This window comes from Carassius gibelio, chromosome A24 (assembly GCF_023724105.1).
Source record: "Carassius gibelio isolate Cgi1373 ecotype wild population from Czech Republic chromosome A24, carGib1.2-hapl.c, whole genome shotgun sequence".
Taxonomy (NCBI): Eukaryota; Metazoa; Chordata; class Actinopteri; order Cypriniformes; family Cyprinidae; genus Carassius; species Carassius gibelio.
The window spans coordinates 17,547,324-17,691,502 of record NC_068394.1 but is presented as its reverse complement, the minus strand read 5'-3'; the positions used below and the strand labels follow the sequence as shown (position 1 = coordinate 17,691,502).

Genomic DNA, 144,179 nt, shown 5'->3' with positions numbered 1-144,179 from the left:
GATACAGCACGAGATATCATTAATATCGATGTAGTTTATTTTGCGTTTAAATGACTATACATTTCTGCCCTTGAGCCGTTTTAATGACCTGTGTGTAAGCTATTGCAGTGCATTTTGGGATTTGTAGTTTGAGTGAGTGGTGGGAGTGCGATTTACCGCGGGCCATTAATAAAAGACGTATGAAATTATCCGGCCACGGAAAAAATATTGATGCAGTTGACTGTTCTGCTGCAGTGACATGAATTTGGAATCAATAAAGTTTTCAACTTATCATTCTGAACTCGATTAGCACATTGCCGCCAACTGCAGCTAACGTTAAATGGGTAGGCTAATATACGTTAATGCTGGATAAACCCCTATGTCCTTGGACACATCCCTATAAATTCATGGTGATAAATAATTAACGAATGATGGCTTAGACAGCGCTAACTAACTTTATTATTCCGGTTCCGTAAGCATATGTTGATATCACTACGTGTATTCATTACCTACCTTTGAGGATGTACAGTATGAATTAGTGATGGGTCATGCGCAAAAGATGCGGCTCTGAGAGCCGATGCTTTGTAGTGAATCAGAAGAGCCGGTTCGCTTCGATTGAGAGCCGGCTCCAAAAATGTTTTTCCTTTGGCTGCTTACCTCAAGGCAGAACTTTGTTGTGATTGGTCAGCAATCGCATCGAGGCCAATCAGATGTGAGTATATGGGATCATAACATTATGTAAAAACAGAGAGGGGGGTGAAGTGAAGCGGCATTCCACTGCAAGTTAACGAGTCGTAACAACGTTAATGGAGGGGAGACTGTGTGTATTGTGGCAACATCTGTTCCTTCAGAGAGAATCTAAAAAAACAGGGCAGATAATCACAGAAAAAAGAAATATGATCAGTCCATCAAAGCTGAGGCATCTGATTTTTTTTGAATGCCAATCTTCACTGAGGACATTAAAACTGTTTGCTTGAGTTTGGTTCTAGTTCTGTGGATTTATTTGCGGTTTTGTTGTTAATTTGTGCAATAAAATTTTTGTTTAAAATATTAAACAAAAGACTGGTTTTGTAACAAAATAAATGCACAAAACTTAAGCAATTATAATGATTCTCATAAAAAAAATACTGCACATGAAAGGGTTTTCAACACACAAACCATTAATATTAGCAAAATTATGGTAAAACAAAGCTCTGAAAAAATCCTAAATTAAGACCCATTCAGGAGTCGAAAGAGCCGGATCTTCTTTGGAAGCTGAGCCAAAAGAGCCGAACTTCCCATCACTGGTATGAATGCTGGGTGGCGGAAAGAGCGGACCCCCCCCCCCCCCCCACTCACTTGTCAATCTGCTGACCTCTGTGCCTCTGTGATAGGGCAACCCACGTGTCAATCAATGACCTCTCAGAGCTACGTTGCCCACACGTAAAAACGTGATGCCACTTTTGTGACAGTTACATTTAACCATTGTATGGTGTTCGGGTCTGTTGGACCCGTTTTCATTTTTTATCAAAATAAAAATGATACGATTAATTATTTGTTCAAACTCAGACACTTTGGCCTTGGCTCATTTTCTGTGAAGAATATATATTTATTTAATCCTTTTGCAGATGCTTTTGTCCAAAGCGACTTACAAATAAATACAATATTTACAATAGAAAATATATTTGAACACATTTTCAATGGCCACACACTGAACACCACATTTATATTACACACAGGATGTTCGGGTCCACTGGACTAAAAGAAGACCGGGGGCTGATAAAAGTGTGGAAATTGTAGGTCCTGTGTACCTTTACTCTGTCCCCTCCTGTTAGGGCCTGCTGTTAGTGTGTGTGTGTGTGTTTTTGTATATGGTTTATGATGACACAAATTTGCATAATGACATGGGTATTACAACGAAAACATGGTTTGTGAGGACATCTGTGTCCTCATAAACCATACCGCTTTAAAAAACCATACTAAATGGTGTAAAAAAAAAAAAATGGAGAGTCCCCGTAAACCACATATCCAAGTGTGTGTATGTGTGTGCGCGTGCGTGTGTGAGAGAGAGTTATATACTAGTGAACCATGCCATCCAATAAAGCACTGCAAACACTTTTCTTGTCTACTTAAATCTAACTATATCATTAGATGCATTGTGTAGCCTATTTGCTGTGGCATATATAAATGATTTGAATGACTGTGTTCATCCTGGCATAAAACCCTCCATAATCATAAAGATAAAAAAAAATCTCAAACAATCCTCATTTTGATCATAATTTCAACACACACACACACAGGGGCGTTGCACAAGATCCCGGGCCCTATGCAGTCCTGATGGGCCTCCCTAAAAATATCCAGGTAAAATAAAATATATTCCAGACTTTTCAAGGACCCTCTCTTCCTTTGGGGCCCTTGTAATCAGTACTGGTTTTACCCCTAGTCTGATGCCCCTGTACACACGCACACACACACACACACACACACACACACACACACACACACACACACACTTGAAGCCCTCAAAGTGCTCTCTGAACCAGAGGCTGTTAGGGTACATGTCCAAAATGTGATTTTTTTTTTTACTTTGTCATAGAGCTTAACCAAATACATCTATGGAAAGGTCTTGACCTGGAGAGTAACATATATCTAAAGGTTCTATATTATTCCTGCTTTGAGATATTGACCTTTGAACCTTAACCACAGGGCATATTTGAAGGCTTATAATTATGGGACAAAAAGGGTTACATACATGAGACAAACTGTAATAGAAAGATGTTGACATGGGTTATAAATTCAGCATAGTCACAAAGGGATGTGGTGGGGAGGGGGGTGTGCTATGGTGTAAAAATAAAAATCCCCAATTGAACAAGACAATATTTAAAGTCTGATGCCAAAAATTTGTTTGATATCCCCTAAAATCCCTGGAATGCCACCAATTAAGTATTTACAACTTCCAATTTTAAGAAAAACCCAGTGTTTTAAAAAAAACTACAACTCCCTAGACCCCTCTTCAGTAATTGTGTTGACATCAGCACCCCAGTTGTAGTTCTTCCGTTTTAGGGTTGTGCTAGGGTTGTAAAAACATATATCTACCCAATATATCAAATATCACAAACTGACTAATAAATAATTATACTGCATGTATATGATCTTTGCTAAAAGAGGACAAAAATGTTTGTTTAATGACGATAGTTTAACTAAAACATGAGACCAGCGCGCCAACTGCTCTGCTCACGTAACGCAAAGCGGACTGTCCTAATCTCCATAGTAACGGCCATGGACAATGTTGCTACTTTCCTTATCAAAAATGTTAAAAAAAAGAACACACACACATTTATTTTTCATAACTGAAGGCGTGATTATTGAAACCGTTATTTGATGTCAATCTACTGTAACGTTAGTGCTGCGTTATAAAACACAAATATAATTAAGACAAGAGATATTTAATTTTCCACTTAATGTCCGCCGTTTTTGTTTTCCCGACAGGAACCTCGAGAGTCACATGATTGAGACACAAAACAAATTTTTTGGAAAGTTTAACAATCACACAGTTTGCGAAAGAATTGACATTTCCCCTCTGACATTTCCGCTTGACAGCTGTTATGTCTGCATAAAGCGCCTGCAGTCCTAGCCTGGATGTCAATCAGTTCGCTGTGATTGGCCGCCTCGTCCAGCGGCAGTCACCTTCCCCACGTGAGCAGTTGACAGCATCATGAATATGAAGCCTAAAATATCGTTTTCGCCCTAGTGGCTTGCTATCGTACAGGTAATATGAGTAAGTTAACACTGGCAAAGGCTAATTAATATATAATAATATAATATATAATAATATATGTCTAATAATATATTACTTATAAGATACAATATTCAGTTTAATTTTACAAGAGTGTCTGGCCCTGATAGTGTCTGCCGAGAAATGGTTTGGCCCTCGGACAAGTGTAGTTGATGACCCCTGCCTTAGAATATAGGCCTAATACTACTTACTTGAAAGGAACAACTCACACAATGGGATAAAACAGTAAACTGACTTAAATGAAAACTATTCATGAATCAAACAAAAGAGACATGACTATAGTTGAAACAACAGTTCATTTTACTGGGTGAAATTAATAAAGTAGGCTTTCTAGAGCTAAGAGACTATGCCCTGTACAAAATAAAGACTATATATATTTAGAAAGGTAGGGGTGTGTGTGTGTGTGTGTGTGCGCGTATGTGAACGAGAGAGTGAGAGTGTGTGTGAGAGTGAGTGTATGTATGTATGTGTGTGTGAGTGTGTGTGTGAGCGAGTGAGTGTGTTTGTGTGTGTGGTTGTTTGAGCGAGTGAGTGTGTGAGAGTGAGTGAGTATTGATATACTATACTAACGTGGAAACATAAGCTGGAATAGCACACTGTTGGAGAGAGTAAGAATACAATAGGCTATGTAAACTACAGTAGGTACACTATGTACAAACTATAGTGAAGCTATGTAGGGATACGCAATACATTTTGACCAAAAAAGTAATGCTATAAAAAACAAAGGTAATTTGTCATGTTTGACAGTTGTGAATCACCAGTGATTGGGTTGGGGGAGAGGGTGGGGACTAATGGGCTAACATTATGGGTTTTTACAGTATCAGAGGAATTTGCAGTACATGCTCTAAACACAAAGAAATATTACAACAGCAGTAAAATAACCTCAGGTTTCACATACAAGTTATTACAGCACTGACGTTTGGGTTCAACACAATGTAAACACATCATCTCCCTAATAACTACTCTCCCAGTTCCTCATCAGTTGAGGAAGTATTCTCTGAGTCTTCCTCTTCAGAAAAGTCATCTAAGGGCAATGTTTGCAGTCCAAGAATACTTCTGTATGTTGTGCGTGCTTTAGCCAGTTGTGCTTCAACTTCACGCAATCTTCTCTTCAGCACACAGAGTAGTCCTTCACGTCCTTTCTCCATTAAGCCCTCTGTACTGCCTGAGAATGTGACATTAAAATATAAAGAAATGAGCCAATGGTTACCAGAGAAGCAAATAGAAGAAAGAGACTTCCTATGTGTTGTCCTTACATTTCCCAGTGGTGTCTTCAGTCAGCTGAAAGGTAAACTCTTCGATCAGTCCAGCAACACTCCTCATGTACTCCATGTGCTGCTTGACTTCGCGAACCACAATAAATTCTTCTTCTTTTAGTCTAGCCAGCAGCATTACCTTGTCAAAAACATTTTTTTTTCGCTCCATATCACCATGACCTGCAATACATTACATCAAAGTGTTATCTTACAACCTCCTATAAAAATATTGGGACAGAAGATGTTTTGCATGCTGTACTACTACAATAGAGAAATAAACCCTGACAGGATGAGATAGAACATCAGCACTTCGCGAAGGGGTCTGATCACATCCATTTACAAATTACTGCATCCTTTTTTTTTGCATATTGCCCAAGTGTCTTAACATTTTTTTTTACATCGGATTCCATATTTACATCAAGATGTGTGAATCAAACAATTTGTATTCAGTGCATTTCAGGGGAAGTACTTACATTCCCATGGCCAGGAGTAGTTGTCCACAGCCAGGAGTTCATTGGGAGGAGGCAGTTTTTCAACTTCCCCCACAGTAGCATTGTGGTCATTGATGGCAACTTCCAAGGCTTTCTTCTCAACAGCAATCTTTCTTCTCAGTTGATGCCTTCGCTTGTTCCCACCTACAATGAGAAACACAAAATGAGTGTACATTCACACGATCACTACACAAAAGCACCATACAAAGTAAGACTTCACAATATGTGTGTATGTTTTATGATTATTGTGACAGATGTTGTGTGATAATTTTTGCTTAACAAGTTTCATAATCATTTGAAAAATTGTGAAAAAATTTTTTTTTTTCAGAATCTACTTTTTTTTATTTTAAATAGAGTACAAAATTGGTAGGTCAGGATATCTCTGCACTATGCAGAAATATTGGAAATATTTGGATATTGCACTCAAACTTATTATGATTTTGACAGTTTTTCAGTATGCTGCCCTGACTTGTAGTAAACCTATTTCAAAAGATGTTTTTTTTTTTTTAATAAAAGGCTTTGCTATTTTTACTATGTATAAATCAGTAGTGAATTCATTTTTCACAAATCTGCATTACTAGCGGCCTTTTCTGCTCTCACCAGACTGACGATACAGCTGAAATTTTCGCTGTTTGATGCCCAAATATAGCCCCTCGATGGTCCTCTGCAGGTCATTTTGGATTGTTGCTCCTTTGGACGACAACAAACAAATTGATTAATGCCAATTTCAGTTTACAATCAGCCTATTTTCAGATGCCCTGTACAAGAGCAGAGCCTATGATTCTTAAAATATCGCATCAAATAATTTTTTCAAAGTACCTGAGGTCCACTGCTGCACATCAGACACCCACTGCTGGACTGTGTCTTGCTGTAGAGATAACTCAGTTGTGAGTTTCTCCAGGTCCTTTGTTGCCTCTGCAATCCTTTGTACAGTCTATCCAAAAGAAATATCCTTGTTAACAAATGCTGAGAATTTAAAAACAAAAATGTTATTATACATATTTTCCTAGTTGTACCTTGATGTATCTTTTGGCCAGTGTCCGGTCAAGGTTTTCTGCCTTTCGCTTGTTCCAGCCACTTGCCTGGATAGTTAGCATGTCTGTGCGAACTTGACACACAATGTATGTGCAGTAATTTAGGTTCACAGTGAGGACCACAGGTCAGATACTACATTGATCATTCTCTAATATTGTCACATAAACCTGGAAATAATCATACAATTAATTAACGTGTCAGAAGTTAAATTATTATTAAGAGAATCCTGATCAGTGTAAAAGTGCTGACTAGACAGTTGTTTTCTAAGGGAGCACCTATGCATGGAACTCTAAAAAGCAAAGGCCGAGCATTAGTGTTAAAACCACTTGGTCTCAATTTGGACACAACTTTACATGAAAAATGCTTACCGGCTTTTGACATGTACTTGGAACATATGGCTGCTCGAGAGAGGAAGCTGTTAACCTGTTCAACCTCCTCCCCGATTGTTGTTCCAGCTCCTTCTTGATTGCGTCCCCCCCATTTTAACTGAAACACATTTAAATGTTATAATTTGGAAAACAACAAGTAGGGGCAGAGGAAAGACAATCATAATGTGTGTTGCAAATGGTAAGTAATACATCTAATTGTCATTATTACCTCACACATCCATGAATGCGCTTTTGCATGCATGATGGAGAGAAATGGGCGCATGTTCAGCAAGTCCTCCAACTCTGGACAGTGGCCCACAACTTTCTGCAGATATGGCCAATATTTGCAGACCACATCAGAGCAAAAAAACTGGACGGTCTGTGAAGCTAGCTGTTTCTGGAGATATAATGGGTATGCAAATATTTCTCCACGGAACATATTCAGTCCCTTGAGCAAAACCCCATGACGGCAGACAGCAACTTCAACACCTTCCTCGTCTAGTTTGCTTCCAGACTTGTTGGCAGACTCTCGTGCTGCGGTCCACTGACCCGCACCACATCTCCCTTTCCCTGGATTCTTAAAAAGATCATGGTATTATGGCATTTGATGCAAACCAAATAATGTTTAAATTTTGGGGAAAAAACTGGCAAGCATTCATAAAAATGTAAAATTGTGGTGTTACACATGAAATATAAATTTAGCTTACATGTCCAGTTGTTTCATGGATGTAATCAACAAAGGAGGACACATCAGCATCATTGGCCAAAAAGACTCCATCAAAAAACCCATCAGGTCTTGAAAGAAATATATAGATGTGGGTTAAATTTACTATATAATAAAAGTAATTTGTGGCTCACTAGCATTTCATTGTACATGAATGTTACACACCCTGGTTGGCTTTTGAAACGATATAATTTGCGGTTCCCATCCACTGCAACTGCCAACATGGATGGTGTGCATGCAGGGCACTGAAAATGCTGGACCTGAGACAGCTTGTCAACCTCAAATTTGGCATAGGCCCATTCGAGGAAGGCCCTCTGCATTGTGTCCCCACAAATCTTACCACTCTTAGAGCAAAAGTGAAAAACAAAAAAGTAAGTAACTGTGTCGAAGGTTGGCTTTAGACTGTGGTCATGATGAAGAAAGGGCTCTGTCAAGAAATATGTGCTGAAACTTTGGGGATTGTAACAACAAGTCCTAACAATAAATCTGTTCTATGAATCTCTAAAAGGTGATCCAAACAGGATAACTAAATGATGAGTCCACTCACTCGCCCGAAGAGTTTTGTACGACACTCGAGCATGCTGACAAAAGCTTGTCTGGACATCCCTGGGGCAGTGATTTTTAGATCCTCATACGTGGTGAACAAGTCCACCATGTACAAGGTCTCAAAATTGACAGTGGCTGGCCAGTAACCACTTTCAACCAGATCACTTATGGTCACTGGCAAGGTTTTTCCACAGGAGCAGTTTACTGATGGAAGGAAGAGGTTGTATCTTCCTGAAATTTCAGACAAAAACAATTATCTCTTGTTCACAAGAAACAAAAAACACAATATGAAGAAATAATAAAAAAAATTTTTTACCATTCATTCCAATTAAAATAACTGGCTTTCCCTTGGAAAAGCTTGTTTGCCCAGTGGAGCAGTCGCAGCAGGGAGGAACGATTGGTAACATGCAATCTAAAAAGCAGAATTAGTTTACATATTAGAGTAAATGGAACCCAAAACTCAACAGAGAGGGTGTTGTTTCTATCAAACACAACTTAATCCAGCATGTTTGTTGGAGTAAACCAGGATTTGTGTAAAATGTAAAACAGCCTATATAACCTGAGACTTAAAAACCACCTTTTTCATGATAGGAGAATTTCCCTCCCTCGTGCTGCTGAACAAAAGTGGATGGCTGCAGTTGTCTGAAGAACCCCTCCACCATGGATGCTCTGTTATGAAGCACCAGGGCCTCATGTGTGGAAAGGTCACAGGCTGTGCAGTAGAGTGATCGTGGTAAACAGTCCCTACACATCACTACGGCAGCCTTGTGTCCACAGTGATGGCAAACCCCCTCCTTGGGCTTCTCAGATGACAACATATTGTTCACCATGAAGGGCCTCATTACTGTCCAATTCTCCAGAGAGGTAGTTTGCCTGTTACTCCACTCTGAGGGGAAAGACTGTTCATCACCACTTCCCAAGAGTTCTCGGACATCTTGAATGAGGGAGTCTGAAAATGAAAATGGAAGAAGGCATTGTTAAATCTGGGCAATTACCACATAACAAATGTTGAAAAAAGTATTAAGGGAAAAAAACCAAAATTTTCGATGATCACTGTGTCTTCAGTTGTGCTGGTAGACGGAGCACAGGACACGCTTTTAACGCTTGCTGAAGAAACTGCAAAAATATAAATATCAATTTAGAACTTGCTCAATAAATAATGAATGCAACTAATGATGAAAAAACAGACAAAAAACCAACCAGTAGCTGAATCTCGCTTTCGTTTCTCTCCAGCTCTACATCTTTTTGGCAGAGGTTGACCATCTTTGTCCTCATCAGGCCAAACACACAACTTTGTGGATTGTTTTGAACCTCCTTTAGTTTGTCCATGCTGATCCACCTAAATAAACAATTAAGCCACAGAATAAACCACCACCCACCAAGGTTATCACCACCTATAAACATCTCATTATAAAACCAATGTTATAATATTACATTGTAAAAATTCAGTCTAACGGTTGTGGCCCTGTCTAGAAAACCCGTTCTTCATTGAAAAATAGAAAAGAAAGTTAAACGTTTTGACAGAATATTGAATTAAACTCTCACTGGCTCTAACGTGTGAACTCAGCTCAGCTCAGCACTATAGCTTGCATTTGAATAAAGACATTTAACCTGGTACTGTATAGTTGCACTTTGTTTGGAGTGTTGCAATTTTGCACATTGATACTTCTTCCCTGCTATACCTCAGAGCCTATTATGGTCTTAGACATTGTAATTAGTATGTAATTCGTATACTTTTTCCACAACTGAGATGTTATTTACCTTGCACTCATCCAGGAATGCATCAACCAGGAATATGGCATCTTCGGGGTCAAGGTGATTCATTTTCAGCTTGGTCAAGTTAATTTTCCACGCTTCTTTTTCCTCCTTGTCTAACTTTCCCTGCTTATTTTCCCTCGTATTCTTCGTCTTCTTCTTCTTCTTCTTCTTCTTCTTCTTCTTCTTCTTCGTGGGGCCTTGACGCGTCAACACCCAACACCCACCAATGAGATCGCACCACACAAATGCACGGAGGTTATTATTTTTTATTTTTTTTTATTATGCCATACATAAAAAAAAACAAAAAAAAAAAACAAAGAGAAACATTAAAATGAGAAGGAAAATATGAACAACAATATTAAAACCATGCCAGAGGACAATAATAACCATAAAAAAATGCACGGAGGTTCCGGTGTTCCGGTAGATGTCAAAATTAAAAACAGCGGACTGATCGTAACTCGTCACTTTGTCAACATTAGTTTCTCCCGCTGCCACGGATTAATGTGTTGTTCAGCAAATCAACCTCAGACGAAACGCATATAGTGGGCAGGGGTTTGGTCTGTCAGACGGAGCGAAATCGCAAGGAAGAGTATGTGGAATCTGGGGCCACAGCTATGCTAGGCGATAGCAGCGTCCATAGCAACCAAAACGTTGCAGTTTCACGTTATTCTGGCGAAATCAGAAAAATCTTCGCAACAACGAACAAGCGAGTGATTATGTACATCCACTGAGTGAATATTCTGAAAATAAAATATATATTTCTCGCTAGAAATGTAATCAAAACTTATTTTTATGCAGAGACTAACTCAAAATATTGATTTTTTTCACTAAAAATGAGAGAAATGTCCGCCATGTTTTTTTGTTCTCACGGTCGGAATCTTGAAAGTCACGTGACTTGGACGCTAAACAATAGGAAAAGAATTGGCAAAAAAAACGTAACAGTCATACAATTCAAGGGCCATTATTGTAACCCCTCTACGTTTTGCACTTTGGACCAACGTAGTCAGGGTACGTTTTTATATGAGACTGGGTTGCATCAGCGCGTGACGTGTAATGTACGAGTCGACAACGCTTGGCACGTTATACTTTAACTGAAGCAAGCAAACGATCTCGGCATCAGCGCGGAAAGTGAGGAACTAACTGATCTCTGCTTCATTACAGTTTGCACATATGTTTTCGTCGCGAATGTTGATCTTCCTTCGAAACAGCCGGTAAAAGAGTCGCGCGATAACGCGCGTCATCATTTCGATACGGAATTAAATCTGGCTTTTGTTCACACAGCGCTCGTTCCGGATCGATTACCGCAATGTTACTAGGTCCCCGACCCGGGTTCAATTCGGTAATCAATTCCGGGACGTGGTTGCTTTCACACAGAAGGCGACCAAGCAATGTTACGGGAATATTGCGGGTCCGACGTGCAGTGTGAAAGGGGCTTAAGGAAGGCGAGGACAAAACATAAGGGCTGCTTCCCTCAAAAGGATACAGAATGAGACTAGACACTTTTTTTTTTTTTTTGGAAATGGGTCATTGAAAAGAAGTCCTTCACCTTCAGAAATGGTTGTTTGTCTCAACAGGGGGTCAAACTAATTAGAAATGAACTGCTTTATTTTCTACTTGGTTTGTATGAGTTTTTTTTTTTTTTTTTTTACAAAGTTACTTAAATTCAGGATTTGTCTAAAAGCCGTTCAAAACTAATTAGTGTGATTTGTATTATTTTCTAGGAATAAACAATAAATATAAATTAATATTAATATAAAAAATATGAATGAAAAACATGCCAAAAAGGGTATCCCAATAAGGGATACATATTTAACCTAAATGAAACTGTCAACCACTTGTTATTTGTAATTACTGATAACTTTATATTCTGATAATATATATTCTGATAATAACATTTTTGAAAGATTAAGGAATCCATCGAACACTATTTGTTGAAAATTTACATATCATTTGCCATTATCTTAGATGGGCCCAAATGATACTTTTTTACACAAGCTTTTCTACTTATTATGTATATATATATATATATATATATATATATATATATATATATATATATATATATATATATATATATATATATATATATATATAGGTGGGCAAATAATTTCAACCCTTTTACTTTAATGCAGGACCTGTCTAAATACAGTTTAAACCTGTTTACTTATATGTATGTATAAACATTCATTTGAAATGTTGATTTATTTATTTATTATCATTTGTTGTTGTTGTTTATTTGTTTCCTATAATAACAGGCTTAAAATGTTGAGCTTGAGAAATGCATTCATTATGTAAAATTAAAATGAGATAATTTATCTTCTTATAAATGGGTCCAAATGATGAAATTTAATCATAAATTCCATAAAGTGTATTTTAAGAACAATGCAATAATTGGGAAACATAATTGCACATTTACCCTAAATTAAGCTTTCATTTAGTTCTGGCTTCTTTGTAGTTATTGATAACCTTATTTTTCCTATGAATTAAAGGATTAAAATTTTGAGCTTTAAAAAAATGCACTCAGCACTACATATGTAAAACCCAAATAATTACTGATGACTTGACATTTCCTATAAATTAAATAATATATTTGTTTGACTGACTTTTCTTTGAAATGTTGAGCATGACAAAACCAACATTAGATCATTTGTCATCTCACAGATGGGCCCAAATTATATTTTTTGGGGTCAAAATATTATGGTCACATTTTTAAACTGGATAAAATAATGCAATAACAGGGATGGATATGTATAAAAAGTTTTTTTTTTTTTTTTTTTTTTTTTAAACTATAAATGTAAATCAAAATGCTCAATGATTCATGGTTTGTTACCCAGTATTACGAACAGCCGATACCTGTTGGTGAATCATGTAAAAGCAGATTTCAGTAGCTCTTATTTCTCAGACACCAATGATTTACAAGCTCTACCTACATATAAAACTCCATAGAAGGAGAGACCAGCAAATGATCTGCTGAAAAAGCTTCCCCCACCTCGAGGGCTCTGAGGAGTAATCCGTCTCAACACGTTGCGTTAAAAGCTTGTTCACAGATCCTAAAGCCCATGGATCCCCTGTCTCTTTCTCCTCCCTGTCTCCAGGCCCAGTTCCTGCAATTTGTTCAGGAGAGCAAGGAGAAAACCCCTTCTGAAAGAACATGATATACACTACATGATGTGGAGCGTACTTGCTGGCTGACATTCTCTACAGTTATGCAGCTTTCTCCCCTTTTTTAATGTGACTAAGTATGGGTGGCTGGATGTGTGTCAATTTTCCTTAGCTACCTGTGTCTCTTTGGCCTCCTTGGTAACAGAGCGAGAAACAGAGCAAGACACCCTTCCGTTGGATCCAATCAAAGCCTGCAGGGTGAGAACTACTATCCAGGCCTGACTATGATGCTTTCTCGATTTATATGAAAATCAGCATTTGTAAATCTAAACCACACTTAAGTCATCTGAGTGGAATCTGAGGCTATTATGGCAGCTAAATGGAAGATGCGAGCAGTCTTGCCCTCACTCAGGCTTAGCAGAGATGTTAAAGTGAATAAAATCTTGTTTTCTGTCTGTAAGTCATCAGGTCTTGTTATGTTCTTGGCCTGGGCGCTGCTAGAGAAGACATCTCTGACAAGTGCTGACTAACGCATGACATTTCCTGTTGGCTTTGCTGTGCTGTCAAGTCATTTTGACTAAGCGCAGATAATTCACAGATATATCAAATAGAAGGCATCTTTTTGTGACAGTGTGTGCCGATTGCTGATAATAACAAAGCTCATGTGATATGTTCCAGTCAGCCAAGATCTGATGCACTCACTTAGGAAAACGTCTGGTGGTACTGCTGAGTGTATACTTGAGTGTTTGGATCTGAGTTGGACTAAGTGTATCTGCTGCGAAAGGAACTTCCTGCAACATGTCAGGAATTATTTATTCATGGCTGGAGGGAAAGTCCTGTGTGGAGACAGATATGCATACAATCTGGCTGTGGGACAGACAGGCAGAAAAGACAGATGGGTACACGAAAAGACAGGCTGTACACATTACTTTAGGTTTAAATATATAAACAGTTCAACTGTACTTTGTGTTTTCTAAAATGCGTGAGTGCTGTTTGTCAGTGCAAATCTTGCCGTAACAATGTTAGGGTGTTCTGGATCAGGGTTTTCCAACCTTTTTGATGCCATGAGACCCTAAATATAATGATTACTTTGTGAGGGATCCCTTTATAAAACTTTAAAGGCTTCATAAATCTTCATAACATTAGCTATTTTATTAATATTCATATTGTATCATTATTAATTTAGAAATGCAGACCCTATTTATACACTCAAAACTGCCTGTTCAGTGAACTTGTGAATTTAACTGATACATTGAATTTGAAGATAAGGGTAAATTACCGTTATTTTGTATTCTGTTGCTCCTGAAGGGCAGAACTAAATTGAATTTTATATATATATATATATATATATATATATATATATATATATATATATATATATATACACACACACACACACACACACACACACAGTGGGGCTCGACAGTTTGGGACTCAAACACAACTATTTAAAAAGATTCAAACATTCACTGTTGCTCCAGAAGGAAACAAGATGCATTAGGAGCTGGGGGTGAAAACTTTTGGAATTTGAAGATCAAGGTAAATTGTACTTAATTTGTGTACCGGGAAACATACAAGTATCTTCTGTTGCTTACGAAGGGCAGAACTAAATGGAAAAAAATCACTGCTGGAAAGGGTTCAAACATGCAAAGGTGCTGGAAAACTGATATATATATATATATATTAGTGGTGGGCCGTTATTGCCGTTAACGTGCTGCGTTAACTCGAGACTCTTATCGGGCGATAAAAAAAATATCGCCGTTAATCCATTCTCAAAGTTGGGTTGGGAGCTGGGTCTATACTAATCAAGCTATGATGACTTTCACCTTGATATTTTATATAACTGACTCGCTGAGGACAGCCTAAAAAGATGCTCAGGACAGTTGACGGGCCACTGCTGCGCATTGTCACGAAAGCTTATCTTTCTCACGTGTTGTTAAGCCGTACCGCTTGTCGATTTAAACATTAAAGCATCCAGACACAAGACCCTGAAAAGCTGAACAGAGTAGCGCGAGCCATTAGGTGCGCACGAGAGAGAGAGATGCGTATCACGGACAGCGACATACGTTTACAAGCTGTTAAAATTCGAGTTATGGTCGGGTTAAGGTCACTATTCGGGTTTCTGAAACATTCGGGATAACCCGTTTACATGCGTGAGCAGAGAGAGTTACTCCTGCATACATGGAATGTGTAATCAGTCGCTAATATCCCGATGTAAATGGCAACGCACAGTTAGCGTCTGGACGTAAGACGCAATATGCGTCATTTCCGATTCTTCTTCCTGTATCCAAAGACTCAAAAGACCAAGATTCCTTGCGAATAGAACATGCGCAGAACACACATTTTGATGGGGATATGCCGAAACGCGTTTACAAGACCAAATATTCGGGTTAAAAAAGGGGTACCCCAGGTATAATATCCCGGTTTTTAAAACGTTTTCCTAAGTGAGTGCATCAGATCTTGGCTGACTGGAACATATCAATATGTCAAAATATCCACCTTGGAAATTATGCTCGAAAAAACTCAATTATTTCTCAAGTGAAAGTAAACAGTTGAGGAAAAAAATGGGATGTGTATTATATTGGATGCGTTCATCGTCTCTTAAAGTGACCGCGCCTAATTTAGCTACTGGCTGGTGTAATGTTAATCCAAGAAAATGAAAATGAAAATCACTCACTGCTCTTGACTGAATTTCTTTGTAGTTTTAACAGTCAAACCAAAAATTATTCAGAAACCAGATATAACTTTTGATATATATAGCAAAACTGTAATAATGTGAAAAATGTTGAAGGTGTCTGAATAAATGTAGATTTGATTGTACATTTCATTTTTTTACATTGAAGACTATCCAGTGCTATTATTTGGTTTCTGTACCTTGACACCTACAAACTTGAAAAAAAAAAAAAAAACTTAAACATTGGTGTGAAACTGGAGTAATGTTGTTTGCACCTTGTGCAATGTGGAATTAGTTTACAGCTTTTTCAAGCACTTTGTGATGCATTTTGGAAACAGGAGATGAGCCCCTTTTTCTAATGCACCACCTAGCTTGATAAACCCCTTCTCAAAGACTTGCTGTTTGTCAATTTTATTTGGGTAACACATATTCTGAATGCCTTCGGCAGAATTTGAATGAGCCATTTTAATCTAGATTAATGTAGATTAATTTCAAGATCACAGTGAGATTAATCTAGATTAAAAAAAAATATCTATGCCCACCTCTAATAAATATATATATATATATATATATATATATATATATATATATATATATATATATATATATATATATATATATATATTTTACTGCAAACTCCTACTTCACATACTTGTGTTCAAGACATTACATTTACAAATTCAGTGTTAGCAGTTTAATGAAATCCCAGGTAATGAACAGCACAGGTTAGGAAGGGTTACAGACCCTCTGAATGAGCTGACGACAGGCAAGCTGTCTTCTTGTGTTAACAAACCTGTGCTAGTCTGCTTTACCTGGGGATACATTGTCATTCATGACTGTGCACCTGTCCTGGTTAACTGACAGCTTTACACATCAGTGCTAGTTTCATTATCTCATGCTTTCATAGCCTCGCGCTCCATTATTACTGAGGCAAACTGCAAATAATGTTCGTTGTTCAACTTATCCAGTGGCCACAATTTGTAAAAACACCTATGTATGCTCTAGAAGAAGCTATTAATGGATTTGAAACAAGCTACCTGGAATGGTAAATGTACCAAGTTCCTGTCAAAATTATTATATATTTAGTTTTAGTTTTTTTTTTTTTTTTTCTAAGAGGAGGGCCTGCCAGAAGGAAATAGCATTGGTGTGTTTGTCAGCTTGAGCGCTCACAGTGGCAGCAAAGACTGAAAGTGGCTTTAGGAGGTGTTCTCAGGTTTGGCTGAGCTTTTCCCCTTAAGTGGAAAAACATGAATGGAAGCTGGCTCGCTCTTGTTCTCTTCCCCCTTCTCAGCGACGGGCTGGTAGATGACCAAACATTAGTCACCACATGACTCCTGCACACTGAAATATGCTTCCTGTCAAGGATTGGATGGATATCATGAGGAGAGACCTTGCTCAGCTTGGCGGGAATTGGTCACTTAACCGGGAAACTAATTAAAAATTTACTGCAAAGGCTTCTTCTGGCTCACAAAATGCATTTTCTTGGCTTGTAGGAGTTGGGATAGTTAAAACGGTTAAGACATCCATGGTAAGAATGTCTACTCCAACACTTCACTTGGGACAATGGTCTTCAGCGGCTTTATTATTTAGATCTTTGTGAGTGACTAAATAACCTCAATAAAAGAATGACACGTCATATTGAATAAACGTCTATTCATAATGTTAGTCAAGGTTTCTGTCACCAAAGTCATAATTTAGGTTTATACAACCATTTCCACCCTCTCTCTTACCCCTGAAGGAACAGTATTCTCAAAAATGAAAATTCTGGCATTTATATTCACCATTACTCATGTTGTTCCGAGCTCGTATGAATTTCCTTCTTCTGCGGAACACAAAGTGAGATCTTTAGAAGAATGTTCATGCTGCTCTCATCCATATAATAATGCAATAAAAAAATGCATGAATCAAATAAAAATAGCAATTCAATCAAATCATTAAACTGAACAAGACCATCTTTATTTTGGCTTAAACATTTTATTAGCATAAGCGATTTTGGAAATCCTGCATTGCCAAATAACTGAAATAACTTTGATGAAGAAACTATGACTAAAAACTAAAACTGAAAAAAATAAAAAAATACAAATAAACTAAACTATTATACATATATTAAATAAATTAATTAATACAATCCCTGAAAAAAAAAAATAAATAAATAAATAAATAAATAAATATATATATATATATATATATATATATATATATATATATATATATATATATATATCAAATTTTGTATTAATAATAGTAAAACATCACTGAAAACTGAAAAAAAATTACAATAGCTGTCACCAGGACAGTACCTTTTTAAAGGGTATACTATTTGTTCACTTTAGGTAAGAATATGGACCCTTTCTTTCTTTTTTTCTTTCTTTCTTTCTTTCTTTCTTTCTTTCTTTCTTTCTTTCTTTTTTCCTGAGATTGTACATATGTCTTATTTCTTCTTATTTCTTATTTATGTTAATAAATCATTTTTTTGGACTGCAAACTTTCTTTACATATAATCTGGCATCAGTATCACCAAGATTTGTTTTGTTTTGTCTTTGGACCAGCTATCATTATGGGTTTCTTTCACCATGGGAGCAGAAAACTCATTGGCATTTTGGGAAAAGGCTTTCTCCATCAAGCATGAAGAAAGGTTTGTGTGTTTGAGGAGAGCTGAGTGATTGAGGCCGCATTTGGTTATTTTTTCTTTCCAGACAAATCAAAGCATATGTGTGCATGAGTGTGTGCGCATGCACCTTTAGCCAATTGCATGTTTTTACATGTGCTCTGTAAATAAGTGAGGGCATATGTATGAGAGCCTGCCAAAGTGAAGGAAATAAAGTCCTTAAAATAAAGAAGTCAACTACTTCATTCCACCTGTCACCATTTCTCTCCCTCCCTTCCTTAAGGATAACTCTGGCTCTGTTCACTTCCTTCTAATCTTTTGAGGATTACATGAATGACATGCACAGAACAAATACACACAGGGAGCACATCTGGTAAAAGTGTGCACATGTGTGTTCGTGGGTTAAGATGGACTAGCTGGTCTCCCAGCCTGGCCAAAAGACAAGTGCCCCTAAACCTGGTCTGGGAGACCACCAACCTTATTCAGTCTAGTTTAAGAGGTTTTTCAGCAAGATTTTAAATTATTTCAGCAGTCTGTATATAGAGTACCTTAGGTTTATTTGATCAAAAATTACAGTTAAAAACACACACACACACACACACATATATATATATATATATATATATATATATATATATATATATATATATATATATATATATATATATATAAATTTTCTATAAAATATTACTACACTTAGAAAAGTTAAAAAAATATATATTTCTAAGTGTCAGTCACAATATACACAATACAGTTTTGTTTCTACTTTAAATCCACATTTCCAAATAGTACAATGTAAGAAACTTTCAGAATATTTCATAAATGTTCTCTTATTTTGTCTTGATGACTGTTGTTGCCTAGTTACCATAGTTTTATTGTCTATTATAGTGGCAATTCACAATGGTAAAGTTAATACTTTTTGTCATTTTGTGAACATACTGCAACTACAGGCCTTATACAAAAAGTGTATTGTTAATGTCTATTTTTGTTCGAATAGTGGTATTGGTCTAATAGCCAGTCCTAAAATCTGGGAGAGCTGCTGCTTTCATAGCGTGGTTTCCTCAGTTTATGATTCTGTTATACACATTAGTCTGAATCCGGGTGGCTTGAGAGGTTTGAGAGAGAACCTGAGATTGAAAGGATTGGTTTAATGTCAGTGTACTGACAGTTTTACTAAACACAAGTGCAGCACATGCTTCTAAATAGTGGCATGTCTGTTTTCACATAATTTCTGAAAATACAGTGCCTGGCCCAAGTACAATAATGGCATTCATTCCATATTTCATACAGGTCCACTACTCCATCCTTCCCAGAGGTTTGAAACCCACTCTGTATTCTCTCCAACCCTACATGCTGCATCTATCAATAAAATAGAAATGAACAGTGTTATTATAAGGCTCTCTGGACACTGTCCATATCTAGAGGAAAGGCTTTGGCAGGTTTATTTTAGTCAAGCTATGGCTCCATAAAAATAAAAAAAAAAGAAACAGACTAAGCATGCTGTTTCCAACACCAACCCCCAAGCCATAGATCTGTCTGAGACACGTACACCCAAACATACAGATGTACAGATGAAAGCTTGCACACCTACACCTATTCCTTCATGAACACTGGTAAGAGTGACTTTTAAGTACCAGAAAGTTCCATATTTGCACGATGTGTCTTAATATGTTTGACACGTCACAAGCTATACTGATGAAAACCTGTCCTACTTTACTTCGCCTCCACTCCAAGAAAAAAATAATCTTTATGAGAGCACTGCTGTATGGTTAGACCCACTCCATACTGCAGGCAGGCCCAGGGGGTCCGAGGGAGAGGAAAATAAAAAAATACTGGATTAATGAAGAGAACAAAAAATACTTATTGATTTATTTTCTGCTGAAACCAAAAAAAATGTAAAATTCTGTCATTGTTTAATCACCCTCATGTTGTTCCAAACACGTGTGCTTTTGTTTTATCACTGGAAATGTATACACACACACATATATATATATTGAATAATCATCACATTCACAATTAGGGTTGGATATCGATTGGGTTTTATTCAATACCGGTGCCATTTCGATACTTTTAAAATGGTACCGGTGCCTAAACGGTGCCTGAATCGATACTTGTAAATAAAATAAAAAAAAGGCTAAAAAGGCTAACATTAAAGAACATTAAAAATATTTAAAATAAATCCATAGCATTCACACACTCCTTGGATGCTCTAATTTCCCAAGCTTCCCTTAATCTAAGGCTAATAAATATATTTCACGATCTTATACAACACCAAACACAATGTTTCTACTGTATCTCTGTCAATCTCTCTGATATTTAGTTAGAATAAGTGCTGCCTGTCACTGTCTTTAATTTAACTGCCTGCTCAACCAAATGGTTGATTTGTCACTTTATGGTAAACGTAGAAAAGCTAAGCTAATGTTTTCAGATAATCCTTTCTGCTGTCAGAATGTACTATTTGCTGAGAAATATAACTTTCTGATCATTCATTATAGTTCATATTTTCTGATTTCCATAGTATGTGTATGAATTCCGGTACTTTTGCCATAAAGTGACATATCAACCATTTGGTAGAGGCCGATATTAAAAAAATTATGGGACGTGTTGAAATAAAAATACATTGAGTGTGGTAACTAATGACATAAGGAGATAAGAAATGCAAACAAAAAAATTTCAAATGCTTTTTTCTTGGTGGGGCAGTTAAAGGGTTAATCTGTGAATGACTGAATGGTCATTATTTATAAGTAGAGACAAGTCGTTTGTAGAGTACATTCTTAGGAACATTAGTATTTTCACCCCAAAAAAGGGTTTTAACCAAGTCATTTATATCTTTTGCTGTAGTATCTCAGTAGGAAATATCAGTTTACATTTCCAAACATTAATTTTGCCATTAATTTGAATAATAATCTAGTGAGATTGTTGAATGCACAAGCAGTCTGACAACACACTGACTAAGACTATTGCACAGTAGTGTATATATAAAGTATGTATAATTAAATTAAGTATATTTAAATAAGTGTAATTAAAGTATGTGTTCATATGTGTTAAGGGCTCGATTGTCACTGGAGGAAACAGCTGTGGTGTGATGAGCGGTGAACAGCGAAAACTTTACAGTAGATGGGAAACTGACTGCTCCCTCGTGACCTTTTGTAAACTGTATTGACAGTGACAAAGAACTGCACAGATACAGATATTCTAACAATTTATCGATAAACACGCACCTTGTGTCCTCTGTTTGTTTTTAAGTCTGCCCGAGCTGCTCCGCCGCGGTCTGCGGATTGAAGAGCGCACTGAAAGACAACCCTCATCCTAAAACTTATATTCCTAAAATTAACTTATATCTAAAAATTAATTGGTCAATTATTGTAAAATATTTGTCCCCACTTGTTATAGTATTTATTAAGTACATATATGTGTGTGTGTGTGTATATTATACTAATATATATATATTAGTGGTGGGCATAGATTATTTTTTTTTAATCTAGATTAATCTCACTGTGATCTTGAAATTAATTTAGATTAATCTAGATTAATCTAGATTAAAATGGCTCATTCGAATTATGCCGAAGGCATTCAGAATATGTGTGTTACCCAAATAAAACTGACAAACAGTAAGTCTTTGAGAAGGGGTTTATCAAGCTAGGTGGTGCATTAGACCAGGGGCTCATCTCCTGTTTCCAAAATGCATCACAAAGTGCTTGAAAAAACTGTAAACTAATTCCACATTGGACAAGGTGCAAACAACATTACGCCTGTTTGAAATTGTTTAATTTGTATGTTTGTTTATTTTTATTTATTTGTGCTGTTTACACAATGTTTAAGTTTTTTTCAAGTTTGTAGGTGTCAAGGAACAGAAACCAAATAATTAAATGTAAAATAGCACTGGATAGTATTCAATGTAAAAATGAAATATACAATCAAACCTACATTTATTCAGACACCTTCAACATTTATCACATTATTACCGTTTTCGCTATATATATCAAAAATTATATCGTATATCTTGGTTTGACTGTTAAAAGTACAAAGTAATTCAGTCAAGAGCAGTGAGTGATTTTCATTTTCATTTTCTTGGATTAACATTACAGCAGCCAGTAGCTAAATTAGACACAGTTTTTTTAGCATAATTTCCATTGTGGATATTTTGACATATTTTGTATGTACTTGACGGCACAATAGCAAAAATAAGCAAATTCGATGTTCTAGTGTTTTGAGACGCCTTTCTCTGCGTGAGCCCTGAACACCAGAACACCGCGAGTACTGAACTGGGCTCTTTCACATCTTTTTGTTTGTTCAAACTGCGATTTGTATTTGTTCGTTCAGGTGCATTAGGGACTTCGAGGAGAACTTCGCAGAAGAGAGATCGGTTCAGTGTCGCTGTCCGTGATACGCGGCTCTCTCTCTCTCCGCACTCAACACAGCGCGAGTAACCAGCTACTCTGTTCAGCTTTTCCGCGTCTTGTGTTTGGATGCTTTAATGTTTATATCGACAAGCGGTAAGACTTAAAAACACGTGAAAAAGATAAGCTTTCGTGACGGTGCCCAGCAGTGGTCCTGAGCATCTTTTTAGGCTGGCCTCAGCCAGTCCAACCCAATCGGTTATATAAAATATCAAGTTGAAAGTCATCATAGCTTGCTTAGTATAGACCCAGCTCCCAACCCAAGTTAGAGAATTGATTAACGGCGATATTTTTTTTATCGTCCGATAAGAATCTCGCGTTAATGCAGCACGTTAACGCCGATAACGGCCCACCACTAATATATATATATACATATACTGTAGATACATATTTAAATATAAAATACAACTATACAAATAAGGGCATGTTAAAAATAAAAATAAAAATACAGTTAAATAAAGCAGCACAAGGCACACGGCAAATAGAGTGCAAACCAGTGAAGTAAACAAACGGTGAAGCTAAAATGATTGTACTGGAAACGAGTTTATTTAAAATGATTTAAAGTGACAAAAAGCTCAGAGAGCAGTTCTTTATTTAAACTGACTGAAGAGGTAGTAAATGAGGTAGTGAGCAGACCAATGATGCACAAAGTGACTGGTGCAGGACACAGTTTGTTAGTGAGAAGGGAGAGTGGAAGAACATGGGGATGTGGGAGCCGGGGGTAATTCAGAGTTCAGTGGGGCCTGGGGCAAAAGAGGGGAGGGGTGGCTCTTCTCAGTTTGCGGAGGAATTAGATGCTGCTGTGGCCAGAAAAGAAATAAATAATAATAAAATAAATATTTTATTTATTTATTTTTACTCTTATATTTATTTTTTTTATTTTTTTAAAGTCTTGGTTACTTTTTACACTTTCTCCTTTTAAATTACTTATACTTTTTCTATTAAGATTTTTTTTATGGGCCCACTATGTTGGTCCACTGATGCCAAGTTTAAAACCCCCTACCCTAAGCATAAACTGTGTGACTCATTTGTATATTCAATTGCTTTCTTAAGATTTGAGAACTCTGGTGGAAGGCAAATTTCTTTAGTTTAGTGCCTTGCTCAAGGGCGCCTAAGTATTGCCGACCCGAGACTCGAACCCACAACCCTAGGGTTAAAAGTCAAACTCTGTAACCACTAGGCCACCACTTCCCCAAATAGATTTTATTCATAAGTGGTTAAGCTCAAAAAACATTCAGAGCCCATTTACACCTGTGTTTAGTGTTATCTACTTGTGATCTGATCGACAAAAGAAAATAAAAAATGCAACTTAATACCAGGGGCAAGCTGCATAAACTTAGCCTCTATGTTAAGTCATTGTCTTACAGTAAGTACAAGTTTGACCAGCTAGCAAGTAGCCAAAATGTAATCAATCTTGTTATGGGATTCAACTTGGACTAATCTATGCTTTTATGTAACTGAAAAATAAATAAATAAATAAAATTAAATAAAAAAGTCTTAAAGAAAAAAAAAAATAGCTGACTAAACTTTTAAGACCAGTCTTAACCTTTTATGCAACCGGCCTCAGGTGTAAACAGGGCCTAAAAGTGCATTGTGAACATTTCTCAAAACACCTCCTTTTGTGTTCCACAGAACAAAGAAAGACAAACGGTTTTGAAATGACATGAAAATGAGTTAAATAAGTTTGAATAAGGCCACTAAACAGGAAGCTGCTCAGCTTGCTGCATGATTAAGTTATATCGAGCCACATGGGCTCACCCTGGACACATTTTGGAATCGTTTGCATGTCCCACTGCGAGGTGAGTTGATCCACTCTGCCATTATGTATTTGAGTAAATACATAAACAACACACAGGCTAGCATCTCTCCTAGCTGATGTCAGATAGGAGTTATGCTGACAGTGTTCTCAGGTGTCCCAGACCACGGTTGAGTTTATGGCAAGCCAGCATGGTGTCAATTTTTTAAGGCGAGTGTTGTGTAACATTCTCCTTCAAGACTCAATACCATTTAATTCTATTAGTTTCACCACTAAAGCTTTTCCATGTTCCGTGTGAAGAAAAACAAACACACAAGCAAAGGTCTGTATAAAGATATCTAAATTTAACAAGTCCTTCCTGTCTCGTTCCAGTTGTTTTTTTCTTTATTAACACCTTTCTTCTCTTTCCTCTGCCCTGCTTTTCTCTTTAACATGCTTTTAGAGTGAGGTGCACTAAAAGCGCTCTTTGTTGCCACAGTCTACAGCATCTGATTAGTGCCAAACAAATGTCCCTGTCCACTGAGCACTGCAGAAGAGGTTTTGGAAAGAATTCCTCCTCTGACTTCTCCTTCATGAGCCCCACAATGACAGACTACACTTTTCTCTCCATGCTCCCACTAATGGATAAGACAATATTTGCAGGAGTGTGAGGTGGGGGTCTCTTTTGCTTGAATATTCAGACTCTGTCCATACCAACCAAACAACATGCATCCCTCCCTCTCCAATAAACACTTTGCTCATTTCTCTTAGATTTTCTTTAGTGCTCTTGTTTCCCCGGACCCCGGCGCTCCGTTTGTTTCTTGCAAAAAAAAAAAAAAAAATCAAAGAAGGCAGAGAAAAAGCCACAGGTGTGAGGTAGAGAGGGACAAACGCATGAAATGACATCAGTTTTACTTAGAAGAGAGGCAGATTGTTTGATTTGGTGTACGGATCAGCCGATTTACCTTTTTCCTCAATCCAGACTGAGCCAAAGGGAGCTTTTTGTGCTTTATGCTCAAGTAAACTTTTGAATGTTAATAAAATGAGCTGTTGAAATGGAAAACACAAACATACTGATTTAACATAGCTTTTGTATAAACCACAGAAGTGATTGTTTAACATTTGAAATGGCCTGAGGATATAAAAACAATTTCAACAGCATAATTAAGTGATATAATTAACAATGGTTTTAAGTAAACTGTGAAAGATTTTAGTAGAACAATACTTTTATGTCTAAAGAGTGCAATCTTTATAACTGACAGTAGAGTTGTGCAATATATTTTTGCATACAAGAAGTTCACTCAAATATCAGGACTCTTATATCATTTTTCTCCAATCTTTTTTTTTTTTTTTTTTTTTTTTTGGACCAGATGTTATAACGAGTATTCAAGCTGCTCCTTTCCATACAATAAAAGTTCCAAAAAGTATAATCTCTTCTAAAAGCACCATAAAATTATTAATTAAAATGATTCTATATTCCTATAGTCAAAGGTCTTCTGATGTTAAAGCATTTGCTTGTGAGTAACAGACCAGTGCACATTTAATGACTCAACCACCAAGTAAAAAAGTAATAATATATTTTCCTCATAGCTTGACTACCCTGAATGTACTGTACACACCTCAATAATTATTATCAATCATTAAATATATATATATGAAAATATTTATTAACAGAAATAGCCAACGTGAGTGGTTTCTAGTGCTCAGTGCTCTGCCTTCTCTTCTCCTTCGGTGCACAGTGCTGTGTGGGTCCGTGAAGTCCGTGTCCTTTGTGGGCTGGCAGTCACACACTGCTGTCTGGCGGGAAGCACAGATAATTGTTAGCCGAGTCTTTTAGAGTAATCACGCACCTCTGTGTTCGTCGACGTTGTTTATAAAGCCCGTCCCTGATGGGCTGCAAGTGTGACCGCCCAGCCCATAATGAGCAGGTGCAGGTGTGCCTGCTCTGTTTCCAGGGCGATGCTAACGACAGCTCGGGACACGCATCACAACTTCACCCCCCACGCCCAAGCATCGTCCTGTCCCTGTGGAGAAGTGGGGAAATTGGGGGAGGGCGAGGAGTGGAACCAGACAGACCTGCGAAAGCTGACCATATCCTCGAGAGACCGTCGGCGTTCGCATTGGCCGTCCCCGCCCGGTGTTGTACGGTGAAGTGGAAGTCCTGGAGCGCGAGGAACCACCTAGTCACCCTGGCGTTGGTGTCCTTCGCTCGGGCAATCCACTGTAGAGGGGCATGGTCTGTAATCAGAGTGAACTGGTGGCTGAGGAGTAAATAGCGGAGCTCCAAGACTGCTATTTCAGGCTAATATAGATGACCGGGTGTTTCTCACCATCGAGGACCTGGGAAAGGACGGCTCCCAACCCGGTATCTGACGCATCCATTTGCAATAGGAAGGGGCGATTGAAGTCGGGGGCCCTGAGCACGGGCTCGGAGGTGAGGGCGGCCTTCACGTGCTGGAAAGCGCTCTCCGTCTCTGGGTTCCATGGGACCTTCTCTGGTTGCCCCTTCCTGGTCAGGACTGTCAGGGGAGATGCTAAGGAGGAGAAGTTAGGGATAAAACAGCTGTAATATCACAAGTATCACCAAGTGCTCTCTCCATCTTCAATACCATGACTCAGGTGCCCTTGAGCAAGGCATCAAACCCCCACAACCTTTCGATTGTAAGTCCGACTCTCTAACCATTAGGCCACGATAGGGCCGCTGCCAGACGATCACTCCGGGTGCTGTGCAGATATCATGCTTGAGTACGTGGGTCCGCCCTGTCTGGGGAGAGAACACATCGGTGAACTGACTGACCAGGTGTTGCAGCTCCGACTTTTGGGCGGGCGAGAGGTGGGGGTCCATGTCCACAGCCACGGGAGGTCGCTGAGCGAGGGCTGCAAGCTGGGGCCCGGTCCTGACCCAGCGCTTCAGAAGGTTCACGTGGTACAGTTGGTCCTCTCTGCGTCTTCCGGGCTTCCAGACTCGATAGGTGACAGGGCCGATCCTTTCCGTGACGGTATAGGGACCTTGCCAGCTGGCCAAGAATTTACAGGCGGCAGTGGGGACTAGCACCATGATGTGGTCTCCTGGCTGAAACTCCCGTGGCTGGGCCGCCCTGTTGAAATGTCGTTGCTGGGCCTGCTGGGCTTTGGCAAGGTGCTACCGGACGATGGACGATGGGTCAGTCAGTATCTGGGATGGTAGGCCGACCCGACTACTCAACAGGAAGAGCTCCTGGGCAATGGCTTTCGTGGTGGCTTTGCGGAGTGGGATGACCAGGATGTGTTTGTGTCCCCGGGCGGACTTTGGCAGCGGCCCCACTAGGTCCATTCCGATCTGCTCGAAACGCACCTCAATGATGTTCAGCGGAATCAGCGCGCTGGGGGAGGGGTGCGTGGAGACGTCCGCTGACAGGTGGGACAGGCCTGACAGATGCATTTTACCTCGGCCTTCAGGCCTGGTCAGTGGAAATGGTTGCGTATGCGTTGGATGGTGTTTTGGGCCCCCAGGTGGCTGGCCATGGGATGGGCATGCACCAGCTCCATCACCACTCATGTCTTGGTCCGTGGGACTACCAGCAAAGTTTTCTCCTCCCCCCTTCGCTGTGCAACACAGTACAGCAGGCTGTTTTTGACCACAAAGTGAGGTGTTGGGTGGGGTGCCGGTTGGAGGTCCTTCCCATCGGCGACCCTCACTTGGGCCCAGCAATGTTTGAGGCAGTCATCCTCGTGCTGCTCACAGGCGTGCGTCGCTCCTGGACCACCCTTCGGGGAAAGGGCGGCGCTCGCTCCCCAGCCTCCCAGTGTTGGGTGGCCTCCGCCAGCTCGTCGATGTTGGTGGGGTTCTGCATACCGGCTGCCTACCGGAGAGGGCAGGAAAGGGCCCGTAGGAGGTGGTCTACTACTATGCGCTAGTAGTAGTATCCAAGTAGTATCTTGTTACAAGTATCGAAGAACCATCACTTCTACCACAAAAGACTGCTTAAGTTATCTTCTTGATGTATCCAAATTCCTTAGCATATCCAAAACATCAGAACAACTTGATGATGTAACAGAAACTATGGACTCTCTCTTTTCTAGCACTTTAAATACAGTTGCTCCTTTACGCTTAAGGAAGGCTAAGGAAAACAGTTTGAAACCATGGTATAATGAGCATACTCGCACCCTAAAGAGAGCAGCCCGAAAAATGGAGCGCAGCTGGAGGATAACAAAACTAGAGGTATTTCGTATTGCTTGGCGGGAAAGTAGCATATCCTACAGAAAAGCATTAAAAACTGCTAGATCTGATTACTTTTCTTCTCTTTTAGAAGAAAACAAACATAACCCCAGGTATTTATTCAATACAGTGGCTAAATTAACGAAAAATAAAGCCTCAACAAGTGTTGACATTTCCCAACACCACAACAGTAATGACTTTATGAACTACTTTACTTCTAAAATCGATACTATTAGAGATAAAATTGCAACCATTCAGCCGTCAGCTACAGTATCACATCAGACAGTGCACTATAGACCCCCTGAGGAACAGTTCCACTCATTCTCTGCTATAGGAGAGGAAGAATTGTATAAACTTGTTAAATCATCTAAACCAACAACATGTATGTTAGACCCTATACCATCTAAGCTCCTAAAAGAGGTTCTTCCAAAAGTCATAGGTCCTCTTCTGACTATTATTAATTCCTCATTGTCATTAGGATATGTCCCCAAAACCTTCAAACTGGCTGCTATTAAGCCTCTCATAAAAAAAAAAACACAACTTGACCCCAAAGAACTTGTTAATTATAGACCAATCTCGAATCTCCCTTTTCTGTCCAAGATACTAGAAAAGGTGGTATCCTCACAATTATATTCCTTCTTAGAGAAAAATGGTATATGTGAGGATTTCCAGTCAGGATTTAGACCGTATCATAGTACTGAGACTGCTCTCCTTAGAGTTACAAATGATCTGCTCTTATCATCTGATCGTGGGTGTATCTCTCTATTAATTTTATTGGATTTTAGTGCTGCGTTTGACACAATTGACCACAGCATTCTTTTGCATAGACTTGAACACTTTGTTGGCATCAGTGGAAGTGCATTAGCATGGTTTAAATCGTACTTATATGACCGCCATCAGTTCGTAGCAGTGAATGAAGATGTATCATATCGATCACAAGTGCAGTATGGAGTACCTCAAGGCTCAGTAATAGGGCCGCTACTCTTCACGCTTTATATGTTACCCTTGGGAGGTATCATCAGGAAACATGGTGTTAGCTTTCACTGTTATGCTGCTGATCTTCAGCTCTATATTTCCTCGCAGCCCGGTGAAACACACCAATTTGAAAAACTAATGGAATGCATAGTCGATATAAAAAATTTGATGACAAGTAATTTCTTAGTGCTAAATTCAGAAAAAAACAGAGGTGTTAATAATAGGGCCTAAAAACTCTGCTTGTAATAACCTAGAACACTGTTTAAGACTTGATGGTTGCTCTGTCAATTCTTCGTCATCAGTTAGGAACCTAGGTGTGCTACTTGATCGCAATCTTTCCTTAGAAAGCCACGTTCTAGCATTTGTAAAACTGCATTTTTCCATCTCAAAAATATATCTAAATTACGGCCTATGCTCTCAATGTCAAATGCAGAAATGTTAATCCATGCATTTATGACTTCAAGGTTAGAGGTTAGACTATTGTAATGATTTTTTGGGTGGTTGTTCTGCACGCTTAGTAAACAAACTACAGCTAGTCCAAAATGCAGCAGCAAGAGTTCTTACTAGAACCAGGAAGTATCACCATATTAGCCCGGTCCTGTCCACACTGCACTGGCTCCCTATCAAACATCGTATAGATTTTAAAATATTGCTTATTACTTATAAAGCCCTGAATGGTTTAGCACCTCAGTATTTGAATGAGCTCCTTTTACATTATATCTGTCTTATCCAAATTTAATAGGAGAAAATTATTGGTCATCCAATCTTTTAAATTTGTAACACACTCTGTTATTTTAGATAATTTAGAAGTTTCATTTGGTCTCGTTATAGATATATAGCTGAGTAACATCAGTGTAACAGTGGATACTAATCCTGTATTTTCTAATAATATTACTAGGGGGCAACATTTATATTGAAAATAGCAGAGGACCTAGGACAGATCCTTATGGCACTACATATTTTACTGGTGATAAATGAGATGACTCCCTATTTAATAAACAAAGTGGTAGCAATCAGACACATAGGATCTAAACCATCTTAGAGCCTCCCCTTGAATACCTGTATAGTTTTGTAATTGATCTATGAGTATATCATGATTTATGGTGTTGAACACAGAAGTAAGATCAAGTAAAACTTGCAATAAGATGCAGCCTTGATCTGACACAAGAAGCAAGTCATTTGTAATTTGTAAAGTGCAGTATTTACACACTGTAATATCTATATTTGTTATTGTATTGCTGATGTTATCGATTTTATCAGTGAAGAAAATCATAAAGTCATTACTATTAAATGTTGATGGAATATTTAAATCAGGTGACGTCTGGTTATTTGTTAATCTAACGACTGTGCTAAATAAAAACATTGGATTGTTTTTGTTATTTTCAATGAGTTTGTGGATATGCTCAGCCTCCAGAGCTGAATCAGATCCTGATTTATCATCAAATAGTGAAATCAATGACACTGTCTTGGATGAGGACTATAGACCTGAGAAAGATGACAGCCCAGATAATGGTAGTGATACAGAAACAGCTCAAGGAGCTGTCAGTGAAGAAGATGCAGGAGATGTACTCGAAACTTCTGCTGTTCAACGTCATAAGCGCCCAAGGCCAGATATGTGGAAGCGAGAGCTGATAAAGTAGAAGCATCTTAAGGGGGAGAATTACAAGAATCCAATGGGACAGGAGAGACCACCAAAGACCATGGGCCCACCATGCACATCACAGCACTGCTTAAAGTCAGAGAAATTAAGTTGTGAACTACTAACTGAAGAGCATAGAACAGATATCTTCAACAATTTCTGGTCCATGCCTTTCTGGGAGACACGCAAGCTGTATATCCAGACTCTAGTCCAAAATGTGCCCACAAAACAGAAGAAAGATGGTGTTGCATCAAGGAGAACAACGTCCCTATTATACCACCTGCAACTGGCAGATAGACGTAAACTACCTGTGCGTAAGAATCTTTTCTGTTCAACACTTGGCATCGCCCCCAGAACCATCGGATCATGGTTAAAATCCAAAACTGATCCGTGTAAACCCAAGATCAACAAGACTGGCCCATGTGTGCCCATATCAGATGTTGACCAGACCTTCCTGAAAGAATGGCTCTCTGGACTGCCTACAGTCCCATCCCAATTACTGCCGTCAGGTTCCCTCCTATCAGGAAAAGAAGTCCCTGGAGCTGGGAACAGTTCTAAGTGATCTTCACAAGGAATATCAGAAAGCTGCTGGTGAAAATGGAGCGCGTGCTGTGAGTGAGACATATTTTCGAAATGTGTACAGTGAGCAGAATTACTCTGTGTTCATACCAAAAAAAGACCAGTGTGATGTATGTGTCAGATCAGGATACCCTTACTACTCACTCGAAATGAAAGGCTCAGGCTCAAGCTGAAAAAGCTAAGGATAAAAAGGAATCCAGTGACAAGCTTTCAGTGTGGACAATGGACCTTCAATGCGTTCTTCTGTGCCCCAAGACAAAAGCAAGTACAATGTATTACAAAACTAAATTACAGATGCACAACTTTACTTGCTTCAACATGAACAACAAAGATGGATATTGTTACGCTTGGGAAGAGCATGAAGGCTCCCTCAGCAGTGAGGTTTTTGCCCATCTGCAGTCCAAACACTTCGAATCAATCCTAGAGGCCAATGGAAACATTGAGAAAGTCATTGTCTGGAGTGATGGCTGTGGATATCAAAATCGATGTGGTGCCATCAGCAACACCTACCTTCATCTGGTCATGGTGTCACCATAGAACAAAAGTTTCTGGTTGCTGGCCACACACAAATAGAGTGTGACTCCATGCATAGCCTCATTGAGTGGCGCATCGTCAAAGATATTCACACTCCACGTGATTACATTGTCATCTTTGAGATTGCACGAATACATCCATCCCCATACAAGGTGACCCAGCTATACCACAATGACTTCATGAAGTTATCTGGGGCCTACGTCACCAATATTTGACCAGGTAAAAAATTTGGTGACCCCACAGTCCATGGCCTCCGGGCTCTCCAGTACTTGGCTGATGGTCGAATCCGGTACAAGTTGGATTTTGAGTCTGAATGGGAGGACCTGCCTCAGCGAATCGACATTCCCCAAAGAATCATACCACTGGGTCCCTCTTTTTCCTGCCCAACTGCCAATTACTCTCAGGAAATTCAATGACATGCAGGCAATGAAACCAGTACTACCAAGAGTACCCCACCAGTACTATGACAACCTCCCTCATCAATAGACAGTGTGAAAATGAGTGTGCACAACACCTGAGTGGAACTTGGTGGGAAAGAAAAACAGTGGTTAAGGTTAAACATTAAGAAGCAACTTGATAAGGGTTCACAAGTAACACATCTTGGTTATATTTAGGAGAGTAAAACAACTTTTGTTACTTAGAAAAAATGCCTAAGTCATGGCATATTCTGCCTAAGTCACTTTTATTGGTTCGGCAATTGATGATGGATCTTTTTTCTTTTTGCATACTTGTTCACACATCTGGTTGAATGTACTTTTATAATATCAATAAAAAATAACGTGATTTCGTAATGTGATTTCTAAAAAATGTGTTTTTTATTGTTTACCAAAAACATTGAAATATGACTTAGGCAATTATGCTATGAGGCTAAGGCACAAGCACACACACATAAACCATTGAAATAGCAAACATCACAAGAAAAGCAATATAATATTATATTCCTATATTTATATATTATAAATTGTGGTTATATTTTAGGCCTATTAAAAAATTAATAAAGATGTGCTACGTGACACACCATGCAATTACCTTAAACTGTCCTCCCTTCCTAATTGATCAGACTCTAGGAATTCTTTCCCATAGCTGTTGTTGGACTAGGATGAGTAGGTTTGTCATGGCTTAGATACACCTGCTTTAGCGTACACTTAGACTGTTAGAGTCCCGCCCTGGGACTAAAACCCTTCCACACGCTCCCGTCAGCAGAGAAGTACTGCACCTCCGCTGCTGTTTTCACAATATTTTTACACTGGGCATATCTGCATTTCTGCCTGTTGGTCATATGGTCATTGCCATACAAAAATGCATGTTAAATCTATGTTCTGTGGGCCCTCGGACTATGAATTTGAAATGAGGCAATGTTTTTCTTGTGGAGTTCTTCTTGTAGGGGTTTGTTTCGCTGCTAAAAGCTTGCATGAGTGCATGAGGGTCTCTGTGCACATGACCTCTAGGGCAAAGGTTACCATGGTAAACAGGTCAGAGGGGATGTGGCTTCAATTTTCCACTAGCAAAAGGGCCGAGCTGGTGTCCATCTGTCATACAAACCTTACACACATTCACACGGATACTACTATTCACGCGTGCGCACACACACACACTCATTCACTCCCACACATCAACCTACTGACTTCCATTAAAGGCAGTTTAGTGCCATAAAGTATCTCTTACAATTAAGTGAAAATTTATTTTGTTACATTTAACTTATATAATCATCATATTTCAATCATACTAAGTGAGATAAATAATAAAATAAGTGATGTTACATTCAGCCAAGTGTGGTGACCCATACTCAAAATTTGTGCTTAACCCATCCAAAGGGCACACACACACACGCACACACACACACACACACACACCCCCAGAGCAGTGTTCATCATTTATGCTGCAGCGCCCAGGAAGCAGTTGGGGGTTCGATACCTTGCTCAAGGACACCTAAGTCGTGTTATTGCCGGCCCGGGATTCGATCCCACAACCCTAGGGTTAGTAGTCAAACTCTCTAACCACTAGGCCACAACTTCCCTGAATAAGGTTAGAGATTTTTATTCATCAAAATATTTAATTTAATATTTGAATGTACATAATACAAAGATAAACCTGCCTGAAATAACTTGATACTAATTAATCAATTAATGAAAATAATATTCATCAATATCAATACAATAGAAAACATTAAAATGTCAGCTATAAGTGTGTTAAATTCATATATATATATACATTTGACATTATAAATAAAGATGGATATGCCTAAAATAACCTGACACTAATTGAAAATAAATAATAAAATATGTATTTGATTATATTCGTACATTTAAAATACAGTATATAATCTTTGAAATACGAATGAGTCCACTGAAAATTACTTGATACTAAATGAGACAACTGAAATACATTTTAAATAATTAAATATAATTAACTCTATGATTTTTTTTTTTTTTCCATATCAGTTAATCAAACAATCACCCAAAGAAAACTGGACATTAAATAATAAAATAATAAATTATTAAATATACATCATTTTATCAAATTCTATCTTTTTTCTTTTTTTTTTCTTTTTTTTCTATATAATATAAACAGCATAACTTGATAATTCAATTTAAATTTATAAAAATTCTTACATTTATCAAATGTCTATCTGTAATCATCAGATAATACATTTCACGCTGTTGCAAGGTAAAATCCAATGGGCTGTTTAGAATTTCTTCAAGAACATAAAGCCATTTTAAAGGTTTGTCTGAATTCTCTCGCATCCCAATTCATCCCAGAATGAGCGCCCAATCAGATAGCAAAGCCCTGCTTGATTCTGCAGAGGAAGCCTTAGCGCTGAGGAACGATATGGATTTCTCTGACTACCTGAATTCAGATATCTGTTCCAGATGCCTCTCTCATGCTCACACACTCACTCTGTGTCTCCCTATCACTTTAGAGCTGAACTTATTTGCAGGCTTGTGACTGGTTGAAAGCGCAGAGTTCAGCAGTGGTGTCTCTCCTGTTGAACAAACATCTGTGTGTACCTCGCAAACGGTTTTCACATTCTGAATCTAAAACCTCGAGCATGTGTGAGTACACTTGGCTGGTCCTCCATCTATCTGTAAAGTACCCTATAACATTAGAAAGACCGTAAGCTGTTGCTACTTTATAGCTGGAGATAATGTGACAGTTGCAAACAAGTATTATTTTAACTCTGAAAATATAATCACACTATGTTCATGGCTTTTTTTTTTTTTTTTTGGTCCTTGATTAATTGATTCATGTAAAATAAAAATTCATATTATTTGAGTGTAAACATTTTAATTGCATGTCTCAAACAAACAAACAAATCAATTTATGTAATTCCCGACTTTTAAATTAGCAGGAGTAGTAGTAGTAGTAGTAGATACATTATTATATGAAATATAAAAATACACATATCCAAGCACAAAATACTCATACATCATAACAATATTTCAAGTAGATAAATAAATCAAATCAGATGTTTGTTTTTTTAAATATTTAAATAATTCCTGACTGGTACATTCAAAGCTAAAATACATTTCATCCATGAAACACAAAATATGCACATAGTAGAGTGTGAAATGTTATTATGTGTCATAAACAATCAATCAATCAATCAATCAATAGGAAATATTATCATATACTGACTGTTACATCCAAGCCTTTATCTTATGACAAATATTCTGGTTTAAATTTACTTTAGAAGTACAGAATGCAAAACTAGAATTAAGACAGAGACCACATTGTGTTACAGTATGTTTGAGCTCAGGTAATAATAAAGTATCAGATGATTATGCAAGCAATTAGTGGAAGTTATTTAGTCAGTTATTTAGTGGATTTATAATCCACAGTCAATGGGTCCCATCCTATTAGCGTTGTGTAAGGAGGCCTGCTGGGAGAGGACACGCTGAATTAGCCCCACCATGTTCACCTCATCTGTCACTGCCAGGCCATACGACATGTAGGACACAGTTGTAAAGTGACAATAGATATTACTTTTGTTGACCACCAGAGATTGACAGGGGTGACGGTGTACTCCGTAGCCAAGTGGCTGGATGTTTGTTCAATGGCAATTTAAAATGTTCAAGATGGTGTTACTGACTATGGTTTTAACTTTGCCTTTTTTTTTACACACTGGTGCAGACTTTTACTAACACTCATTTGTGTTTGCAGTTATGAATCCCATTCTCAAGATTCCACAGCTTGTTTGTGGTTTATACAGTGCTAATCATGATCTGAATGCAAACTGGGGGTCAAAAGTATTCAGCGATTCACAGTCTAATAAAACTCCAGAGGATTGTAGTGTCGGAAAGGTGTCTTTTGAAGGCTGTGCGATAACATGCCAATTAGATATAATTAGTTAGGTGATCACCCTCTAAATTAGGTCCCTTTCTAAGACACCCTCACTCAATTTCCCCTGGCAACTGTGAAAATAATGAAAACAATGTATCAGCTAGTCTACACCGGTGTAGCACACCGCCTGAACGTCCTGAAGAAACAAGTCCAATTAAGACAAAACATCCGGGATCTGGGTAAACACTCACACACTGGGGGGCTTAAGGTTCAGGGATCCTATGTTTACGTTCCTGAGATTGAATATTTAACGAATTCTGTGGTTAAACAGTAACATAATGCTTCCACATTGCCAAGCTCATTCATTTGTAACCTGTCGTGCTGAGATTCCACAGTGTTGTCTGAAATTGGTTTTGCATGAAGAATTAGAACCTGACATGAAAGCTGGGAATTAAAAAACTGATCAAAAGTCCACATGGATGTGTTGATCATTTATGGTGTTTTCTCCCCTTTTTCTCACACTGACATTTTCGACTACACTGCGTAACTTGTTGTCTTTTTTATGTATTTGTCGCTGTCCATGTCTCCTGGGACAACACTGGGTTTCTTTCCCTTTATCACACTTTCACTCCCTCTTTATCTCTGTATTTTTGCATTACAAAAAAAAATTATCTTTCCACCAGACACATTGTTATCAGATTGATTACATAAAAACAACCCAGACATTGAGAGTTCCATACCGTCTCTTTGCAGGGGAATGTGTGTACCAGGTTTGTCTTTCCACAGTGGATATTTAGATATTCATATATTTGTTTTCAATTAAATTTTCTAGAACTTTAATAATAACCCATTGCTCAAACCACTTGTTCTATACAGGGTTATGGGGAAGCCTATAAAAAAGCAGGGAAATACCGTGAATCACCCAGTCCATTTTATGAGCAAATTACCTATCCTGCATGGGCAGAACATGCACACTTTACACTGAGAGTTTAGGGCTCAGTTGGGACTCAAACCAGAGACCTTCTTGCTGCGAAGCCATTTTGTGACCCACTGAGCCACCACTTCTCCATTTAATAGGAATGTGTAGCTGAATTACAGGAGTAAGGGATGTTTAACACTGACACTGGCACCATGAGTAACAGCGACTGTTGATGATGCAGCCAACTTGAGCAGAGTTCAACTTCATGCACATGAGCTGACGCGGTGACTAGCAAGAAGTAAAATCACTGGAGCTCCTATGATCTGCCCCCTGAGACAGTTGGATAATTCAGTCGAGGAAGAATTCTTACTAGCAGCCAACATTACAGGGACTAAACGACCTTCAGTGTTTAATTTTGCTTGGCTTGAACACCCCTTCCCAAAGCTGAATTGTGGCTTGTGAGAGTACACTAAGCAAATTTTTATGAGGTGTACTGAGCTCAGCATTTTCAGGGGACTCTGTAGATAACCTGTTTGGGAAGGGGTCCATGATCATGGTCCCGCCTGGGCCTCATGTCTTTGGGTTGAGGGGATCATGTGTTTTGGGTTCATATCATAACTTGCCAAGCAGGAAATCAGATGTATGTGTTGAGGGGGCCAGTGATCCTGGTGTTAAACTTGCACTGTTGGACTCTGGTGTTTAGCTCTGAGGGGGAGTACTCTTTATGTTTGTGTTCTGCTCATGATACATTTGTTAATGGGCCAGTGAGCCCTAATGTTCAGTTTGTACAGAGGTGTTCAGGGTCCCTGGTGGTCAGCTCAGACTGTGTGCAACAGGAAGACGAGGACCCAAATGGTCAGCTTATTATTTTTGCACCAAGAGGCCTGGGAGACCTAGTTATCAACTTCTGTCTCACATGCCAAAGGGCCCAGGGGTCCTAGTGGTCAATTTGTGATGTGTGTGCTTAAGGACCCTAGTGGTCAACTTGTGCAGTATACGCCAAAAGGTCTCGGGGTCCTAGTAATCAACTTGCAACATATGCACTGAAGGGCTCGAGCATGCCCCAGCAGTCTGATTGCGATACGTGAACTGAAAGAATTGAGGGTTCTAGCAGTCAACTTGCATTGTATGTGCCAAGGGGCCCTAGTGGTCAGCTTATATTTTGAATGCTCTGAATGCACCAAGTGCCTTGGTGGTGAGCTTCATTGGGAAATCTCAAACTGCTTGTCCTAAGGCTTTAAAGGCCCCTAGCAATCTGACACCCAAGGGCACTAGAACCAGTTACCAGGTTCATACCCCAAACCTTTGCAATGATAGACACATACTGTTAGAGTCAATATCACAGTGCGTGTATATGTATTAAAGTGTGTGTGCATTTCTGTCATCAGTGTTTGAATACTGTTTGAACAATCTTAGAGACAATTAGAGAGATTGTCAAGCTGGGACATGAGTGAAAAAATCTTGCTGTCCATCACATCATTACCAGAGAGCATGTGATCAGAGACGTCCGCCATAGGCCTACATACCAGTGCACACAGAAAAACCACAGTACAGAATATAGGGCACCAACACAAACACAAAGCACAGGAACCACACCAATAAGGCAATATAAGACACTTCCCTTGGTTTTATGATATGGATGATATGAGTTTTATCCTTCTATAGGAGCCAGGCAGCCTCAGGAATTATACCAACATTGTTTTCTTAGCGAGACTGGGCTAAAATCTTCAAGGTTTTAACAGATTGTCAGACTGTCATACCAAACTAATTCATATTAGGGAGACAGCAGGGAAGATTTCTAAAGAAGTCATTTATTTCCATCTCACAAATGAGCTGGTGTATTTAGTGGGCCAAATAATCATTAGCACCTGCAGACAACAGTAGAAGAGGTTGAAGGCAGGGTCAACATAATGAGGACGAACAGTATCCCCTAATTCTCTGCTTTCAGAAACAAAACACCCATGTGCATCCTTGAGGTGCATTTTTAGCTACTCCAATACACATTGCATTTGGAGTCTGCAACATTTGCATAGCATCAATGGAACATATATCTTTTTTTAATAGATCAAAATGCAAAAGACAACAATACAACCAATAAAATGTGGACATTTAGTGACATGCTCAGAGCCACTGCTGTAACATGTAACTATGACTTGTTGGTGCCAACAAGGAGACTCTAATGCTGTGCGAATTGAGTACTGTCATAGTACTCCTGTATTTGGTGTTATCTGATAAACACAATAGTGATTACAAAAATACGAATGGCTGAAAACATTGCTTTACTTTTTTCCTTCTCTGTGACAAGAAGGTGTCAGAAATGGAAAGTTATGCAAAGCTTCTTTGTGTACGGCAACTGGAGTATTTCGGTATTTCCATAAGCGCCACCTATTGTCAGAGAGTGAATATGCATTTTCATTCAGCCATCTGACTTTTTTTTTTGTTGTTTTTTGCATTGATCTTAACAGAAAATATAATGCAAAACAGACAGAATTTCCATGCAGATTTTTAATTAATTTGAGCTTAATAGACAAGTATCAGCAAAAATAAACTTACTGTACTTTTCAGTCATGAATCACTATTTGCTCGAACTAGCAAGCACTACTAAATACAATTTGATCATGAAAGCAGTCTGAAAATGACACAAAGTAGTGAGAGATGTATACATAAACCATATCGGAAATGGTCCAGATGTATGAGACCACCACAAAAGGGCACTCTGATATATCTGTTCAATGAGGCATTGAGCAGAGGCACTGGGAAACAGCTCTATGGTCACTCTCTGAAACTGGAGATCCTTCAGAGAGACGAGACATGATACTACTTTCTTTCAATCCTGATATTAGGCCAGCCAACAATCGAAAGGATGCTGGCTGTTCCTCTCACCTGTGTTTCTTCCTGCCAGGACAGGGAACAAAATGGTGACAGATGTTGCTCCACAAAAAGAGTCTGAATTGAAGTTGGGAGGTTAAAGATTACTGAACCTAATCCCTCAATCAGTGACTGGATTCTATGGCATGTATCTGTGTGACACATTCAAGCACATTTAAAGTTAAAAATTGTTTTACTTGCCTTCATGATGCTCCAAACCTGTATCAAGATACAATTTTAAAACAACATGAGTGTGCATAAATAATATAGAAATGTAATATTTTGGATTAGCTTTTACTTAAAGTGTGTCTCGCTTGCATGTCATAGACATAAGTGGGCGATGGAAGTTTTGCTAAAGCTCTAAACACTTCCACCACTACCTTCCCAGTGTCTACAACCTACTTTCTGTGACAGGATGATGCCAGCACCACGGAATGTAGGTTACTAAAAATGATCTCTTATTACTCCCCATTAACTCGAAAGTCTGTCTGCAGACAATCAAAATAAAGTCAGGCAGACAGGAAGCTGCTGCTCCTAAAGTTTCCTGTAAACAAAATGAGACTACCAGGCAACTTCTGAATTGGATTTACTTAGGCTTAATATAAACAGCTTGTCAAACCACAGGTCTGTAAAACTGAGAAAAACTGCATAAGTAAGAGGAATTAATCCGAATTAGTATTCAGTGGAATTCAGCTTCAAGAGGAATTTGTCAGGGGAACTGACAACTGCAATGAAAACGCAAGCTTTTTCAGCATTGTGTGAGATGGATTTACTGATAAACTGCATATTGTCGTTGTACAGCAGCAAAGTAAGACAAAATAAGAGAATAGTTCCTAGCCATATCGGCCTAGAAAATCGCAACTTTTCATTTTCTGTCGGTCTCAGTACATGATGTAACTACAGAAGAGTCAGGTTTTAAATAGGAAAAATATTGAAACTCTTTGGTCATTTTTGGGTGTGATGCTAACGGTCTAATCAGTTTCAATGATCTATGCTAAGCTAATCTAAACGTGCTATCACCAGACCCAGAGATCGGCTGAATGGATTTTGAAAACAGTAAAACTCATCTATTTAACTCTAGAGGATTTGGAAAATGAGCCTATTTTCAAAAATAAAAGTAAAATAACATAGTAAGCTTATCAAGTTCTTTTTGTGATTTTTCTCTTGACAAATCAGTTTAGGAAAGAGTTTCCAATTTTTTTGCAAAGTATTATTTCTGAACTTCATGAAAAAGAAGAAAGTTTGCTTAAGTAGGAGAGAGATTGTGTTCTTGTCCTAAATGAAGGCACGTCTTCATGCATTCCTTATGTCCCTGACAGTGGGCCGACATCCTCTGTGGCTAATGGCTGCTGAGCTCTTGACTGTATAGCTCCCCTGCATTACTGTAAGAATTAATGAGACACAATTACTGCACCAAGCAAATCTCTGGCCAGTCAATCCCGAAGCGCCTCCCTCAACCCAGACTGCAGTGTTCGAACTATACCGTGTCCTTTGGGGAGCCCCCTTTGTTTTTTTTTTTGTTTTTGTGTGCTTTCGTGTGCCTCAAATAACGACTTACAACAGCTACAAGTGTATTCACTATTATACATTATCGACACAAGTGCCTCAAAAAAGAACTTACAATGGCTTACAAAAATACATAACAGCTACAATTGTGTATGCACTATTAATAATCCGTCGTGATCACATTAGACAACTGAAATTGCACTTCAAAATATTCACATTGTCAATATTTTTTGAGACCCCCCAAAATTTCACATTCCTCGTTTTCAGGGGAGCCCATGTCTTATTAAGGGGAGCCGAGCTCCCCCTAGCTCCCCCGTAGTTCGCACTATGCCTGAGTGCACTAGAGACTACTCCTCATGGCTAAAGTACCAGAAAACGTCCTTTATCCATAATATTGTTTCTCCGGTGAAAAAGTCATCCCGTCTGAATCAGGAGAGAAATATGCACAGATTAAGGACTGTTTACATGCAAAAACTGAATTTTTTTTTTTTTTTTTACAAATATTTTGGTCTGAGAGGATAACAAGAGATGGACTTTTTCAATGGAGGAAAGTGTTATTATGGATTACAGACTCATATTTCGACCAGAAGCATTAGTTTAAAGTTTAAAATACCATAGTCGTGTGAATTGTGGATTATTGTGCTCTTTTGACTCTCATTCTGACGGCACCCATTCACTGCAATGCTGCATTTCTCCAAATCTGTTCCAGTGAACAAACATCTACATCTTGGATGGCCTGAAGGCAAGTACATTTTCAGCATTTTTTTTTTGTTTTATGTGAACTATTCCCATAAAAAGTTACAATATAAGCATGGTTTATACAGGCCCATCAAACTCATAGCAATGCTGGAAGAGTAAATATAAAGTAAAGAAAAACTATGTCCCATACTCAATGTCCCAGATCTGTGATTCAATATCAACACGGAAATAACTTTATTGTCTGCTACTGTACTTTAAACACTTTGTTTATATATACGAAGCACTTCCTTAACTTCAGTCCACATGATAACATGTCTCTCATAAGAACTGAAATCTTTATCACTGACCCTCGAGCTTGGCTAGCATCACAGGCGTGTATTTTCCTGCAGGCATTGCGAGTGTTACTGGCTGTCGGCTAAAGCGACAGCAGGGTAGTTTTCCACCTGCATGAGAGTCAAAAACTCATTCCTCAATGTAAGAAACATTCCTTCGAATCACACTGAAAAACTAATCTGTTTCTTTTGTGTAACTGGATATGTACAAAGTGGGTTTCTTTGACTACAGTCTAAGCACAAAACAAACTGCCACAAGCAAATCACAGCTTATCTATGCATTTAAAAATGCTCACCACAGTTTGTGCCGCTAATGCTAACTCTGTAAACAACACGTCAGGGTGCGGAATAATGTTGTTGAGGCCGGATTTGGTGTGTGTGTGTGTGTGTATTTCTGAAAAGACTTCTGCAATCCTACTTGGTGAAGGGGTGAATTGTCGGGTGTTGTGAAGGAAAAGTGAATTAGCGTTAGCTTCGTAGACACAAAAGAAGATTATTGCTGCTTTGTATGGCATATTTTCAATACTGTTAGCAATTTCTGGAATGTCAATTCGGATTTGGAGTGTTTACGCACCTGTCAATCACCTCTATCACTCTTTTTCTATAACAGAAAAAAGCCCATTGGCTCCATTCATCTATGTGCTCAGTGCTAACAATGCAAACTCTTGTACATCAGCCTCTTCACCCTTCTTATCAGAGCAGGAGAGTGTCTTGCTATGTACCCGAATACTCTTTGTTTCTCTGTGACCCCCCCAGCCATTCCAGACTGGATTAGGCCATCATCAGGTTTCAGGCTCTCACACATAGAGCAGATCAGGGGCCCCCGGTGGATCCATCATGTTCGCCGTCAATCAAGTCTCTATTTTCCGCTGACAGCTCGTGGGCCTGTGGTTTTGAACCTGAGTGCAGCAAGTATACACTGCATTGTGATTGGAACACGTTTAGTTACTGATCACACTTTTTCTTGTCTGAGTGGAAGTGTAGAGCAAATCTCATTAAAGCCAAAGTGAACTTTAATACTGAATTCTATTATATTCATTAAAATGTTTAATTTGGGATAATGACTCCTGTTTCACTTACTGTTTTAAACAGTAATATAACCGTGTTTAAGTAATGTCCAGTTCTCATCAGGGAATGTATAGTGTGCTCAGTATACATGCTAAAATGCAGTAAGCTTTTAAATAAGTTTACAGGTATAGCTCACAAAAAAAAAAAAAAAAAAATATATATATATATATATATATATATATATATATATATATATATATATATATATATATATATGCTGTAAATTTACTCACCCTTAGTGAATCCAAGATGTACATGAGTTTATTTTTTCATCGGAACAGATTCAGAGACATTTAGCATTCACTGTCTCAGCAGTGGATCCTCTGCGGTGAATGGGTGCCGTCAGAATGAGAGTCCAAACATCTGATAAAAACATCACAATAATCCACAAGTAATCCACACCACTCCAGTCCATCAGTTAACATCTTGTGAAGTGAAAAGCTGCATGTTTATAAAGAGAGTAAACCATCAAAGACACTTTAACTTTAAACCATTGTTTAATGAGAAATACAAGTCCATAATCCATAAAAACACTTCCTCCGGTGAAAAAGTCCATCCTTTGTTGTCCTCTCACATCAAAACATATGCATTGTTTTTTTTTTTTTTTTTTTACTTGAGGAAGCAATATGCTGGATAGATGAATATTATGAAGTTTTTAGCCAATTTAGATTTATACATCACCTGGTAGTTGAATAAATAGGTTTTCCACTGATGTATGGTTTGCTAGGATCGGATAATATTTGTGTGAGATACAGCTATTTGAAATTCTGGAATATATATATCTCACTCAGGTTAGTGATTTCAAATATAACTATGTATATGAATTAATAATAATAATTTATATAATTTTATATTTATTTATTATATTCACACGTATACTACCCAAATGTATGGTAATTTATATTATATTTATTGACAAAATTATATTATGGAATCAAATCTTAAACTTCTCTAATATGCACTGTTCAAGTTTCATCTGTGTTAATATAAGCTGTTACCACATCAAGCAATTGTTTAGGTTACCTGACAAAATTTTTATTTTTTTATGGAACCTGAATAAAGTAATAATAATAATAATAATAATAATAAATGATCATCCCCTCAGACTAGTTACTTTTTATGAGGTTTAGATTTAGCACGGGCTTATTACCAAACCTGACTGTATGTACCACTTTTCCACTGGTGAAGTAAAGTGGTTATAAAATTGAACTCTCTATTACCTATGTGCATTTTTCAATTGAGATATTTTACCCTTCTCTTTCATTAGTTATTATAAAAATACCAAAAAAGTTCCATGGTCAGGTTCAAGGTTTATGTGTACCACACTGCCCGGTGTTGATCATAGAAAAACAAAATGCTCTTTATATGCATGTATATGACCTAATCATGGGTGTAGCACATAAATGAAACGGGATATTTCTGTAACTAGTGTACACTTTATTGTTCTGGACATATATATGGAGATCTGGTCAGATTGAAGAAGTCTTACTGGTGTATTGGTGGTGTATTACCAGTCTTGAACTGGGTTTGGACAGAAAAAAATAAAATAACACCCTCTTTTGGCTAAAAAAAAGTATACAGTATACATTGTGGTTTATGTAATGCTCTTATACGCTTGAAATTATGTATTAAATATCTTTCATGAGGCAAAACCCTTCATGGGGGTTTGATTTGAGTCCTCAGCGCACCCACAGACACAGTTAACATAGCATTCCTTCAAGCAGACAATCCTGCCCTCAGTTCAAGTCAATCAAACACAAAGATATGACGTGTGACTGCTGAAGCCACATCTTATCTTTCCAAAAGATAAGATCTATTGTCTGAAATAAGTCATTTAGTACTTTCTCTCCTCTCGTTTGATGAAATCACACAATTTTAAAACACTCAAGGGAAGCCACACACTGCATAAACACCTCCTGTCGTTATGCAAATTGAAATGGCCTAATTATCATCAGCCAAATTACAACAGGGTGAAATTGAAGCAGTCTGCTTTAATCTTTTATGTTCTTGTCTCTCTGTGTGTGTTTTGTACTCTCTCAGTGCAGAGTGGGGTGTGTTTCATTAATCTTGCATGATCTCGCTGATACTGAAATAAAGCTTTTATTAAAAACTGAAAAAAAAAAAAAAAATCAGGGTGTCCCTAGGTTTTATTAGTTCCCCGTGTTGCATTCACTGGGTCAAATTCAGGGCCAGGACTGTAGATATGGTGGGGGTCATTATATGGGTCAATATGTAGTTTCGAATTATAAAAGGAATATCATGACATTGTTTGCTCTTCCTCATTCCTCACTGACCTTTGGTACTTCCAGTCTTAAATACATGGGTACATCCATGGTCAAATGGCATCATACGCATACATAAAAAGACAAAAACAAAAGTGCTAACTCTGTAAATGTCATTCTAAATTACAATAGCATAGTTAAATTTAGTTATAGAGTGATAGGTGTATTATTGTTCAGTTTAATGAAAAATGAGTTGTGTTCAAAGAGGCTATGCTTCCTTTCCACCATTACATCTTAACAAACACTCTTAAAAATAAAAGTTCTTTGTCATCTACTGTTCTGTAAAGAACCTTTAATGTCCATAAGTCTTTCTATTGCACTATTATGAAGAAAAAAAAAGTTATTTAGAATATTGAAAATGTCATTTAAAACTAAATGGTTTATTTTAAGAACTGTTCTGTGGAATGTTGTTTGAGGAACCCAGAATGGTTCTTCTGTGACATCGCTGTGAAACCCCACTTTGGGAATCTTTATTTTTAGTAATGAACAGTTAGTCAAGTTCAGGACTCGCTTGATTGCTACTCTCAGGTTGAATTAGTTACAAAATCTGTCACGCTTACTGAACCTGAAGGCAATAATGTAGAGTAAATCTTAAAGGTGTCTTATCAGCACACGTACTGTAAGATGCAACTACTGGCAATTAGCAAAAGATGAGAGCGAGACAGTCATATCAACGATACTCAAACAGGACTTTGTGCTAGTCTCTATCCAGGGCATGTAATACTCAAAAGATGCCAGATGTATCAAAAAGCTTCCACTCGAGAAGATGTGGGAATAGAAAATGAAGTCTTCCCTCAGATCAGCATGGACTTTCTTCCACCGTTCAGCTGTTCTGAAATGAAGACCGACAGAAAGAGTAAGTTGAGAATAGGGTTGGGTTATTTATGCTAGATGGTCAGCTAGTCAGGATTGTTGACTAGTCATCCACCAACCATCTAGTTATTAGTGATGTTGACTAGTGGGTTTCTTATCTTGGCTGCTCAGGTTATCAGATAATGTTTACTAATAGCTATTTGGACACAGTTTTACCATGTTTGCATTCAGATCTAGTTCCAGTCTGGAGTTTAGACTGCACATATTCTGCAAGACCAACCAAATTCACAATCGATAAAACCAAGTCCCACCCTAAATATTGTGTTTTGCTCAGAAATGAATTACATTATGAAGGGTAAATGGGTTGTGAATGCCAGATAAACATTGAGTCCTTATTTGTATATTTGTATAGAAAGCAGAAGGAAAATAAATATGTTGCTGATAGCCTGTCATTTGGGTAATTGTGTACTAAAGTAGTGCTCTGCCATGAAACGTTTTATCTAAATGTTCTGTGAATAAAAATTAAAAAATAAAAGATTTAATTAAATCTAATTTTATATATAACCCATAAAAAAGCATCATAGGTCATAATATAATATATAATATAATATAATATAATATAATATAATATAATATAATATAATATATATATTATATTATATTATATTATATTATATTATATTATATTATATTATATTATATGTATTTTCATTGTACCTGATGGGTTAATCAAGTTTACATTAATCTATAGGGGGTTATATCGTAACTCTGTCATTCATCACTCTATGCTGCGTGGTTTTTACTGATGCACGCTCTATGGTATGTATAATAACCTTCTGATTTGAGGCACACTGACACAGCGAGCGGATCTATGTGAAGGATGTTGTGTCTCGTGTGCTCTCTGCAGTGGATTGATTAGCAGGCCTGGTCCTGTTTGTCAAGCTAATGAGATTAAGGTGAGGGGTCACCCAGGTGCTCCACCACCTCAGAGCACCCAAGAGGGGCTCCAGCCCCACCAGCAACTGATTAGCTGCCAAGCCCAGAGAAAGCATGTGCTGGTGAGGAACAAAAAAACAGCATACGTTGGTTAGGTATGTTTTTGAAGCACGGTGGCTGGTTTAAGCTGGTTTAAGCATGTCTTCAGTGGATCATGAGCTGGTTTTAAGCTGGTTATGAGCAGGTCCTGAGCAGGAGCTAGTTGCTTAGGACCAGCACATGACCATCTAAAACCAGATCATAACCATCGTATAATTAGCTCAGGATCGGATCAAACCAGCTCATAACTATCTTATAACCAGCTAAGGCCCAGATTAAACCAGTTCAAACCAGTATGCTGTTTGTTTTTTACAGGTGCCCTCCCCCCACCTCCGACGTGTGGGCCTGGGCAAAGTCGAAGAACAAACATAGCAAAACAATTCCTAAACACACCCTTAAAACTATTTTGTTAATTGATTAGGCGGCACTGTTGACTATGCAATGGCATAATAATGTTTAATTCACAACTTAATACCATCTATTTCATTAATTCATGTTAATTTGGATTAAGATACTTTAAATGGCCCATCTATTAAACACAGCCATGCTTCTATATAAATGGTGCACAGGTTTAACAAAAAAAAAAAAAAAGCACCATTAGTCTAACAGACATGACACATAAATAAGCTTTTAAAGCATTCCACTGTAACTCATTTGATAACTTACAGTTTTTTATGCCATAAACATAAACTTGAGGTCAATTGTAGTCAAATCAAAACCTTTTTATTGCAAATGGTAAGGTAACAAACAGTTAACCAATTACTGTACCATTATTACAGGTTTTCTTTTTTTTTCTTTTTTTTTTTTACTTTATCTCTAAGATTTTCTAAAGTCTAACTTTTGCACTCTTCATGCAAAGCAAACAGCTGATTAACTGACAGTTGATTTCAGAGCGTGGTATTAGCATGTTGCTAAGCTAACAATGAGATACGATAAAAGTATTAAAAATAGCATTCTGTACAGAGATATTGTGTAAAAAAAAAAAAAAAAACTAGGTACAATAGTTTATCAAGTGAAATTAACTTGCAGAACATTCTGGGACACATGTTTTGGAATCTAGTTGAGGTGCAGGATTTGGTAAAGGGGGAACGCATGTTCTCTCACACACTGACAGACAGCTACAGACAGCTTAATTGTCTCAATAGTTTCCACTCTTGACCTCAGGTATTAAGCTATAAGACAACTAGCCCTGAAGAAGAATTTTCGCATGCTCTCTGTCACTCAATAACTGCAGCGTGAGCCATAAATCTGAGTTTAGCAGCAGTTCACAGTGAATCATTACATGTCCACTGAGCATTAATGAATGACTCTCTCTCTCTCTCTTATACCTTACACCTTCCCACTCTTTATAACCAAGACAGATTCCAGACAGATGGTCTGAGTGTGCTAAAGTGCACGGTGCTGGGCAAATACACGTATTAGTCTGGCTGAAAGCCTTAATGAAACGTAAACATCCCTGATAAGATTCCTGCAGATGTAATCACACTGTGTACCCAGTCAATACACACTATGCTAATGGATTACACACACAGACAATGTTTCATTAACATGTTCAATGCCATTAGGATTCTTATATCGAGAGCTGATTAGTTGAAACAAGATTACTTAAGCTGTTTGTGGCGAGTGGGGCGGGGCCGAGGGGCGTGGGAACGAGGAGTGAGGCCAGGTGTAGTGATTGGAGATGAGCTACACCTGCGCCCCACCGCCTGTATGGAGTCCCATGTAGGAGATGGAAGGATATAAAACTGGAGCGACTATGGTGAAGGATGAGAGAGGACCAGGCCTGGGCCATATTTTGTGTTTTGGTTTTTATTTATGTGCACCAGTCGTCAGTGAGGGGCTGGTGCGCTGTTTAGTGTTTATTTTGAATTATTAAAGTTTCATTTTGATTGTGCGCCGGTTCCCGCCTCCTACTTCCCGATTAGTATGGAGATCTTATCATTACACTGTTATCGTTAAATTGGGAAACTAATTATTACCCCTTAAAGGAATGTTGCAAGTTTAAAATAAATTAAGCTCCATCCACATCATATGTGGCCTAATGCACTACTACAGAAAATAAATTGTCCTTGTCCAATAAATAAATAAACAAGACATTTACTATTGCATTCACAGTAAGGTATTCTGGTGATCAAGTTTGGAATAATTATGATGTTTTTGATGTTAACATTAATTAATTTTAGGCAGAAGCTCGTTAAAGCAATTATGACAGGTGTGATCATAATGATTACAATAAAGGGAAATGTTGGCAGTTGTACATGTCGATTCCAGTTTGCATCATCGGAGGTCCTCGCAGGGGTCAGCATCATCTCTTGACAGGCGTTGGGTCATCTGAAGTCTTCCTACGCTGGAGCTGGTGTAATCTCTACTTACCTCAAGATGGTAACTACGCTCCGACTGCTGGAGACTAGAGTCTGCTCTATCTTCCTGTTAATCAATACGGCTATGAACATAATCAGTGAAAGCGATTCTACTTTTCATCTGCCTGCATTTGGCACAAGCCTCAGAGGGCACACCTGTTCCTAAATCCCTGTAAGTTTCCCTAAAGAAAATTAAAGTAAGCTCAGTGAGTAGAAAAAACAAACCAGAGCAACAGGTTTCAGGTTTGTGATGTCCCATAACATCATTGCCGCTTTGTAATGGAAATTAGCAGAGGAAACAGCTTTATACATATTAAATTTAGGTAAATGTAATAACTCCTGACGCACGTGTGGGACTTTTAAGGCACTAAATAATAGTTCAAAGAGATCACACATGAACTCTGTTAAAACAAGCTCCTTCTGTAGCTATTGAACATGAAAGTATTTGTGAAGGAGCTCTATAATCATTTGTTTTACGCTTTTAATTTTTCTATTCCGCTGCATTTCCTTCAAGGCGGCCTGTGATAATGAGTTGGGGGAAGTGGTTGCTTGTCCGCTGCCACTGTTTAGTAAACGGCTTTGCTTGTTCTAGAGTTTGCAGTAATGACATCCACTGCAGGAGCTCCACACATCCACCCCTCCATTAAAACATCAGCTCCCCGCTCCGCCAGCAGCACAACCCCCCACCGGGACCTATCATTCACAAATTAACCCAATTCATAGGAGGCCCGAGGAGATGGACTCTTGCTTTATTACATCTATCTATACAGAGTTTCATAAAATAATAGACTGAAGTAATGAGGCTCAGATGGTAAACATTTGATGGTGAAATTGCAGCTGGACCCAAAGTAAAAAAAAAATAAAAAAAAATAAAACAGATGAGTGTTAATATGAATTTGGATAGTTTACAAGCAGTGTGGCATGCTATAACCTACCTAAAACTATTTTAACAACATTTTTAAAGTTTTTTATGAATACTGTACATGCAGTTTTATGGCCACACGTATATTTGTACTTTCAGAAAGTTATTTGTCACACCACAGTTATATTTAAGTGAAATGCAAAAAGCTAAAAAGGAAAAAAAAAAAATTATATATATACAGTCTTGTTCAAAATAATAGCAGTACAATGTGACTAACCAGAATAATCAAGGTTTTTAGTATATTTTTTATTGCTACGTGGCAAACAAGTTACCAGTAGGTTCAGTAGATTCTCAGAAAACAAATGAGACCCAGCATTCATGATATGCACGCTCTTAAGGCTGTGCAATTGGGCAATTAGTTGAATTAGTTGAAAGGGGTGTGTTCAAAAAAATAGCAGTGTGGCATTCAATCACTGAGGTCATCAATTTTGTGAAGAAACAGGTGTGAATCAGGTGGCCCCTATTTAAGGATGAAGCCAACACTTGTTGAACATGCATTTGAAAGATGAGGAAAATGGGTCGTTCAAGACATTGTTCAGAAGAACAGCGTACTTCGATTAAAAAGTTGATTAGAGAGGGGAAAACCTATAAAGAGGTGCAAAAAATGATAGGCTGTTCAGCTAAAATGATCTCCAATGCCTTAAAATGGAGAGCAAAACCAGAGAGACGTGGAAGAAAACGGAAGACAACCATCAAAATGGATAGAAGAATAACCAGAATGGCAAAGGCTCAGCCAATGATCACCTCCAGGATGATCAAAGACAGTCTGGAGTTACCTGTAAGTACTGTGACAGTTAGAAGACGTCTGTGTGAAGCTAATCTATTTTCAAGAATCCACCGCAAAGTCCCTCTGTTAAAAAAAAGGCATGTGCAGAAGAGGTTACAATTTGCCAAAGAACACATCAACTGGCCTAAAGAGAAATGGAGGAACATTTTGTGGACTGATGAGAGTAAAATTGTTCTTTTTGGGTCCAAGGGCCACAGGCAGTTTGTGAGACGACCCCCAAACTCTGAATTCAAGCCACAGTACACAGTGAAGACAGTGAAGCATGGAGGTGCAAGCATCATGATATGGGCATGTTTCTCCTACTATGGTGTTGGGCCTATTTATCGCATACCAGGGATCATGGATCAGTTTGCATATGTTAAAATACTTGAAGAGGTCATGTTGCCCTATGCTGAAGAGGACATGCCCTTGAAATGGTTGTTTCAACAAGACAATGACCCAAAACACACTAGTAAACGGGCAAAGTCTTGGTTCCAAACCAACAAAATTAATGTTATGGAGTGGCCAGCCCAATCTCCAGACCTTAATCCAATTGAGAACTTGTGGGGTGATATCAAAAATGCTGTTTCTGAAGCAAAACCAAGAAATGTGAATGAATTGTGGAATGTTGTTAAAGAATCATGGAGTGGAATAACAGCTGAGAGGTGCCACAAGTTGGTTGACTCCATGCCACACAGATGTCAAGCAGTTTTAAAAAACTGTGGTCATACAACTAAATATTAGTTTAGTGATTCACAGGATTGCTAAATCCCAGGAAAAAAATGTTTTTACAAAATAGTTTTGAGTTTGTACAGTCAAAGGTAGACACTGCTATTTTTTTGAACACACCCCTTTCAACTAATTTCCCAATTGCACAGCCTTAAGAGCGTGCATATCATGAATGCTGGGTCTTGTTTGTTTTCTGACAATCTACTGAACCTACTGGTAACTTGTTTGCCACGTAGCAATAAAAAATATACTAAAAATCTTGATTATTCTGGTTAGTCACATTGTACTGCTATTATTTTGAACAAGACTGTATATATATATATATATATATTGACCAGTCAAATCACTAAAATTTTACACTTTTTACCTTATGCATATATATACATTTGTATCAAAAATCATGTTCATATCCTGCTATTAAGTAAATAAATAAATAAAATAAGACCATTTTACAGCAGATATTATACAAAATGTACTCAATTAAATTGATTCTATTAAATGCAAAAATTTAGGGGGGGGGGGGGGGGCAGGCTAATAATAGTTGATTGTCTGATATCCTATTTCCTATTTCGACACAGTATAGCACATCTAGGCTATAGACATTTCATAATATACACTGCCAAACAAAGACATCAAATAACTTAAAAACATACATTAGAGATTCAACTGCTTATTCTATGCGTTAAATTAGTTTCTTGAGTGATCTCTTTCCTTAAGGCACAAACTTGTATCTCTGTTGTAATGTGTGTTCCCTTTCAAAAACAACCTTCTGCAATTGTATACCCTGAGAAATCGTGATTGACACATCCCAGCGACCCGCCCTCGCCGCTTTGTGATTGGCGATCGGCGCATGGGGGCGTGTCCACTCGGCTGTCTTTTATACTCAGTGCATCCCACTGCACGGCGCTGATTTGTATGAGAAAGGCTCTTCTGAGCAGCACGAATGTAGAAAACGCGTTTACAGCAGGTCCTTTTTTTTTTTTTTTTTTTTTTTTTTTTTTTGGGTTAACAGGAGTTTAGATTATTTAGAGGCAGCTTTATGTTGGAACAAATCGCTGGAGCGAAAAAAAGGAAAGGGAATACAAGACGCCTGCATCTATTCCCTCAGCCATGTTGCCTGCGCCCGGCTGAGGTCTATTCATTCTCGGAATGCAAACCAACCGCGACTCCGTGCCAAACAAGTGAAGCGGAGATGGGTCTGTTCTTCAAGATCTGAACTGTTTCCAGCGCTGCAGCCTGTGTTGACAGGGGGAGGGGGAGAATGGAGTGCTACCTGTTGGGGATTTACCTGTTCCTCGCGCTCGCCCTGCTGTCCCGCTCGAGCGGCACCACGGCCAAGGACATCACCTGTCAGGAGATAGCCGTTCCTCTGTGCAAGGGCATCGGCTACAACTACACCAACATGCCCAACCAGTTCAACCACGACACGCAGGATGAAGCCGGCTTGGAGGTGCACCAGTTCTGGCCTCTCGTGGAGATCCAGTGCTCTCCGGATCTCAGGTTCTTCTTGTGCAGCATGTACACCCCCATATGCCTTGAGGACTATAAGAAGCCCCTGCCGCCGTGCCGGAGCGTGTGCGAGCGAGCCAAGGCGGGCTGCGCCCCGCTCATGCGGCAGTACGGCTTCCCTTGGCCGGATCGAATGAGGTGCGATATGCTGCCCGTGCAGGGAACAGCAGACACGCTGTGCATGGACTACAACCGAACCGACTCCACTACAGTCTCGCCGGTGCTGTCCAAACCCACCAGCCACCCCAGCAAAGCCTTTAATCCACACACAAAGAAAAGCGGGCGACCCAAAGCGAGTAAACCCTGCGAGCCGGGCTGCCAGTGTCGCGCGCCGATGGTGGCGGTGAGCAGCGACCGACACCCGCTGTACAACCGCGTCAAGACGGGTCAGATCCCGAACTGTGCCATGCCGTGTCACAACCCGTATTTCACCCAGGACGAGCGGACTTTCACGGTGTTCTGGATCGGACTCTGGTCGGTGTTATGCTTCATATCCACCTTAGCCACCGTCGCTACATTTCTAATCGACATGGAGCGCTTTAAATACCCCGAGCGCCCGATTGTTTTCCTCTCGGCGTGTTATATGTTTGTGTCGGTCGGGTATATCGTGCGATTAATTGCTGGACACGAAAAAGTGGCGTGCAACCGGGAGTATGACGTGGAGCACATTCACTACGAGACCACCGGTCCCGCGCTGTGCACCGTTGTGTTTTTGTTAATCTACTTCTTCGGCATGGCCAGCTCCATATGGTGGGTCATCCTCTCGCTCACCTGGTTCCTCGCGGCGGGCATGAAGTGGGGCAACGAGGCCATCGCGGGCTACTCTCAGTACTTCCATCTGGCCGCCTGGGTCATCCCGTCCATGAAGTCCATCGCCGTGCTCGCGCTGAGCTCGGTGGACGGCGACCCGGTCGCCGGGATCTGCTACGTGGGCAACCAGGACTTGGACAACCTGCGGGGCTTCGTGCTGGCGCCGCTAGTGATCTACCTGTTCATCGGCACCATGTTTCTTTTGGCCGGATTCGTGTCGCTGTTTAGGATCAGAAGTGTCATTAAGCAGGGTGGCACTAAGACGGACAAACTCGAGAGGCTGATGATCCGAATCGGGATCTTCACGGTGCTCTACACGGTTCCCGCCACCATCATCGTGGCGTGCTACTTCTACGAGCAGCACAACAGACAGAGCTGGGAGATCGCTCATAACTGTTCGTGTTTGTTGGAGCAGGAGATGAGGAGGCCGGACTATACCGTCTTCATGCTCAAATACTTCATGTGCCTTCTGGTGGGCATCACCTCTGGAGTTTGGACCTGGTCCGGTAAGACCCTGGAGTCCTGGAGGAGTTTATGCACGCGCTGCTGCTTGGGCAGCAAGGGCTCCGGTGGCTCCATGTACAGTGACGTGAGCACGGGGTTAACGTGGAGGACCGGGACCGCCAGCTCGGTGTCCTGCCCCAAGCAGATGCCTTTGTCCCAGGTGTGACAAAAGAAAGCCCTGTTAATTGTTAGGGGGTCTCTCTCAGTCGTTTGCATACAGATGAACGTGTTGATGGTTTCTGTTAGCGGACGAACTGCTCGAAACAATGCGGCGATGCAGAAACAATTACCTCTCGCCAATTCCACTCTATTGATATGGACATCGGTCATTCTTAAGGAGAATCCGGGCATTACATGTTTCCTAGTGGAGTAACACATGTCCCCAACTTGCAGCATTTCGTGTCATTTACTTTTACACGTTGTTGGAAGACGAGATTTGAATTGTCTGAACAATCAAAGATGGTTTAAATAAGTCGTAATGTTTTAGTGTCCTATTATCGTTAATGTTATTATATACGGGTTGTTTTTATTGTTAAATGTATTTATTCAAAATTGTAAATGGTGTATAAAAGATGATTTATAAAATGATTGTAAATATAGTATGCCAAATATGACTTTTATTTTAACAATAAACTCTTTTTGAAGAATCTGAATTTCCTGAAGTGCTGCTTTAGTGCTGAGGGTTCTTCTGGTGAGGTGTGCTCCGCGTCGGCTCTTTGTGGTCATTCCTATTGAAGATGCTTTTGTGGGAGAAACTCTTTCTGAGATCGTCTTTGAGAATCTCCATAAATGTTGAATCCTTCATGTGCTTGCTACTTAATTTACTAAAAGGGGGCTGGGGAATGGGGTTTAAATGCAGGAAACTGGTCCTTTTCATCTGGGGAAACTTTGATCTTTCTTTTAAAGTCTACAATAAAGATTACATGATAGAACCTTTAGACTGATGCGCCAAGTTTTTTTTTTTTTTTTAAATGTCTAATTTGAGACTTTTGTCTTTTGATCTACGTTATATAAATTATTTGAAGCTCCAGGGCCCCAGACATGTTTTGTTTTGAACACTGTTAAAACATCCTTTTTGAATTTCAGCTGTATTAATAGTTACACTCACAGAGACAGTGAATGAAAAACTACAGGTGGTTCCTGTAATCCACAGAGCCTTGTTGTGAAACTCCATTGGAGTTTCTGAGACAAAGAAAGTCACTGAAATTGTTGCAAAATGGTGTTTGTCTCATATTACTGCATGTTAATTATTATTAATATTATTTTGTAATCTTACTTGGGATGTCCTGTTGCAATATTTCTGTGTATTTTAAGCGAATGTAAAATGGTCAGCATACAACTAAACCAATCAGTCAACTCATTTCATATAAGGAAACTGGAGTGCTTATGTTTAATTACTTTTCTGATACAGAATTAGTTTAAACGTTTCATAGGGATATTTGGTAACACTTTAGAATAGGTAACACTTGTTAACTATTAACTACGACATTCATTTGCTGCTTATTAATAGTTAATAAGGTAGTTGTTAGGTTTAGGTATTGGGTAAGATTAGGGATGTAGAATAAGGTCAAGTAGAATAAGACATTAATATGTTCTTAATTCGCACTAACACATGGCTAATATTCTAGTAATATGCATGCTAATAAGCAACTAAAAAGTTTTACCTATTCTAAAGTGTTACCTGATGTTTTATTTTTAAATGAGTTGTCACACTTCGCCATTCTTGTTTAGAACTTAAAAAATAACTTGCTGTATTTCCATCAACACATTTACACACACAAAACATTATGGTGCATTCATAATACTTTGGAAGAGAATGTAAGAAAAAATGGAAACAAATGCATGCTATTTAAACCGTCTATTAAAAAAACAAAACAAAAAAAACCTAATAATAATAATAATTAAAATTTCAGAGTTCATTCAACAATAACTGTTTTTTTGTTTGTTTGTTTTTTCTGTGCTATGTCTCTATCTAGCGGTCAATGTGAATAATAACAGATACTATTTACAAAGTTAACTTGCAGGATTTTAACATCTAATTGTAAATATTGTAATAACTGCATATTATCAGATACTTTCTTAAGTTGTTTTCACCTAACAATTAGTTTGTAGCTGTAATAAATGTTTACATTTCTACACAAATCTGTGGGCAATAGGCAAGGACATAATAAGTACTTTGCATGAGATCAGATACCTTTTTAGCCTATTAGAAAGTCTTGAAATGTTAAGTGTGGGTATAAACTTGTAATTCCTTTATTAGCCTATTTTTATTTGCATTTATATATTATTACTTGGGTGAGCTTATGAATATTATGAATAGCAGTTACGCCTTCAGACTTTTATACCCAGCACACGGACGTCTGCAAGATGCTTGTTAAAGATCACTTAATCTGGAAAGCTTCTGCTGTGTAACAACCCTCTAATTCATTCTGAATCATAAACATCTTAAAGACATCTTCTAAATGTCTGACATTATAGGAAGCGTCCTATATTGCAGATGAGCAAACACTAAAAAAAAAACACATGCAGATGTCAAATAGACGTCTCTGTGATGTAACTCTGCTAGAAGTATAGTACTTGTTATTCAGTTCGCTTCACAGAAATACTAAAGACAACTGAGCGACAGATATTATCTGAGAAGCATTTCTCAAGAAAGTGCTAATGCTGAGAAAGCAAAAATCAATAGCAATCCAATGTCTGGACTTTTTATTCCACATTAGAGAAAAGAAGACGCTTCACGCACCTGCTGCTGAGAACGCGCACAGGAGGAGCTCAGGAGAAACAGTTCTAACAGTTCGGACATTGCTGAATCAGAAGCAACAAACTATATAAATACTGTTCAGTTTCTTGCACAGAATCATCATTTTGTGTCGTCACACATCAGCGTATCATCACGAGCCGCAGGGTTTAATTTCTTTTAAATATATTTATATATTTTTTAAATTATATTTATTAGACATGATTCCCATCCACTTAGATTATAGAGTGATAGACTGCAACGGTTTGTGTTAAAATATCTTGTTTTGTGTTCTAATCAAGAAACAAAGTCACCTACATCTTGGATGCCCTGTGAGTAAGCAGATAAACATCAAATTTGATTTTTTGGGTGAACTTTCCCTTTAAGTTCACGAGACCGTAAGGTGTCTCATTTGTTATTTTACCTTAGTTACGAAAACATTTTTTTATTTTACTATTAGATCTTACCGTGAATATTTCACATCAAGAACAAACTGAGTGTGCAGTGTTCAAATAAAACTTTCATTTTTTATTTCTTTTAAAAACAAAATGTGCACTAACATGTATTAATTTAGTTGCAATATGGTAAACATGTATACAAATCTAAATCTTATGCACTGTCTAACTTTACAGTAATTAGAGAACAATTCTCATACCCCAAAAGAATCAAAATGATAATTGACAAACTGTAACTTTGTTGTAGTCTTTAAAAACACCATTAGCTTTCCTGTATGGTAATGCTATGCAATGGTGTACAGTAAAAAGGTAAATTGTATTTTAGAATGATTACAATTACTGTGAAGTTTTAGTATTACAGTAGGCCTGCAGATACTAGCAGACAGTATATTTATATAAACAAATATATTAAAATACATTCCCTGAGTCTCCTGAAGAAATATCAAAAGACACTCAGTCTTGAAATAACTTAAATGCAGATGTAAAATGACAGTGAAGAATTGTCCATCATCAGTCATGAGTTGTGTGCATGTCTGGCCACTAGAGGGAATGATCTGTCCAGGTTTATTAGGGTGTTACATATGTCACTCCATGGCAGGTTTTCTCAACCTTGTTTCTGGTGGCATACCAACAATACAAATGTTCCTAATCAAAAACACCAGATTTGACTCCTCAGACCATTACTGGAATCTGAATGCCTTGCATTTTGAGATAAAGCAGTTCATGTTTCAAGATGTGTAATATAGTTCTCTGCCCTTTTAAGAGGAAGTGTGATTTGGTCAGGTAATGGAATTAAAACACTGCAAAAGAGTCAGTGACTTCCAAATCATTTGACATCAGAATAAAGATCCCTAGCTGCTTGCGGCAAAGGACAACAACAAATCATCATCAGTGATGTATAAGGAAACTTCGTAAATAGGCAATCCCAGAAGTCCCTGGTGTGTTTAATGAGACACATGACATGAGGCATTGTGGGGACAGGAGGGCTGCAGTCTGGGTGACTGTCCAAAGCCAGCATGATTTATCGTTTGCATGTAGCGGCTTGCTTCGTAGAGTCTGAAAGGCACACCTCATCTTGCTCCTGGTTACACCAGATTATTTTAAGTGTTTGTTCTAAAGCTCCGAACCATGCCCCAGTGGGTCCTTGAAATAGTGTTACAAGCTACCTCCATAAATACGAAAGCAGCCTGGGCAGTAATTGCTTTATGATGGGGTCCAGTTGACTGACATTCGACAGTTCCTGAGATTTTGCAGGCTAGAGGATTTTGGAAGTCCTTTAAAGCACCTTCGTACCCTCTGGGTTGTTCTTGCTTGGCGGCCGACCCTTCTGAAGCAAAACGTATGTCAGTCTTGGCTTAACCTCAGAGACGCTGGGTGTTTTGCAACAAACCTGTTTTTGGAAAGGCCTTCAGTGTCCCTTGATTGTAGCAGGGGGAAGGCAAGTCAAGGTCCGTCTGGTCTGTGAAAGAAAGACAGAATGCGCTAACACAAACATCAGTGGCAGGTGGATACTTGTCGTGTATGTCTGTGTACTTTATTTGTTTCAGGTGTGAAGCTCGATTGGAGAGTCCGCCTGTCAATCAGCTGACATAGGATGCTGACGTCTGGGATCGCGCCACCAATCGCCTGTCGCCGGGTAGTTTATGAATGGCTCTAACTTCAATGGTGGCGGTGGACACAGACTCTGGGTTGGGAAGAGAGTTTGCACACTCTGTGAAGACGGTCTTGTTTGAGAGACCAGTCTGAGCGACTGATCATTGTTTGGAGCTCGCTGCTTTTGTGATCTTAGATCAGTTCTCTTTTTCTGTGCTTGAATGTGTTTTGTGTTTGCAGCGCTTGCTAAATGTTTGTTGCTGTCATGAAATCTTCATCTCAGTTCATCGTTCAACATTGTGTAGACTGACGGGAGAGTTTGTGAGTCAGTTAAGCAGGTCGCGACTTACATTTGCACACGTAGTTTACTGAGATGTGTTAGATGCACTAGTGTTAGTAGTGGTGCTCATTTTGTATGTTTTTGTTTACAGTTAGTATAGTTTAATCATAGCGTCTTGTACGCTGAATATGTTTATTTCTACCTTTTTTGTTGATAGTTAGTTTAGTTCTTTAACTTTAGTTAAAGGGTCTTTTTTGTTATATTTAGTTTTTTTTTTATTTAAGCACCACTCTCTTGCTCCTTCCTCTTCCCCAGATTGTCTGTTGATCTTAAGTATACAGTTTGGGGATTTTAACCAATAGGGCAACTACGGAGACCCCTTTGGTCTTTGTCAAAAAAAAAATATATAACTAACTCGTGGCCTAAAGATAAGTTAAATCGTGGCCTCAAGATAGTGAAGTGTCTGACACATGGACCCTTTGTTATTAAACTGTACCCAGTACTGTAGTGCAATGTAATACTTCACATTCTGTGCAATATTATCTGTTTTAATATTCAGTGTAATATAATTTGCTGCAGTTCTGTTTCTATTTATTTACTAGTACTAGTATCTTGAGGCAACGAGTTAACTTATCTTGAGGCGACGAGTTAGTTATATATATATATATTTTTTTTTTGACAAAGTGGGACCAGAGGGGCTCCGTAGGCAATTGATCCTCCATTGAAAAAAAAAAAAAAAAAACCTGCATGCAGCAGCTGTTCATTTAGCGTCTCCTAGTGAGCGATACATGCTCATCATGACACAAACATTCTCCTAGAACTCACACTCAGTTAACAGATCCATACGAATCATGCATGAAATAGAAACGATAGCTTCATGTGCTTTACAGATGAATTTGAAGTCTTTATTTATTCAAATTTAGGGGTGCTCCGATCACGATCGGCAGATCATTATGCGCATCTCGTCAGTAAAGCCGGTTTTCTAATCAGCGGTTAATTCCCTCAGGTGTGTGATTTCACATAGGGCAGCTGTTACTACACAGAGCCGTTGCTAATAGAGAAGATGCGCAAATCCACTTAATTTTCAGCGTTTTTTGGCGCATCTTCTCAGTTAACAACGCCTCTGTGTAGTAACAGCTGCTCTATGTGAAATCACACACCTGATGGAATTAACCGCTGATTAGAGAACCGGCTTTACTGACGAGATGCGCATTAATGATCGGCCGATCGTGATCGGAGCACCCCTATTCAAATTGTCCAATAATACATAGTCTTTGACTCGGTAATACAAGTTCATGATCCGATTCGTGAACAGATGATTCTTTTGAGTCAATCTTTTAAAATGATCATTTATCTTGTTGAACAAAACCAGTTTGGAAACCAGTGTTTCACAAACTGGATAGATCTGAGGTGCAGGGCTCGTAAAACCGCTAGCCAGAGACCCTGTTGTGATTTTCAGTCGGGCTCCAAAATATATAATATATATATAATATAATATATCTTAAATAGTGATATAAAATTGCTAACTTGATTCACATTATTCACTCGCTTGAAGGGGTGAAATGGAACGTAGTTGATCGTTTGCACTTGTTTCTAAATCTTGCCGATTCAAACGTTTTAAACAATTTGCACGCACTCATTCAAAGCACGTGCTGAGATAAGCATTTCAGACAATGCGCATACACAGAATTAATTCATCTTTCACGTATCATAACTTCTGACTGAACACATACACACACAATTATCTCAAAATAAATGGCTCTGTAAGTATTCTCATAAAAAACAGTCGGTTATGTTTTAAAGTGAACTTATACTGCTCAGAGAAATTTGCTGTACCGGATAAATCTGTCTCTCTCTCTCTGTAAATGTGACGACGTGAAAGGGTGCGTGCTTCAAGATACGTGATGGAGTAGACCAAACTAAACAGGCAGTGAGGGCAAAACACTCATGCAAACAAAACACACTCCTTGTCGGCCGCGCGATCGAATCACTCATTCATTTGCATAGAAAAGAGATGTAATATTATGATTTCCGTCATTAAAAAATAAAAATAAAATTATATATATATATATATATATATATATATATATATATATATATATATATATATATATATATATATATATATATATATATTTTTGTGTACTGGTTGGGCCAGCCCACGTTGGCCAGAGGCCCACCGGGAAAAGTCCCGGTGCTCCAGATGGCCAGTCCGCCCCTGATATCTAATAATACCTCTCATTTCACCTTGTTTCTCCAAGCAATCTATTCTAATCACGTCACTTCATTCCAGTCAACTCCCAATCAACTTTTCTTCTTTCAGTGCTTCAAAATGAAAGCTAAAAGTCAAATTCTTAGTCATCTGGCGAGACAGTCAAACCCATTCCGACCTCTTCTCTTGTCCATCTCCATTGCAAGCTGGTATGTCCTCACCGGTGGTCATTTCTACCAGAGTATATTGCCCTAATCTTCTGGTGCACACAGCTGTTGCTCCTGAGACATCGATTGCACCTTGAGTAGCTAGTTTGTCTCTTCGTGGTGGCGGTGGAGGTTTGAGACGACTGCGTTTGCTAACTTTAATGGATCTAGGAGTCCCCAAAGGCTCTCTGGGGCACAATGCCACTTCACTGCCCTCTCTAACCATCCCCTCTTCTTGGTTGGGTTGGTAGCTGCTGCTATCATCATTGTTGTTGGAGCCAGGCATTCCTCCAAGTCTTGAGGTTGGTGGAGGGTCATCAACCAAAAAAATGGAAGCAGCTTGATAGCCACTTGATTTCCTGGTCCCTCTTTTGCCGTAACCTCCTGGTCCCATCACATCTCGAGTCGGCTGGATGCTGGCGTCCACTCCTTCATTTCCATTCCCTGACAAGTAGTACTGCTCCTCGGCGTACATCTTCTCTACTAGCATCTTTCCTTTGCTTTTTTGCCTCACGGAGCGCGTGACGCCACAAATTAGGTCGCACACATTTAGCAACAAGGACAGAGTGGCTGCCCCCAACATGAAGTTCAACATGATGGTTTTCTCAGTGGGTCTAGAGATGTAGCAGTCCACTGTTGTTGTGCAAGGTGGCTGCTGACACATGAAGCGTTTGGGGATTTGGAAGCCAAACAAGTAATAATGTGCAGCTCCAAATCCAGCTTCTATAAGTATCCGAAGCAACAGATGCAGGATGTAGGCTCCTGTGAAGTACTGCACCTGGCCCTTCCCAGCTTTAACAACGGTCTTACAAAGAGATGATTTTCTGAATGGTTCTTGATGGATCTTATAGATAGAGTCCGCTTTTATGGACTCAGAAGTTCTGCTATCAGCAGTCAGTTTGTGGATCACATAAGTGACAAACATCATATAGGGAAGGCACAGGGTGGTGAGCTGCACCAGCCAGAATCGGAAAAGGGAGAGAGGGGCAAACATGTCGTAGCACACATTGGCACAACCGGGCTGAATGGTGTTACACACAAATCTTTCCTGCTCATCCCGGAAGAGGGGATAACCAGCAAACAGCAAGATCAGGATCCTTAGGAATATCACCAGGACAAGCCATGCTTTCCCTAAGGAGCATAAACACACAGTTCTTTGTCAGTTTGACTTAGCATTCATAATGTTCCTTTAAATTGGTCTAGAAATTTACTTAATGTCAAGTTAATTGAATAAAATTTTGATGAATGGAACTTCGATATTACTTTAATGACAACATATAAGATATGCCCCAATGTTGGCAGGGTCATATCAGTTTTGCATTCGATTTCCAACTCTATATCAAACTCTAACTAACTCTAACAGATGTTTCTGTGAAACATTTTCAATGTACAGATGTGCTATCCTTCAAACAAATGTTTTGAAATTCAAATACAATGTCGTTTAGACATTGAAGTTTTGCACTTAAGTGCTCAATCGCATTTGGAGCCACTGTATGAATGCGTTTTAAAATATCGGAAGAGTGCACATACCTATAAGGGTGACGTTGTGGTTCAGTGTTATGAAGATAATTTCAGATGCAGTCTGTTTAGCCATGCCAGCAGATTTAGGCCTCCAACCCCGGAGACTACTGCACAGAATATCCTGGTCAACTCACAGCCCACTTGATTCCACACAAGAAACAATATTTTACAGTCTGTATTAAACTCAGTCCAAGCAGGCATTTAAAATAAGTGCTATTTACAAGCACTCAAATTCCTGGTCAGGTCCTACACAGCAGGTCAGCTGAAATCCGCAACAGCACGACTCACGCGTGTCCACCAACCTGGTTTCCCATCTTCCCTCTGCTTCTGTCCTGACAACAACTGTTCTCAGACAACAGAAGGCGAGAGATGTGAGCTCTATTGTGAGGCTATTCTTACCCACCAGAGGCATGTCAGTCTTGGTGTGGTGTTTGGGCTCTGTTTGTCCTTACAGGAGAATAACTAGCTGGATCAGATATCAAATTCAATTATCATGTCTGATGGAAAGCATTTCAATGACAGTTCAAAGTGAAGTGACGTGACATACAGCCAAGTATGGTGACCCATACTCAGAATTCCTGCTCTGTATTTAACCCATCAAAAGTGCACGCACACACACACACACACACACACACCCGGAGCAGTGGGCAGCCATTTATGCCCGAGATGCAAACCCACAACCTTAGGGTTAGGAGTCAAACTCTCTAACCATTAGGCCACGACTTCCCCTCTGTCAGTCACATGAGGTCTTGGGTGGTAGAATCCTTAGGAATTTCAACATGGTGCATTTATTTGAACATTTTTGGATACTGAAGTCATTTACATACTTGTATCTAAGTGCTCTGTTGGGTGCTGAGGTCATGCAGCAAATTAATTAAACTTTTGATCTGAACTCTACAAGGACCTTTTTGGTTGGCTTCTATCAGTGATGCACTAGATTCTAATTTTAATGCATTATTTAAAAGAATCCCCTCTTTAGCCCTGTCCTTGAGGTGTTTGACATGACTGAATACCATGGGATCAGAAGAGATCATAGTGGAATCTCTAAAAGATTTTAGCTCTGACTAAATGACCTCTGAATGAGGGACATCTGGACGGAGGGCTTGAAGGACTTGTTCTAATGAACAGAGGTTTAAGGCAGCAGCTTGGGTAGTGAACACTTACCGTTAAACTTTTTTGACATAAATGAGAGGAAAATTGTAGTGGAGCTAAATTCAGTAAGTAAACAAAAAAGACCATAGACCAGGGAGGAACCATATGGTAACTTCATTGACCTTGATTTGCAGCATAAAAGTCTTGTAATAACCTCCAATAACACTATAGGGTTGACATTTGTAATTTCCAGGTATTTGATTAAGTGCGCTATAAACGGTCTGTAATAGGATTGGTAGGCCGCTCTGCTGGATAAAGAGATATTTTAAGGTAACTAGTATTGGTGTAGTTCACCAGGGACTTGCATGGAAACTCATGGACCATATGCTCTCGGTTCAGAATGACTTGCTGGTATAGTTAATGCTTTAATTTTGGACATGTCATTACTATTCATTTCATAAAATGGTGTGCAATGAAGTTTATGACCGTATTTGATGGGTTTTAAAGAAAATGCATCAAAACTTTCTAGCTCCAACATTTCATATCTACATACAGTGAACAGTAAATTAGATTTTATATACAGTATTTATGGAATTCCATTCATAAAAAAAAAAATGAAAACTGAAAGTTTACTCAAAACTGAGGCTCATTTTCTGAATCACCCCGGGAAAGTTGACTGTTTCTAGAACATCTGTCAAAGCTTGTTCGGTATCTTTTGAATCTCATTTAGTCTGTGGCAGTGCTGAAAAGAAGTGATTGATATACAAATATCAATAAATACTATACGAAGTATAAATTATATCCGATATTATTGCAAATAATCATCCAGTAGTAAATTTATTTATGCATGTATGTTGTGCAGCTAATTTTGAAAAGGAAAATAAGCCCCTCCCCCCAAGATGATAGAAATTACAATAAAAATAGTTGGGAACCATTCGATTTTTCACATATTTTATACTTTTTTAGTCTCTGATAAGCTTCTATTGAGGTATATACACACACACACACACGCACATATATACATATATATATATATATATATATATATATATATATATATATATATATATATATATATATAATTCTTTAAATTAATTTAATACATTTTAAATTAATAATTTTTCATTTCAATTTAAAGGGTTCCTTTGGCTCAGTGATAGAGCATTGCTTTAGCACATTAGGTAAAAAAAACAAACAAAAAAACTGTAAGTCACTTTGGATAAAAGCGTCTGCTAAATGCATAAATTTAATTTATTTAATGTAATATATATATATATATATATATATATATATATAAAAATGCTCCAGTCCTCTCTATACATCTTATATCATGTGATTGGACTCATTAAAAAGACATCAAATCAGTTTTTATTGCAACTTTTAAAAGTTTATTCTTGTGGCGGTTTCTTAACATTGCTTCTGAACTGGGAGCATCAGTTAAAATCATAGTTTGAAGAAAAAAAAAAAAGAAAACCTGCATGCAACCACTGTAGCCTCCAGCTCCTGGGCTGACTGGGTTCACTTAGTTAAACAAAGTAGAATCAAATAAGATAGCAGACAGGATTCAGCCTTTGGCACACATTGAAAACAGATCCTGAAGAAGGGTTTGACCTTCGGAACAGAAACAAATGACAAGAACAATGTATTATTCATAATAACAGGCATACAACCAGTGACCAAACATAAAAATAAAAAGTCACAACTAAAGCAGTTTGCTTTCTTTTTACACAGGAAACCACTTATAGTATAAATGTTCTGAAAGATCTGAATTTGTAATTTCCTAGAAATTGCAATGCAAATGAGAAAGATTACAGAGAAACAGAGCAAGAGAGAGTTATTAAATAAGAAACAGACTCTATGCAGAGGTAGAGGTCAGTGCACACGGCCAAAACTCCCATCAGGACTCGAGTTTATAACACCGTCTTCAGATCCAACGCCGGGCCGCATCCTCACATGCTCACAGAAAATAAATAGAATAATACAATCTTCAAATGCTTTTTATCAGTCTTTTGATTCATGATTTTGTTTGTCTCCCCAAATATACTTTCCTAGAACGTCTTCCCTGATTTCAAACTATTTCCAACACTTGTTCAAAGGGAGTCTAAAGCACCACCATTTGCAAAGAACAGATCCTCCTTGAGAAGAACTTTGGTCGATATTCCTTAATCTTCAGGAAATAAACCTAAACAAACATCTGGGTTCACTGCCTTAGTTACATATTTTGTATAGTATCACGTCTCTGACAAAAAGTTATCTAAACACGCGATTCACACAAAACATGTCTGGGTCATATTTCACCACAGAATCAAAAGGAAATTATATATTGGATATATTAGCATCACATAGCCTACTTACTGTATTGTACACAAAATGTACACTACATTTAGATTAAACAATTTTAAGTAAATTGTTAAGACTTTTTTGGGCATTGGAGATAGAACAAAACAATGATTATAATTAATGCAATAATCAACATACTGCCTGAAAATAAAATACCATTTTGATGTTATCTTGAGTAAGTACTAAGAAAATTTGTTTTTCATTGCTGCAAAAAAAAAAAAAAAACAAACAAAAAAAAAATGCATAATTACATTCATGGCAACATTACATTGTTAAATTGCTTTATGTTGATTTTTTTTTTTTTATCAACAGGAAATTCAATTGAATACAAATGTACAACTAAAGAAAACAAACAAACAAACAAACAAACAAACAAAAAAAACCCCTCAATGACAGCACTTAGAGATTTGGGATCCCAGATTTACTTATTTCTGATAAAACAACTGACATTTTTATTTTTCAAAAATTGTGTCCATAATTTAGGAATTAGCTAAAGTAAATATTGGTCGCATATAAATATCTAAACATTATAATTGCATTTCTTTAAGTATGTACAATATACAAAATCTATTTCTGGAAGTACTAACTCTCAAGGTGTTTCTGAATGAAGTGTCACAAAGGAAAAAGTCTAAGTTATTCTTAACAGATAATATAACGAATCATCACATACATATGATGGCATAATTAAATGTAACTTTTACAACTGGGGAGAACTGATTTTAAAATTAACTTTGCTGTCTAAAAACATTATGTCTTAACGAGATTAATTTTAAATGTTTCTAATTTCTTATTCTTCATCTAAGGCCGTTTTCCCGCTAAATGCAGGCACCGCAGGTGATGGCAGTGGATACAGCAGGAGTTCCTCTTCCTCACCAATTCAATTCAGTCTCTGGTTTGATGCATTGTAATTGAGAAATAAAACGCTGCAAAACACTAAGAGCTTCACCTTTGTGTTTCGACTCAAAATCATCTGGAAGTTCGTTAGGAGCCTTTCAAATATTCACTTCAATCTTTCCAGCAGGTATCGTATGGAAAAGAGCACAGCGTATTGCTTTGAGAATTGGAAATGAGTGACACAGCATGTGTATATCTGGCATTCGTTGAGGTTATAAAAAAAAATAAAAAAAATAATTAAAAATGGCGACAAGAATATGGAGCTTATACACGTTCATGGTCATTGATGATGGAATGTCAATGTTGGCTCTGCAAAAGAAAACCTTAGATTGCAGTATTAAAACTTCCAATTTCAGTCCATTTCTAGGCTCATCAAATCTTGTATTTCAAAAGGAATTCCCAGGGACTTCATATCCCAGAAACCCTCCACAACACATTCCTTTTGGAAATACAAAGTCAACTTCAATTACTCTTGGATTATAAGACTAAATGGTGCAAACTGCCTTTATCGAGTATTACAAATTGGGAAAAACAAAAAAACAACAACAGCTACACAATAAAATATTCCAACTAAACAGAGAAGTCCAAAATGTAGATTTTCCCATGATCTTGCATTGTTAGACTCATTTTAGATCAATAAACAGTCATTAAGAATGTTTTTTTAATTTAAAATAAATCTTAAAGAGATAAAATGATAAACAACGGTTTGTAAGAACAGTGGCAATTTTATAGTTTAATCAGCTCACAGCCATTTGGAAAGAAATGTTTTAAGGAATGGAGGAATATCCAGGGAATATCTTGTGAGAAGTAGTTGATTTTGTCTCTTGATCTTGATCCAACACATCCTTGAGTGTCCAAGTGGAATTTATCTAACCATACAAAATCAATAAACAGTACGAATACTTCCTCACCTAGAATGGCAAACACATATGACAGAGCAGTTGGAATGTGGTTCCAGTCATTGGGCGTCTTTCTCCCTCATTTTTCATCCTTTCATTCACATCCTCTAGTATTTCTGAACTGCAGTAGCAGTGTCCTCCTCTCTTTCCTCTAAGCCACAGGTTGGAAAGTGATCTTGTATATACAGCAGCCGTACGGCCAGCAAGAACACTCTTCTGACACACTCTGGCTCAAGAGTCTCATGGAGGTACTAAACACATATGTGTCCTCTTAGAGAACGCTTCTTCTGAAAGTCTTTCTCTCTCAGTCTCTCGTGAAAGTTCTCAGTGTCCACCGTTATTAGGAGATGATGGCCGGCGACCATCTGACCACTGTCAGGTTATCTGCGCTCACTGAGCGCTTCTTGGCAGCTTTTCTCAAGTCTTTATATTTGTCGTCACAAAGCCTGGAGATCGCCTGTGAGAAACATGAGAAGGAGAGACAGACATTCACATTTTTTTTTGTGATTGATCTTTTTTACACTACCACTGGACTATTCAAAAAGTTTGGGATGAGTAAGATTTTTAATGTTTTTGAAAGAAGTCTCTTCATGCTCACCAAGGCTGCATTTATACACTAAAAACAGTAATACTGTGAAATAGTGTTATAATAAATATTTATATATTTTTAAACTAATATATTCCTGTGATGGAAAGCTGAATTTTCAGCATCATTATTCCAGTCTTCAGTGTCAAATGATCCTTCAGAAATCATTCTAATATATGAAGAGTTCCAAAGGTTCCAAAACGCGATAAACGGCATATAAAAAAATAAAAAAAAACGCAACAAACGCTAGTCTCCCTTTTTTGCAGAATGCAATATATCTGCTCAACCAATCAAAGCACACCATTCCACGCACTGTAAACAACCACAGCGAACCATGCCATGTACTCTGGACAGTAATGGTGGCGCTTTGAATACACCTGGAATTCCTCATTTACTTTGTATTTTGTCTTCAACAAACAAGGGCTACATGATAAATCACACGTGATTGTCATGCACATCTCGTCAGTAAAGCCAATTCTGTAATTAATAGTACCGGTAAATCTCCATCACTTGCTTTCAGATGGAAATTATTCGGATGCATTTGATACACAGAGCCGCAGATCACTGACAAGGTACGCTATAACGCGTTCATAGATGAATCGCATTCGGTTATGGACACAATATTGTGTAGCTTGTCAGTGTTGGTGTTTATATTAATGCCATGTATGTAATTTAATGGCATAAATAAAACTGAAAATAGAACTGGCCCCCCAAATGAGCCTGGTTTCTCCCAGAGTTTTGGTTCCTTGCCCGCTGTCGCCTCTGGCTTGCTTAGTTGGGGACACTTAATTACCAGCGTTTTCGTTGACTTGATTGCACAGATACTATTTTAACTGAACTCTGAGTTGGATGTTGACAGTTGAATTCAATGATGAACTGCATTTTTGCTTTATTGACACACTATTTTCCTATTTAATGCTGTTCAGTTGCTTTGTTACAATTTATATTGTTAAAAGCGCTATATAAACAAAGGTGACTTAACTATATTTTTGTTGATACAGCATATAGCACTAGTCAACTAAATGAATGTAACATGGCAAAGATTAATGCACTTTTGGAAGTTGAATGTAAGGGAAAAGTCATTTTGGAATTTCTGTGCTCTAATGTAATATTGTTGTTTATGTTCTTGTTCATTATGAAATTTAATTTTATGGCTGTACTGTAATTAATTTATAGCATTAACAAGATGACCCATTGAATTCATTTAGGAAGCGATGACCGATGAATGTATTTTCAGTCCAGTGCCTGTATATAATATATATTGACCAAGTTAAGAGGCTGTCATAATTAGATCAAGTTTCTATAGCCGCTTTTCACCGCTGGAACTTTCCCCAATAACTAGGGACTTTTGGCTGGTACTCTGTTTGTTTCCATCACAGGAACCAGAAAGTTCCAGGTAAAAAAATGCCCCTCAGAAAGTCCCTGCTGGCGAGGTAGTACTTTTTTAAATTTCCAGAAATTCTGGGGGTGGGACTTGAGCGCTAAACATCCTGATTGGTTGAGTTCACGCAGCATTGTGATTTCAACCACCATTTATTCGGATCATTTTCAGAATATTACAGTTATTGTGGCATGAAATGTAATTCTAAAAGTATTTTAGGTGAGATTGTAGTTGTTTAAAACTCAAATCTGTGGTCTACTTATAAAAATGTGTTTTTAAAAGTGTGTTTATCTATGTTGAAAACTTTTTTTTTTTTTTTTCGGTTCGCAAACGAATCATTCGATGTAACCGAATGTTGAGTAAATGAATTACTCCGGGATATTGGTTTGTTTTAACTCAGAGGGAGTGTCAGCCACATTAAAAAAAGTTAACAGCTTAAGTCATTTGTGGATTATTGCGCATTGGAGACGGGAACAGTTTAAAACGATTCAGTTTGATTTGGTAAACTGGTTCAAAAAGATCCAGTTACATCGAGTGATTCGTTCGCGAACCGTATATGACAAACTGCTTTGTTTTGAACTCTCTCACAACAGACATGGAAGAGGAGACAATGCTGAATAAAGTCGTAGTTTTTGCTATTTTTGGACCAAAATGTATTTTCGATGCTTCAAAACTTTCTAACTGACCCTCTGATGTCACATGGACTACTTTGATGATGTTTTTCTTACCTTTCTGGACATGGACAGTATACCGTGCACACAGTTTTAATGGAGGGACTGAGAGCTCTCGGACTGAATCTAAAATATCTTAAACTGTGTTCCGAAGATAAATGGAGGTCTTACTGGTTTGGAAAGACATGAGGGTGAGTTATTAATAACATAATTATGATTTTTGGGTGAATTATCCCTTTGAGGTGTTCCCCAGGGTTCTGTTCTTGGCCCTTTTCTACTTTATTTCTACATTATTATTGTTATTATTATTATTATTATTAAACTTATATTATTAACTTATAAGTCATTATCTGCTGATGTATAAGTGATAACAATGTCATTGAGTAGATATAGAATTAGCTAGATTCACATTTGATACAACTGAAAGTGTCACAGAAAGAGTATTGGCTAAACTTGTACTTTCTGATGCAAGAACCAAATTTCCAAGTCCCAGCACCTCCAAAAAATAAGTGGTAAAAAGTTTAATTACTGAGACGATGCAACTTGTGTCCATTATTTTGAGATGATGAATGATGTGTGTGTGGGAGTGTATAAAGAAGACCAGTGCAAGATGGAGCAGGGGGGCTGGTCCTTATGAAAGAACTGGATCACAAACCACTGATTGACTGAGCTGTCCACCCAGACCACTGACTCTATATGGGCTGGTGAGCTATTACACCACCAAAGGCAACTGTGTGCACACACACACACACACAACTGAACTAACTAACATCATTATAGGCCTGGTCTTGTCAGGACTGTAATTGTGCAGCATAGAGGCTGAATGCTGGCATAAGACACATGGGGATTCAGACAAGGTAATTACTCAGCTCTGCTGCTACTGAACCAATGGACCAATACAACATGTCACGATATTCCTTCTTAGTGAGAGCTGTACCAATACAAGCTTACATATTCTTTATAACTTGATGGAACAACAGATTCAGTACTGCAATCTATCAAGATATTGGACTCTTCATGAAAACGTAGAAACCACAGCACACTGTGATGTGAATGAGATCTTGAGTGACAATCTGAGATACATATCTTGAGCTATATAATGTGTGTTAATGATCTAGAGTAGTATTGACCACTCACCTCGAGCTTCTGGGCCTTGTCTCTGCTGAGAGGTTCCAGGGGAAAGCTAAGGCTGTTCGCCTCAGAAAGTGAACGCAAGTCAAAATAATACTTGGCATACACGCTTGATGGAACGTTAATATTGAACTGCAGCAGCTCCAGAAACTGTCGCTCCAACTCATTCCTGGTGGGAGAAAGAAAGCAAAAAGAAGTAGCTTTGCATATATTCCTTTTGACATTTGTCACTGGGTGGAAGTAACTGAAAAGAAAACCTTGAAAGTTAAGCTATTCAAATAAATTCTGATTTTGCATGTTTAAAACTAAAATCCTGACAATATGAATAACTTTATTTATCCTCATATTTCTTACCACCAAAGAAAACTCCTGAAAGTTCAAAATAAACTATCTGTTGTCACCCCTTCCTACCAACCACATAATTATTCCAACACATGCAGAAACCTACCAGCTAAATATAACAGTGAAGCCTCTGACAACAAAAAAACATCCAAAAACCACAAACCCACACTCTGTGGTCCTCCATTCTGTGATGTGCTTTGAGAACAATAATACTGCCTCAGTCACTGAATCTTTAGTCAGGTTGGCCTTTAAAATTACTGTGCTTAACTGTACTCAGCAGGAGTTTAAAGGGCAGATGTGATATGCTGGAAGTTTCAAGTGTCACTCTTTATATCGGTCAGCTCAATTTTTTTGGTACCTTACATTTATGGATATTATATATGCTACTTTAAGCTCTTTAGGATATACTTTCCAAAAATGTCACAAAAACATAATAAACACCAATTCTACAAATGCTTAGAGCCTTAGACTAACTAAATTTAGTCTAACCTTAGACTAACTTAACAAACCTAAATTTAACTAACTTAAAAAACCTAAAATTAAAACATGTTCCTTATTTGTTAGTGATTATCCAGCATATAGCATATATATTAGAAATGTTTGAAGACCGAGCATCAAATCTATGTTTCCATTCATAGTTGCAAAATAAAAATTTGTATGGAAAATTTAAATATTGCATAAAACATTTACAAGTAAAGCACAGTTTTTATTACGTTCAAGATACTTGTTGCTTCCTGGGAAACTGGTGCAAATTATCAATAATAAAAATGGAAGTTGAAACCGACAACATTGTTGTAGCCCTTTATTCCTACATATTAAATGACTTGCACTTCAGAGTGTTGTCATGTTATCTAGAATTCGGAGGCGCAAGAGACACACACTTACATGTCTTCCACGGTGATGTCTTTGAGGATCTGGCAGTAGTCAACATTCCATACGGCCTGATCATCCCACACTTTTGACGCCAACAGGATGGCACCCAAAACAATCCGCTTCCAGTTAGCAGGACAAATATCAATCTCTGCATATGTTAACAATCTCTCCAGATACACCTGAGCGAGAGAAAAAAAAGAAGAAATTGCTAGCAACTCTAACACTGGCAAGTATGGGGAGTCACACGGATCTGTGTTAGGCCCCCTGGTGTTTTCAATATATTAGCTGCCCCTTGAGAAAATAAATAAATAAAAAAAAAAAAAACACCAATAAACAAATCATTTGATTTAGGTGAGTGTTTCTCTTCAAGTTTTTTTTTCTTTCTCCAACACCTCATCTCATTAACATGGTCACCTGGACTGTTCACTGGGCCACAGTTTGATTAAATGTAAGATTCTTGTTCATAAGAAGCCAAACAACATTGTAATATCGCAACATGCATTTTCTGTAAAGCTGTTTTGAAAAAAAATTATATTGTGAAAAGTGCTATACAAATAAATCTGATTTGATTATACTTAAAATTACTATTCAATACTATGGTAAATACTTAAGTACTTGGAAATGAGTAAGATTCCTTCAGGGTTAGTTCACCCCAAAATAAAAATGAGTGTCTCGCAGGGCTCCAGGATGTGAACAAAGGCCTCCTGTAAAGAATCGATGTGTTTTTTTCTAAAAAAAAAAAAATAATAATAATAATAATATCCATATTCAAAATGTAATAATGAGACACTTTTCTTTTCTTGGATGGGTGCTTTTTTTATTAAACTTATTTTGGACTGATGCATGCAACACCTGCTGAGTGGCATTAAACAGCTTGAAAGATCAAAGACAATTTTTTATATAATTTTTTATTACAATTTTGGCAAATCTTAAAGATAGGAAGCTCTGAAATTTTGCTATATTTCATGATTAAAAAATAAATATATGAACGCAGAAATGCACAGTAAATTATCAAAAATACACTATGTACTATTGACTCCTTAATCACATGGATACATTATTTCTCTAAACATGTAGGCATTGCAATTTTATACCATATAGATGAGAGAGAAAAACATACTCTGATCAAACTGCTTACTGAGGCACATTTATACATATTCTATGTCTGTTTAAAAGTTATCTGTTATGTGTCTGTACAAGGTTGAAACATACTGTTTGACACTACATTAATATTGAAGCAGAACAGGTAGATGCATGAGCCCTCATTTCAGTTTTATCCACTGTTGAAAGCAAAAAAAACAGCACACCTCTTTTTAACATGCCACATGATTCAAGGTAATCTTCCTGTCTGCTAGACAAGTAAAGTGTAAAAGGCTATTGCTATGTTGAGTGGCAAAGAATAAGTATGAACACTATCAATAGTGATGGTTTCTTAAGTAACTCTTATAATACTTCTTTGTGTACTTCTATAGGAACGTTATAACCATTACTTCTTGAATGGTTGAATCATAAGTCTGTTCTCTATTGATGTGGTTTATGACAGTATGCAGCATTCATAAACACTGCTGATGGATGTAGGCGGACAAAGATGTCCTTATGAAATGAAAAAGCATGATGTATGCAGTGCAAAAAAGATTTAGCAGCACTAAGCAGCACAAACATTCATACACGCTCAATATATATATATATATATATATATATATATATATATATATATATATATATATATATATATATATATATATATATATATATATATATTTTTTTTTAGATACCGTATTTTTCGGACAATAAGTCACACCAGAGTATAAGTCACATCAGTCCAAAAATACATCATGATGAGGAAAAAAAATATATAGGTCATGTCATATTATTTATCAAATTAATTCTGACTATAAGTCACAGGACAAGCCAAACTATGAAAAAAAAGTGTGACAGTCCGGAAAATACAGTATTTCTGGTAAGGTTCATTTCAGTTATAGTAATTACTGTAATTTAGTTTAAACTGGATTTATTTTAGTCTGTTGCCAAGGTTAAATGTGTATGTATATGTGTATTTTATTTTTATTTCAGCATTGTTTCATATAATACAAATTATTTAGTTTTAATTGAGGCTGGGCGATATGGGCAAATCGGATATATATCTTCGTATTTTCGTTTTTGTATAAAAAAATAAAGTAAAAATCACTTACTACCTAATGTTGTCAAACAAAACAATAAATATTAAAGTCTATGAAAACAAATGAAGTTAATGTAAGCCTTTATAATATGTGCAAAAAAGGGTTAAAATCACATCTCATTCTAAAATTGTAACATTACAATATTAATACAAAAATAAGGCTTTTTAAAGCAGAAGTAAAATTAACTAAAAATGAAAATAAATGAGAACAAAAGCACAGATTTGTGTTAGGCTATTTTGATTATTATAGATTATAACTATTTTAAACTTGCACACACACACTTTCATTTAAGCCCATCTCAAGCATTCACAGCACCTTGTATGTCTTATACTTGTTTCATGACACCTCATGAAGGTATATGGTTGAAAAAGATGCGCCTTCAAAATAAGGATTTGATCATAGATGAGGAACAGTCACATCTTAGACAGCTGCTGAGCTTAGCATCCACTCATAAAGCACTAAGAGTGACGGGAAATCCACTTCACTGACGGTAAACCCTATTTTAGCTTGTGCTACCAGCCAATCCAAATAGACAAGGATTCATCTGTATTGGTCCACGATCGAGTCACATGACGTTCACTCACCAGAGTAACTACGGCACACTCAGCCGTGAGCTGGGCGGCACTGAAGAGCGTACGGACGAATCTGTAGATCTGTTTCTGTTCCGGGTCGTGCTTGTCATAGTCTGACGGCACCTCCAATTTCTGTGGAAAGAGGAAGTTTTAGAAACATTCAGGAAAGTTCAGGATGCAATTAAACATCTTATAAATGAGCTGCAGAAATAAAACACTTACTGAAAGTGGATGAAGTTTTTCATCAAAAATGTCTAACAGCATTCGCCCGTCCACATTTCTGAAAGGAGAAGGGTGAACTGAAATTAGATTAGGGAAGACTAGGACTTCTTCTAATATCATAGAAAGAATTAAAGAACTAGGAAAGAGTGTTGTGTTACATTTTCAGTGTAAAAGTTAGATTTCAACTGATCTGAAAGCCTTGGAGTTTGAAGGTTATAAATCATTAAAGGTTTATATGCTATTACAGTTTAAGACACAAAGTCAGAGACAGAGCAGAAGATGGAGATAAAAGTACTTAGACACACAGATAGACAGAAGACCTGATCTGATGAGAGAATTGAAAAACATACCTGTTCTTTATGTGGTAGTAAATTGCGAGGGCAACACTGCAAACAGAAGAGATCGCAGAAAGAAGTTGATATAACGCTAGTCAACAAGATGAAGCAGCATTCAATTCAAGCTGAAGGAGAAGTAGTATATAGCGTTATCCTTGGTATTGCACAGCTTTTGCATTGTCCTCACTAACTGTACACTGAGCATCTGAGAATGTTTTTTGGCCAAATGATGAAACGGGCAAAAAAAAGGTGGATTATTGTAAATCATTCACAAAACTATTCCTGGATGAATGAACACAGCATTTAATGCCACAAGGAGCTTAATTTACAAAGAACAAATCTATTTGTAAATCCACATGTTGTACCCATATCAGTTATCACAATATCTTCTGTTTCATTTTGTATATGCTTTGGCCAATTTTGGATGTGTGATTATTCATGCTCATTTTTTTTTTTTTTTTTTTTACATTAAAATGACCTTTGCTGACATCTAATGTATAACTCGTCTAAAACAAAAACAAAAAAAACACTAATAATCTATTAACATTGTTGAAACTTTAGCAAATATATCATACTGTACTGTAATATTGTGACATCTTATCATTGATTTTACATTTTAGTTTGATGATGATGATGATGATGACGATGATTATTATATACATTGTATTTATTTAAATAGTACTGTATAGCATTTTTATATTGAACCTTTATTTTATATTAATGAAAATAGGTATTGGCTTACTACCTAACATACTTAAATTCATAAAGTGCTGTGATGAATGTGATCAGTGGAACTTATACGACTGATATGATATGAAATATTCAGAATCAAATATTAAAATCATTTTTTTAAATCATGGACTTCATGATTTAGACGACTCCCTTCCACACTCAATCTGTTCACGTGACTCATTCACTCATTTTACAAGCAGTTATTGGGGAAGTCGTGGCTTAGTGGTTGAAGAGTTTGTCTTCTAACCCTAGGGTTGTGGGTTCGAGTCTCAGGCCGGCAATACCACGACTGAGGTGCTCTTGAGCAAGGGACCGAAACCCCAACTGCTCCCTGTGTGTGTTCACGGTGTGTGTGTGCACTTCGGATGGGTAAAATGCAGAGAACGAATTCGGAGTACGGGTCACCATACTTGGTTGTACGTCACGTCACTTTTATTTATCAATAATACAACGTAACATGTTGTTAGGCCCAATTTCCAAAGGCTCCAGCCATGCTTTTGAAAACCCACATTTAGATATCCGTCATAAACCAGTCGTGCACATTTCGATCAGTTTACAATGAGGGCGCAAGTACCATTTAATGGTGTATTTGAGGTTGGGTTGGCTGACGGTGCTGTCGTCCAGGAATATCGTCGAACAGGAGCTGTACTTGCGTCTCATCGGACCAGATGGATGTTGCTGAAACACAAGGACACGCAGAGTGCAAACTAAAACATCAGTTATTCTTAAACACACACAGATTTTCAGCAAACAGGATGAAAATGAGGCCACCTGCAGCCTCAGAGAAGCTATTATCATCTCATTTATATCCGAGTGATTCTCACTTAATGTGTGTGGAGTACACGTTAGTATCCCAATCCAGTACAGCAGAAACAGTCATGTATTATACAGGACTTCAAAAACTGATAAGCAGCATTAATATTGCAAATAAATCATTACAATGTTAAAACAGACACAATATCATACGTTTAAAGAAAATAAATAGAGCAATGGGCAAATATTTACCTTTGACTCCGCAATGTGTGTTAACTTGCAAAGCAATAAAATACATTAAAACAGGAACAAAACATATGCTATTCATTACAGTTTGAGTATGAATAGCATGCGGCAATGAAATGGAGAAAGTTATGCAGATTAGAGGAACGGTTCACCTCAAAATAAACATTTGCTGAAAATTTACTCACCCATTTTTTTTTAAATCAGAACATGTTTCAAGAAATGAAGCATTACATCACCTGCTCAACAATGGATCATCTGCAGTGAATGGGTGCCGTCAGAATGAGAGTCCAAACAGCTGATTAAAAAAATGTATATATAAATTCACAATAATCCACACCACCCCAGTCCATCAGTTGATATCTTGTGACGCGAAATGATGCATGTTTGTAAGAAAAAAAAACACCATTACCTCAACCATCACTTTTGGCCAAAAGACCAGTCAATTATCCATATTATCACTTCTTTACAGTGACACAGTCCATCCCCTGTTGACCTCTCACTTCAAAATCCACCGGCATATTTCTTTAGAACAATTTTGGACTGTTTTAGCCTGTAAACAGTGCTTGATCTGTGCATATTTCTCTCCTGATTCAGACTTTTATTTACTGAATAAAGCATTATTATGGCTTATGAACTGTGGAATTTAACTGAAAGCAATAGTCTGACATATATATATATATATATATTGATAATTGATGGACTGGCTTCGTGTGGATTACTTGGGGACTTTTGTTTTGTTTTTAGCAGCTCTCATTCTGACAGCACCCATTCACTGCAGAGGATCCATTGCTGATGCTACATTTCTCTAAAACTGTTCTGACTAAATAAACTTATCAACATCTTAGATGACCTCAGGGTAAATGTTCAGCAAAGGATGGTGAACTATTCCTTTAAAGCATTTATATAGAAGGAAAGTGTTGATCAGAAAAGCAATGCTGTTACTGATGCAACACAAGCTCAGAGACTCATGCGATACTGGTTCCTGCATTCTCATGTGGGATTTGATTAGTTCTGTGGGTGTTGTGACACATGAAGGGATGTCTTTATTGTAGACAGAAAACACAATCAATTGATGACATGGCTGCTGCTACTTACATGGTTGACGTACAGACTTTTCCGTTTTTCCCGAACTGTGAAGAGAAACATAATCAGTAACACTAGCACAACAGTCAGTACAGTTAATCAGACACAGACAAAAAGACAAGGGCGACAATTAAAGGAACGTCAGTAATATAAAGAGGGAAGTATCTAACAATCGACGGTCTTAAACCATTGGATATATTTCATTAACTGTAATTAAACTTCCCATGTAGCACCATTGCGATTCGTGCGTCCTAAGTTTGAGTCCTGGTTTGCAAACCTTTTTTTTTTTAAATCATGACCATGATTTAACTAAAACGAGGCAAAAAATATTAAGTCATGAGAATGGCCATGAAATGTATAGTTTTTATTTCTTATGTCATGTACGTAGGGATCTACTGTTTTTGCATTTACAGTAGTTTGTTGTTTTTCTCTTGCATTTATTTTTTGACTGTAAAACAACAGGTTAGCTCGGTGTTGGAAAAACAAATTAGTGCAAAAATATACTCAAGCAGCATGCAGTCTGTGCGTACATAGTATGAGCAGTTAAAAACAAATAAAAATAAATCTAGTACACTTGACCAACTGACCGTAAAGCAACCAATCAGAGTTTGCTATATTGTACAATTTGGGCGTGAGTAAATCTATCAATGACATCACAATAGCACATCCAAATTTGATCACGTAGCAGCTGCACAAGCTATTAAACAGTGCTGGTGATGTTTGCCATTGATTTAGACTTTCAAATGTTGTTTTCTCAGTCAAAGCTTCATAAACCTCTCTATTTATTTGCCATTGCTGGTCTCTGTAGAACAAAGTTCAATGCACAGATACTGTATATACTACTCTATAAACATACTGTAACATTTCTCACAAAGCTATTTAAAAACACAAAAGTGCTCTTTAGAAATTGTTATGGTATTAGCATTATAACCATAAGCATATAAACTTACGCCTACAAGCAGTTAATTTACATATAGAAGGCTGTGACACACCAAGCCAACAACCAGTCGCTAGACAATGTTGGGTTGTTGTTTAGGCCCTGTCAGACTATTTTTTGTTTGTTTGTTTGTTTGTTTCGCACCATTGGCAGTAGTCTGACTAACATGGAGTGATTGTCTGATGATTGAACATGCCAAATTGGTAACTGAGCCCGTTTGTGAGAGAGATCACTCTGATTGGATGATCAGCATAAGCCGTGTTTCCACCACAGGAACTTTACCCAGGAACTAGAGACTTTGGGCCAGTACTCGGTGTGTTTCCACCGCAGGAACCAGGAACTAAAAGTTTTGGGTAAAAAAAAAATGCCCCTCAGAAACAGAAAGTCCCTGCTGGCGAGGTAGTACTTTTTCAAAGTTACGGAACTTTCAGGGGCGGGACTTGGGCGCAAAACATCCTGATTGGTTGAGTTCACAGAGCAATGTGATTTATTCGGATCAGTTTCAAAATACCACTGTTATTGTGTCATGAAATGTAATTGTAAAAGTATTTCAGGCGAGAATGAAGTTGTTTAAAGCTAGGGATGCACGATCATGATTTTCATGGCAACAACTGCATAGTTCTACAATCCAAAAAACACAATCAACACACATTCAATGAGAGGTTTCGTAATCAGCCCTCAGTATTTGTTTTAGTTTTTACAATTTTTTTTAAGCTCTTTACCATGAGACTAAAAAGTATGCTATATGAATAAATTATTCCAAAATGTTAAAATCAGATAATGTTGGTGCGAATAAAAAGATGCAAAGTATTTAATTCATCCAATTAAAAAAAGGGTATTGATTCACATCTATATATCTATATATATATATAGATACATTTTTTTTTAAATTGAATGAATGAAAGACTTCAGTGTGCTACAGCAGGTGATTTTTAAATCAAATGAAGTCGCACAGCTTCAGTGAGAACAGGAAAAGTACTCTTATTTCTTACAGTTGGCTGTTCGCTTCCTAATGATTGCGTCATAACCTGCGACTCTCTGTCCCACAGTAGAGAAATTACCATATGGACAGGAAGAGAAGCTCGCAGGCAATCTTTTATGGTCTATGACAGTGGTTTTCAACCTGTGGTCCGCGGCCGCGGTGGTATTGCAGGTAGGCCGCCAATTATTTTCTGTTCATTTCCAGTCCATTCTAGGGCTGTGCGATTAAAAGAAAACGTCCTAAAATCATGATTTGAGCGTGCGCATATGCCTAACTCCAGGTTCACACACTGTCTGTGATGCGCCTTTTTTCTGAGCCAATGTTGACGGATCAGAGCGTTCTCACTGCGGTAAAAGGCTAGAAATAAAAACGTGCGAAAATAATTAATGTCTAACACATGAGCATAGAGTGAATTTGTTAGTGAACAGGATGCAGTTTAAGTGAGAGGAGACACGTTTTAAGTGTGCACACTCTCTCCTCGCAAAGCAGCGTGTATCTGAGCAAGCACGACCGGTTTTGTGACAGAGCAAAGGAAATCTGCTGCGAACAGAGAGATTCGCACTCGTGCATTATTTTAACGTGCTTTCGCGTTGTATTTATGCGCTCTCACTGCTGACTGCATACACATACTGCAAACACCTGAGGCACCGCTACAATTAATGAGCTCTATGAACAATGCATGGCAAAAAAGAAAAAAAAGTCCCTGTATACAGGATTTTTTTTTTTTTTTTTTTTTTTTTTGCCACAAGTCTATACATTTTTTTACATCTTCACTATAGTGATAATTTTGACTTATGTCTGTTCTAGAGATGTTACAACTTTTTGATAAAGCTCTGATTGGTTTTCTTTTGGAAATATGTTTCAAATTAATCCTGAATGCATTTATGACTGTAAAAGCACAATTGCAAAATTGATAAAAAAAAATCGCGATAGTTTTTTTTTTTTTTTTTTGTCCATATCGCACAGCCCTAGTTTATTCAATAAATATAGTTTAAAATCTAGCTTCTGAGTACTAAGTTATTAACCCAACAATAGCGGGGTCAGTTAATTTTTTTGAAGTGGGCTGCGCAAACATACGTGTTTGGTTGTGTGGGCCGCGAGTTGAAAAAGGTTGGGAACCACTGGTCTATGAGGCTATCGGGGCTGAGTTATCGGGTATTTGATTCAGCGCAGTATGCTCAACCCCCAGGAAGTGTGTGCTTCTAATTGACTTCACATGTCTTCATTGAATCCAGTGGTGTCGCTGTGTCCATTTCTTTTACTGTCTATGCCTCAGACGTGTAGCTCTGCACTTCCAGCGCTGAATGGCTGTGTGTGTCCTGCACACAGATTTCACAATAATTCCACACAACTGACATGATGGCGAATTATTACAATGTAGTCTGTGCACGCGGGCGCACTTCCGGAAAAATCGGCCGAAAAAAAAAACAAAAACCGATTGCTGATCGTGGATTTTAAGCAAAAACCGTCCGGTTCCGATTCATTGCCGGTTAACCGGTGTATCCCTATTCAAAACTCAAATCTGTGGTTTATTGATAAAGACAGCGCCTATTTAAAAATGTGTTTTGGAGTCGGTGAGCTCCATGCGATCAGCGGGAGCTCAGTCTTCATGTATCCCCCCAGAGCACTCTCACCTCGGCTCGACCGTCTGATATGTGCAGCTGGCTCAGATGTCTCTTTAGTGGTTAAACATAAGATATAATTTGTTTTGGGTAAATCTAACAGGTAATCTTTGGTCTGTATTCAATTTATCTATATGTTAAAATGAAAATAAAAAAGGCAAATTGATATAATACTTCGTTTCATTGTAATGACTGTATATATACACATTTCCCTGAACATTTCTGCAGCTATTATTGTTTAAATGAAAAAAAAAAAAAAAAACTAAAGGAGACAGTGGTATTTGATATCCTATTTCATTTTATTGTAAATATACAGTGAGGCAAATTGCAGTAGTCAAGGCGAGCTGACTGATGTTATCAAGTACTCTGCTGTTTGCAGAATTACCGGATTCACGTCATCGCAGACGAATGCGCAAAATCTGAACTACCGAGGATGCAAGCCCAAATTAGCGTACTTTGAGAAACGCGCGCAGACCTACGTCACCAGACTATTTGCTTAATCTTCCCGGTACTTTAGACCGTGGTGGAAATGCAGAAAGCAACAGGTCTGGGGTGAAAAATGTTCCTGGGAAAAAAGTTCCTGGTACAAATGTTCTGGGTAATTTCGTTGGAAACGCAGCATTAGTTAACTGTAGCATGCAAAGAAAATCCAAACGACAAAAGCAAGTGGTCAGGTATGGAGAGTTATCTTTGATATTGTTTTGGCGTCTTGTAGTTTGTTTAGACATTTTATGTCAGTCCCTGGAGCCTGTTGGCCCTCATGCATACAAACACAAATATGAAAGCTACTGTATGTCTCATGACTCGCATATTATTCTCACATATTAGCAGTCTGACTATTTTCATCCATATTATAACTATTAATCTAAACCTACAGATGACAGCACAGCGTGCATGAATCTAAACAAACAGCTGCGCAGCCAGACAAATGGGACAGATTCACAGACACTGTCAACATGCATATCCCCTTAATGCATTAAACTGTGTAAATTACTGAAAGTACCGCCGTGATTGTATTTAATGAAACTAATCTGTTGCCCCATTAAGCAGTTTCAATGTGCAGTAGTTAGCTACTTTTTGTTAGCCTGAATCTATAAAGCTTCAGCACAACACATTCAGCACACTAACAAACAGACTGAGATCGAACCTACTTTTCTTGTTGGGTAAAAGAACTGAAAAACAAGAAGGTATCTAAATTAAATCTGAGCATGGATAGCAAGGATGACAGAGGAGAGACACATAACATTACGCTAGCAGTTCACTGAGAAACAAGGAGAATATCACAACATTAGCCTGGGCAGAAATATCACCCACTGAAAAGAGCTGACATTTAACAAAATATCATCACTCAGGGGTATTCTGTTAAATCAAACTATTATTACAGCTCTTCTCTGAGGAGATGCTTGGTCTGACTAAGTCAGGGCTATCTGTGCGGTCGCCTCCTGATTGGTTTGGTTTCTTTTAATTAACGTTCCCCTCCAGCCTCCAGGCTTAAGAGGAGACCGTCCCACTCATCCACATGGAGTCTCTCACCGTCTGTCTGAGACTTGCTGAGAAAGATGGTGCTGGCGCGCGGGTGGTCCGAAGGATTGTACTCCATGTTGAGCTCTGAGGAGTGAAAAAGAGAGAGATGATTTATTATTCAAGACTGAGGCTTCCGCTCCTCTAGTATTAATAGAACATCCCAAACAATAACAGAAGATTTCTGACAGGATGATGTGAAACATTTAGTCAGACAAGCAACAACACGGAGTGGCTGTAATGTGAACACAGCATTGAGAATACAGAGATATATTAAATAATTAGATCAGAATAATTCGAACAGTATAATTTATGCATCATTTATATAATATCACAGTATTCATTATTATTCTAATTAACCTTCCATATTTTTATTTTAAGGTATAATTTAATGTGATATATATATATATATATATATATATATATATATATATATATATATATATATATATATATATACACACACACACACACACACACACACAATTTTTCACAAACACACACACAGACACACACAATGATCTCATCAGAGCAAAAAGAGCATAGGCACACACCCTGACCAGGAAACAAGGAAACCAGAGTTCCCAGCATCTAAACCCGAAACAGCTGATCCTAGAGTAGCTGTCAGCTGCAACATGCGTGCTGAGATTTGCTAAATGTGAGTGTAACCTTGTTAAGAAACGGCCTTTACATGAGCAGGCCCCTGGATTGTGCTTTAAGTCTTTTGAAGCGGCGTCTTTTATGCGAAAGAGCCACCTGAATCTCAAAAGAGCCTCGACAGTGAGACGTATGGAGTACTCTGGGGTGCAGGGGAAAGACTGATTATTAAAAGATGGAGCTGTGTGGGAGAGAAAGATGGAAGATGGATGAAAAAAGGAGAGAAGAGCAGAGAACGGTGAATATGTTGCTGGTCTCAGAGAAGCTGGACACATGCGCTCTAATATTAATGTGTCTTATTGAAAAGAAATGTGCACACTCATGGGAGAACGTGTTGTAATAGTACAGTTTTCAATGGGATCGAGTCATTTCCTCTCTTCCTGTTCCCCAGCCTCTGTATATTGTGAAAAGGGGCTTGAGTGTTCGGAGGGGGTCTGATCTGAACAGCCCACCACTTCCTCACATTCAGGAGAGATTCTTCCAAAAAACACACTACAGCTTTCACAAACCCCCATGAAGAACATCTTTCATGCATGTACAAAACTGTTTAGGGCCCAAATCTGGCCATGATTCAATACAACATTATTTTCAAAAATGATTGTAATCAAATAATCACATAACTCATTTGTAATAATTTTCTATAACCATTCCTTTCATTTTTGGCAAACAAACTTAAAAATTGATGAAAATTGTGTGATATTCCTGAAAATGATATTTGAATAAAACATATTATTATTATTGTTATTACTTTGAGAGGTAAATTATATTCTGTATAATAGTAATATATTTGTCAAAATCTCTCTGTTTCATCCACATTAAATTCGTGATGGAGTCTGACCTGATGAAGGCCTGTGTTTACACAGCTCGCTGTCTGGTATTTTATATTCTATTGATGTTTCAGTAAAAACAAAGTGGATACAGTTGAATATGTATCAATGAGGTCAGTAGATGTTTCTAAGCTGAACGAGGGCAACAGCAGCAGTAGCTGTGGTCTGCCTGCCATCAGCTCCCACAGCGGATACTGACAAACCAGAGCGTGTGTGTGTAAACAACACACTCAACAAACAGCAGAGAAAAGCACAGCCACATGAAGAGGATGTCCGATGGCTGCTCACTTACAAATGACAGTTTTTTTCATCATAGACAGAACGTTCTACAGACAAACATCTACTTGTTTCTAAGAAGATTTGTGGCAGAATCAGATAAATGCTTTGGTTTTCTTGTACTACGAGTTTCCTGTACTTCAGACATTCTACCTATGTTGACACAGGCACATTTATTATACATTTGCAAGAAGGGGTGATCAATATAAGCACATCATAATGTGTTTTAATATAATTTGAGATATTATTAGAGTTTACAAATTGGTTTAAATTAGTGTTTATTAATTTAATAATTCTTAATTATTATTAATTATATATATATATATATATATATATATATATATATATATATATATATATATATATATATATATATATATATATATATATATATATAACACAAACTAAACATTTTAAGTAATATTTTTTTCTTACTGACTTTTTTTATTATGTTTGGTAGAGCTCGTGTCAGGTAATAGGAGAGTTTCTGGGCATCATTAGTGCTGTGTCCAATATATAGATATGACGATGTATAGTAATAATCTGATTATGGAGTTTGGCAATAAACATTTCAACCATGCTTGGGACGGTCAACATAAATGAGCAAAAATGCTTTAAATGTCTTAAAATGATAACTTCTAAACATTAAACATTGACTGTCAGTCTTTATTCACCTGTTTCTCATTGTTTCTCATTCAAATAAAAAGTAAATAGTATAAATTACATAGCTAATGTCTATAACACATTGTAGCACTGTATAACACATAGCACATTGAAACACAGTGTTACAAATTAATAAATAACAGATTGGAGATTAAAATAATGGCAGATTTGTCTAATTTTAAATAAAAAAAAATAAAAAAAAACTGAGATGAAAAACATAACCCCACATTACTTTGTGCCCCGCTCCCCTATATGTCACACAACACACTTTTCTGGGAAGTTTCATCTGTGTGTGAAGACAGTACAGCAAATCCGTTCCTAAGTGAAATAAACGTCAACGGAATAAAATTGAATGGAATTGAACTTAAACTTCACTGTTCAATGCACTGATGTCAAACTCATTTCGGATAGTAAAGTTTGTTAAATTGTTAAATGGCCTGCCTCCATTAGATATCTCTTTCATGTCATTATAAGTGTTTGAACACCAAATTTGTGTGATCATTGCAGAAAATGTGTTTATGTATATATAGATTATGTTTATGTAAATACTGTATTCTATATAGCAGTCCCTCCAGGATTTAGCGATTCTGAGATCACTGAATTTATCGCAAAATCACGCAAAGTTTTTAATTTTCGCAAAAGCTCGCAAACTTTCAAAATTGCCACTGATTTTGGGCTTAGACACTTCCCATGACGTCATTGCAATGCACATTCAGACAAAGAAAGGTTGTTTCTCAGTTCCAAAAATGGAATGAAAACTACTTTGCTACTTTGGATAAACGAACCAAAAGCTGAACGAATCCGCACTATTTGTTTGATCACTGCTGGAAGACACAGTGAAGAAAGCAGTTGAATTCGCCACAGAATCAATAAAAGTAAATGTTATATAAATGTTCTACAGTATGAAGCGTTTAATAAACAGCAGTTTTACTAAATTCGTCTGAGGTGAAATTCAGTGCAGTCATGTATCATGATATGTATCATATCGTGAACTTTGTATTGTGATATGTATCGTATCATTACTTTACTGGTGATGCACAGCCCTAGGCATCATGCGCACAGCTTTTAGCACGAACACATCACAATGGAAAGTGTCACCTGGACATTGTATGCAATTACCAAACACTGACACAAAGCCACATGATAAGATCAAAAACATCCACTTGTCACATGAGCAACTCAAGGGAGTTTTGGAATATATACTTCCTTTTTTATGAAGACATAACTGCTCTTTTTCATTGACATTCCTTTCTTCCACAGTGTCGAGTTCTGTTACATTAACACACAATTCTCAGAACATTTTCAGTCAGTTAGATTTGTAAAGTTCCAAAGACTGAAGTCTCAAATCCAAAGAGAAATTCTTTATTAAAGTTAAGACTTGTCCACACCCACTTTCTATAAAGTGGGGCAATTCCAACTTTGCAAGGACAGTCTGGCACATTTGACTCACAGCCAGTAAGTACATGTTTTATATTTAAAGAATTTGCCACTGATGATTCAAACTCGAGTTTCGAGAAGTGTAGAGCTTGTTGTTAGTCACTTCTCCGAACACAAAAGGCAGAAAAGGTTTTATGTTTATGCAGCGCGATATGCAACATAACCCATAATAATCAGCATATTAAATAATCAGTACTTATGTCCCCACTGGATGCAACAAATGCCTGGTTTGTAATGGGCTTTGTCTCGTCGTGCTGGGAGATGGCATCACATTATGGTAAGGTGTGTAACATTTCTGTCACATGCTTCAGGATTCAGCCAATCAACAAAGCCAAATACACAACATAAAATTATTTTTTAGCAACGTCAAAAATGACCCCTTTAACTGATTATTGCAGTTTACTGTGATTAATTACAAACAATCCTAATATTTTTTACATCAATTCTAACATTAAAACTTGTTATCATTTATATATTTACACAATCTTTAATGGCATATTTACCAAGTTCTCTACTAAAAGATTTTATATTTATAAGTACCACAATGACCACAATATAAAAAATAAATATTCTGAACGATATAATATTAATAACAATATATAACTTTTAATATTATTACATGTAAATATTTACTATTAACATTCATTATTAATATAAGCACTTGAAAATGCATATTTCTGCTTTCAACCCTCTTAAATGCTTTGCATCCATTGTAAGGAAGGTTTTTTTGTTAACACAATTGCGAATTGCTTTTAAAATGGAAAGTCTTTTCCTTTTTTTTGGTACCAGAATGTTTCTCTGCACTTTAAAGTCTCCAGGGTGTGAGATTTCTAAGAAAACAGCATTAGAGAGCACAAGCAGCATAACAGAGGTGTTAAGTGAGCTGTGCTGATGCTGACTGACGTCTCACTCAACACTCTCATTTACCCTACCTTTAAATTATATTTATTTCAGCTTTAGTTTTACTAATTTTAGTTAACCTTTAACATCAATGTGTGAATCAATTTGAAACATTTATTGTTGCGTGCAGTTTCTCAAGTTATTTTTCCCTTTTTTAAGTAGCATATTCTGCACAGCATTCAGTATTCCAGTTAAATCATAGCCAGTGCCTTCCATTTGGATCCCTGTCAGGAAGACAAGAAATTAAATTGTCTTTGTTTCTTGATTTCTTTTTCTCCTGGCTGGTACAGAGGAAAAACTTGATTTGCTTCCCAGCCCCTGAAACGATGAGGGCAGTTAATGAAACTAAATGAGAAGTTCCTGGAACACAGTAAAGACTAAATAAGGCCAATAACATCAATAAAGTGTTAACAGCGTTAAAGGTGAGGTGTGTTTTTCTACACCACTAAAGGGCACAGAATGAAACTGGGGCAACATTTGAAAAGGTTTTTTTTTTTTTTTTAGGTTTAAGTTTTTCCATTGAATATTTAGATTTTATTTTATTTCAACTGTATTTTAATTTTAGAGATTACATTTTGGTTAACAATGACAAGAATGGTGCTCAACAAGCTAAAGGACACACACAAGCACACAGGGTGGTCACTCAACACAAACAGCGAACAACATCCTCAGACGACAGGAAGTGACATAGGAGATCAAGAGCTTCCTCACTGAACCTTTACACACTGCACAGACAGTTCTTTCAGTGCATGCCTGCAAAGACTGTCAATAAATCAAGTATGATAAGAGTCCATCTGCATCTTCAATCAACCCTTCAGCCCAAAGTCTAATGGGACAGACAGTTGGATGGTGATGTTATTTCTGTTTGAGTCATTATCTGGTTCAAATGAGCCATCTGTGGCCTGCCACATGCCCCAATCACTCTTCCAGTGAGCCCAATTGCTCTCGTGAGACGACATCATATCCTCTAGGTCACTGAAAGCTGTGGTGTAAACAACGGCGCTCTGCATATAAAAAAAAGATTGCTCAATTGTCTGCGCAGTGAATGGTTAGGGAAGTCTTAAATTTAAGAAAAGCAGTATAGCAGATTGGTCAAGAACTCAATTTGATCTTTGCAGACTGCATAGAATTAATAGTTTTAATAATCATTAAGTACATAGATTTCTGTCATTATTTATTAACCCTAATGTTGATGCAAACTTGTTCTGTGTTACACAAAAGGAGAAGTTTTGCAGAAGGTCCAAGCTGCTGTTTTCTATTCAACAAATCTGAAGTTATACAACGCTGAGCTCTAAAAATGACAAAAAGTCACCAGAAAAGTGGCACAAAAGTAGCCCAAATGACTTAAGGCTCTCTCGGATTAGCAATTGTGTATTGTCATATTTCCATGCAGCAAAACCACAAAATCTTAATTAACCAAACATTAGTAACATTTAGTAAGTGATAACTTCGATTTTGATCTTTTTACTCCCTTTTCTTGGAGTTTGATGGTGCCAACTAAAACTTAAAATGAAAATTTACCGTAAAGTAGAAATACTGAAAGTTTTAATATTTTTTTTACAGTGTAATTAAAATGTTTAAGTACTAAAACTACTCAAATTAAATAAAATATAAATATATAAAAAAACAATTTACTTCTACAACTATTACTACTACTAATAAAAAATATAACAAAATTCATATTTTATATATATATATATATATATATTAGTGCTGGGCAACGATTAAATATTTTAATCGCGATTAATCGCATGATTTTCTGCGATTAATCACAATTAATCGCAGCATGCGCAACATTCAATAATGAAATCAAAAGTAGTGTATTGTGTAATTTTATTCTTTCAAAGTTCTGCTGTATGAACAAAAGTGCAATACAATTTTGTTTGTCAAAGCTTTAAACAAATAAAGTCCTTTTTTTACAACAGTTAAAAGTTAGTAGCAGTTAACATTGCTTGTAAATCTTAACTTAAACATTAATGTAATCATATTAAATATAACATTAACGTATAAAAAAAAAAAAAAAATGTTTTATTAAATAAAACATTAAAGTTTTGTTTAGTTTGTAAAATATATATATATATATATATATATTTATATATATATATATATATATATATATATATATATATATATATATATATATAAATTATGTCCAGAACCTCAATCATAACATTTTAACTGGCCCCTTCCGAGCAACAACATCAATCTCCTTTAAGAGACTGAGAATCTCAGTCCAAAAAAAAAAATATATATATATTTCAGTGATGCAGGTTGAGTGGACAAAATTAACTTCATTTATCCATTCTTCCAACTTTACATTTACTTACTCATCTGCACCTAGCCAGTTGCTAAGACACACAAGGTCATTCACATTTTCAGATCAGAATCAGAATCAGAATGAGATTTATTGCCAGGTATGTTTACACTTACAAGGAATTTGTTTTCGTGACAGAAGCTCCGCAGTACAACCGAATGACAGCGACAGAACACAAAACACAGAATAAAAGAATAAAAAATACAAAAAAATACAAATAAGTAGATTTGTATTGAGATGATAAAGAGAGACATTTTGCTGAAACGTGCGCTAAACATTTTATTCCTGTTGCACAGCAGTGGGACATTTCAAATAAAGTCAGCACACTTAGCACAGATAGCGCAAGAAATATGATCGCTGCTGCGAGACATCTGCCTTTTGAACACGTCCTCTGCGACGCGCACAGTCTCCAGCGTTCTGTCATAGTATATCTGACCAACAGCGCGTTTGACAACGTCCTGGCCAAATGCAGAAAGGTTGTGGGCCATTTTAAGCACAGTGCAGCGAGTGCTGCAGAATTAGAACAAAACAAATTGAACTTAGAAAAAAGGAGGAGTCGCTTATACAAGACATTCCAACCAGATGGAATTCGACTCTGGACATGATTTTCTGCTTTGCTGTAACGTTAGCTCATCCCAAGCAGCCAGTAGCCTACTGATAAACATCCCACCCCTCCTGTGACCCATGGTTTGTGTTGTATTCGGTTGTTTTATAACAGTCTAGCTACGTGTACTGAAACGCAGTGAGCAACGGACTTTCAAAATAAAAAGTACGTTAACGCGCGATAAACTAATTGTCGGCGTTAATCAATTAATGCGTTAACGCGATAAAACCCGTTAACTTGCCCAGCCCTAATATATATATATATATATATATATATATATATATATATATATATATATATATATATATATATATACAGGGGCGGACTTTACCATTAGGCAAAGGTCGGCAATTGCCTTGGGCCCCGAGCTACCTATGGGCCCCCAAAATGCCCCATTAACTTGCTTAAAGATTTATTTATTTTTTTACTTCGTGCAAAATATATATTTCTAAAACTCCATTTGCGAAAAATGGCATCAAATCATTAGTGTCGCAGACAGGAGGGCCCCCCCCCCACCTCACTACATTGGACTATTCCATTATTTCACTTACTGCGCATCTGCGAAAGTGACAAGGCTGTAATGCGCCAAAAAACTGACGAAGAAGAGGTGATTGACAGTGATAGACATTGTGTACAGAGAGAGAGTGTTGACAGTAAAAATGAAGCGAAGCTACCCAAGCGGTGCTGAAAAAAGGAAGAAACAGGAGGAAAGCAAAAAGTTTTTAGCAAAATTGATGAGTAATGAGTACTAGCAGTCACTAGCCGCATTTCCACTGTCGGCCCAGTGCGAGCCAGGGCTTAAAAGAGGCCGTTTGTTTGCATGTTTTGTTATATATTCAAATTCAAAATCATCGATGTTTTAACTATAGAATTGATTTAATTTATCAGGACTCAAAATTAATCACACATAAATACACTTATTTCTATTTTATTTATTTATTTTTAACGCTTATGAAAATAGCCTGCTTATTCAGTCGAGTCTGTTTCTGTTTATTAGCCACAGTATAGCCGTCACATTTAGAATGAATGATAATATCTCTATTTTTATAAAAGCTCCCGAACAAAAAACATTATTAGGCTATATTCTTTTATGATAGGCAACGTGAGATAAACTCTCGAGACGAGGCTCGTGAAAGATAATATAAGTTACTTAATACACGATTGTGATAGAGAATAAGAAGCTGACGTTTGATTTCTTCAAGCGGTCGTATTTTACCATGTTTACTATGGTAACATGTTTAGCGTGCATATCTTTTTCATCGCTTATAAATATTTCTGCCTTGTATGGTGATTATCCACATTGGATCAAGTTATTTCAAACACTCGCTGCTGACTGAAAGAGAGTTTTGAGCTCAACTTATTAAAAAAAAAAAGTGTTTAATGCTGGTGTTAAAGCTGTTATCTTTCTGAAATGATCCTCGGCGCAGACTCGCTATTTTTATAAAAGCTCCCGAACAAAAATCATTATTATATTTTGATGATATGCAACGTGGAGCTAAACTCTTGAAACGAGACGACAGATAAAATGTTACTTAATAAATACACAATTGTGATAGAGAATAAGAAGCTGACGTCTGATTTCTCCAAGCGGTCATATTTAACATGTTTACTGTGTAACCTTAATGTTTAGCGTACATAGTCTTTTACATCGCTTATAAATATTTCTGCCTTGTTTAGTGATTATAATCCACATCGGATCAAGTTATTTCAAACACTTGCTGCTAACTAAGAGTGAGTTTTGAGCTTAACTTATTTTAAAAAGTCTTTAATGCTGCTGTTAAAGCTGTTATCTTTCTGAAATGATCCGCGCTGACGCTCTCCAGACACGGAGAAACTCCGCCTTTGTTCATAACTCCTCCTCTAGCCCCAGCTGGCCCGCTTTGGCCCAAGGTTTTCGTCGGGCCAAAAAACCCTGGCCGTTGGCCCCGAGGAAGCCCCGTCGAGGCACGATCAAGCCCCGGAAGTGACTGTGGAAAAACGCGACTGGCCCTGGCACGCACTAGCACGGTAGTGGAAACACGGCTATTCTGACCAATTTGTTACACTTGAACTTGAAGATGACCGACCAAGCACTCTGGCCAAAACATCTCACTGACAAAGAACGCTGCTTAATAGTGCAGAGAGGCCCAGTTCAAAGCAAGGATAGAATTTATCCTTTTTAATTTTCTTCTTTTTTTCTTACAGATACAACTCCAGATGTCTATACATCATTGCTGTGTGAAGACTGCTGAAGAGAAGTAACAAGTAGGGCTTTTTTTTTTTTTTTAAATAACAAAAGGAGGGAAACAAGAGATGTAGAGGGCCCCATGTCTGTGTTTGCCTTGGGCCCCAAAATGTCTAAATCCGCCCCTGTATATATATATATATATATATATATATATATATATATATACATATACATATATACATATATATATATATATACATATATATATATATATACATACATATATATATATATACATACATATATATATATATATATATATGCAAATTTATTATATTAATAAATACTAGAATAATATATCAGTAACACTAAATAACAGATTTGGCAGCCCGTGGTAACTGTATGTTTTCACTGTATGGAAAAAAAGCAGCTTGAACATTCTGCTAAACTTCTGTGCTCCTCAGAAAAAAGAAAAGTGAGTAAGTGATGGCATACATATTTATGTTGGTATATTCCTCTAATAAAGGTGAAGACAAGAGCAGAGGAGCATGTGCGGCTTCATTTGGGATACAAACCACACAGCAGTGCTTTTCAAAAAGGGTTAAATAAATCAAAGGATCGTGCTGTGATGATTGAAACACTGCACCCATTAGTGAGGAAGAAAAGTCAACTGTGTTTCCAACACCAGAGGCAGACTAGGCTTCGTTCAAACCACTCTTCTGCATAAACGTTATAGTCTGTAATTCACAAGATGCTCTCAGAAACAGTCTAATATACATTTATTGTAAATCCAAAGTATTCATAAGGTATAACGTACAATGACATAGAACTACCCCATCAAGTAAATATGTGGTGCATCCTGACAGTAGACATTTGAAACAGAGGTGTGTGTGTGTATTGCATTGTCATTTTGCATATTACATCCCAAATTGAATAATGCTACCCATATGCTTCCATATGTATGTGTGTGTGTTCAGCAGGGTGGAGAGCAGTAATTAGCCTGTGTTAATAGTTAGTTTTGTCTTGTCCCCGGTCGCTTGGGCAGGAGCACCATGGAAACGCCAGATGAAGGATAGCGGACTTAATCTCTATTAATGGTTCAGCCAGCAGAACTGCCTCTGTACATCTTTGTGAGTACACATCTACTGAATTCGGTCACTTTTTTTTTTTACAGAGTTTGTCTCGGCCCATACTTCTAGTGAAGGGAAACAAGGCCCGAGTGAACAAAGCAAGTTCCACAAAGACAATGTTTGGATGAGTTTGGTGTGGAAGAACTTGAAATGGCCCACTCAGAGCCCTGACCTCAACCCCATCAAATACCTTCAGGATGACTTGGGAGATTGTGAGTCAACATCAATGCCTGAATTCACAAATGCTCTCCTGGATGAATGAGCAAAAACACCCGCAGAAACACTCCAAAATTGTGTGGAAAGTCTACCCAGAGTGGAAGCTCTTATAGCTGCAAATGAGGGACCAACTATGTATATGTATTTAGAAAGAGATGCCATTAAAGTCCCTGTTAGTTTAATGTTCACGAGTCAAAATTATTTTTGTGCATATAGTATAAGCAAAAATGAAATGCAGTGCGTGATATGATTTATTCATCAGGGTTTGATTGAGACAAGTTTTGATTGGATCATACATAACAATAGACAGATAAGAAATAGTTGGGTATTGTATCATGGTTATATTGGCAGAAAAGTCATTTCAGACAAGAAGAAAGCAGTTATTGCACCAAGGTGTATGTGAGGAAAGTATGCACCCGGAGGTCACTGATAAATGAGATCATGTGATGAGGTAGGGTTAGGGTTCACAGCCCCACCAGGAAACATCACAACAGGAGAACGAACCTTCAATCCCTTTAACTCTTAAGCCGGGCATACACTCTGCGATTTCTGTGCGATTTAGGCAAGGTACCAACTCACACTGTACGAGTAGATCGCATGCAATGTAAAGCCAAAGCTCACGATTTTAATGCGCTCACTGTATCCGATCGTTGAGTTGCGATTTGACTGCTTACACTATACGTGGGGAATCAACCGAATCAACACGTAGGATCCCTCAGAACCCGGATGTTTGTGGCTGTTCCAGAATAAACATGGTTTCCCGGGATAAACGCACTGCTTTGGTGATATACGCAATTCTTTGTGCTGAAACGTCCAAAAAAAAAAAAAAAAAAAAACGAAATAAATAAAAAGTCATCGGCGTATCTGGTGGCTTGGAAGATGTGGCCAATATGGTTTATCCATTTTGCAACGTGAAATGAAGGCAAGCAGGCGTTTTCATTAATCTGCACAGCTCATATCAGAGAGCTTCCTCTGCGTTATGGTGAGCAAGCTGTCCAAACACCAGCAGTGTGTGCCAGTGCAGTGTGGCAGCTGCGAGTCGTGTTAGTGTGTGGGCAGAAAACAGGCCAGTGGCACCTGCTGAGGGCATTAGAGCCCAGATCAGAATCTGTGCAGTGCTGAGATGTTAACAGGTTAACAACACAAGCTCAATGAAGCTTCACACATATGATGTGTGTGTGTGCATGTCAATGAAGAAAGGTTAGCTTATGGCATATTTAATAAATGTAATATTTAAAAGGCAGTAGGAAGCTTAGCAATACGAACAGAAAGACAACATGTAAAAACAAATAAATAAAACAAATTATTTATATATATATATATATATATATATATATATATATATATATGTGTGTGTGTGTGTGTGTGTGTGTGTGTGTGCGTGTGTGTGTGTCTGTGTGTAAACGTAATAACATATTACTTATTAGTATTTAACTAGATGAGTAAAGTTTGATGACAAACTTTGTTGTTGGCTTGGCAAAGCCTTGTCTGAAATTTTTTTATAATTCTGAGAAGATTTAAGTTTGAAGATTTTGCTCTAAGTCAATATTATGTTGCTAACATAATTTAACACATTGCTAGCATGTTGTTAACATGATTTAACAATTTGTCAGCATGTTTCAAACATTAACACATTGCTAACCTGTTTTACCATATTGTTAACACAATTGTACAAGCATGGTTTAGCACACTACTAATGTTTCTAATATGTATTAACATGATGCTAACGTGTTTCTAGTATTTTAAACATATTCATAGCATGATTTAACACAATAACATTTTTATGGGATGCTAACATAATGTAACATTGCTAACATGTTTTAAATTGTTGCTAGCATGACTTAACTTGTTGCTAGCATGCTTTAACATGTTGCTAACATGATTAGCACACTGCTAGAATGCTCTAAGATGCTATCTAAGGATAGCTTTGCTTGTGACTGATAGCTTACATACTACATGCATATGATTGTAAAAAAGTATTGAACCCTCTCAATGAAAGTCTCTACAACTTTTTTATATATTATTTTGATCATGTTTAAAAAAAAAATCATAAGCCCAATCAGTTAGAAAAGATGAGTCAAATGTCTGAGCCAAGTTTGCTGGTTGTAGTTTAAAAACTGTTTAAAATGTAGTTCCATAAAAAGGAGAAGAACAACATTATTTTATGCTATCAGCTGACAAAAACTAAGGTGTTAAGCAAGTAGCACATATCATCCTGATAAAGTTACTATGTTGTTTTAGTGAAGGATCAGCTAACGGTAACCATGTCTGATCTGGGACATCTTGAGTGAATCCTGGAGGCTTTATTTTCAGATACTCAAGTAACTTGAGGAATGGTTGTCCTATTGCAGTATGAATGTAAGAATGTGTGTGTGTGTGTGTGTGTGTGTGTGTGTCATGCTGGTAAGGAAGCAGGTCTGACTGTGATGCCATCTGTGCCAGCGCCACCCTACCTTCCTGACATTTACACTCGGCAACACAATATGTACACTACACTACACATTACACACAGTTTATCCAATATGATATCAGAATCAGTTATGATTTCCACACTGGAGGAAAACATGTATAACAGAGATAACCTAGCTTTCAACTAATCAATAAATTATTTAATGACACAAACAAACATACACATGTAAGATTTTTCAAACGTTTTAAAAATAATGCCCTTCTGCTCACCAAGGTTGCATTTATGTGATCAAAAAGAAGTAAAAACAGCGATATTAAAGTTTTTCTAAATTAATATATTATACAATTTAATTTATTTATAAGTCAAAGCTTAACTGTCATAATTTCAAAAAATTTAAATGTTATTATTAAATACACTAAAAATTAATATAAAAGTGCTGGGCAACAAAAATAATTTAACAGCGATTAAACAGCAGGACTGTCTGTGATTAATTGCAATCCATCGCATTATGCACAACTAACAAATGCATCCAAAAGAAGTGTACTGTGCACATTTTTTTTCATTAAAAAGTACTGCTATATGAACAAAGGTGCACTAACATTTGGTTTGCAAACACTTTAAACAAATATGGTGCTTTTTACAGCAGCATTCCTTTTACAGAGTAGCAGTTAAATTATAACATTAATGTAAATAAATTAAATATAAAACAAGCTATTTGTCACTGCCAGGACATCAAGGTCTTTTTAAATAAATAAATAAATATACACACAGTGGGTATGGAAAGTATTCAGACCCCTTAACATTTTCACTCTTTGTTATATTGCAGCCATTTGCTAAAATCATTTAAGTTCATTTTTTTCCCCAATGTACTCACAGCACCCCATATTCACAGAAAAACACAGAATTGTTGACATTTTTGCACATTTATTAAAAAGGAAAAACTGAAATATCACATGGTCCTAAGTATTCAGACCCTTGGCTGTGACACTCATATATCTAACTCAGGTGCTGTCCATTTCTTCTGATCATCCTTGAGATGGTTCTACATCTTCATTTGAGTCCAGCTGTATTTGATACTGAAACTGATTGGACTTGATCAGGAAAGCCACACACTTGTCTATATAAGACCTTACAGCTCACAGTGCATGTCAGAGCAAATGAGAATCATGCGGTCAAAGGAACTGCCTGAAGAGCTCAGAGACAGAATTGTGGCAAGGCTCAGATCTGGCCAAGGTTACCAAAAAACAAAAAACAAATCTGCTGCACTTAAGGATCCTAAGTGCACAATGGCCTCCATAATCCTTAAATGAAGATGTTTGGGATGACCATAACTCTTCCTAGAGCTGGCCGTCTGGCCAAACTGAGCTATCGGGGGAGAAGAGCCTTGGTGAAAGAGGTAAAGAAGAACCCAAAGATCACTGTGGCTGAGCTCCAGAGATGCAGTCGGGAGATGGGAGAAAGATGCAGAAAGTCAACCATCACTGCATCCCCCCACCAGTCTGGGCTTTATGGCAGAATGGCCCGACGGAAGCCTCTCCTCAGTGCAAGACACATGAAAGCCCCCATGGAGTTTGCTAAAAAACACCTGAAGAATTCTCTGGTCTGACTTTTTGGCCTTAATTCTAAGCGGTATGTGTGGAGAAAACCAGGCACTGCTCATCACCTGTCCAACACAGTCCCATCAGTGAAGCATGGTGGTGGCAGCATCATGCTGTGGGGGTGTTTTTCAGCTGCAGGGACAGGACGACCGGTTGCAATCAAGGGAAAGATCAATGCGGCCAATATCCAGCGATATCCTGGATGAGAACCTTCTCCAGAGAGCTCAGGACCTCAGACTGGGCCGAAGGTTCACCTTCCAACAAGACAATAACCCTAAGCACACAGCTAAAATAACGAAGGAGTGGCTTCACAACAACTCTGTGACTGTTCTTGAATGGCCTAGCCAGAGCCCTGACTTAAACCCAATTGAGCATCTCTGGAGAGACCTGAAAATGGCATTCCACCAACGTTTACCATCCAACCTGACAGAACTGCAGAGGATCTGCAAGGAGGAATGGCAGAGGATCACCAAATCTTTCCCAAAAAGATTCACGGCTGTATTAGATCAAAAGTGTGCTTCTACTAATTACTGAGCAAAGGGTCTGAATACTTTACTATGTGATATTTCAGTTTTTCTTTTTTAATAAATATGCAAAAATGTCAACAATTATGTGTTTTTCTGTCAATATGGGGTGCTGTGTGTACATTAATGAGAAAAAAAAAAAAGTACTTAAATGATTTTAGCAAATGGCTGTAATATAAAAAAAACGTGAAAAATTTAAGGGGGTCTGAATACTTTCCGTACCCACTTTATATATAGTTTGTTGTAGAAAAAAACAAGTTATGCTCAGAGTCCATAGCCTCGATCATAATATTATAACCGGTTCCTTCCTATTAGAGACCTGCAGGATCGCGGGACCCATCGCAACAGAGTGTGGTGCTGGACAACACTTGATGGGTGGGTAGACACTTGTGTTACTGGATGTGGGAGAATAATTAGGGTGTGCTCACACAAGGCAATCTTAACCCCCAAAGCCTGGTTTGTTTGACTAGCGTGATCGCTCTGTTTAGCAGTCCCTGGCTCGTTGTAAAGAGGTGAGCAAGAGTGGTTCAGTTATATTTAGATCAGTGAGTGAGAGCGCTAACCGCGCCGGAGCGCAGATGTTCTGATGCGTGCTGCATGATTGCGTGAATATTTCTGAGTGGCAAAAGCAATATATCTGTACGGCAATATTTTGTGAGAGGGCCGTGTGTTACTGCGTCCCATACGACTCAAAATAATAAACCACAAAGTTAACAAAACAATGCACTCCACTGTGTTGAGCAAGTGCTTCTCTGCGGTCTTCACATGCTGTCGGAAACTTACTATTTCTCATCTATGAAGTAAGAAATACAAGCTTGTTGCATTCTTTTCTGTGGTTTGTGAATGCTGATGCTTAACCTTAATAATTTGATCGGGAGCATCCCCTCCACCTAATATAATAATATTTTTTTATTATTAAATACAATTTAGTTCCAATCTCAATTCCTCAGAGCTGATCCAAACATGTTCAGGAGTAACACCTCCGTTTGTCATATTCATAAGGGTTTCGCTTTCATGTGGCTGCTCCTCAAACTACATGCATCAGCTGCAGTGATGTCCTGGGAATATTTTTTTTATAAAATGTAATCTGTTACTAATGTCCTCTCCTCTACTAACACCTCTCCATGCTTGACATTCAAGTGGCTTTAAACATTTAAACATCTGACGAAAAGCAGGATATCAGACTTGAGCTAGACAGGCTGAAGAGTTTAAAGACGGCAAATGTGTTTAAACACTGAGAGCAAATATTGAGGCAAAAACTGCTGGGAGCGAGACAAATTTTAGCTGCCTGTTGTCTTGCTGCTTTAATGAAAGGGTTGCGAGATATTTATGCACAGCTCTAAAAGCCAGTCTATAACTCCTAAACCCACTGAACAACAGCCCCTGTGGATTCAGCCTCCAGGCATTAGATGCAGACGCCTATTTTTCATCCAAAAAACAAGAATGAATAAATAAAAAAAGACACAAACTCTGAATTAAAGGAATACCAAAGACGAACATGTTGTCGTTGTTTACTCAAGCGAACGTACAAACAGATTTGAATAAATTTAACTTTACATCACTTGCTCACCAATGGATCCTCAGCAGTGAATGGGTGCCGTCAGAATGAGAGTCAGTAATCAACTCCAGTCAATTAGCATATTCTGAAGCAAAAAGCTGCATGTTTGTAAGAAACAAATTCATCAAGGATATTACATTCAAACAGTCTCTTCTGGACAAAATATGAGTTCTTAATTCATAATAACACTTCATCCAGCAAAAAAGGAAAAGGTTTCCATTTCCTGCTGCCCTTTCGTATAAAAATTAAATAAAATAAAATTGTAATTCCACTGACATATTTGTTTAAAACTGTTTTGGAGAGTTATTCTTCTAAAAGGTGATTGTTCTGTGTATATTTCTCTCCTGATTCAGACAGGCTTTTCACTTCACAAGTCATTAACTGATGGACTGAAGTGGTGTGGATTACTTGTGGATTATTGTGATGTTTTTATCAGCTGTTTGGACTCTCATTCTGACGGCACCCATTCACTGGAGAGGATCCATTTGAGAGCAAGTGATGAAATGCTACATTTCTCCAAATCCATTCCGACCATGTTCTAACCCGATGGCCTAAGGGCAAGTAAATCTTATAAAATGTTCATTTTGGGGTGGCCTATTCCTTTAATTACAAGAGAATTGCAGATCAGCACAAATGGCCCATACGTCTAATGTTCACAGTGCAGATTAGAAGAGCTGTTGCTAAAAACATTTCTCCTCCATTCAGCTCATTACGTTGGTCATCTGGCTTCACAAATCCAAGAGAGAGGTTTGAGAGGATATATTTGTTTAAAGCACATTGGCTCTTTTGAAGTAGATCCCATTAGCATAATGATTATGCATACAAACTGATTCTGATTCAATTCAGATACATCTGGCCCTCAGTGGTGGGTCCTTTGCCAAAACAACTACATCAGTTAGAGAGGAGAAAACGAAATAAAGATAGTTCTAACTCTACATATCAACAGCATCCCCTACAGTGGGCTAACAAACAATATAATATAATATATGTTTGGACAGTGTAAAAAGTTATATTGAGATCTATTACAATTTACAATAACTTTGTAATTTATTCCTGTGATCAAATCTGAATATTCAGAATCACTAATCCAGTCTTTACTGTCACATGATCCTTTAGAAATCATTGTAATATGCTACTTTGCTGCTCAAAAAAAAAAAAAAAAAAAAAAAAAATTCTATTAATGTTGAAAACAGTTTGTACTGCTTCATATTTTTGCAGTGCATTTTTTTTCAGGATTAAGAATAGCATTTATTTTATTTTTTTTCTAACATTGTCTAAACTGTCACTTTGGCCCGTTTAATGCATCTTCGCTTTGCATCTGTTTTTCAAACAATGGTATACTCTCTCTCTCTCTCTCTCTCTCAAACACACACACACACACACACACACACACACAATAAATGTTCAATTATTTAGTGAGATCTCTAACCTTGGTAAAATCTCAAATATGGTTTTGACAGCTGATATTATCATAGTGTCTGTTCTGACCACAAGGTTTCCCCAAAACAGATCAAATACAGTTTCAAATGACAAACGTTTGATTATCTGGCAGTATTTCAAGAGTCAGACGCTTCAAAGCAGGATCTAGGTTAGCCTTACGTCTGAAACATATATCCACGTGCGCAGACTCCTGCTGAAGAACACACTCACAGGAGGATCTCACACAACTCATCCTCATGCAGCGCAGTGACAAGTCTTTAACAGAGCCCAGGCTTCCTTCCACCTGCTGATCCATTCCCACAAACATTTCCAAATGCTGAAGTTTCATGTGTTTCCTGTAAAGGCCATTTTTTTTTCTCTTTTTGCAACATTTATCTGGAAACTAGTCAGTTGAATTCAACACATGTAAGCATATGAATGAATACAACATGTATTGTGAATGTCATTTACACACACACACAAAAAAAAAAAAATGTGTAAAAATTTGGGGCGAGTTATTTTATTTATTTAGCAATAAATACTTGTATTCAGTGAAAATGAATTAAATTGATCACAAGTGACAATAAAGCCATTTACAATGCTACAAAAGCTTTATATTTTAAATAAATAATGTTCTTTTTAATTTTCTATTAATCAAAATGTCCTGAAAAGTGTCCTGTATTACCAAAAAAATATTAAACATTACAACCATTTTCAGCATTGATAATAAGAAATGTTTCTTGAGCAACATATTAGAATGATTTCTGAAGGATCGTGTGACACTGAAGACTAGAATAATGATGCTGGAAATTCAGCTTTGACTCAAAGGAATAAATTACATCTTCAAATATATTACAATAGAAAACAGTTATATTAAATCAGAATAATATTTCACAATATCACTGATTTTATTGTATTTTTTTATGACATAACTGCAGCCTTGGTGAGCAGAAGAGTCCTTCAAAAACATAAAAAAACGTGGTCGATCATGTAGCCTATTTTCCACTCATATAAATAATATTTTACAAATCAGCATTGACAGGGAAGGATTATGCTGATAAGCTCATATATTCCACACGTCACCGGAGCGTTCAGATACCGCTGGTTTCCAGGGCTACAGCACTGAATAAAGCAGAAACCTATGTCGGCCACATCACGCTCATCTTTGATGTTTTCTGAGAGCAGGAAATCAGATTTAAGATGCTTTCCTACAGCAAAACAGGGCTGATCAGAGCAAAAGTATGATCAAATTATAGAGGAAATGTGATCGTGAGGACTATGATACAGTATGTCATGATTCACTCACACCAAAGTGGGAGGTAAAACAAGAGTCAATCTGACAAAAGTGGCTTAGAAAGAGGTCAGCTGCCAAAGTTCAGTCCAGACTGTCTACAGACCTACTTACAAAATTAGGCAAGGAAAATCAAGCATGGATGTGGGTAGAACCGACTCCACATTAAACACAAGAGAACCCATTTGTGAAGAAAAAAAGAAAAAAACACCGGTAAAGAAATACAAAGCAAAGCTGCGGGGGCAGTAGAAGTGTGTGATTTATGACATACACCAATTGTTACAGCCACTTCTGTTATGAATTTGGAGAACCCAAAGACATATCTTTTAAATTGTTTTAAGTTGTAATAATATTCCACAAAATCACTGTTTTTAATAATACTGTTTTAAGTAATATTTATGAAAAGGAAAAAAAAACTTACTAAATAATAATAATAATAATAATAATAATAATAATAAATGATTCTGAATCTTGTATAATGGCAGAAGATTAATCATTTTTAGGTTCAATGTCCCAGTCCTGGTGAGAAGGACTTCTGAATGTTTCACGAAGCCTCACCAAACCCGCTCATTTCTGCAGCTACATGAAACAGTTTAGCACACAACGCACGGACGTGGCTGAGGAAGGGAAACCAATGCACTTCCTGTGTGTCATTTCCTTCAGAGGACAGAAATCACAGTGAGAAAATGTCAAACATGACTCGGGTTCATTCATGACTGAGACTGACAGTGATTAAGAACGATTAGAGCGCGTCTTCACAGCCGACTCATTTTATGTAGATGCACTTTAGTTTCAGCTAAGGTTTGCCATCAGCAGTGCAGCTCAGCAGTCTTTCCACATACACGGCCCGTTACATAATTACTCTCTAGTCTAGCTTAGGTGCACTCATAGTTTCCTACGGAAGCCCATTTCTGCCACAAAAAAAAATAAAAAAAAAATTGGTTTTATCTCACAATTCTGACTTTTTCTTCACAGAATTGTGAGCTACTGTATAAATTTGCAGTTGCGAGTTTAAAGTCAGAACTGTGAGAGAAAAGTCACAATTCGAGATACAAACTCACAATTCTGACTTTTTTTTCTAAGAATTGCGTGATACAAACACAATTGCGAGTCATAATTGTGAGATATAAAGTCAAATGCAAAATAAAAACTAATAATTCTGACTTTTTTTTACGCAACTGGGATTTTACCTCTCGCAATCACTTGCAATTGCAAGTTTATATCATGCAATTCTGAGAAAAAGTACGAAATAGGGGTGCGCGATAAATATCGTCCGATAATTAATGCGCATCTCGTCAGTAAAGCCGGTTCTCTAATCAGCTGTAAATTCCATAGGGTGCATGATTTCACATAGAGCAGCTGTTACTACACAGAGCCGTTGTTAACTGAGAACATGCGCAAATAAATGCTGAAAATGAACGTGGATTTGCGCATCTTCTCAGTGAACAACGGCACTGTGTAACAGCTGCTCTATGTGAAATCACGCACCTGAAGGAATTTACAGCTGATTAGAGAACCGGCTTTACTGACGAGATGTGCATTTATTATCGGATGATATTTATCGCGCACCCCTAGTATGAAATGCCACATAAAAAGTCACAATTACATTTTTTTTTTTTTATTCAGTGGCGAAAAAACGGGCTTCCATACTTTCCTCCCCTAAATTAATTTGAAGCAAACCGCAACAAAATCTCACACTGGAATTGGGCTGGATTAAAACACGGAGTATATTCAATGTTTCATCTGCAATATAAGATTTCATTTTTAAGATTTGATCAACTTCTCTGTTTTAAACCTCAGTAGCAAAACTGTGCACAGACTTTTGAATAAATTCTTTCAAATAGTCTATTTTCAATACACTAGATCACAAACGTACACAGTAGTCGCGGCATGCCATTTTATATGCTTTAAACATGTTTTGAATGCCCATGAAAGAGTTTGCATCGAAACTGAAGTCTACTTTGGGCTTAACCCTCTCTTTGTTCCCTTCCCGTATGGTGCATCCTGAACTGCCTGTGTCTCTTTGCTAATAAAGGGGGATTTTAGAACACTACTCATCTCCAGACCTGTGCTCTGGTGCAGTAGCAGGAATTAACACAAATCTCCCTATCGTTTCTGCCAGAGCAAATATGAGCCCTGAATGTTAGCTAAAATTAGGCTTGTTTGAGCTCACTCCCATCATGAGACATCAGATGATGTAGAACGGAATCTTCAAATAGAATGTGTTTGTCACTTCTCTATTGTCACCTTCTGGAGTTTTATGTTGGTTTCCTTTCAGCTATTTTGGCGTCAGTATACAAATAGATTTTCAAAAGTCAATAAATGTTAACATTTGAAAATTGACAAACCGAATATGTCAGTTTCGTTCATTCCCTATAATAGGTATAAAGAACCACACACAAAAAAAATATATATTTTTTTTTTTATCATCATCACCCAGAATCAAACGATTGGAATGATCAGCAAAACAGAATGAAATATTTCACACTGCATGATAAAGAGAATAAATGCCCAGTTAGTTAACATCATACAACACGTGCTGGTTCTGACTGACTTTTTTATGCCCAAACTGAACATTTAGACTTTGATTCTGAGATTGCTGATGTGCTTTTATTATTTTATTTTTTTATTATCGTGGAAATAGATGAAACTGTTAAATACGTCATATTGAGTCCCTGTTGCTTATGTTATTAGAAAATGAAACAAAATTTTAATCAAAATTTGATAATTGCATGAATATTTTAAACAACTGAGAAAACATGTTTTTAAATCATCCATCAAGTTCCCGAATCTATGCTTATGTATATGCATACATTCATTATATATATATATATATATATATATATATATATATATATTTTTTTTTTTTTTTTTTTTTTTTTAATAAACAGTAAAATGTAATTTATTCCTGTGATGCAAAGCTGTATTTTCAGTAGGGTTGCTCCGATCTCGTCAGTAAAGCCGGTTCTCTAATCAGCGGTAAATTCCCTCAGGTGCGTGATTTCACATAGAGCAGCTGTTACTACACAGAGCCTTTGTTAACTGAGAAGATGCGCAAATAAACACTGAAAATTAACGAGAGAGAGAGAGAGAGAGAAAGGCGCATGAGAGATAGAGAGAATGCGAGAAAGCGAAACCGCGAGAGAGAGAGCAAGAGGAGAGAGAGAGAGCATGAGAGAGAGAGAGCGCGCGAGAGAGAGAGAGAGAGATTGCACGAGAGAGAGCGCGAGCGAGAGAGAGATTAATAAATATAGTAACAAAAGTATTGCTCGTAGTAAGTTCATGTTAGTTAATATTTTAACAATTCAAACCATATCCTAAGCCCCTTTCACACTGCACGTCGGACCCGCAATATTCCCGTAACATTGCCTGGTCGCCTTCTGTGTGAAAGCAACCACGTCCCGAAATTGATTACCGAATCGAACCCGGGTCGGGGACCTAGTAACATTGCGGTAATCGATCCGGAACGAGCGCTGTGTGAACAAAAGCCAGATCTAATTCCGTATCGAAGTGATGATGCGCGTTATCGCGCGACTCTTTTACCGGCTGTTTTGAAGGAAGATTAACATTCGCGACGAAAACATATGTGCAAACTGTAATGAAGCAGAGATCAGTTAGTTCCTCACTTTCCGCGCTGACGCCAAGATCGTTTGCTTGCTTCAGTTAAAGTATAACGTGCCAAGCGTTGTCGACTCGTACATTACACGTCACGCGCTGATGTCACGTGTCGTTACGGGATCTTCAAGGGTTGTGTGTGAAAGCACGCACATATACCGCGTCATCACTGGCAGTGTGAAAGTGCCAAATCTAGCGACCAGGGAACAATTACAGGAACACTTTACCCCTGCATTTGCCGGAATGGCAGTGTGAAAGGGGCTCTAAAGTTACAAAAAAATAATTTACTCTAATTTAAATAATACTATAATCAATTATAAATAATAATCATTTAAAATGAGAATGTAAGTGTGCTCACCCCATTTTTGTTTGTAAGAAAATATTAGATTTAATATCGCAGAAAAATAAAATATCGGAATGTCATTTTTTCCCAATATCGTGCAGCCCTATTTCATAGTCGCAGTAGTTTGACTACTGAAGTGGCCAACTGTAGAGCCCTGTAATGTCTGACTTCAAGTCACACGGAGGGTCACAGTGTAACTGCAAACAAATGCCCCACTGTACTGCACTCTCAATCATGCCAGAGTCACATTGCACTGACTGCAGGCAACAGAATAGATGTTGTACAGCATCATGTTAATGAGTAAAAGCATGTGGAAAGGTGCAAACCAAAGACATTGATATTGCATAGCTCATGATCCATGTGGGGTGACCAGGGGCCAATTAATTAAATGACCTGGAAATAGTAGCAACACTGCAATTTGGTTTTAATATGTCCAACACTCACAGCTACAGTATGTCAGTATGCTCATTCATCAAAACAGTCACAAGTCTATATAATGACTTTTAATTCCCCAGAAGAATGTTTTCACATTCTTGTTGTCATGCAGTAATCAGTGAAAAAAATATCTGCATATCAGTTTATATTTGCATGGTGCTCTGATTCACAAAGCAGCTGTCTGAATCACATTGGACCGTGTTAATCATAGCACAGCTCTCTCATCACAGGAGACTGACACAGACTGACCCTGAACCATAGCGGGCTAGCTGGGTTGGAATATAGGACTTCCTCAATCTGAAGTGCATCATAGGAGTGGGCAATAAAAGCATTTCTATGTCAATATACTTAAAGATGCACTTATGTGTCTTTAAATCATCTTCAGAAGTGTACCTGAGATAAATTTAGAAGAGCACATTTGTAATTACTGCATAATTATTTAATATGAATTTCTGGGGCAAAGACATATTTGGAGCTAAACAGGGCTATCATAGTGAACTACTAAAACCATTAAAAAGCAATCCTTACAATTTTGTTACTTGTAAAAAAAGAAAAAAAAAAAAGAAAACACACTTGAAATAAAATAAAATATTTAAGACAACTGCAAGGAAAGTAAGTTTTGTTTAGTTTAAAGGTACAATTTGTAAGATATTTGAAGTAAAATATCCAAAAACCACTAGGCTAGTGTTATATATTTTGTCCAGCTGATTACTAACAATATCTCTAATGTTTTCAACTACTTGTAAATTATGAGAAATTTCCCATTCTAAACAGTGACACGGGGCATGATTACTATTTACCATCTGCCGCTGGTTCTGTCGACAAGGACAGCTCCCGTAAACGTAAGCGTACGATCCACAGTCTGATCATGTCTTTGCATTGACTTTGTATGTAATCTACTAGAGCAAATCGTTGAACTCACGTTTGCTATTATTGTTTTTGAATGTACACAAGTGTATATATTTGTTGAACAAGTGGTAATCGTTTACATATCGTCTGATTGATGGCCGTCAGCGGTTGGGTAGAGGACAATAAATCCCATCATTCCACGCTCCTCCTTAGCGTCATCAAACCAAGCGATTGTTATTGTTTTGATAGTGCGCCCTCTAGTGGCAGGTCCTACAACCTGTACCTTTAACTTGTGTACTAAAATACATAAAACTAAACAGGAAGTAAAAATAAAATGTATAACTAATAAAATATAACAAAAAAATTTAATTACTAAAAATGATTGAAAATGAAAATATTAAATAAAAAACAATTCAAAATATAAATAAAAGATATAATATTTCTACAAAACAACAACAACAAAAAAGTGCAGTCAATTTCCAGTTATTAAGTACTGCATGAGAATTAAAAATAAATAAATATATAAGTTTGTCATCACAAAGACCAATAACTAGGATGATATAAATAGCATCAGATCGATTAAAATGCATTAAGCGTTAATTGTTTCTTTATTAAATTATGGAAATGTCATTAAATCAACAAATCTAACAGTTCAAACAAACCAATAAATAAAGACTTTTCATGGCGCCAACCTACAGTATGAGTATGTTGGTTATTGATTTTGCTAGCTGCATATCTAGATGAATATCATGTGATAGTGAGCATAACTGTTCTTGGATCCGCTTTACCTCGTATACATGAGCTCTGCCTGCGATCACATGACACTCTCATCAGCCTCTGTCTTCTGCTAGATGTTAAATCACATTAGAACATGGCTGGGTCCACTCTCCACGTCAACAGATCGAATCTACCGTCAGTTTCAGCAAGCGAATAAACATGTGAGTTAGCACTGGTGGTACTACGGTAAAGTTAGATGGAAAACCCACAGTAACAGAGGGTGATACCATGACAATGTAAGATATACAGAATGATTACCATACTAAAGTGCCATGACATTTACATACTACTCCAAATATCACTGTAATTTAAAAAAAAATTATGCAGAGCAACATACAGATGCGCGTTATGAATCACCTTTAACGTGTGTCTTTTCATATGCTTCGCATAAAATAAACGATTTTATTCATAAAGATACAGAATACAAATATTCCCTCAGAGCTATTTACTGTTTGTTTTTGGGCCAGTTATAAAGGCAGCCGAAGTATATTTCGGTTATGACTGAGACACAGGAGGGCGGTCTCAGCCATGAGCAGTTCCCCGCCGAACACGACTCCAGCTCGGGCTCGAGAACCAGCGCGACACAGCGCAATTACGGTGGAAACAGAACAACAGAGATGTAAGTTACTTCTGTTTAACGTTTAACTTTTAGTTTTACTGTTTGTTAAACTAGTTTAAAAATGGGCAGTATGTATAGCCTATTAAAAATGATATAAACAATGCTGTAAATGATAATTAAAGGAAAATAAAGGAAGTTAACATGCAAACCAGTGGATTATTTTAGAAAAGTTTAGACGATTTAAATGAATCTGTAAACATTATTTAATGAATGAAGTAAAAAAATAAGCTAGTAATATAGTAAAAATTAATAAACTTTATATGGGTTAAATTAACCCTTTATGCTTGGTTAAATAAACAACCTAATTTGGGTAAAATTAACCCAAGATGGGTTCTGTCCTATATTTACCCAACCTTTGGGTTAATAACAACACAAATTGGGTTGTTTTTAAGCCAGTGTTTTTTAGAGTGTGGTAAGTGACGCATCATGTAGTAGACTAAATACTGTGGTAATAAGCATAGTAAAGCCCATAGTTTTTAGTAGACCACACTGTAAAGTATATAAATGCGTGACAGTGATGGTTAAAACCAAGTTTTGAGAGTTTTAAACTAACAGTAACTATGGTATTTGTGTAATACACTGACAAGACGTATGTTAATATAGCACTGTGTGATTACCTTAACAGTGTAAAGCGTTACCATAGTACAGTGGGGTAATACCGTGGTACTTCCACCTACTGTAAGAACGATGGCCTTCACGTGGTACTTTACCTAATACACTCTAAAAACTGTTGGGTCGTTTCAACCCAACAGCTGGGTCAAATATGGACAAACCCATCAGTTGGGTCAAATATGGACAAACCCAACAGCTGGGTCAAATATGGACAAACCCATCAGTTGGGTCAAACATGGACAAACCCAACAGCTGGGTCAAATATGGACAAACCCAACAGCTGGGTCAAATATGGACAAACCCAACAGCTGGGTCAAATATGGACAAACCCATCAGTTGGGTCAAACATGGACAAACCCAACAGCTGGGTTCTATCCTTACATTACATTTTTAACCCAGAAGTTGAGTTAGTCCATATCTGGCCCAAAGTTGGGTTGAAACAAAAGAGGGGTGTGATAAACTCTCCAAAAAGCACAATAGTTTTTGAACACATAACCCTCACGAGCAGTTTTCTCTTCAGTGAGCGTTATTCCACGAACACGGTTAATAAATGTGTAATATTTGAGTGTGTATGATGCTGGACACGCACCGTCGATGTTCTCTCTGTCGCTGATGTGCTGCAGGTTGCAGCCCGTGTCCTCGCGGCTCAGCTCCGGTTCGGGCCGGTACGACTCCAGCCTCGAGTGCGCGTTCCGCCGGAGCTTCGGGCTGGACGACACGCAGCAGGACGTGCTGTTCCCCATGAGTCCCGGTGTGTGCGGATCAACGAGCGGCACTGATCGACGGAGCCCCGCCGCAGATGATGGGCGTAACAGCCGCGGACGACGGGAGGAAACACGGGCTCTGCGATCCGCGAGAAGATCACGCCCGCGCGAAACGCTCGTGTGGAGACATCAGCGGGTCACGATCACGAGCGTCCTCGTCAAATCAACACATAATCCACGCGGACTGCTCTCGGGGAGGTCACTGTTACATCTTATCGTTCAGCTGTCAGTGTATCACCCAGCTCTCAGTCACAAACATATACACACACAGACAGTGAAGACGAAACAGCTTCCGGTTCAGCGCCTGACGTCACTCAGAACGATACATTTTGTATCTGCTTGCACGAGATTGTAATATTAATACGAAATGAAGAGTGCCTGGAAGATTTGATCTGGCATATTTGTCTCTTGTTGTTGGTTGTTTGGAACTACGTTGATTTTTTGGCTACATTATTATTATTATTATTTTTTTTTTTGTCTGTGTGTTGGTGTCTCTGTGTACTGGAAGCTTATGTCACTAAAACAAATCCCTTGTATGCGCAAACATACTTGGCAATGAAGCTCTTTCTGATTCTGATTCTGATTCTGATTGTTACATATTAATCAATGAATGGAACCATTCGTATTATGTAAACAGTGTATTTTGGTGTTGAATGTTAACATATTATAGACTGTGTTTATATCTTGAAGGTTCATATTCTGTATATAAAGTACTCTATACAGATATACAAAAAAAAATAAAAAAAATAAATTAAAAAAAAAAAAAAAAAAATATATATATATATATATATATATATATATATATATATATATATATATATATATATATATATATATATATATATATATATATATAAGAGTCACACTGAATGCATCAAAACTATGAATTAACTCATGTGGAATTATATACATAACAAAAAAGTGTGAAACAACTGAAAATATGTCATATTCTAGGTTCTTCAAAGTAGCCACCTTTTGCTTTGATTACTGCTTTGCACACTCTTGGCATTCTCTTGATGAGCTTCAAGAGGTAGTCACCTGAAATGGTCTTCCAACAGTCTTGAAGGAGTTCCCCGAGAGATGCTTAGCACTTGTTGGCCGTTTTACCTTCAGTCTGTGGTCCAGCTCACCCCTAAACCATCTCGATTGGGTTCAGGTCCGGTGACTGTGGAGGCCAGGTCATCTGGTGCAGCACCCCATCACTCTCCCTCTTGGTCAAATAGCCCTTGATACCTTCAGTGTGACTCTACAATTTTCATAGTCATGAAAATAAAGAAAACTCTTTGAATGAGAAGTTGTGTCCAAACTTTTGGTCTGTACTGTATATATATATATATATGTATATATATATATATATATATATATATATATATATATATATATATATATATATATATATATATATATATATATATATATATATATATATATAACCCTTAACAAACCCTGCTTAACCCTACAAAACCCTGACTTATGAAATATTAGTCAGATTTTTTAATAGATCATATCATATCGATTTTGACATAAGTTTTAATTAAGAAAAATGCTTACATTTTACCAGTTTCATAATATTATAGACTGTTCAATATGTTTTTCAACATCAACAAAAGCCATCTTAAATTGCAAGGTATAAAGTGTAATGCCGCTCAAGTACGTTTACACACACACATACACACACACACAAAAGGCATGATATAAATAGCACATAAAAAAAAAAAAATAAATAAAAATACTTTATTTTAATGTGTCCTTATTACAGTGTAAGTATATTATTGAGTATATGAATTAACTGGTTAGGGTCAGGATTAGGATGTGCCTCACAGTTACTTGCATGTGATTATGCATGATTTATTGATATTATAATAGTAAGTACATGTAACATATGTAACAAGGACACCTTATAAGTGAAGTGACATTCAGCCAAGCATGGTGACCCATACTCAGAATTCGTGCTCTGCATTTAACCCATCAAAAGTGCACACCCACACACACACACACTGTGAACACCCACCCACCATGAACACACACCTGGAGGAGTGTTCATCATTTATGCTGCAGCTCCCGGGGATCAGTTGGGGGTTCAGTGCCTTGCTCAAGGGCAGCTCAGTTGTGTTATTGCCAGCCAGGGATTCAAACCCACAACCCTAGGGCTAGGGGTCGAGCTCTCTAACCACTAGGCCACAACTTCCCTAAAACAATAAAATAATTAAAAAAAAAAAAAAAAAACAACGCTTGTTACAGGGTATGGCAATGATTATTAATGCTAATTAATATAAAGTTTTGTGTGTGTGTGGGGAGGGGGGGTATGCAAAACAATGCAAAACAAGAACCATTTGCAAATTTGTTTATTGGTTTTTACGGATTAGAAAATCATGATCAATCACATTGGTTATTTCAGTAGCATGTGTAAAAAGAAACCTGATGCTACTATAATGCAGAAATCAACACGTTCAATTCATTTCACTTTTTACTATGCTAGTGATAACTGTGATAGGGCTAGATTTGTTATGCAGATGCTAAAAATGTGTGAGGGGTAGGTTTAGGTCCGGTTGGGTTCACAAGTTTTCTGTGAGAGTTTTGTGGGGTTAGGAAATAGACAATATGATTCAGTATAAAACAAACGCACTCAGAGAGTCCTTTTAAAACAATTATTACTGTGTGTGAGTTTGTGTGTGTGTGTGTGTGTGTGTGTGTGTGTGTTTGTAAATTTATAAAAGCTATTGAATTTCACCTACACCAACATTTCTGTAAACTAGACACAGTCATTTAGAATGTAAGTGAGATTGCAAGTTTTGTGACCTTTAGGCTACACCAAAAGACTTTAGGTTTCACATAAAAAGGCCTTAATGAAAGGCTTGTGTTGGCCAGCATTGTGTTTATGTTATCAGAGCCTAGTTTGATTTAATGTCATTGACGTCATGGACACGTCATTAAATCACAAGTTCAAATCTCTTTGCTCCAAAGGAATAATAATAATAATAATAATAATAATAATAATAATAATAATAATAATAATAATAATAATAATAATAATAATAATACAAATTCAAAGACTGTAAACATAAACAGAGTAATACATCACAGATTGTCTGAAGAGTCAAAAGAAATGCAAGGAACAATATCAGCAATATCAGATATTTCTCATTTCCAAGTCAGCTATTAATAAGTAGGCTATCACATATTTAAGACTGTAAGACAAGGCAAAGGTTTATTACACACGGATAGTAATGAGAAGCGCAGCACACTATCAATCAATGCAAGGCAGCAGTGTCCTCTAGTGGTTCAACATGATATATGCACTTGTTACATAGAACAAATCTAATACAATAATTGGTAAAACTGGCCACCCGGGAGTTTTATAGGAAACGAAAATGCTGACATTTTAAAAGAAGATTCAAATAATGATTTTTATTTAAAAGCAGGAAGGTCAGAGATCAAGTAATTTGCATGTGCAAGTAAAGTCAAAGCAGCTTTACAGTGTCAAACAGGAAAATAGATGGTCAGTAAAGCAAGAAGACACTAACAGAGACTTTGTTCCCAGCTGAAGTCAGTTCATGTGCAAATGATGTGCAGTGGAGCCTGTCCAAACTCAGAATCTTAAACATCCTACATGATCGGTCTGGTGTTCAGCCTTCACCGACAGGAGGCGCTATTGTTATTGAGCTAATAATAATAATAATAATAATAATAATAATAATAATAATAATAATAATAAATAAAAAAAAATCTGATTAATGACATTAGTTTAACAGGCAATCTTTAAAAAAAGTCATAATAAATTATTTAATTTCTCTCTCTCTCTCTCTCTCTCTCTCTCTCTCTCTCTCTCTCTCTCTCTCTATATATATATATATATAAACAACCAGTGGAATGAATGTTGAACTCATTAATTCTGATCATTGAATTATTTTAATTAGTCATCAGCTGTGCTCAATAAAGAAAGTTCATAGATGGTCCACAGATAATGTGGTTTCATATTTAATTTTAAATATTAAATACTAATATTTAAGATTTCCAATGTAACATTACCAAAGGGTGTTTTTTGTTTGTTTGTTTGTTTTTTACAATAATTGTGAGTGTAGTATTTTGGCATACTGTAACTTCTTACCATGGTACTCTTTTCTTGTGTAGATATAACACAGAAAAGATAAAGATGGCTGGATGTTATCAACCTAATATAAAGAATGTTTTCTGGCTGAAATAAAGTCTTTCTCAGAGTCCAGGGATGTTGGGTTGTGCTCTCGGCTCTGGACCAAAGTCATTTAAAATGAACCTTTCATTAGATCAGGTTAATATCAGAAAACATTCTCCTTTCATTAACAATAAAGAGGTCATTCTGATGTTTTGACAGACAAACCCAATCCCTAATAATCACGATTTCATCTGAAGACGATGCATTTGTACCGAAGGCTGATAACTTGCTCATTCTGATTCCCAGTTTATTGCATCATATCTTTCCTCTAGCAGCAGAAGTGCATCCAGAAACCGTTTAATACAAGACTCTACAGGACACATGGTTATTACTGCCTGACAGACTCAGACAATGTTCACAAATTACAATATACAGATGATTAACAAAGAAAATGAGCAATGGTGTCAGTATAGCAGTGTGCACATGAAGTGAGAGACTGTGTGCTGCATCACAGGCACAAAATATACACAGAAAACAGAGCCATTAACAATCACCATCTCTATGTATACGTTTTACAAATATATATATATATATATATATATATATATATATATATATATATATATATATATATATATATATATATATATATATATATATATATATATAATATTTCGACTATCACAACAATTATTATTATTATTATTATTATTATTATTATTATTATTATTATTATTCAATCAGAACTAGGTATGCCAGATTTGGAGATGAATCACTCTTTTGATTCATTCGGTCAAACATGTTTGCGAAAAGGTCTGAATTATTCACTCAGTTTGATTCATTCAGATGTTCACTTCTGCACTGATTGTTTGCAGCAGTTTCTCACACCAAAATAGCAAAAGAGTGATGTGTTTACCCAAAGCTGAACATTCTTCAACTCTCTGTGCTGAGAAAAAATGTGAAAATGTGAAAAAAGAATGTTGAAAAAGATGCCCATCGCCCGGCACACTCCTGACTCTTTTTCTCAAGACTGTGATGACGCATTACAACGTTCATCAGCGTAAAACATCTTCCAAAGTTGTTTTCATAAAAAAAAAAAAAAAAAAAAAAAAAGTTACAGTAGTGGGTTTGGCAAAAAAATAAAAAAATAAAATGGCTTGATAATGCCGCACATTCAACAAAGTGCCACTCAAGCTACTTTTTTTTACGTACGAAAGTCAGTAGACAGACATAGTACAACACTACACACAAAAAAGTCTATTGGAGCAAAATCCAAAACCCAATTTGAAATCAGTTTTTTTTTTCTCTGCTAATTTTGTGTTGTTTTGCCTGAACACATCTAAAGGTCAACATTCAGTTATTATCATAGCGCCACCTGCTGGCAATAGGAAATTACTTATTTTTTACTAACTTAAACATGCTATGTCCGATCTGCCCCAAACTCCAAGTGTTAGGTAAGAGTCCTGGCCTGAAGACATCTACATCACACTATGCCGTTATAGGCATAGCGCCACCTGTTGGCAACATGAAATGTTATGTTTTAAACTAACTAAAAAATGCAATGTCCAACCTGTCCTAAATGTCTTGTTCGATAAGTCCTGGCTTGAAGACATCTAAAGACTAAATTCAGAAAATATTCAGTTATAATCATAGTGCCACCTGTGAGCAACAGGATATGTCAGATTTTACACTCACTCAAGCATGCAATGTCCATTCCGCAAACATATAAGATTTTATAAGACCCGTTTTATTTTGGTGGTATATATATAGACTGGTATAATGAATGTAAAAAAAAAAAACACAAAAAAAACAATCTATATATATATATACAGTACAGACCAAAAGTTCACACCAAATTTTGACTCTACCATCTGAATGTCTCAACAGAAATCCAGACTCATCAGACCAGGCAACATTCTTCCAGTCTTCAACTGTCCAATTTGGGTGAGCTTGCGCAAATTGTAGCATCTTTTTCCTATTTGTAGTGGAGATGAGTGGTACCCGGTGGGGTCTTCTGCTGTTGTAGCCCATCCGCCTCAAGGTTGTGTGTGTTGTGGCTTCACAAATGCTTTGCTGCATACCTCGGTTGTAACGAGTGGTTATTTCAGTCAAAGTTGCTCTCCTATCAGCTTGAATCAGTCGGCCCATTGCTAAACACACAGTATGTTAATTTGACTTTATTTGGTTGATTAGTTAGGACTTTGATTGCATATTCAACCAGTTAAATTGAAAAAGTTGCAATAGATAAACGTGAAAAAGCTAGCATCTTTGTTTGTTAACAGTCACAAAATGTCAGCTCCGAATCAAATGTCATTGTGATTTGTGGGCCTTTCCCATCAACCATCCGATCCGTCTCTCTCCTCAGCAGCACAGAATCCTCCTTGAGTTCACAAGGAAAGGACATAAGACGCCTTTACTCTTTCCATTTAAATCTTGAATGACATTTATTGGAATCAGATTAGCAGGCTTGCATTTCCATATCTAAGTGAATTGCACTGAATAGCATGAAAATGTCATGAAGAGTTGCATGTTGCGATAGGTTGTGGCTACTGTTGCTTTGGCATTTGAAATGGTGAGTCTGATTGGGTTCAGCGGCTGTTCTATTCGTGTCGCCTTGTCCTAATGGCTGGCTTCATTGTCCGCTGCTTTTGCTTGATATTTCACTTCTTTGTTCTTCATATTGTGCTTCAGGACAGCTGTTGTGAACCCTTCAGCTTAATGAAACCATCGCTTTCTGCCTTTTTCCAGCCTGTCACTGATAATGTGGACCTCAGAAGCCTTTTGTGTTCTGTGAGAGGTCTGGAACTGCTCGGATGTGGCGGTTGTTTTCAGCCACAGTGGGGCAGTGTGAGGTTGTGGGATTGGGCCATAACGTTGTCAGATGAATATTAAGCCGGCAGTCCATTGATTTATTGTGAAAGACAACACACATTTGTCCATACACCCCAGAATAGGGAGTGCTGTGTATGGTTTTTAATAGTTACGAGAAGAGAAAGTTCTCAGTTTTATTTCATTTATCTATTGGTCTCCTCAGAGAAATGTTGCCTTGGGAAACATCACACACCTTTACATTCATATACCCACATTACCACCGCTCTTTACTCAGTAACTTTGTTAGTAATGACACACCGGAACGTTTTTTTTTTTTAATTCTTCCCAGTGGCATCAAATCCTACGTCGTATGTTAGATGTGGTCAGTGTTTCTACCTTGCTGAACCGGCTCTTCCTCAAACATATCTTCCAAAGAGGAAGGGTGCAAAATGACATCCACTACTGTTTTACCTGGGACTTTTAGTAGTAAAGTACCATACCATGATGAAATCCCATATTTTGCTCATAATGTATCTGCGACATTAAAATCTGATTTAAAACTGATTTATCTTTAAGCATATAAATGTTTGGTCAACATGATTTGCCCACTTTATATTAGACATATAGACAAATCAGGTAATTGATGTTATACAATAGAAAGCTATGATTCAAACATTTGTTGTCTATACAATTTTTGTAATGTTTTTGAAAGAAGTCTCTTATTTTCACCAAAGCTGCATGTATCTGACAGAAAATATAATAAAAACAGTAATATAGTGAAATATTTTTAGAATTTAAAATAACGGTTTTCTATTTGAATATGTTTTAGAATGTCATTTATTCTGGAGATGCAAAGCTGAATTTTCAGCATTATTACTCCATCCAAAAAAAAAAAAAAAAAAAAAAAAACACAGACAGGCCTGAATCTGAAGACAGCTGCCAAAATCTTTTTGTTTTTTCATATTGTAGTTTTATGTAGAGCATTTTTAAATGTGATGAACTGGGTAAGTGAATGTCCTCATCGAATGTCTTATTGCTAGTCTTGCTTTTATTAAATTTGCATGATTAATAGCTAATTTGGCTTGCTGCAGTATATTACATGAATTACTGCTTAACTGAACTGGCTGTTTCATTAACTTTTGACCTCCAAAGCACAAATTATATTGTCATCTCTGAACTTGAAAGTTCAACTTATTCCATGTTTGTATTCTCTCTCTCTCTCTCTCTCTCTCTCTCTCTGTATCTAAATCAGCCACATTTTGTGCCATTTAAAGTCTAAAATATGCCGTTTTTAAGCAATCTTTTTTTTTCTACTAAAATCACTTTCCTTATTTCCCAGCAAAAGGTGTCAACTCATATTCTTGTCACTATGGAAGAGATGTCGTCTTGTTAGCATAAAATCACTTACAACCTTTGAGATTTGAATTAAAATGACTGCTACTGCATTCGGGGTAAAAAATAAATAAATAATAACAATAATTTATATATATATATATGTGTGTGTGTGTGTGTGTGTGTGTGTAAAAATAAACACAAAACTTTATAGGCTTTTTTATCTTGAAATTTATAAATAGCATAAGTAAATATATAATGAGTATTTTTTTTTTTATTATTATTATTATTTATGATTGTATGTGTATTCTTGGGAATAATAGACTGGTTTACACATTTCTACTGAGATATGAAAAAGTGTTTTGCTTGTCACATTACAAATTACATTTCCATCACTGTTTGCATTATTTTGTGTGGTATTTTTATTTATGAAATCACGATTTGGTCAGAAGCTTTGCAAAACTTACAACAGAATGACCCACGTAACAGTGTTGGACTTTCTTATAGATTCTAAATCGTTTATGGACATTGATTCGTTGTTACAGAGGTGGAGATGTGAGATGGGAAGAGAGCCTGCAGAAATGAATATGAATGCTCCACACCTCTGTATTATCAGCCAGCAAGAGGCACTGATCGTCCTCCTCCAAGCACCTGGGTGAATTTTAAACAGCAGTTTTAAGCTGGGTAATTCACCTGGGAGAGAAAATCTCAACACATTACCTGGAAAAAGCCATCGCGCTATCACTCAAGTCTTCCTGGTGGGAGATCTGTCTCTAAGCCCTCTTTCTGTAGCACACTCCCGAGAACTTAAGAGCCAATCAGATGGACAGATGTGGATGTAAAACCAACTCCTGGCCGTTTATCCCTCTCCGGGGTTAAACTATAGCAGTCAAGCCTTTGCTCTTTCCTGTAGGTCACTGCCCAGTCAATAAAAGGACATTATCTTCAGGACAGACATTGTCTGCATGTTTATTGCATGTCATCCGTGAATGCATCAGACAGTGAGCTCATGAATATCATAGTGTCTGTGTCTGTACATTGCTGCAGCTTTATGATCTTGTACGCTCCCACACAAGTTTCCCCTGTGGCCTTGAGGAGTTTCACCCCGCCGGGAAATCTGACGGAGCTGTATATTCCCATTTCAGAGATGATGGTTACATTGCTCATTGTATTGGCTGCTGTCAAAGTCAATATGCAGTAATAGGCCGAGCCAGTGTTTTCACACAGTATTCTAATCTAATTATGATGCTTTGCTTTCTGCGTGTATCTTGTCACAAAGCAGAGCAGAGGACGTTGTGGAAACGACGATAGTGTGTGTCCTTTACGATAACGGAAAGCGCTCAGAAACGGCTGAAACGGCTGTAGACAAGATGAAGGAACTGTTTAAAGGGATAGTTCACCCAAAAATGTAATTCTATATGTTACTCACCCTTGTGTCATTATCTATATTTTGTTAGGATGATTTTTTTTCTGTTAAAGTAATATTTTCTCAATTGAAAAGTCATTCAAAAAAGTTTAAAGTGTTAGAGTTACTATAAAAAAATTGGTTGAAACTCTAACATCCGATCACATGAGATACGTCGGAGCTGTAAAATGCAGATATACACACATCCGACTTAACGTTAACATCAGTTAAATCTGCAGTAGGTAACTTTTGTAAAAATGTATTTTTTACATATTTTTTAAACCTGTCATTATGTCCTGACAGTAGAATATGAGACAGATAATCTGTGAAAAAAAATCAAGCTCCTCTGGCTCCTCCCAGTGTCCTATTGCCATTTGCAGAAATCCATTGCTCCCGGTAAAAAATAACCAATCAGAGCTGTGGTCCGTAACTTTGTTTGTGTTCAAAATGTAGAAAAATGTATATAATAAGCGAGTACACCATGAATCCATTTTCCAAACCGTGTTTTTAGCTTGTCCTGAATCACTAGGGTGCACCTATAATAAGTGTTTATATTCAGACTATTTTAGATTGCTTCGAGGGTACCGCGGCGGAGTAACCCAGTACCTTTGTGATTCTTCATAGACATAAACAGAGAGAAGTAGTTCCGGCTACGATGTTCTTCCGCAAGACGCAAGCAGTTCTGTTTATTAACCGCTAGAGCATCAAAAGTTCCCTACCACAGCTTTAATATTTATTTTATTTCAGGTAATGAATGAATGAATTTATTTGTTTATTATTTGTTTGTTTTAGTTTCAGTTAAAGGTGCTATATGTATGATTGACCCCGAGTGGTTGAACTAGGTATTGCAGTTCAAATTCAAAATACTGGAGAGGGGTTTTTTTCACCCGGTCTCTCCTCTCCTGATGCACACACACAGGTTGCCAGATCGGCGACACCAACAAGAACCAGAGCACTAAACGATGAATGAAATTAAATACGCTGTGTTTTCCGGCAACTGGCAACCTTGGGTGCCAAAATACACTTGGGTAAACTGACAGTGGGCTGATTTCACAAACTAAAACAGAGACCGACTTTCTGGCCCGAGCGCACATTTTTAAGGGAGAATAACTGACCTTAGCATAGTTTTTCAGATAAACAAGTATGCTAACGTGGCATGTTTCTTAAATATCTGCAAACATATTATGGTATTTTATACTTTAGTAATATCAAAAACTTACATACAGCACCTTTAACTATAATAATTGTGATATAGTGAGGAAAAATCAGTATAATTTTTATTTTGCATTTGTTTGTCAAATAAGATATAATTTTGTTGGATGAGATGGGATTTTATTATTATTATTATTATTATTATTATTATTTTGTATTTGATTAGGATATACAGTACATATATAATGCTATCTATAAAATAAATTAGCTTTAGCAGGACAAAGCCATCTACCTTATTTTTTGGCAAAAAACTTTTAAAACCATATTTCCATCATATAATTCAAAACATAATTTGAGATATGGTGAGAATGATATGTGTTTTCTCAGATAAAATCCCAGAATGCTCACATGTGTGTCCACTGTTGGCCACGGCAAAATGAAATAAACCAGTCTGAGTGTTTTGCAAGTGAGTTTATTTTCTAAAGGTCCACATGACTACAAGTGGCCACAGAAGAAACATCCATATAGAGCAGTGGCTTGGCCAGCACTTATGTTGTCTATTATCTTGGTTTCCACAGAAACATGACACACAGCACCACAGCCTGAGCCTGAAATTACACTCATTCACAGATCCCAGAACTGAATTACACATCGCTGGAACACCCAGCACCTCTCAGCGCATTTCAACTAGTAGAGCCAATACAGAGACATTAGAGATTTAGAGCATTGAGTTGGAATATCGGATTACTTTGTGGCACAAGGCAACACATCTGTCCAATGCAAATTGCAGTCTGCAAATGATATATCATTGGACGTAGGCAATGAGCTGATGATCCACAGGCAGCCAAGACAAGTTCCTGTATCATGGCATACATCTCAAGCACGCATATGCCGCTGTCTACAGCAGGCATTGTTCTCGTAGCATATCTCAAATGCAATGCTGCAATGCTGTATTTAGAACCCTCTTCTGTTTAAAATAAATTTTAATTTGGCCTCGGCTGGGAATTTTAAACCAGGATTAATCTGTAAGGCTTGACAGGTGTGATTGATCATTACTTACACTTGATCAGGAAGCTTTAGTATTCAGATGACTGCAGCAGTAATGTGGCCGTGTCACATGGGCCACTCGCAGTGGTGCTGGAGTATCACTGACTGACTGAAGAGTCATCATTTTAGCCACTCATGTAGGGGAATTCCACTTACTGTACTTGGAACTATTTCATAAAGAAAAAAAAAACACACTTACTTACAGTGTTATAAATTTAGGAACTAATTATCCGAGCTTGATTCTTGTCGTTCCCCATGCACTCATGACATTTGAAGTAGAAATGTCCCCTTAATTTATTAGTGGAAGATCACAGTGTCGATTTTGCGGTCAATCTTATTTTGAACTGTATTTCTTTTGAAATGTATTTGCCAACATCGAGTAGATTACAGAACCTGTTCAGCCTTTCATGCGTCACGCACAGAAAATGCTTAATCGGTATGTTCTTGATCTTATGTAAAAAGATCTAAAATACATGTTCAAAGACTCCAAACAAGATAAATATTATTCTTATTTTGAAGTTGTATGTTGCTTCTTTAGCAAATACACACTTTCAAAATGGGAAAATCAATGAATATTAAAACATCAAAACAGGAAGCTAGAGGACTAAAAATATGAAAGCATTTTTGCATGACATTTGATACACTCAAGCATATCTGAAAGTGACACACAAGCTTACTGTAACTCACTCTTGGACTGTTTCCATCACATTCAGCCAAACTTTATACAGTATGACTCATCATGTGGTTTCCAAAAAAACTAAAGTGAGATACTTGTGCATTTTAAGGTGTTGTAGGTGTGCAAAGGTTATTCCTCTCTCATGGCAGTTTGTATGGTTTTAGTAAATTGGTGGATAATTTGCATTAATTCTTGCAATCTCATATGCAGTGGTGTAGCGGACAGGCACGCAGCGTAGGGGGACCCATAAACTCCCTGTACTGGTTTGTGTCAGAAGATGATGTTCATGTCAATGATAGCCAGAGATATTGTCAAAAACATCAGATATAGGCAATATTAAGAGCACTTAGCATTTACAAATTAATGTAGGCATGTTACATTCTTCTATCATTGTTATAATCAGGTTGCTTTTATTAGTGAATTAATATTACAATTAATTTGCCCTGCAATAATTTATAATGACGCGCTATGAGGATAATAAAAGATTAGGCCATTAGCTTGCTCCTCAATGAGAATGTTTTAAAAAAGGTATTTTAAAACAGGTCTATTATACAATGAATTATGGGCCTATAATTAAAATGAACACTGCAGTCATCAATGAAAATTAAGAGCAGCTTTATTCAAGCACCAGTTTTAGAAATTGACCTGTTTAACACTTTCTGCATTGTGAAATGGCTGAGGTGAAGACAGTCACTGGCATAACTCCTGAGCAAAGTTTGCACATTTGTGATATCCATCGGCTCGCCTTCATGGTTTAAATCAGAAATATTTACAACAATGTGACACATACTGTTTCTAGACTAATCACATTGTACAAATTTATGCAAAATTGCCGCATTGTGAAAAAAATAGTTTTTTGATGAGATTAAATTGAAGTAATCAAGCATTCTGAGAAAAACAAGGATCTTTCGGTCTGACTGTAAAGGCCCCGATAAACTTTAAACAATGTTCGTTTTCGTTCTTCGTTTGGGGGCAAAAAGATGTTCGAAAAGGCTGAGCAACGGTATAGTGTTTTGAAACTCTTGCTGCTGGAGACGGGGTGTAGATTATTGTAAATGTGTTGCGACGCTCGCACCTATCCCTTAAAAAACAACAACGAGCTGAGCTGTTGTTGTGCGCTGTTTCGAACTGCCGAAACAAACTCAAAACAAAGTTTGTTTTGTTTGTTCTTCGATTTTGTTTGAAGTATATCAGGGCCTTAAGGCTGTATATAACTAATTTCCTTTGAAGATACAACTTCGGAAAGCATTGGGATGAGATCAATGAAAAATTAATAGATAAATAAAATAAAAATTAAGAAGAAGAAGAAAGTAAATCATAATTATATCTGATGTAATTTAAAATATAATACTTGACAATTATTTGTGTGAGCTATTTATTTTATTGCTTTTTGAAGTAACGCATTGTTAGCTTAGCACTGTTTGTATGATGTCTGCTGCCAACACATTTGAATAGAGTTCCAAATCAGTCACTTAGGAGGTTCCCGTTGAGTTAAGATGCTGCCTTAGAAGTTGAAATTGCAAAAGTAGCAATAGTTTTGAAACAGTGCCATTGTGTTTATGGATCATCAGAAGGTAAAACCTAGGACTGGCTTATTTGTGCAGCCTATTTATTGATTATCTGTATGCTGTACTCTTTGTCCTCTTTAGTGTTTGGAATTCCAAATGTCTCTGTTCATGCTACTGAACTGGAAATTTCTGCCTTGTGTCTAATATACAGTAGACTAGGCAAATATAAATATTGGCAAACAATAATAATTCTGGAACAACCAGCACAGTGTTCATGTCTACCAGATGCTTAAATCTCTTAAGCAGTTGGAGCATGTGTGTCCTCTCTTCCCTTATTTTATATTATGTGAATTCTTGCACCTTGAAAAATAAAAATGAGTCAGATGGAATTTTTTTTTAATAATATGAAATTAAGGAATGCTGCCTCAGAGGAAATCTCTTAAACAGTTGCTGAGTGTAGTTACATAACCTTTCCAGCCAGAGCCCAAATAGATCAAACACAATAAATTACAGAGGGCAACCACTTTCTACTTGAGATTTCCACCAAGGCAAGCATTTTTCACTGTTATTTTCCAAGTATCTTGACTAACACTGAGTCACACTGCGCTTCATGTGAGTGCTTCTCTCTCTTTCTGTCTTTGGAAGTGGTTTGGCTGAGAGCACAAAGCTTATTTACAGTGCTGGGATGGTCAGTGTATCTCCACAGGGTGTGACCAGCAAAAGAGAAGAAAGGGTGTGGATCTGGCTCTGTTACAACATCACTTTTAGCCCACCGTGACACTCCTAGTGAGTCACCAACTTAACACTGTCAACCACGCATCTCTCACGTGGACGGAGCTGCCACCATACACCCAGCCATCCCTGCCTCATCATCTCATCCTACAGTCTTCTTCATTGCTTTGGATTAGCTCTGAAGACTTACTTCTTCAGTTACTATATTTGTGAACAATAAAGAATTCAATGGTACTGTTCCTGGTGTACCTTCAGTAATATGAATTTTGGAATTCTCCCTTTTTTTTGAAACATCCATTTCTAAGAGCCTCTACTAACAGTCTGATCAGTTGAATGTTGGATCAGGGAGACATCCGAAATGTGCAGCGCTGGGAGTTCTCAAGGACTTGTGTTAGGAATCATTGAACCAGTTATCTTGCAAAGAATGCAGTGTGCTTTTTTTTTAATCTTACCAACTAACCAGGGGTTTCCAACAAACCAAACTCTAAAATAAGTTATAAAGTACTATAAAAGTAGCCCCTTTGAAATTTTCTGAAACTGTGAGAAAGATCGTGCAAGTTGTTATGCACTAAAACATATCTCCCTTCACAGTAGCTCTTAAATATCCACATTTGCAAACTGTCAAAAGAACTACTGATGTTTGAAGTGATTTATCTTAAACGTGTCGCAACATGTGTTTCAGAGTTCTCATTCTGGCTTCTGCATATTCAAACTTGTTGTGATTATGTAAGAGACAATCAGGAAACTGTGCAGTTCAGTTTCAAACCTAGAAAGTTTGAAAATGCATAAGAACAAGTTAGATTTGAGAGTCAAAGCAAGGGCAAATTTATAATGATTAATGACTCGTAAAGATGCATTCACACTCATCGTGACTTACAGTGACAAAGCAAAACAAGAAAGACTTTATTCATTTTAAGCAAGAGTTGGCAATTTGCCTTACCCACAAAACAGAGACCATTGGTGATGCAACAACGCAGACAAAAGTGAGCATCAAAGCAATGTGGCGAATACCAGTGACATTTCAGACAGTAATTTATCACCTGATTACCTTAAAATATAATGCACATCCTGTTGCAATGGTCATAAGGACACCTTTTATGGCCTCTGGTCATCTTCCACATTCATTCTATGGAAAGGAGAAGCTTGGACACTTAGTTAGATGAACCTTTTGTTTTCAAAGTGCGGGAAAGCAGGTGTGGCGTTTCCGTGTGTAGCAATTGCCATACCATAGCCTCCCCCCATCCAACTCTGGTTGTTCATTGTCATACTCTAGGCAATGCAATATCCTGTGACGCAATCTGTATATCATTATCTACCATTCCTTTAAACGCCACTACTGTGGGAAAGACTTACAGATTTGGAATGACACCAATGGTGACAGAATTCCTGGAAATATGTGTCCTTTAATGTCTCACTCAGTCTCATTGTTCTAGATTGAACTTCTCTACTCCTTAAGCAGCATTCACTTTCTTTATCTTGGTCAGAACCCCTTAAACACTTTCTGACCCAGCTCTCAATGGGATAAATTCCCAGTAGCCAGGCTTGGCATGCCATTCCCCTGAACCTGCCCACCCCTTCCCAAAGCCCTCGTTTTATCTTGCTTTCTCTCCTCTGGTGAGTCACTCTCTGTGTATCTGGTGACACTTGCAGGACTTTCTGATTCAGCTTATGGTTATACAGGTACGCTCATTCACACACTTGCTTCACCTCTCATCATCTGACTACCAGGAAGAGTACAGCAGCCTGACTGAATAGAAATTATGTCATTAACCTCTTACCCAACAGGGACAGCGAGAAACTGTGAGTCAGTGTGTGGCTCAGCAATTCCTGCTGGTCATTATCTCAGACATATGCATGGGATTTAGCAGGAGATGGGATAAATGCAACCACATACCATTAGTAATGCAATCACCATCAGAAGCCGTTAGAGTCTACAGTTGGTGGATCCAATAAAGGAGGCATTTTTAAAACACAAAACCATGTACGAGACAGCCAGGACAGTTGATATTGCAAATTGATTTTAGATGTTACACTTTTTGCAGAAAACAGTGTACAAGATATGAGGATGTGTGGTTTTATCTTGCTCCTCCAGGCGGTTTGTCAGAGTGTGTTTTGGGTCAAAGGATAGGATTGACTCATATGTGTATTTAGGTGTGCATTTCCTGTTCAGCACATGAATGACATTCTGTCGTTCCTGTTTGGAAAACGTGGAAATAGAATGTGATTGCAAATGACGATTGAGCATAGTAGCTTATTTGATTTTTCCTTTTGGACCTAGAATTTAACATCACCTGAGGACACTCAGTTATGCTTGTTCATATGAACAAAGATAAGCAAAATCCTTATCACATAAGGATGCCATATTTGGTATAACTTGACCTTGTAACAAATTTCATCTTTTTATTTGAAAGACTTTGAATTATTAATATGCTTAGACATCCATTTGAAGATGACACGTTAAGGCTGTGCTTTCATATAACACTTTAGCACTTGTTAACAAAATTGGCCGGCCTCTTTTCTCTAGGGCTTGAAAGCGACTCTATATTCCCATCACTTCCCAGCATGAGTCACCAAATTTGTTCTCAATAAGATTCAATAATGCACAATATCCCACAGGACAACATTTATAGCAAGTCTACAGTGATTCAAATGTCATACTCTGGCTTTATCGTTCTTTGTGAAGGTTTTATTTGAGAGAATTCAGCGCTAAAGCAGAAACTCGCCACACAGACAGCTGCCTGATAAAATGCTGACAAGTTATTGAGAACACTTTCAACATTTCTAATAACCACCTAGGTATCTACCACGCTAAAAGTGATGTATTATATTTCAAACAGGCCATTTCTCACTGTCAGTAATGCACATCAAATCCTACTAGCAGAGGTTTATAAGATTTGATCTGCTTTAATGCCTTTAGCCACAACTACCGGTTTGCTACAGGAAATCTCATTTAACTTTGCCCCTCATGTCTTGGACTTGGCTTTCAGTGGCTCGAAATGCTTGCGGTTTGGAGTGCTGCAAAAAGAAAGCAGAAATCAAAATCCATCTTGATCTTGATTTAGACTCTGGTGGCAAATTGAGCTAATTTGTTCCTTGTCCATATAAAGAAAAGAAGCTAAGAAAATAGTAGCCCTTCAGTTGGAGATTATTACTGTGTGTAAAGCAGGATTGCACAGGAGCCTGGAACATTCTCTGTCTTGATTGAGCAATAAGTGGCTTGTACAGTCTTTTCCATCTTGGAACAAAATCGTGGTGGTAATGAGAGGCAAATGTTTCCAGTTCTGTCTCGCGTCACCTTATCCTCAAGTGACCTTTTGCAGACAGAACTGAACGTAGTAAAGCTCCGTTTCCAAATTAAAATCAATCAGCTGAAGGAAACAAATGAAGCAAAAAGCCAGGGGAATCAGACATACATATTTACTTATGTTAGCGGTGACCTTCAGAGAAACATCAAGTTCACGGTTTTTTACCCTTTTCATCAGAATAGAGAATAGAAAATCACAGACATATGCATAACTCAAACCCTCAGTTTCACCTCAGATACGGGTGTTTATTTAACGGCAGACACTTTCATGTCTGAGTGGGTAGGGTTGTGATGGTGAGGAAATTTTCCCAAGGGTAAATCGACCTGGGACAACACCGGTAATACCGGTCTCACTGATGGGGTGGTGGGGGTTGGTGCGTTAGTTTGTTTGAGTTTCCCTTTTTTCTTCATTTTCAAACGGCTTGTAAAAGTGCCGTGCGTATTTTACTTTCAAACTAGTGATTATGTAAGAGACAATCAGGAAACTGTGCAGTTCAGTTTCAAACCTAGAAAGTTTGAAAATGCATAAGAACAAGTTAGATTTGAGAGTCAAAGCAAGGGCAAATTTATACTGATTAATGACTCGTAAAGATGCATTCACACTCATTGTGATTTACAGTGACATCAAAAGCAATGTGGCGAATACCAGTGACATTTCAGACAGTGATTTATCACCTGATTACCTTAAAATATAATGCACATCCTGTTGCAATGGTCACTTTTGGGGTGGTGGGGGTTGGTGTGTTAGTTCGTTTGAGTTTCCCTTTTTTCTACACTTTCAAACGGCTTGTAAAAGTGCCGTGCGTATTTTACTTTCAAACTAGAAACATAACATGGTTTACTTTTAATGCTGTATTGGAAACCATTTTACCATTATTTCATAATTTGCTATCTTTTAAATAGGTTTCATAGGTTTTATTCTTGGCCCAGACGCAGGCTTTCGGTGTTAAAATATGAAAACTAACCAGTAAATACTGCAGCAACCCTGGTTCGGATCTGGGTCACGGCACCAACATTTTTTTTTTTTTTTTTTATAATAATACATAAATACAAATAATTTTAAATAAAACTAAATGCTACTAATATATAATACTAAATAACTATGTTTAATTATTTTTATTCAAATATTTTAGTGCACCATTTCCAGTCAATCTGAGTATATTAATCAGTGTGATGTGCGTTGGACGTTGTTTGTAGACACAAAAACAAATAAATGAGTGTGAAATGTTTTAAGAGAGTTAAAACAGGCCAAAAGTGTTATTATAGATGAAGCTCTGAACCCATACATAACAAGCTCTGTTATATAACATGTTCATGTTAATGAGAAGCAAACAGAGGTGTGAAAATTGGTGAGGACGCTGAGTTCTGTTGTTGTGTTTGAGCTGTTCAGTTTGAAGCCAACGAGGAATTAAAGAAAGCCAGAGGACGCCTGCCACGTTTTAACCCGACTGAATGAAGGAAAATGTTGAAATCTGCAAAAAGAGAGAGTTTTGAAAAGTTATGCAATCAAAGCCTAGCTTCCCTAAAGTTTGGTTTCATTTGTCTTTTAAATGGTAGCATAGATAGTCACTTCCTGGCACTGAAACACTTCTTGTGTGTTTTTATTTTATTTTTTAATTCTGTGTGGTGATTGTTGTTGGGTACACAATGACATAACAGTGGTGAAGTCTGAATTCTTCTCTCTGAGTGAAAGAACACTCCAGCCATTAGAGGAAAGAGAGGCACGTCATGATGTAAGTGCGGTTTCAGGTTTCCTCGTTCACCGTATCCTCAAATGACCTTTGTAGTCTCTATCGAAAAATGAAAGTACATGTCTCTTTAGTTTCATTAATTGCTACTTTCCATTTTTACATTCCATTTTAGAATAGTTTACATCAGTTTGAAAATGACATAATCTATTTTTCCCTGACAAAATTGTAATGGATTTATTTGGTGAAATTAGTTGACCATACAGGATCCAAATGGTTTGTTAACATTACTGCAAGAACATCTGGACATGATTTAACAGCTAGTAACACTTATATAATCTCATTGCATGCTAATTACTTAGTTTTTGCTTGTTATATATATATTTTTATTATCTATCATATAGTTACTAGGCAAATTATAAAACGATGTATATATATATATATATATATATATATATATATATATATATATATATATATATATATATATATATATATATACATTATTGCCAATTTTTGCCAAACTATAAACCATAATAATTTCCCCTAGAAAACATCTGTTAAAATCTCTTGAGAGAATGACTGCAGCATCTTGACTTCTTTATTGATCAGCCCTCTTCTGGCTTAAAAGGGTCAAAGTAGTGTCTGTAATAATCGTGGTGTTAACATGGTTTTTAAGAGCATTTAGACCTTGTTTGTGGTTCTGTAGTGCACGTACCAAACACATTGGTCTGTCAAGTTCTCAGGAGTTGCAGAAGATGCCTTGGCATTCACTCCAGCTCTCAGCCAATGCTGACTGCACCATCAGACACACTAGAGGGCAGTGTGTATACAACATGGAGATGTATTAAGACACCTGCTTCTGAGCACATATGTGAAATAATCAGGTTTAATATAAATTGCATTAGCCATTAAATTACATTGCATAACCACTATAATATAAATATAATATAAATATAAATTATCTATTTGTCTCTGCCTTGATTTGCCCTCAATTGCCTCAACTGCCGTATAATGGAGGGCAATGAGTGAAGATAGTATTGCAGGTAAGACAATCAAAATATAATGAGCTGATATTATCATACAAGACCGTGATACCTCCATTTCAGGCTTTTATTTCATTATGTTATGTTGTTATGTTTTAATTCGATTCAGGTGGTCTTCAAGAGCCAAAAACTAAGGCCAAATAATCAAACAGAGCCAACCTACAGGTCAAAGCCAGGGTTATATGTAATACAGCTGAGAGTGTGTCCGTCTACCTGTGTTTCTCTTTCTTGCTCTTTTTTTTCTTCTTCCCAATCACCCATTTAGACTCAGAGAGTCTGGTTCTCTTGGCACTAGGCTGACGAGACGGCATCAAAGAGACATTGCCTCTGTCACATTATGCGGCTCTTCCTTGACCAGGTTTTGATTGAGCGTAGTGATCCAAGACTGATGCCTCCCGGAGACTGACTGACTCCAGAGGGAGGGAAAGACAGGAAGACAGGAAGATCTTGTCATTCCGAGATGCACATCAGCACACATGAGGGTAGGTGGGGAGAGATGACAATGTTGGCCACGCTCGGAGGAGTCTGACAGTAGCTCATCTCATTCTGCCCGCCTTTAAATGATGTCTCTCTCTCTCTACGAGACCTCTATGTGACTTGAGCCGCTCAGTTACTGTAGTATGGAGCAGCACAGCACATCACAGAGATGTAAGCAAAACACTTTCGGTTTTCTGCAGGGCATAAAAAAACAAAGATGGCTGTTCAGAATCACTTGAGTTCATTGAGTTCATAGCTTCTCATATTAGCGAGCTGCGATGAAGGGATGTGTGTACACTTAAGATATATAAACAGTATTGGTTTGAATTTAAATGCTCTATCTATCTGTCTGTCTGTCTGTCTGACTGTCTGTCTGTCTGTCCGTCTGACTGTCTGTCTGTCTGTCTTTCTGTCTGTCTGTCTCTCTGTCTGTCTGTCTATCTATCTGTCTGTCTGTCTGTCTGTCTGTCTATCTGTCTTTCTGTCTGTCTGTCTGTCTGTCTGACTGCCTGTCTGTCTGTCTGTCCGTCTGACTGTCTGACTGTCTGTCTGTCTGTCTGTCTGTCTGTCTGTCTGACTGTCTATCTGTCTTTCTGTCTGTCTGTCTGTCTGACTGCCTGTCTGTCTGTCTGTCCGTCTGTCTGTCTGACTGTCTGTCTGTCTGTCTATTAATCATTGTTGTGAGCAGAAAACACCAGCACACTCTGCAGGTTGATTTCAGAGGAAAGTGCATAAGGCAATTATGCAAAATATAATAGTATATCAATAATACAAAAACAACAAGGGAGAATTTTGAAGTATGTACTGGCTGCTCTTTTCTATATACCTGTAATGAACATGAAGGAGAATGCATACTGAAAAAAAGAAGAAAGATTCCAATGCATCAATTACCATCCCGTGAAGTGAAAAACTAAAATATTGCTAAAATGTATGAGTCCATAATTCATAGTATTGTTTTTTCTAGTGCAAACAAACAAACAAAAACAAAAACCTGCAAACAGAAAAACACTCAACTCAATCAGGGCAGAAATATGCACATATCAAACACAACTTACAAGTGAAAACAGTCTAAAACTGTTTTAAAGTCAATAGATTCCTATTTATTTGAGTGGAGAACCAGTGACAGACTGGAGGACGTGTTATTATAGATTACCGGCTCGTATTTTAGGCAGAATTAATTGACGGCTTAAAGTTAAAACATTTTAATGATGTATTTGTGAATTAAAAACACAGTTTTTCACTTCACAGGATGTTACAGTACCTGATGGATTGGAGAGCTGTGTGGATTATATTTTATCAGCTGTTTGGAATCTCATTCTGATGGCACCCATTCTCTGCTCAGGATCCATTGGTGAAATTAATAGCTGTTAAATTAATTTTTTTATTATTAACATTTTCAAACAAAACAACAATAATTTACTAAAACCCCCCAAACAAACCCAGCGAAAGTTTGGAAAGCTGGTTCCGCTCACCCATACACACTCTCGTCTGGAATGTCACCCTTCCCTGACCTTCCTCAGTTACATCATTTACTCCTTATATCTGTATATAGTGCTGTGGAATGTTATCCTCATAATTCTCTCATTTGGCAGGCTGCTCATGAGTGCTGTACGGTACTTTCACCTCACGTGATGCATCAGGCCAGCAGTGCACACATGCTGTGCCGTGCACTTTGAACTGAGGTTCCTGTTCGCATGCATTTTCCATTTACATGAAATATGCATCTTTAAGAAAGCCCTCATATGCCAGGATTCAAGTGCATATCATTTCCTAGTGTCAGAAGTACACGCTTGCCTGCTTGCTGATTCTAGTGTGCACATTAATTTGAGGGATATTGGAGGAAATATTGTGAGGGACTGATTACTGATGCTATTTTAGATTCTCTAAATGTAGCCCTGAATTTTGTCTGGAAAATGAAAAAGATCAGCTTATATATCAATCCCAGGTGACTTTAAAGCATTCGATCTGGCATTTCATTTAAATTGAAGGGGTTCTTTCAGGGGGTCTTTGCTTAACCTTCGAGACAGGTGCTGTTTCAGCTGGCTGTGAGGGTCTGGCTGTGTGTGCAGAGATCATTAAGCCAAAACCACTTCCCATACATGCACGCCATTCCTCACACTTGCATTTATTTAATTTTATTTTAAACACACTCAGATAATAATCCAAGATAATACATGGGAAGAACAGACACTAGGAAAACTGCTCTGAAATGTCAGACAGGCTAAACAAGACTTTGCAGTGAGTGAGAGTGATTGTGGTGCTTTTATGTGTGTGTAAATGAGGTGCAGGTGTAGCAAGGAAATTGGCTGATGAGTGAGGTGCAGGTGTGGCAAGGTGATTGTGATGCAGTGACTCATGGGGAATGTAGTTTGGGTGTGGTGCAACAGTATGAGAGGTGTTAGTGTCCAAGTGACTGGTGGTTGATGGGTGGAATGGTCCTGAATGGAGTGCCCTCTACTGAAGTTCATGGGCACTCCATCTAATGATCGTGAAAGTACTGACCTAAAAAAAAAAAAATAAAAAAAAAAACACTCTTTCACCTAAAGAACATTTTGCCCAATGTAACAGTTTCATGGATGTTAGAGGTTCTTCGTGGAACCATCAATGCCAAAAAATTACTTTTATTTTTAATATTGTCCATTAATAATGGAGATTCATTTGTCCATTAATAATGTCCAACACAGCCATTACAGGAGAATTCTGTCACTTCCTAGAAACATCACAAACCAATGTCAATTCTTGCACAGTTTTGCTTCACAGGAATAAATAACATTTTAAAATATATTCAAATAGTAAACAGTTATTTTAAATGATAACAACATGTCACAATATTACAGTTTTTATGATCAAATAAATGTAGCCTTGGTGAGTATAGGAGGCTTCTTACAAAAACACTGAAAATCAAACTTTTGAATGATAGTATATAGTATTTCATCTTAAGTAGCCTATGCTCTTCATTCACGCTGTTGTCTTCTTGGAAAACAAATACTCTAACATTAAACTTTATGAGAGGCAGACACTGCTGAGGGATGGTTGTAATTAATGGCAAAATTAATATAATAATGTAATAATTTTCACACTTAAATTGATTGTTTCTTTGACTCTGTTTAGATCATCATAATGGGGTCTAGGAAAAGGGTAAAACAATAAATTATATACTATACAGGCATGAACAGCAAAGTATTGCAAATACATGTTTTTGGGACTTTTCTAAACAAAAACATTAAAAGCTTGTTGAAATCTGTTTTGATAAAAATCAACCCCTGGGGCATAAAATTATTGTTGTATGCGTTCATGCTTATGCATTTATTCAAATATGCAGCTAAAATCAGATTTTTGTTTGTTCTTGCGTACCCTACTCAGATCACACTCACACTCAAAAACATTAAACATGAATAAAAATGTAGATTTTTGAATGTGACATGTATGTGATATTACACACAGTTCTTTTTTAAAGCAGATATTGCCGTTGGAGTTTTTTGTTTGCAAACTGATCACTTCAGAATGAATCAGAGAAAGAAGCAAGCCAGTATTTTGCAGAGCTTTTGGGGCAACAGTGTTTTCAGGTGCCTGTTGTATTATATAATCCATCCTCAGACTGCAGTTCACACATGCATGCACGCAAATGAAAACAGCGTTTGGCACATGCTGCCTTCAGCTCCATTCCTCATGACTAACTCAGATGGTATGTTTGATATGCCCACATTATTTACTCTAACTATAAACTATCTCTCGGAGAAATGCTGTCTTCTGTCATGCTGAATCAATTTTATATAATATATAATAGTCAAGACACCAATGAAATCAGAGAAATTTTAAAACAAACATGAATCCTGAACCACTATGCATAGTCCACAACCAATTGACTATGTCCTTGCTTTCTGATTAGAAACAGACTCGAACAACAGGAGTGAGAAGTGTTTGTGTGCATGTTGTTCTTTATGAGAGGACAGAGTAACTCTTGAAATTGACCTTATTTTTACAAAAGAGCAAGGATGCTATTTTTACTGTGAATGTGTGAGGCTTCCGCTATCAGCCGCTTTCAGTTAGCTTTGTTTTCTTCTAGTTATTTACTAGTACAGTTACTACAGTTAACTATATACATTCACAGGAAATAACTTGCTTCCATCTTGACAAATAAAGTGGGTAACACATATGTATAAAAATACATTAGGAACATGGTAATAATGCACAAGCAATGCTTAGCAATATGTTAAAACATTAGCATTAAAAATGTTTTCTGTCTTTGTTTGTCTTCTCTAGTTTTATTATTTTATTTTATTATATGTTGTTTTATTTATTCCATTTATTATTATAATTATTTTATTGTATTTATTTTATTATTATTAATATTTGTTCTATGTTTTTGTATTATATATATATATATATTTTTCAGCTGATTGATTAAATTAGTCACACAGGCACATGCAATTGGCAAAAAATAAATACATAATAATAACAATAATAATAATGAAATAAAATAAATAAAAAAAATACTCTGAAATGAGAGCCCATGATAAACGTTAGATTCCAAATGATGTACTTCCAGTCAGTCCTGCACCAGATCACAGCCATTGAGATGAATGGAAGTGCTAACTAAAAGTTTGCCTAGGGTATTATAGACCTCCTCGAACCGGAACATTTAAAACTATTCACACAAATTCAATACAGTCCCTGCTTTTTTATTTATTTATAGCTGACAGGTGTGTGAAACTCTTTTTAGACTCTTCAAACTCAAAACGAAATGTTGGTCACAAATGCAACCGTTGAGATTAAACGGGTTAACTACTGGTGCATTTCAAAGCCATAGTAGACATAAATAATTGAACATGCATATCATTATAATGGCACTGCTGGAAGTCGGCTATGATAGTGAAGCAGAAAGAATAAAAGGACAGGCCTGACTCAGCATGACATGCACCTCCGGAATGCGAGAACCATCTTTTAACAATCATTGCGATGTCTCCATGCTGTGCACAGACTCTTCAAGAGGAAAAAGAGAGCAGCAGAAGGTGGACAAGATACTTCAGACACTTCTGTGAAAGCAAAAGACAGCAGGTTGGCATCCTGCCTGGCATAGCAAGCACATGGAAGAGCACTCAAAGGCTTCACCTTCAGAGAGCTGTTGGCACGCAGCCGTGTTTAGCACACAAAAGTCTAGATCAAAGGCCACCACAGTGCCCCTGCCCTACTTTCATCTGCTTTCCCACACCTGACGTCAGGCAGCCGCAGGGGGCAATTCATGTCAGAGGTGCCCTCTCCGTTTATTCCTCCTCATTTCTTTCTTTTCCCTCATTCTCAATAACTCAAGCATGGCCATACCTTTGCTAATCAGAGATTAACCTCTGTTGGATATTTCTCAAGGCTTTACTGCAAATCAACACCAGGGACTTACAAGAGATGGATATCTGGAGGAGATGATGTATCTCAGAGTTTCATTTCAAGTCATCCTTAAACTCTTAAATCCTTGAAATCTCTTTTCTCAGAAATGATTTCATCAAATTCTTTCATCGGATTGTTGTACTGAACCCTCCTATTCTTTTACTGGGATATATGCACGTATACAGTCATTCCCAAGGTGATATAAGACATGTAAACAAGTGGTATTCTCAAAGAATGTTCGAGAAACATGTCTGCCCTTGTAAAAAAAAAAAATTACACTTTAGCATAGCGCTTTTTATGATATAAATCACTTACGATTCTACAATATTTAGTAGTAGCTTATCAGTGGTGACTGTCAGTTTATGTGCATATGGCAGAAATGTATGAAAAAATCAATTAAAGATGTTATCAAACAGACGATGAACACTATTAACAGCAATTATTATATGATGCAATCACACTTATAGCAATATTTGGTAGTTTTGTATGTTGTTTCAGGGTTAGCATCATCTGGGGTCCTCTGAAGGTTAGCATCATCTCTTCTCAGGTGTTCTGGATCCAGACTGGAGCTTGTGTAAATCCTAGTTAAAATTCCCATGGCAAAACAGAGAAACAAATTCGATTGAAATTTTCATGTGGCTTATTTAAATATTTGTAATTGCACATTTATAATGATGCCATTGCAAATTAATGTATTTAAAATATATTAACTTTGAATGTAATATTGAATAACACTGCACAATAAAACTGGTTTCAATTATGAATTACAAACAGGGTTTGTTCTATTAAATAATGTGTTTGAATTGAGCATATCGTTAATTATATCAGTGATCACAATGACACTGTGAAACACAAGAAGAAATCAGTAAGGATATTCTGCTCAATATTTCGGCTCCAACACCCAACAGCAGAACACAATTAAATAAATATACTTTATTGACCTTCATACCATTCTATACAGAAACCAGAGCCTGATTCTATATTAATAACATAAAACTCTTTTTACAGTGCTGCACGGGATGGGAAGAGATGTACAGCCTGGGTGCAAAGACCCCAGCGGTCACCTTAAATTGCAAAAGAGCAATGAAATGCATTTTGGGAAACTGTAACAAGCCCCCAGGGCTTGTCAAAAAAATGAAAGCAAAAGAACGTGAAGACAGCAAAAAGAACAAATCTCTCTTTCTGCGGTACAGTGTTGAATGTATGATTCGTATTGTTTCAATCAATCCCAATTTAATAGACAGCAACCCAGCGAGAATCTTTGGGGAGTCGTGAAGGCTGACAGATGAAAACGTACTGCTATCATCAAAGACCGCAGCAGAACCCAGGGCTTTCATTCAGACGTGAGGGATGAACACAAAAGGATGGTGATTCTCATATTCTTATGGGCCACGGCACAGTAAAAGAGACAAAAATGATGGTGTGCATAGGTGACTATGGAAAACAGACCTGACATTACTTAAGTCTGTGCTCACCCCACCATCAAAGCAGAAATCGTTTTTCCGTCATAAATATGTGCTCTTGTAAAAGCCAAGAAGGATTTTCTGTAAGGACATAGAGGCATGTTGATGCAGGTTTAACAGTATTGTTGTCTATAGGAAACCTAGGGAACAGTTCTTAGGGTGAAACAGGGTCCCAGAAAGTTCTACTTTACTTCTCACAACTTGTTTCCTCAGATTATGTTGTGAAATATACAGATGTGAGCATATACCCATTGGTTGAGTGAACATGTGGAGCAATGAGTTGTTGCAGTAAATTGTTTAATCATTGAGTTAATGAATTGTATTGAATTGAATCCCCTGACACTAAATATTATTTTATAATATATTTAAATATGATTTCTTTAGAAAACACGTGATGTTGATAATAAAAACTTTGAACTTTTATTAAACATTTTCAAGTACTAACTACTTTCAGATCATGTATAAATAAATGTTGGGGATTTCAGGTAAAATGTAACATTTCAGGTGTTTCTTTTGACTTCATACTTCATCCTCTCGGAGCTGCTTCCGTGTACAACTGTTGGCGCAAGCTAAATTAAAGTTATTATTACATTTTGAATATGGATATTTTTCTTACAAAAACACATCGATTCCCTACAGGAGGACTTTGTTCACACCCCAGAGCCATGTGAGACACTTTTTATTTTTTATTTTTTTATTTTTATTTCACTTCTTTCGGAATGATGCACTGTAGCACCCGCTTAAACAACTTGAAAGATCAATGACACTTTTCAACATAACTCTGACTCGACTCGTCTGAAAGAAGAAAGTCATATGATGTCTTGAGGGTGAGTAATTTATGGGCTAATTTTCATTATTGGGTGAACTAACCCTTTAAGGTTCCATTTTTTAACAGTTAACTGCATTAGTTAACATGAACTTAAAGTGAAAATACTTCTAAAGCATTTGTATGAATACTGTAACAATTAATTCATCCTTGGGAACATAAAACTCTTGCTAACTGAAGAATCACCCACTCATTTTTTTTCCTGGAATGCACTCTCAGTGTTTGAATTCACCCCCATAAGCCCGTTGTTGAAATGATGTTTCTTCTCAGCAGCGCACAGCATAAATCAACAAAATGCCACCATGAGAATAATTAAAATAGGAATATGATAACCTGCATCATTAAGGTCAAAGTATGCAGTAAAAGCCATTACAAAAGTTCAGTGATGAAAATGTCTCTGTTTTTGGTGTTTTAAGAAGTGAGGGACCTTTACGAGAGTCTAATTAGCATCATTGGCTCCAAACACATCTCACTCTTAACATTGAACCCTGGCCAATAAATAAAGCCACATATCTAGAAAACAGGAAATGTCTGTTGTGGCAGTAGAACCATTTAAATCACTCTCGGATCAATATCCCTTTAACGTACAACTTGGATGGCTCAAATGGCCTTTTTTCCAAATATACAGCCTGGGTGGATTTTTATCCCTCACTTACATAGCTGTTTGGCTGTAACTTTTGACTAGTAACAAAATTCTAAACCACTTTTTCCATTACAAACAACAACTTTCTGTTCAGTTAAGATGAATGAAACATTTGATACCAATAAAGTCGCCCACATTTTACTACGGAAACACTGAAGGAGCTTGGATGGCATGAAATCATTCTTTGCCTAGTTTTGTCAAGCTTCAGCAAATGAATACTGCAGGCCTCCATCGCTAACTATCTAAGCTGATTATCATTCACCGTATCTGGCCGACTCCTGCAGGATTTCACAATTTCAGCGTTTCACTGGATATCCCCAGCTTGAAATTTTGAGATATTGAAGATGCGGGCAGTTTTTCCCATATAGCAATG

At 37.4% G+C, this 144,179-nt stretch overlaps 4 protein-coding genes across 5 annotated transcripts; 1 reads left to right on the top strand and 3 right to left on the bottom strand.

The window, feature by feature from the left end:
• Positions 1–4,106: 4,106 nt before the first annotated feature.
• LOC127946042 (uncharacterized) lies at positions 4,107–10,164 on the bottom strand. The gene is made up of 16 exons (XM_052542325.1): positions 9,936–10,164; positions 9,375–9,513; positions 9,210–9,290; positions 8,752–9,123; positions 8,491–8,586; positions 8,176–8,405; positions 7,794–7,972; positions 7,612–7,699; positions 7,134–7,481; positions 6,905–7,022; positions 6,518–6,609; positions 6,321–6,435; positions 6,102–6,191; positions 5,484–5,645; positions 5,011–5,190; positions 4,107–4,919 (listed from the first exon to the last, which is right to left on the bottom strand). The coding sequence occupies exons 1-16, from the start codon at positions 9,996–9,998 to the stop codon at positions 4,714–4,716; spliced, it is 2,559 nt and encodes an 852-aa protein (XP_052398285.1). The 5' UTR covers positions 9,999–10,164; the 3' UTR covers positions 4,107–4,713.
• Positions 10,165–53,880: 43,716 nt separating this feature from the next.
• LOC127946254 (frizzled-8-like) lies at positions 53,881–56,683 on the top strand. Its single transcript, XM_052542709.1, has one exon. The coding sequence runs from the start codon at positions 54,218–54,220 to the stop codon at positions 55,943–55,945; it is 1,728 nt and encodes a 575-aa protein (XP_052398669.1). The 5' UTR covers positions 53,881–54,217; the 3' UTR covers positions 55,946–56,683.
• A 6,381-nt stretch (positions 56,684–63,064) lies between these two features.
• LOC127946256 (gap junction delta-4 protein-like) lies at positions 63,065–65,239 on the bottom strand. The gene is made up of 2 exons (XM_052542713.1): positions 64,793–65,239; positions 63,065–64,393 (listed from the first exon to the last, which is right to left on the bottom strand). The coding sequence occupies exons 1-2, from the start codon at positions 64,854–64,856 to the stop codon at positions 63,219–63,221; spliced, it is 1,239 nt and encodes a 412-aa protein (XP_052398673.1). The 5' UTR covers positions 64,857–65,239; the 3' UTR covers positions 63,065–63,218.
• A 1,997-nt stretch (positions 65,240–67,236) lies between these two features.
• On the bottom strand, positions 67,237–114,484 carry LOC127946257 (cyclin-Y). Of its 2 annotated transcripts, XM_052542714.1 has the most exons (11): positions 114,008–114,484; positions 86,190–86,264; positions 81,128–81,162; positions 80,039–80,062; positions 79,608–79,711; positions 78,317–78,352; positions 77,967–78,024; positions 77,757–77,876; positions 75,005–75,171; positions 73,784–73,946; positions 67,237–70,465 (listed from the first exon to the last, which is right to left on the bottom strand). In XM_052542714.1, exons 1-11 carry the CDS (start codon positions 114,159–114,161, stop codon positions 70,349–70,351), a joined length of 1,053 nt encoding a protein of 350 aa, XP_052398674.1. In that variant the 5' UTR covers positions 114,162–114,484; the 3' UTR covers positions 67,237–70,348. The 2 variants fall into 2 exon arrangements, with proteins under 2 accessions (XP_052398674.1, XP_052398675.1); XM_052542715.1 differs by lacking the exon at positions 80,039–80,062 and having other exon boundaries at positions 114,008–114,483.
• Between the last annotated feature and the right edge of the window lie 29,695 nt (positions 114,485–144,179).

Bases quoted from the DNA above. Each gene is read 5' to 3' on its own strand.
- LOC127946254 (XM_052542709.1), top strand. From the start codon at position 54,218: ATGGAGTGCTACCTGTTGGGGATTTACCTGTTCCTCGCGCTCGCCCTG.
- LOC127946256 (XM_052542713.1), bottom strand. From the start codon at position 64,856: ATGGCTAAACAGACTGCATCTGAAATTATCTTCATAACACTGAACCAC. The intron at 64,394-64,792 runs GTATGTGCACTC...TATGCTCCTTAG, and splicing joins CCACAACGTCACCCTTATAG to GGAAAGCATGGCTTGTCCTG.
- LOC127946257 (XM_052542714.1), bottom strand. From the start codon at position 114,161: ATGGGGAACAGCACGTCCTGCTGCGTGTCGTCCAGCCCGAAGCTCCGG. The intron at 86,265-114,007 runs GTGCGTGTCCAG...TTCACTCCTCAG, and splicing joins CGACAGAGAGAACATCGACG to AGCTCAACATGGAGTACAAT. The intron at 80,063-81,127 runs GTAAGTAGCAGC...TTGCTTTGCAAG, and splicing joins AAAGTCTGTACGTCAACCAT to TTAACACACATTGCGGAGTC.
- LOC127946042 (XM_052542325.1), bottom strand. From the start codon at position 9,998: ATGAATCACCTTGACCCCGAAGATGCCATATTCCTGGTTGATGCATTC. The intron at 9,291-9,374 runs GTTGGTTTTTTG...ATATTTTTGCAG, and splicing joins AAAGCGAGATTCAGCTACTG to TTTCTTCAGCAAGCGTTAAA. The intron at 8,406-8,490 runs GTAAAAAATTTT...CTGAAATTTCAG, and splicing joins TATTTTAATTGGAATGAATG to GAAGATACAACCTCTTCCTT.